Here is a 144,179-nt window from a genome sequence, read left to right on the forward strand (position 1 = left end):
TTCTGATCGAAATCCATCGTTTTGGCCATGGCTTCTCGACAGGGACGGATCCATCGGGAGGGGCAGAGGGGGCTCAAGCTCCTCTACCGTGAACCCCTCAAGCCCTTTTTTTTATTTTTTTTATGAAAGGAGAGGAAAAGGAGAGAGAGAGAGAAAAAATGAAGGAAAGTCTTTACATGTAGTTTTAGATTTATTACTGTTTATTGTACCACTTTAGTGCTCGTTGACAAAGGGTTATCATTTAATTATTCAGTCGCGACGAAATAACCAGACTGCATTATCATTCCTTGCCGACTGAATAATATGCATAAACTGGTACATCTCCAGTCGTGTAGTTCCAAATAAGGCAATGCTTTTTTCAGGCCAAAAGATGCTTCCTAAAAATATGCCATGGTCATAATAAGCAAAGGTCATGGTTTAGGATTCAGACCTGCCCCTGGCACGGTGACACCCTCACCAAACTAACGAGATTGTTGTTGTTTTAAAGTATATTTTAGTAACATTCTGATTAAAATAATTATAAATTTAAATATACGAGAAAGAACATAACTGTTAATAACAAATATCATAATTATTAACATGAGCATTTCAAAAACGAGTATAACAGAACATATGCTACTCATGTTCACATGCAGGTAAAGGAATAAAATTGATATTAAGAGGTGGATTAACACATGAACAAACATAGCAAGTGTTAAAGGAATAAAATTGCTCTAAGGGTTACTAAATTAATGATCATTCAACACATACTAAGCTTTACTGATTAGTATGATAAATTTCACCACAAGAGTTAAGTCGAGCTACCCAAGCTACTGATCAAGCCTATCATGCATATATCTCACCACTGAAGCTAATAAAACAAGGCTAAAAAAATAGAACAGAGAGATAAAAGAAGCAACAACTCACAAAAATAGGTAGGAACAGAAACCGACTATAGCCTAACTCAAGTGCATAAATGTCATACTAATCACATTTAGCCCGCTATCATCACAGAGCATCATACCCATCTCAAATAGCATGCAAGTTTATCAATCCTGATACAGATAATCAAGTACAAGCATGCTACACAATAAACAGTGGATGGAGGGCTGGAACGAGCTTACAATCCAGTGATGAAGCCAAAGACAAGACACACAATTGCACTCTCCAAGAAAACAAAGACACCCCCTCTGTACCGAGGTCGACAGGGTGTATGTTCTTGTAGATACAATACCACTGTACCAGCTGCAAGGCACAATGCAACTACCCGAGGAGCAGAAATCGTCGTAACAGAGAAAGGTCTAGCTCTAGGCCAGGGAGGAGATGTCGAACACTAGCCTGAGGCAATTAGCGCTGGAGTGAGATCACCACAAGCAGAGCAGGCACATGAGGCGAGCTCCACAACAAAGTCGCGCACATGACTCAGCCACCGCACACACAGCAAGCGCACGGCGAGGTCTTCACTTGCAAAAACGCGCACGAGGCGTGACCCAGACCACAACAGCATCGTCACTGCTACAGCCAAAACACGCGCACACGCGTGACTCGGAGACCGAGCGCCACCGTGCATAGAGTGCCTAAACGCTCCACGCCCGAGTCCACATGGACAGGCAAGCACAAGATGACGGGGCACACAACCGGGGGAGGTGCACTAGCGCGTCGCGAGCACCCTCACCGAAGCCAGCGGGGCGTAGACACAGGACAGGTGAAGAGAAGCATCAAAGAGGAGGGTGGAGAGGTGAGAGCCCAAGGAGAAGGTGGAGAACTCGAAGAGCATAGATCCAGAGGAGAGGAACTGCCACGGCTTCACCCAAGCCACGAGCGAGCGCATGCCGTCCCCCCCCCCCCCTCATTTGATTTCTCCGCGAGGACAAATGGTCTAGGGCGGAGACGCTAGGTCTCACGAGTGCGGCGACCTCCCTCCTGGAAGCCTCGCTCGAGAGGTCAAGGAGGTGGCCGGGCCGAGTGGGCTGCTCAGCCATATGGGCTTGGAAGCGGCCCACTAGTTCAAGGTCTCCACCACCCTTTTTTTTTTTCCTTTTTATGGAATTTTCTCAAAGTCAAATTTGACTTAATCTTCAAATTCAAATTTTAAAGGGAAATCCCCCTTAAATCCCAACAATCCCCACATTTTACCTTTCAAAATTCGACAAACTCTTATGAACACATTAACTATTTTAATATACTATTTTTCAGCGAAGGTGCAATTAAGCTTGAACCTTGCCTAGCCAGAGAAACTACGACCCCACACAGGCAGCTTGGAGGACTAGGCCTAGATCCAGTGTCTTGGTGTGGAGGCTTTCATTTCAAAGACATATAGTACAGGGCAGTTGAACTGCTTCTCTATCGGGGCAGGTATTTACAGTCATGCCCTTGTATCTTTTCATGAACTCACTAGAGAGTATCCTTTTTCTCTCCCGGATCATGACCACATGATCAGTTCACATAGATGAGCTTTTAGGAAATCATGTAGGACGATTTCCTGCCATTCGACGAAGAACTCATTAAGAGCTTATGCTCAACCTGTCATACAGATGAAGCACTGCAGCTAATGGAACCCGTGAAGATGTGCTTCTGGCGTCAACCAGCTTCATTTCCTACAACCCAAGTCCCAGGATCTCCGATCAGACATGATAGGTATCCACAGTTGAAACCTTTAATATGGTAAGAGCCTCATTCCCTCGAACGCTGCCTGGATTGGCCTCCTCGTCAAACCCTTAGTGAAAGAATCAGCCAAGTTCTTTTCAAACTTGATGTATTCTACTGCAATAACATCGTTCTATCTGGCATGCCGACATGACTTTAACCGCCTCCGAATGTGTCGGGTGGTTTTCAAGTTGTCCTTTCTACTCTGAACTTTGATAATCACAACCTGATTATCACAGTATACCAGGACTACTAGAATGAGTTTTTTCAGCATAGGGTGGTCTGACAAGAGGTCTCTCAACCACTCTGCCTCCACCGTTACTGAATCTAGAGCTACTAGTTCAGCCTCCATGATGGATCGTGTTATCAACATCTATTTAGACGATCTTCACGACACGGCTCCACCAGCTAGAGTGAATGCATAGCCACTCATAGCTCTCATCTCATCCGAATCACTGATCCAGTTAGCATCACTGAATCCTTCTAGAACTGTTGGATGATTAGTATATTTAATACCGAGGTTCATTATTCCTTTTAAGTACCTGAGTACTCTTATCAGCGCTTCCCAATGATCATCTCCTGGATTGGACTTATAATGACTCAACCTGCATACTGCATATGAGATGTCTTGTCTCGTCGCATTGCTCAAGTACATAAGAGATCCAATAACCTACGAATACTTCAGCTGGACTACGGGTTCACCCAAGTGTTTATGCAACTTGGCGTTTGAATCATATGGTGTGGAGACTGGTTTAGTGTTTATTTGCCCAAACCGGGTTAAGACCTTCTCCACATAATGAGGTTGTGATAGTGTAATCTCATTCTCTCCCTTTAACAGCTTGATGTTTAGTATGACATCAGATTCACCCATGTCTTTTATGTCGAAGTTCTTGGAGAGGAATTATTTTGCCTCCTTGATAACTTCCATGTTGGTCACGAAAAACAATATGTCATCCACGTATAAACACAGAATGACACCTCTGCTCCCGATAAATCGATAATACACACACTTGTTGGCTTTGTTTACACAAAACCGGTAGTGATCAACGTGCTATCGAATTTCTCATACCATTGTTTAAGAGCTTGCTTTAGACCATACAGGGATTTAATCAAGTAGCACACTTTCTTTTTTTGACCTCCTACTACAAATCCATTAGGTTGCTACATGTATATCTCCTCATTCAGCTCTTTATTGAGGAAAGCGGTCTTCACGTCTATCTGATGGATATGAAGTTTACATGCAGCAGCGAGTGCCAATAGCACACGGATCGTAGGTAATCGGGCCACGGGGGAGTACGTATCAAAGTAATCCTTCCCTTCTTTTTGAGTAAAACCCTTAGCCACTAAGCATGTCTTGTATTTTCCTATAGTATCATCGGGTCTCCTTTTCTTCGTAAAGATCCATTTGCATCCTACCGGCTTGCATCCAGCTGGAAGATCTGCTATTTCCCACGTTTCGTTAGCCATGATGGAATCCATCTCGCTACAGGTTGCTTCCCTCCAGTACTCTACATCTGGTGATGCGTATGCCTCTGCAAGAGATCGTGGTTCCTCATCCACTAAATAACTGACATAATCATCGCCCAGTGACTTTTCAGTCCTCTGTCTCTTACTCCTTCTCAACTCCAAATCTAGAGCTGGATCATACACATTTGAAGGAATAGAGTATGGCTCATGTGTGTTGTCTGGAGCAACTATCTTATTTCCTCTCATTGGAAAGATGTCTTCAAAGAATATCACATCACGAGACTCCATAATGACATTAGTAGCGACTTCGCTCGTCTCGAATTTTACCACTAGAAATCTATAGGCTACGCTGTTAGTAGCATACCTAAGAAAGACGCAATCAACGGTCTTTGGTCCTAGCTTTCTTTTCTTTGGTAAAGGCAGACTGACTTTTGCAAGATAATCCCAAGCCTGAAGCTAAGAAAGGTTCAGTTTTCCCTCTAAATCCTTCATACGGTGTCTCCTCACGATTGCGTAGAGGTACCCTATTGAGGACATAGCATACTGTGAGAACTGCCTCGCCCCACCATACATTCGGCATACCTGAACTCTGCAACAAAGAATTAACAAGTTGTAGACAATTCGGTTCTTTCATTTGGCAACCTCTTAGGACATCACTGATCCCTATAGTCGCGAGCACCCTCACCGGAGCCGACGGGGCGCAGACCCAGGACAGGTGAAGAGCCGGAGAGGAGGGTGGAGAGGTGAGAGCCCGAGGAGAAGATGGAGAACTCGAAGAGAATAGATCTAGAGGAGAGGAACCTCCCTGGCTTTTTCCACCTAAGCCACGAGCGAGCGCATGCCGCCCCCCCTCATCCGATTTCGCCGCGAGGACGAACGGTCGCCGGTTAGGGTGGAGACGCCAGGTCTCGCGAGTGTGGCGGCCCCCCTCCTGAAGCGTCGCTCAAGAGGTCAAGGAGGCGGCTGGGCCAAGTGGGCTGCTCGGCATATAGGGCTCGAAGCGGCCCACTAGTCTAAGATCTCCTTCTCCCTTTTTTCCCTTTTTTATGGAATTAACTTAATCTTTAAATTTGAATTTTAAAGGAAAAATCCCCTCAGATCCCAACAATTGTTACCTTTTTTTTAAAAAAAGAGAAAACGGCATTGTTACTGTTACTGACAATGTTAGCACTGACAATATTACTTTCTCATACTCGAGAGTCACGTTCGTCTGATAGAAAGGCCCAGGAATATCACGGGACAGAAAATGCAGTGGAAAGAGCAAGACGAGACCTCGCTGGTCAAGTCAAGCGAATTCATACTGCTAAAAAGTTATCGTGAAATTGCATCTTAAAATGAAAACCAAATTGCAGACTGACTTGGGTCGTCCGGTCTGGTCATTGTGGGTTCAGGTCACGCGTTCACAAACACATCGCGACGGCAACAGCGCACGCCCCACACACGGTAGGCTTTCAGACTCGGTGGTTAGCTCGTCCGAGAACTTCCCTGAAACAAACCTGCAGTGGTACAGCACTTGCTAAAACATTTACAATTCCGTTATCGGCATTTGCAACATTACGTTAACATATGTCAAACAGAGTCACCGAAAATAAAGCGATAAAAGGGTACCGGAATGGAGTTGGAATCGCTAGTTAACCGATTGTCCATGAAAGCATTTCGCACCTGCAATGGCATGAACAATCTGAAATGGGCACACTACATCACAACTACATTTATAATTAGGGAAATTCCTTATTTGCCATTCAAAAATTTCACTCTTCCCTCTATGCCACTTTAAAGAACGAACTTCCTTATTTACGTTCCTTCCATGCCACTCTATTACGTTTGAGTCAGCTCTGCCATCAAAATTTACTGTTCATGGGCACATTGATCTTTTGTTTTTAAAAAAATCAGTGATTGTATATTTTTTAAAAAATCCTAGACCTTTTTTTATATGTTCTATAATCCATGTGCCACCTATTTTAATTGAATTCACCAAAAAATCATGTGTAGAATTTAAACTAAAATTCTAAAAAAAAAACTACTTTTATAACTTCTAACAATTGTTAGGACCTCAAATAAAATCCTAAAATTCTGAAAAAAATTACTAATATTCTTCTTATGTAATAATTTAATTTCTAAAATTATTTTAACCCTAGATTATATGGTAACAAAATAATTTACTTTGTAATGCTTTATTTATATGCAATAATAAAAATACATATAAATAGACAATTACAAATAAATACATTTTTTATTGTATAACATAGTGCTAAAAATAATTTTAGAAATTAATCTATCACATAAGAAGAATATTAATAACATTTTTAAAATTTTATTTAAGATTCTAACAATTGTTAGGTTATAAAAGTAGTTTTTTTTTATAATTTTAGTTTAAATTACACAATTTTTTTAGATAAATTCAATTAAAATATGTTGCACATAGATTACAAAACGTAAAAAACCGAAGACCATACCACTGTTCATGAACAGTGAATTTCGATGGTAGGACTGCCCAACACGTAAAGAAGGAAAAAAAAAATTGAAACCCATGATAAGAAACTTCTGGAGTGGCATAAAGGGGAAAGTGATTGGTAGCAAATAAGGAATTTCCCCTCTATAATTCCAGTACAGCAGCCTCATCGTGAGAAATTTCAGCATCTCGGATGCAGCACAGTCTGTAATTCGAGCTTCGTCTCAGTGAAGCTATGTTTTTTCGGAAGGTCATTAGAACGAGAACATTTAACAAGCAAGGGATTCGAATGTTCCAAAATGCAGCCCTGAAGATTTTTTTTTTTTTCAGATCAGACGCTAGTAGCTAGTGCTGATGAGACTGGGGATCATTGCGGTAGCAGCCCGTTATCAGCATCGTCTCCAGATCGGTGCCTCCGAGTAAGCATGTATTTCTCGAACTCCTTCAGGTAGTCTAGGAGCAACACGCAGGTGAAGAGAAGGAATCCACCAAAGTAGTTGCTGCCGCCCCCGCCACCTCCACCGCCACCGCCGCCTTTGCCGAAGCGGAAAGGAGGGAACCCACCACTTCCATCATCCAGCTTTGGCCGTTGGACTTGCCCTGAAACAATCATACAGACCACACAAATGAAATTAAGCAAATGTAGTCAGCTGCCTATTTTTTTAGCAAGTTCAGTTGCCTGCTCCAAGGACTATAATCGAATTGTATGAGAATTCCAAATTTTAACCTTTCTTATCACGTTGAACAGTTGCACTTGAAGATTTCTTCTGAACGCTTTGGGTTTGAGTAGCGTTGCATCTAACACTCTGTAATAAATAGAGTCGTCAGAGAAGTGGTTAGAATCTGACAGTGAAGTAGATGATAAGCAGAATAAGCAAGCTAGCCTTTTCCATTTCAGTTGCGAATTTCATAAACTGAAGGTAAGCAATATGAGTAACTCACAAGATATAGTGCAAGTTCAGATTTATGATGTAACTATCACAGAGTTGATGCCTTAGAATTAAGAATTTTATCTATCTAAAAAAATTATGCACATCGAAGAACTGTAACTCGTCAAAAGCTATTCACAATAGCAAAATAAGCTACCATTCAATATGACAAATCCATGATCAGTTCAACTTTCAACTAAGCCATTTTGAACATGCACATTTTCCCACACTAGACACTCCTTTCAAGGTTGACATAAACAATAGAACGAGGTCCATTATGCAATATATTATCAAAATGTTAAATACTACAATGTATAGTTTGCAAAGATGATATGAGGCCTGGTTTTGTGATAAGATGACGAGGCCTGGTTTTGTGGTAAATTTTCAATTCCTTAAGCTCAACTTTACATGTAGGAAGATCAAAATAGACAGAAATTCATGGCATATCCTTACTCTCAGTGTTGCTTTAGCAGAAACTTCCCGTTCAAATGAGATGCGATTCATTTTAGATTGCTGAAGTTGTGATCCTACCAAACAGTTAGATATTAATAAGCATTATTCAACAATACATAGTGTAAACACTGCTATGCAAAAGAGGATCAAGAAGACCACGACTCCAAAGGTATGTGCAGATTCAAGGACCACAAAATTCCAAGGTCACATGTCACCAAGTAAAGTGAACGTTAGGTACTAAACTTGCACGGATGTGTCACCTAGGTCCCTAAACCGAGTAAAGTGTACAATACTCAAGTAAGAGTTGGACCTTTGTTGGCCCACTTATACAAGTCCGTGGACTTAATGTACATTCTCAAGTTTAGAGACATAGGTGACACGCGTGCCATTTTAGGGACCTACTTTGCATTCTACTCCTCAAAACCAAATAGTTGTACTTGTACCAACTTCCCTAAACAACCTATTTGTGCTATTTATCTAGATTCTAGTAGGAGTATTTACACACGAACTTTAAGAACATCCCATAAAAAGGGAAAGTGTCCAATTATGAATAATCCATAACGTGTCTAAACAGACTATGCATGGGATTCATCAGTTTTCGTGGCTGAGGTTGAGTAGTGGTGAGTCTCCAGAGCAAAAAACAAGACTACTTTTCTTGTGTTTTTAATGCATTATTAGGGAAGCAAAGTTGAGAATAAGTTAATAAACTAATATGAAATTAAGAGAAATGCAATGTTACAAATTAGCAGACTATGGAGCTTTTTCAGATGTGGTGAACAATTAATATATCACAAAGAGAAAATACCAATATTACCTATACTAACAATGAGTACTGGAGACAAGCAGAAATATTTCGAGACATAGAATAGTTTCAAGACAGCCTTGGAAGGACATAATGGCTAGACTATCGCAAAAGGTCCATCGATCTCATGGTCTGTTATGATCTAGATGTTATTACCCTGCCAACAAATCCGTGGTAGTCTGGCCATCTGTGGTTCAGTTGACCAATTATTTCCAATTATACTTCAAATCCAATAATTGACAAATGGGAACAACCTGATTAACAATGAACAAACAAAACAAAAAAAATGGCACAGAAGCTTGACTCCAATAATTACCTCCAAATCTCCTAGTTGAAGTGCCATAGATTGCAGCTCCTGGCAACGAGCATGTGCTGAGTTGCGACATAGTGGATGCAATTCAATGCCTACAAAGCACAATACATCACAAAATTGCTACACATGGAAAATGAAATGCCACATTGAATGCTTCGAAATGGAATACACCTTAGTACACATTGCATAGTTCATAACACACAAATTCTTTTATCTGGACTGGCTATTCAAAGACAAAGCAAAATGCAAAAGGATGGTATTACCATACAGATAAAAAGTAAAAGATAAGCACAATATTTACTTTCTTTCATTAGTCAGTAAGCAGATTGCAGGTTTACGCATGTGTAGTTACATATCATCATACTGGCCCATCGTAACACCATATCTACTTACAGAACATTAAATACGATCCTGCATCTAACATTTTCACACGAAATGGCTTTGCATATAACAATTAATCATTCAGACAGGGCATTGGGGACGTAAAGTCCAACCAGCGGGTCAGCAAGATTTCATCCTGCCAGGTTCCCCAGCGGATCGTAATGATATCAACCTAATTTGAACAAGCAGAACAAGGAAGCGCTCAAGAACCAAGAAGGATCAAGAACAAGTTGGCATGTTCTTGACAAAGCTATCTCCCCAACAGTTAAACCCTAGAGCTTTTCGAAAAATAAACTGCTCTTTCCTGTCAGTAAGCAAATTCGCACCAAACTAGGGCGATGGGTTGGAGTATACACCCAAGAAAGAAAGATCTGGACTTGATTTGGGAAAGAAAAAAAAAAGATACCGCAGAACCAGAATCGGACTCATAACAACCCATCCGAGCACGCTACGGCGTCTTTACCAGCAGAAGAAGAATCGAACGAGCAGAGGCGGCGAGGAGGAGGAGGAGGACGACGGCAGCAGAAGAACTCCTTCGAGGCCGGTGGCGGTGTGCTTCGATTCGCTGCAGGCGTGTTCGGCCGGCGGCCGTTAGGGGAACGGGAACGGAAAAGAAGACCGAGAGGGGCATTTTTGTCATTTTCGGGATCAGAAATGCATTGCCACGTGCACTGGCGACAGCTCCTTCCATCTGGACCGGGCGCGGTACTCTCCATCCTCTCCGAGATCCTGCAAACCCTCTACCTTTGCTACAGGAGGTCCTGGGTGGTTCGTCGCGTTCCATCGCGAGAATGGAGCGAGCCCAGGGCTCGTTTTCCTTGCCGTATCCATCCCCTCCCCGCCGGCGCCCCTACCATGACTCCATTCCTGTCAAACCCGATCGAACTCGAGCTGAACCAAAAGAGGATCACACATCACTGGAGAAAGGACCCAACGAAGAACAGAGAAAATCAGGCGAGGAACAAAGGAAGGGAGGAAGAACCTAGCGAAGAATTCATTCCCCATCCATGGTTTCTGTGATTCTGTTACAAGCAAAATGGTTGGATGATTCTCCTTGTCTACCTCTCCCCCGGAAATATCCCAAGCACGCGGTAAAAGTAAAATTAAGTACTGTAACTGTCTGACAACTAACACGCAACTGAAATTAACAGAAGTTTCTAACTTCCAAAACTTGAATGTTCCATCACCGTCCAATTGGAGATGAGCGTCTCTCCTTAACCCGCGCCCAACTAGTATCTTGAGGTCATGACAATGCATCCCTCTGAAGAAACAGCTTGTCCTCAAGCTTCAGTAGCATGGTCTGGAATTTGGACGTCCGGCCACCATGTCTTGATTGTGCGCCAATAGAATGCTGGGAAGGAAGTCTTGATGAATGTTTTGTCCTCCCAAGTAGCATCTTTAGGAGGCATATTTTCCCACTGAATCAACCATTGCGTGACAGGTTCTTCATTCCTTGGAATGGCTCTTGTGTCCAGGACAACAACTGGTGCAATCTTAATACGCCCATGAGCATCTACAAGTGGTAAATCCTCACTAGGAACAGCCCGTGCTCCTAAATGCCTTTTAAGCTGGCTGACATGGAAAACAGGATGAATTTGTGCAGTTGAAGAAAGTTGGAGCTTATAAGCCACTTTACCAATTCTTTGCAAGACTAAGAATGGACCATAGTATTTAGTTGCCAATTTCAGCGAACCTCGCAAGCCAAATGCTGTCTGTCTATAGGGTTGCATCTTGAGATAAACCATATCGCCAACATTAAATTCCCTTTCAGTACGCCTCAAATCAGCATACTTCTTCATTCTAGCTTGAGCTTGTGCCAAGTTGTCTTTGAGCTGTTGAATCAAGTGTTGTTTTTCAGCCAAGAAATCCCTTGTAGGAGCTTCAGGACCTGGGATTACAACTTCACTGATGAGAGGAGGGTAACCATAGAGTGCTTGAAATGGAGTGCACTTCAGAGATGTGTGGTAATTAGTGTTGTACCACCATTCTGACAATGGCAACCAGCTACACCATCTTCTAGGCTCAGTAAAGGTCATGCATCTCAAATAGCTCTCCAAGCATTGATTCACCCTTTCCGTTTGTCCATCACTCTGGGGATGATATGCAGAGCTGAATCTCAATGATATATTAAAAGCCTTGAACATTGATTGCCATAAATCACTCAAGAAAATTCTATCCCTGTCAGACACAATACAAGTGGGCATGCCATGGAGTCTGAAAATGTTATCTATAAATAGCTGAGCAACAGTGAGAGCTGTGAATGGATGTGTCAATGGAATGAAGTGTGAATATTTTGTAAACCTATCCACCACAACCAAAATCACATCCTTGCCACTAGATTTAGGTAACCCTTCGATGAAGTCCATGGTAATGTGTGTCCAAGCCATGTCAGGCAGCTGTAGTGGCTCAAGCAGCCCGGGGTAGTGACAATGCTCACTTTTGGCTCTTTGACATATAGGGCATGTTGTAACGTATTCCTCAACTGACTTTTTGAGCCCAACCCAATGAAAGATTCTTTTTACCCTTTGGTAAGTGGCTGCAATACCAGAGTGTCCTCCAATTGCAGATGTGTGTAATGCCTTGATAATATTACCTTGTACAGCAGCATCTTTGCCAATATGAATCCTGCCCTTATATCGAATGACTCCAGAATTGAGAGTATATCCAGATTCAACATCAGGTGCTAAAGCAAGTTGTGCCAGAAGTTGCTGGCAGTGGGTATCATTAGTATAGCTGTTAGTCACTTCCTGAATCCACAAAGGCTGAATCACAGTGATAGCCATGCACTGGTGGTCAATTTGAGATAAAGCATCAGCAGCTTTATTCTCCTTACCTTTCTTGTACTCAATGGAATAGTCCAATTGCAAAAGTTTTAACATCAATTTGTGCTGGATTCCCTTAGAACTTTTTCTGCTCGGTGATGAATTTAAGACTCCTTTGATCAGTTCTGATTATGAGCCTTGATCCCAGGAGATAATGCTTCCACCTTTTAACTGACTCCAAGATAGCTAGGGTCTCCTTATCATAAGTAGACATGGCAGCTGATCTTGGGCCCAGAGCTCTACTGAAGTATGCAATTGGTCGGCCCTCTTGCATCAGCACTGCCCCAATACCACTCCCACTAGCATCAGTCTCCAAAATAAATGGTATGTTAAAATTTGGCAAGGCAAGAACTGGAGCAGTAACTAGCCTTCTTTTCACCTCCTCAAAAGCTTGTGTTTGTTCAGCACTCCACTGGAAGGAATTCTTTTTTAACATGTCGTGCATTGGCCTACATATTTCTCCAAAACCCTTGACAAATCTCCTGTAGTACCCAGCCAAACCAAGGAACCCTCTGAGTTCAGTCACGTTCTTTGGAATTGGCCACTTTTCAACAGCTTCTATTTTTGTTTGATCTGTAGAAAGTCCTCCCCCATGAATTACATGACCCAAGTACTCAATTTGTTGCACCCCGAAAACACACTTGCTCTTCTTTGCTGACAGCCTATTTTCCATCAGTACTTGAAGCACAATATTCAGATGCTTCTTGTGTTCCTCCCAATTTTGACTATACACCAAGATGTCGTCAAAGAAGATGAGTACAAACTTCCTGAGTAGGTCAGCAAAGACAGTGTTCATCATGGCCTGGAAAGTGGCTGGAGCATTTGTAAGCCCAAATGGCATTACCAAAAACTCGAAATGTCCAAAGTGTGTTCTAAATGCTGTTTTATGGATGTCCTCTTCCTTCATAGGAATCTGATGAAACCCTGATCTGAGATCTAGTTTTGAAAAGTATTTGGCCCCATGCAATTCATCAAATAGATCATCTATGACAGGTATAGGGAATCTGTTCTTTATTGTCAGGTCATTTAGCTACCTGTAGTCAACACAAAACCTCCATGATCCATCTTTTTTCTAGCCAAAATAGAGGGAGAAGAATATGGGCTCTCACTAGGTCTAATAATTCCTTGTTCTATCATCTGTTTCACTTGTTTCTCTACCTCATCCTTTTGATGGTGAGGCATCCTGTATGGTCTCAAGCTTGGTGGTTGACTACCAGATTTCAAAGGGATTGAATGAACACATTTCCTATCAGGAGGTAACCCCTTAGGTTCAGCAAACACTTTGCTGAATTTTTCCAGGATCTCATCCAGTTCCCTTTTTTGTATGCCTTCTACTGTATTACTGGCATTGTCCATCTTGATATGGAACACATATCCCACGACTCCCTTGCACAACAGCTTGCCAAATTTTTGAGCTGGTAGTTCACTGCCACACCCATCTTTATAACAATCAGTGAAACACACCTTTTTGCTTCCTTCCTTAGTAATTGTTAGAAGTCTTTCTTTGATATCAATACCAATAGGGCTATGACTGTATATCCAATCACATCATAAAATGATATCATAGCTATTAAGCTGAAGCAATTGGAAGGAGCTAGAAAATTTCTACTTGTAGATCAGATAGAAGCAATGAGGAATGTGCCCTCCAGAATGTAATTCACCCCCACCAGCAACAGTGACTGCTTGTAATTCTGTATGCTGAATTTGACATCCAGACTTACTTGCAAAAGTTACATCCATGAAGCTGTGAGTACTCCCACTATCCACCAATGCAATGGCTCTTTTGCCCCTCACAGTCAATGGTAGACAGAACGTGGCTACAGTTTTTGCACCAGACACTGCATGCTTGGAGATTTGCATCAATTCAGGATTGGTTTGCTGCTGCAATTCCTGATCATAGGCTTGGTCATTTTCCAATTCAGCCACCTGTTGTTGAATTTCATCTGGCCCCATAATTATAGCATGAGTAGAGGATTGGTAAAACTTGCATTTCAGTTTATGTTTTGGTGTCCAAGGGGCAGAACATTTTCAGCATGTTCCTGGCTCCTTAGGCCTAGTATTGATAGCTGGAAGCTTTTCAGCTTTTTGGATCACTTTCGATTTAGCTGCTGGTACAATATTTCTCTGGCTCAGTGAGGGAGTGAATGAGGGTTTGCTACTAGAGTGAGTACCCACAAAACCAGATTTCCTACTCAGAACAGCTCTTTCCAAATCTCTTGCAATTCCATAAGCATCAATCATACTATGTGGCTTGTGAGGCTTTAGGTAATGTTTAATCTGATCTTTAAGCCCTTTAATAAAGCATCTAATGTAATAATCCTCTTGAAGTCCAGGATGTTGCCTCTGCATCACTGCCATCAACTCTTCAAATTTATCTATATAGGCAGATACACTTGTTTCTTGTGAGAGTGAATGAAACACCTCTACTATATCGAACATACTATGTTCAGAAAAACGATTGCAAACAAGTGAGCAGAACTGAACCCATCTCATGTGTTTTGCTAACATCCTCAAACTATGCCACCAGTGCTCAACCCTTCCAGAACAGTGTAATGTTGCAAGTGACACCCACAATTCCTGAGGAACAGATGCTAAATCAAAATACCTCTCACACTGTCTAGTCCACCCCACCGGGTTATCACCATTGAAAGAAGGAAAGTCAATCTTTGGCCTAGAGATAGAAAGACTGAAAATGTTGTCATTGAGTTTCTGACTATACTTGTCAGTTTGGTAACCCTGACCATGTTTCTGAAATTCAAGGCCTCTAGCATGAGGAGGTATATATGAAGTGTGGCTTGGACGATTCATTTGTGGATGATGCAATTGAGTGGTCCTGTCATGCTCAAACTCATGGTCTGTGACAAGTGGAGCAGATTTAAGTGGAATTTCAGTATATACATAGCCTTGGGGTGGGTGGTGTGAGTTAGCAACAGATTCAGGCAAGGTCTGACTGCTGTTGCCAGTGTTCTTCACCCCCTTATCCTTGGTCAGAACCTCAACGACTTCCTCAAGTTCAGAATCTCTAACCCCCACTTGATCAACATCATCCTTAGAACCGTGTGGCCTATCTAACATAGCTGTTTGGATATTGTGGATCATTTCACGCATATCTGAGAGATGGAGCTCAACATTTCCAAGCCGGGATTTCAAATCGAGTACCTCATCATGCATGGTTTCCACGAAGCCGATGCTAGAGCCATCCAGCATCGCCAAATCCTCAGGATTAACAATCACTGTAGATGATGAAGCCCCACCCGCTGCTGCCGAAGCTGCAGATGCTTCTGCCGCCGTCTTGGTGGTACGCGTCATGTTGTCAGTATGGAGCAGATGCGGTTCGGATTGTTCCTCCCCAACTCAGATCTGCACCACGAATCTACCGCCACTGGAGCTGGAGATCGACCGAGGGATTTTACTACCCGGAAGAACCAGGCAACCCAAGTCTGAATCCAACTCACCTCCTTCTTCACCGCAAGCGAATCGAACTCGGTTCCCGGAATTTTACGCCCAAACAATTGTTGGACAACCCTCACCGATGATCCGAATCGTTGCTAAGGTCCGAGAATCGCAAGGCTCTGGTACCAATTTGTCAAACCCGATCGAACTCGAGCTGAACCAAAAGAGGATCACGCATCACTGGAGAAAGGACCCAACGAAGAATAGAGAAAATCAGACGAGGAACAGAGGAAGGGAGGAAGAACCCAGCGAAGAATTCATTCGCCATCCATGGTTTCTGTGGTTCTATTACAAGCAAAATGGTTGGATGATTCTCCTTGTCTACCTCTCCCCCGGAAATATCCCAAGCTAGTTACTTAGTCTGAATTACAACGCGGTAAAAGTAAAATTAGGTACTGTAACTGTCTGACAACTAACACGCAACTGAAATTAACAGAAGCTTCTAACTTCCAAAACTTGAATGTTCCATCACCGTCCAATTGGAGATGAGCGTCTCTCCTTAACCCGCACCCAACTAGTATCTTGAGGTCATGACAATTCCGCCCATAAGGCGCTCGTGTTGCCCACCAACACACGCCGCCTTCAAGTATATAATCAACAACACCGGAGCTGTCATCTTGAAATTCTTCTAAATAAATGAAATTAACTTACTGAGAGAAATTGTAAAATTGTATCGGCAATCATAGCCTACGTATGTATCTTAGGAACAGTGATTCTTACAGTTTTCCTACACTGCAATCGTCTAAAACCAACGATTCATAACAGTTACGTGCAAACTCAGAGAAAGAACTAAGTCCTAGGTAAGCGGTGACAGCAAAGGCAAAGAATACTGAGATCTAGGATCAGAGTAGAGGAGATGGATGCCAAACTCTGAAGACAAGCAAAGGGACGATAATCGTCCTTGTTGGTCTACTCACAATGGATTGGATACAGGATTACTTGCATCCACATTTTCAAGGACTTGAATATAAATGATACCAGATAAATAATGAACGGTCTTGGATGAACATTGGATACAGAACACGGAGTCAAACATGATAGTGCACTATGCAGTAGCGGTCAATCTAACATAATTACTTTAGCTTGATGATATAACATAACTTAATATTACAATATGAAAACATTGCAAAAAGGCTATTAAGAATGTATAAGTTCCACTATGCAATTATTATAAAATGTATAAATACTATAATGTATACTTTTCAAAGATGATATGAGGCCTGGTTTTGTGATAAGGCCTGGTTTGTGATAAATTCTCAATTCCTTAAACTCAACTTTACTTGTAGGAAGATCAAAATTGACAGCAATTCATGAAATATTATTACTTACTCTCAATGTTGCTTCAGTAGAAACTTCCCATTCATATGAGATGTGGTTTAACTTTAGATCGCTGAAATTGTGACCCTACCAAACAGTAAGATATTAATAAGCATTATTCAACAATACACAGTGTAAGCATTGCTATTCAAAAGAGGATCAACAAAACCAACACTCTGAAGGTATGTGCAGATTCAAGGACCACAAAAATCCAAGGTCACATGCCACCAAGTAAAGTGAACGTTAGGTACTAAACTTGCATGGATGTGTCACCTAGGTCTCTAAACGAGTAAATGTACAATTCTCAAGTAAGAGTTGGACCTTTGTTGGCCCACTTATACAAGTCTATGAGCTGAAATGTACAATTCTAAAGTTTAGAGACATATATAGGTGACACATGTTTCCTTGGGCTCCCTCTTAAGCTAGCGACCTGGGTTCTTAGCGCGGGCACCGGGAAGCCCCTTTGTAGCCTCCTATTCTAAAAAGAAGAAAAAAAGAAAAAAAATATAGGTGACACGTTTGCAATTTTAGAGACCTACTTTGCATTTTACTCTTTGAACTTCCCTAAACAACCCATTTGTTTTATTTATCTAGAATCTAGAAGGAGTATTTACACATGAACTTAATGAATGTCTCGTAAAAAAGGGAAAGTGTTCAATTATGAATTATCCATTACGTGTCTAAACAGGCTCGGCATGGGATTCGTCAACTTTAGTGGCTGAAATGAGTAGTAGTGAATCTCCAGAGCAAAAGGCAAGACTGATAAGAATTAGGCTACCCGCCGAAATAAAATGCTTTGCTTGCACCTGTATGCCTATTGCTTCAATAGTCCACACCACATATGGACGCGGGACGCCGCCACTACTTCTTTGTGTTTTTAATGCATAGCGCTTTTCAAAACTTTATTCTTTCTCTCCCTATGCAAGATCTCAAAAACGAGAGTTTTAGAGACTTCTCCTGGTTACCAGTGCACGCCGACATTAGGATAGAGTAAACTACATCGGCAGCAAAAAAAAAGAGAAAAAAGTAAAACCCTAACTCTTATATAGACTCACTAAATGAGAGCGTTCCTAATTTTAAAGTCACTCTCAATTAACAGTCTATGTTGTACTAGTTTCTAAAGAGATGGGAATCTTTACATCTATATAGGGGAAAACCCATCACCTTCACCTTTATTTGTAATATGGTACTAATAAAGGGTGGGTCTCAACATGAGCCATCTTTCCGCAATATAGATTTTTGAGATTTATTAGGAATTATTATATGGATCGGCCCCAATAATTCTATCCGGCTCTTCTATGTACCATGACAAACGGGATCAAATTGATTAACAATGGAAAAACAAAAAAATTGACAGAGAAGCTTGGATTCAATAACTACCTCCAAATCTCCTAGTTGAAGTGCCATATATTACAGCTCCAGGCACCAAGCATGAGTTACGACATGGTGGATCCAATGCATCACGAAATCGCTAGACATGAAAAATGAAATTCTACACTGAATGCTTCGAAATGAAAGATACCTCACTACCACATGTGCAGTTCATAACATATGAAATCTTTATCTGAATTGGCTATTCAAAGACAGAGCAAAACGCAAAAGGATGGTACCATATTACCACACAGATAAAATTTCGCATAAAAAGGTTTTGTATGCTGATGACAGATATACAATCAGAGGATGGCCTTGCCTGCTTATAAGGTTAGACAACATAGCACGGCTTATGAAGCTCAAGCAGCAGGGGGTGGTAGGAAAGGGCCCAGTATCTTCATGAGAAGGAGAACATGGGTGATGAACTCCCCACCGGTGCTTAGATGCTCATAGTGGAAATCACCCCCGCAGCGAGGCGCAATGTAGTAGAGCATCTCCAACCATATCCCGGCGATGAGGCGCCAACGGTCAGCTTCATCGTTGATGCGAATGAGCTCCTGGGCCACCTCACATGCACGGGGTAGCACTGGAGAATCAAGAGCTTCAGCGCTCTGCACGAGCTTCTGCACATGATTGTGAGCAGCATTCTCGTTGTCGGCCGGTTCTTCATTCCCCTGGATTTCAACCGTCGAGTGATCTTGCTTTTCTTTTTTCTTGTTGTCTTCAAAAACCTTAATGACAGCATCCTTCTCAACTAGATTAACCTGTTGATGTGACAAACTTCTACTAATTTCACCCTGAGCTTTGTCATGTACATACTGTGAATTGGTAGTAAGCATCACACCGCACTTGAAGACAAGGTACATGATATACTTTGATAGTTCTCTGCTCACCTGCTTATCCTTCTTCATTTGATCAGAATCAGTGCTGGCGTTGTCTCCACAGTAGTAGCATATGTCTGTTGCAATGTGCCAGATGAGCACGCTTGTTGGGAAATCTACTCTGATGCTATTGTCTAGTACTTCTTTTCCCGGCCTTGCAGAATCTGAACCCTGATTCAGAATCTGAATCCGCTTCTGAAGCGCTAGCTGGCCACGGGAGCTGGCAATGTGCCATTCTTTACTTATTCCGGAGCGCAACAAATTGTCGAGGACGAACTCCTTGATGGGTGTGTGATCTTTATCACCCAAGCGCTTCCATAGCCGTATGGTTGGCTTCCTCCTGATCATGCTGTATTGTGCTAGCTCTTCGGACCACTGTTTTCTACTCCATGCAGGCCGAATGTAGTTGGCTACACGCAAGATTCCGGCCGGAAGATTGGATTCCACCTCGGAAAGAATGACCATGATGATAGAGGACACATCGAGGACTATTGCTCCAACAAGCAATATGTAGGTCACGGTGATATCGGCTCTGCTAGTATGGAGTTTGTCCCCCTTTTTGGCGGCCAAGAAGAGCACAAGGGCTATCGGGGTTGAAACATAATGGAAGAGGATGAATAGCAGGAGGAAGGTGGCTATACAAAGTGGAGCTAAAGAACCAAAACAATCAAAAGGATCTTGGACCAAGTCCCAAAATAAAGAGAAGAGGTATTTTCGAAGTGGTTGTTTGGTGTAGAGGTTTTGGTAGGCATTTACCAGACATGCGCCCACATATTCATAGACCGCACAGCGGCCTACTCTAGACAGAAAATCCGTCAGCATGCCTGGTAGATCGTCTGCAACTAAATTTCTGTAATAATCATTAAGGGGAGCATCCGACAAGATATCATCGGCCCTTCCGTCGATTATGTCTTTCGACAGCATATCTTTCGACAGCATATCAAATTCTTCACTTATGTCTTTTCTGGCTACCTCGTAAGAGGAGCGATCTTTCTTTTTGCTGACTTTCAGCTGACTTAGCCTGGATCTCAATTGACCCAGGGCGTGCGACCTGAGCTTCGCTGGGCTCGCCATGAAAAGGCAAATGGTACGCTCAGCGTACTTGATGGACCCAGAGAGGAACATGATCACCATGGCAGCCCTGAGCCTGCGGTCCGGCCAAGACGCCTTGACCACGACGTACCCGGCGACCGCTACCTGGGTGACCAAGCTCAGCAGGTGGCGCTTCCACAGCTCGTTGTCCTGCTTCGAGAAGGCGGTGATGGTGTCCTGCCCGCCGAGGTGGGCGAGCACGAACGGCGCCCAGAAGGACATGAGCTGGTGGCGCGCCTCGCTCGCGCGGACCGCGAGGTGGCCGAGCACGAAGATGCCCACCGAGTCGGCCGACAGGTAGGCCAGCCACAGGACCGTGCTCAGGACGCGCGACGCGCTGCGCCTCCGCATGCCCGCCGTGAGGAAGAGGAAGACTTGAAGGAAAAGGCTCATGAGGATCAGGCAGTGGATCTCCCACGCGTCCCAGAGCGCTTTCACATCCGCCAAGCTGAGGAGTTCACCAGTAAATTCGTAAGCTGGCGCTCCAAGCATGCAACCCAAAGCACACGAAACTGTGATTAACTAACTAATTATCTAGGGGACTGTCTTTCTCTTTGGGGTTCAGGTGACTAAAAAACAACAATAGGCCTTGTGTTGAACATTTTTCTAAACTTCTTTTAACGAAATTCGACCTGAAAATTCCAGAACCACAAAGCTGAAATTAAGTTGAAGGGCTCAACTTTTTTTTATTTGAGTTCCGAGGGAGTTGAAGGTGTGAAATAGAAATTTCAAAGTGATAAACTTTGAATTGAAAGGTGAAATTAGGGAGTGCTGGAAAGTTGGATTTTCTGATATCAAATTTCCAAGAGGAGGAATAGGGGGAATGCACTGGTCACGTACTCACGTGTTGCGTTGCCTGTTAGTTTTGTTAGCTCGTTAATTGAAGGTCTTTCCATCACAAATTTTCTTCTATGGATATACTTTACGATTATATTATGTTTGTGGCCCTTCGAAAGCTAGAAGATTGATTATATATTTCTTATATAAAAAGGTGGGGTATGAATTTCACATGCTCATCAGTTATGTTCTTTTAAAACTATAATTTTAGTTAGACACGCGGTGCGCTAAGTGGAAAAGCTTGTGACCGTTATGAGGCGTTGGTGGCTCCGATAAAATCCAAGCATGTGTAGAAGAGACTTGTGTGAGAACGGTGTGTTGAGTATGTGTGTCCCTTTGTGGGGTATAAAAAAAAAATGGAATCTTCAGTGGAAGGATTTTGACGTTTGCCTATATATGCTATTTACAGGATATATATATTTTTTGGAGAGCTTTCTCACGGTATAGAGGGATACTGAGAAGTAGCATGTTAGCTAGTGTTAATTTTGGAGGACTGGAGCATTAGCATACATATGGTTTTTAAAATTATCTTTATCTTAATTAGATGCAAATTATTAATGTAATTAATTTTGAAATCTAGATATAGTTAATACTGCATGTTACTTTTCCAAGTTTCGAAGTTGCGGTATGTTTGTTCAGACCCATGCATGGGTACTCTGCTTGCAGTACATTTGACACATGTAGCTGTTGATTGAGTAGTCAACGCTAGCTGTTCTAATCAGAGTCCAACTGAATCAAAACAGGAACAAAGAGGAATAATTTTCGTAGTTAGGACTTAGGAGTAGTGCATACTTTGTATTGGGTTTAAAACTCTGTGGGTGGAGTTAACGTAATCCACGACCAGGTGTGAAGCCAAGTTCACCTAGCGTGGTGTATACGCACCAAGGTCCAAAAGAATTTATACTTAAAATTTATATTCGTTGTGAGGTGATGCCAGTGTCTTTTTTGCTCTACCTTCACTTATTCCCACGACTGTATAATAGCGTAAATCGCACCAAAGTGTTTTCCATCCTCAATATAATATATATAAAAGAAAGATGGGTCTCATCTACGTTTTTGCAACGTAAAATAAAATGCACTAAAATGTAGTATGGAACTCAATAATATTCTATATAGTATTTACATAAATAAACTGAAAGCAAGAAGTTGCATCTTGTTACCTTTGTTTTTCCACCATATTGCCCCCGCCAACTTCCTTTCCATTTATCAATGGCTTCATTTCAACCAAGGGGATACGCAAGTACAACACATGGTGTTGTGTGTTGCTGCAGTCGTGTTTAAATAAACTTGCAATGATGGAGTCAATGTCACTCTTTGCACTTTTGGTGACAGTGGATGCATGCTTTGATAGAGAGCAAGTGTTCCTATATGAAAGCATGTAAGATGCTTGCTTCAATAGAGAGCAAGTGTTCGTACATGTAAAGCATGTAAGCTGCATGCAAATGTTATACATGAGAAATCAAATTGCCAAGTAAAATAGAATACCGGTTGTAAGATAATAAGATCATCCATCGAAACAATATAATACAAGTTTTTATCCATCCGAATACATCTTTAAAATCTGTTTTGACTAATATCCTAAGCCAATAAAATGTCTGATCATATCCGTGAAACATATAATTTATTATCACATACATGAAGTTTAACTCCTTACGTATCCAATGTTCATCCAAGAATTCTCGCTTAGAAGATATCCATGTCCATTCCTTATCTGATTTTATATTCAAGTCATTAAAAACGAGGATGCAAATGACTATATATATCCAATCCATTTTTGCCCATGTGTAGGGTAGACATAAAATTCTTTGCTGGTCTTCAGAGCATGGCATCGATCTCCTCTATTGTGGTCCTAGCAAGATCCTAGCTTCCTCTTTAATCTTTATATATTTTGCCTTTGCTCTCACCGCTCGCGGAATCAGTTCTTTCATTGAGTTTTGCACGTAACTGTTATCAAACCGGCATGCTTTCAATCGTGTACGACACTAAAAACTGTCAATGAGTTTCAGTCCAGATCCATATACCCGACAGACAAGCATTTATGAGCTTGATTAACCTATCAAACAAAAAGACAAGATCTTCTCTTCCGTAATTCTTGATTTCTTCAGCTGAAAAAAATTCTCATTCTGATCAATCTGATTCTCTTTGATGCGAGGTTTTGCCCGTGGCTAGTTTACCAGAAGCACTCGGTCTGCGGGGTTCAAGAGCCGTCACGATTAACGAACGTCAACAAGGTCGCTTCACCTCTTTCCCTTCTTAAACTTGCTAGTTTATCGTAGGGCAAGGACGAGGACAAGCAACGACGTCCTTGACGAACGAAGCTACGTGCTGGACGGTCGCTCACCTCGTCGTCGACGACTCCTCCGGCCACCTCGTTGACTCCTTTGGTCACCGCTGCACTAAACATGGCCGCGCGCTTTGCCCAGCCACCGTCTCCGCCTTTGCCGGACACCGCGTGCCTTCGCGCGAGATTGGACCGCCGCTAGCTGCACCAAGCAACGGACGGCTGCGATTTTGACTTTTATCTTGTTTTGTATCCTACTACCTGATGACGGGAAACGGGCGGGAACCCACCACCATAGGCGAAGCTAGAGCACGAACTACCCGAGTGTACACTTCCACATACATATGATAATAAAAATTTAACGTAATATACAAATAACAAAGAAGTAACTATAAAAATGCTTACCAAAATGAAGGAACGCATACATTTATTCAAATAGCACAATAAAGGTAAATAACGTCAAAATTACGAATAAAATACAAATAACAAAGAAGTAACTATAAAAATACCATTCAACTTCGATGACCTACATAATAGGTAAAAAATATGACTTAATTTTTTTTAAGAAAAAACTAAATTAAGAAGATCAAATAAAAGTAATGCATTACCTTCTAGTATTTACGTTCTTTTCTCTTTTTAATAGTTTAGAAATATATGGTCTCCTTTGATTTTGTATTAGTAGTACAATTGTCCACCAAACATATTTTCTCCTTCATCTAATTATTTCTCGTAAAAATCTATTTAGAGTAAATCAAAGTTGACTCATATATAGAATATATATCAATAATATATTTTAGAGATACAAAATTTGACATAACAACAACAATCAAATTATAATATTTAATAGTATGTAGATAGACAGGTAACAATTTATGGAGATTTAGAAGACTAATTGAGGCCTCCAAACATGTATTTAAAATTGTATTTCACAAGTATGTTATTTTTATTAAGGAAGTTGACTAATTTCTGCTGGATCATGATGTTGTTATGCTCTTGAGGAACATGTTGAGAACAACTTGTTTCTATATTAATTTTGGCAAAATTGGCTATAGGACACCCTTTAAGTGTGGCTTTTACTGCCTTACACGATTTTTTTTATTTTGCTTGTAGACACTCAATATATATATATATATATTAAAGTATTAAAATAATTATTTTTGGGAATAGGAGAGAGAAACAAGAGGAAAGGTAAAAAAACGCCCTCATGCCCACTAGACGAAGAGAAAAAATAAGAAAAAATTAGAAAAAATCAGAAAAATTAAAAATAGAAAAATCAGGAAAAAAGAAAAAAATTAAAAAAATCATCAAAATTAGGAAAAATTTGGCATCTTTGCACCAAGATTACAAACTTTCTACTAAAATCCCAAGGCTTAAAATCGACGAGGGATACTACTTCTGTCTAGGTAGTGATGGATGTGCTTAAAAAAAATACTAAGTAAGAAGCTGTGCGAAGTAGAGGACCGGAAAAACATGAGTGCCGTTTTATTTATTTATGGATAACCTAAGTAGAAACTAGATTTAACTTTTTGAGAGTATAATCTAAGTAGAAACCATGACGTGTCGAATGCTGTCCGTGCCATATATTATTGTTACGAGGAATGCAGGTGATAGACACACTAAGTCACTAACCAACTCACTTTAGTCCATCTATACTATACATCTAAGCAAGAAAACAAAGTATTCTCTCTATTTAAGAATATAAGGCGTGTTCTGTTTCGAAAAAGTAAAAATTCCAAGTCTAAATTTAGCTATTATTACAATTCATGCCAGATTTTTTCTATTTTTATTTTTCGTAATTTTTATTATTTTTGAATTTTTTTTCTATTTTTTGATTTCCCCCTTCCCCCCCCCCCCTAATTTTCCTGATTTTTTCTGATTTCTATTTTTTTATTTTTTCGCATCGGACTGATGGGCATAAGGGCATTTCTGACCTTTCTCTCTCCTATTCAGCCATAAATGATTACTTTAATGTCTGTGATGTTTTCAGGCAAATATCATATTTATTGGGTGTCCAATAGAAAAAAAAAGAGTCATGTCCTGTAGCAAAAGCCACAGTTAAGGGTGTTCTGAAGCAAATTTTGCCATTAACTTTTGGTTTGTATATTGAAGTGAGCTTCAAACTTATTCTCGTTAACTTATTTTCTTTTTTCAAAGATTTGAGGTATAGATCAACTAAATATTTAGTTGTATGGTATTTTTTATATGATGATTTGTACATCCACACTTTATGACAAACTTGTGAGTTGTCACTGTGGTTATTTCTTGAAAATGCCATTAATCTTGTTAGATACATGCAATTTTTGTTTATTATTGCATTTTTATTTTATTTTGAATTTCTTCTAGGTGTGATAATATTGTTGCAATACCCTGTTAGCCGAAAGGAAAGTGGATAAAGTCTCCTCAATCATATCCGTGTATGAGACGAGTTGATCATATAAACACAACTTCGAGCATATTTTATGAGCAACAGAGTTATAATCTTCCGCAAACTTAAAGTTTTGAAAATAAATGAGTGACCATTCACGTATTGATTATGACAAAATAACAAACTTTTGCTGATCATAGCTTTTTTTTTTGAGTGAGTTTCAAAGAGCACCTGAATTATCTTCCATTAGATATTCATTCTTGAAATCTGGATGGAGGTCATCCCGTAAAAAATAAAGACAATATATTTGAGTTATTCAAATACTGTTGGGGCTTCAGGTTGAGGTTCATTTATTTCTGCAATGAGATCATAAGGTGTTAAATAGATTTTTATGTTCATAGCCCAAATTAGATATTTGCTGCCATCTAGTGTGATTTTATTCAACTATTTACTGAAAATATGAGTCATGTATTACGTGAAGTGACCATATATTCAATTAATTTACTATGTATACAGAAGTAGCTCCAAATATAAAGATATAATTGCATATTTTAGTGTTCTGTTTACCACATGTACATGAACTACCAAGTTAATATTTGAATGAATTGGTTTACACAGTAAAATTATACATATATACACATATACATACATACATACATACATACATACATATATATATATATATATATATGATAGTGCTATTCTACACCCAACTAGGCCAGCCCACTACCCCCTCCCCTGCCCTTGCGCCCGCTCGCAGCACCCACCACGTGTCACCCCCGCCTCTGCACCCATGCATTACCATCGTCCGCATCAGCTTCTGAAGCTATTAAATGACTTAGAACTACTGACACTATTAAACAAACTACTTATACTATCGGCACAACTGATAACACTACTGAGTAGTTTTACTATAAATTAAAACTATTGAATATTAAACTATTAACGACTACTGATATTACTAAATAATTTTTCTATAACTTGAAACTACTGAACATCTACTGACATAACTGCTGAACAAAACTACTCACAAATACTGAAGAATCACTGGATAATTACTAGGTGACAACTATTGGACAATTATTGAAGAGTTTTTTTTAAGAATTATTAGGTGACAACTACTGGATAACTACTGAAGAAATGACAGCTAATGGACACTACTGAAGAATTACTGGATAACAGTTACTGGATTATTGAAGAATTATTAGATAACAGCTACTGGATACTATTGGACAGTATTAGATAATAGCTACTGACGGCAAAGGACGAGCGGCACACTGGGTGGCCATGTGGCTTGGGTTGGTGTCACGCCACGTGCGGACGCAGGACCGAAGCGAGGCGAGCAGCGTGGCTAGTGTCGCGCCATATGGCGCATGTGGGGGTGGGTGTGCGCTTGGCACACTGGTGCGTGGGCTGTGTTGGGCCGGGGTTATTTTACACCCTGAATGTAAAATATCACACATATATATATTTCTTAAAAAATATATAAGAAATAGTGTATTATTTTAAAAAATATATATCTCAATTTTTTTCTATAACTAAGTAAATCTCAAAGATGCTGAATTGCTTAGGCCATCTCCAATAGAAATCTCAAATTTTCATCCTCTAAAATACTATTACAGCACCCATATCACTATTACAGTATCTCTCATTCCATCCATCTCCAACAAAACTCTATATCTCATCTACTATTTTCTCTCTCCCATATTAAATTGTTTTTTGCCCAACCGCCATAACCGCCATAGCAGTATCGTTTTTTCACATATTTCCGTTGCAGCGGGTATTGAATAGCATGGTTAAAATTCGTGGTATGTTTAAATTTCATTTATTTGGAAATAAATATATTTTATGGCATTAAATTTTTGAGACCTAATTTTTTTCGCCACATGCAACTACGCAATCATAAATGATTGTTTGCAACGTACGAAACGGATGTGGTTTGCACTGCAATTTAGCTTGTAGATGAAGGAGGCCACCAGTCTTGCTGTAGAAGCCTCACGACTAGTGGCTTCCAGGGGAAGGAACTGCGGTGGCTTCCGTCACAAGGCTCACCATGTCACTATATATATGAGGATGAGGTACTCTCACTTGCAAGCCAGTCAAATGGATCATCGTTCAGCCTGGAATCAGTACTTGAGAGACCTGTATTTCTCCAATGATTCTTCCGATGAGGAAGATGAGTTGGTCTTAGCGACTCTCAGCGCCTGGCATGCGGACAAGGAGGCATCACAGCGGGGGCCTTGGGGCGGTTCAGTGCTGGGTCATCGGCGTATCCACCGGAATCGGCTGGAGGGCCATAATAGGTTGTACAACGACTACTTTTCCAATCCCGCGGTGTACCCAGACTACATTTTCCGTCGCAGGTAATTTTGGAAACAGAAGCTCTCTTGTGTAAGTATTATGTACTGATGGTGTGTGAGGTGCTAATGCTCAGTGTTCGTGCAGGTTCGGGATGAAACGTGACCTTTACCTCAAGATTGTGCAGGCAGTTGAGGAGCATGACCTATGGTTCCAGCAGAGGAGGAACGCTGCAGGCGAGCTGGGGTTGTCCTCCTTGCAAAAAGTGACTGCGGTATTCCGTATGCTAGCATACGATGCTTGTCGGTGTATTTAGAACCAGGGGTCCCTAAGTCCCGAGGCCAGACCGGCCGTCCACCACATATCACCACCCTGCAAGATAGGTAGAAACAGAGTGCTCGGGAGAGAGTGCTCGGGGCTGCACGTGGCAGCCCCCGAGGACTCGGTGCCCCGAAGGTCCCGCTGAAGTGCTCGGGAGAGAGTGCTCGGGGCTGCACGTGGCAGCCCCCGAGGACTCGGTGCCCCGAAGGTCCCGCTGAAGTGCTCGGGAGAGAGTGCTCGGGGCTGCACGTGGCAGCCCCCGAGGACTCGGTGCCCCGAAGGTCCCGCTGAAGTGCTCGGGAGAGAGTGCTCGGGGCTGCACGTGGCAGCCCCCGAGGACTCGGTGCCCCGAAGGTCCCGCTGAAGTGCTCGGGAGAGAGTGCTCGGGGCTGCACGTGGCAGCCCCCGAGGACTCGGTGCCCCGAAGGTCCCGCTGAAGTGCTCGGGAGAGAGTGCTCGGGGCTGCACGTGGCAGCCCCCGAGGACTCGGTGCCCCGAAGGTCCCGCTGAAGTGCTCGGGAGAGAGTGCTCGGGGCTGCACGTGGCAGCCCCCGAGGACTCGGTCCCCCGAAGGTTCGCGCAAGCTCGTTCAAAGACTCGAAGGGCCCCGTCGTCAGGGTGTCATCCAGTCAAGGGCCCGATGCCGCATTTAATAGGCGCGCGTGGCCTGACATTCTGACATCCTGACATTCTCGGCTGCCCACGCCCCAGTGTCAGACCCTGCCATGCAATGGCAGGGGGGCGTGGGTCCATTAAATGCACGGGTCCCGTCCCGTTTTCGCCTGCGCGCCTCGGGATAACGTCGCCAGAATCGAAGCGCTCGGCCTGCCACCCTGCCCTGGCAGGAGAACAAGACAGGGTGGGCGCACCGGGCACCTCTGAGGCTGTCCGGTGGGCCCTTTTCAGAGCACCCCGAAGCTTCCGCAGCGGCTGGTGGTCGAATGCACGCCGCCTTCCTCCACCGCCCCTGTCACTTCGCCAAAATGAAATGATTACGCCTTTCTCCGTGGCACCTGGGCATTCGCGTCCCCTCTTTCCCATTCAGGATATGTCGAGGTCGGCGCATCTATAAAAGGAAAGGATGGAGGACACCGAACAAAAAAAAAAAGAAGAAGAAGAGGAGAGTCAGTCGAAGAACAAGAAAACAACAGCCCCCGATCGCAAGACGATCAAGAGACCAGCTAGCTAGAACATAAGAGCCTCCAGCTCTTTGTAAACAGCTCTCCTTGGAGAACCAGATATATCCTTGAAGGATCCCCTTCAAGGATAGATATAACACTCATACAGGAGTAGGGTGTTACGCCCCCGCGCGGCCCGAACCTGTTCAAAAACCCGGTGTACCCGCAAGCCAGCGCATTTACTTCCGTTCCCGCTTTTTTCCCGTACAAGCTTTTCTAGGATCATCCCCCCGGCCGAATCTCTAAAGAGGGGTCTCTCGGGATCCCTGCGACAGGAGTTCACTCTCCGACAGCTGGCGCGCCAGGTAGGGGGGAATATCCCTAGATTGTTTGTTTCCCTTTTTTCTCCACAGGAAAAGATGGCCGGTGGGCACCGTCTCCAGCGTTCCGGCTCCACTTCCAGTAACGGAACGCCGCCCCACGACCAAGAGGTTTTTCCCGCCCAAGGGGATCAGGGCGCTGGGCCCATCAGCGCCGCCGCTGCCGGCGTGCTCTCCGACCCCCAGCAGGTGGTCGGGGCCCCGGCCGCTAGGTCCGCCTCTGGATCACGTCGAGCGCCGCCCCGGCGCAGGCTAGCTTTTAGTGAGGCCAGCCCAGGGAGCGCCTTGCTTGCAGCGCAAGCCCTCCTCAGGCACCCTCCCATTCGGGCCACGCCAAACACTCCGGAAGGCCGGTGGATGCAAGATATCGCCGCTTTGGTCGGCACCGCTCGTCGCCAGGTGCAGGTCGAGAGCCCTCGCGCCACTTTTCAGCGCGGCGCCGCCAGAGTCGGCTCCTCAGCGGGCAACACCCGCACGGGCGGAGGGGCCTCCAGGCGGAGCGCCATCCCCCAGGACGTATCCGAGGCCCGGGACCTCCGTTTGCGTCTCGACGAGCGAAGGGGCCACGAGGATGCCCGGGTCACTCTCGAGCGCCAGCGGGAGACCCGGCAGGGGGTTGGGGCAGAGGACCAAGCTTCCTCTCTCCCGGTCCACGACCACCGGGGATCCCCGGCTCGCCGTTCCTCTCCACCAAGAACCCCCGCTCGTGCTGCGGGGTACGGCACCGGTTGCCGTGCCTTCACCACCGAGCTCCGTCGGGTGAGGTGGCCTTCCAAGTTCCGCCCCGAGCTGCCGGAGAAGTACGACGGGTCCATCGACCCCGTCGAGTTCCTCCAGATCTACACGACGGCCGTCCAAGCGGCCGGAGGCAGCGAAAAGGTGATGGTAAATTATTTTCATGTTGCCTTGAGGGGTTCCGCCCGCTCCTGGCTTATGAACTTACCCCCGGGATCTATCAGCTCCTGGGACGACTTGTGCCACCAATTTGTGGCCAACTTTCAGGGTACGTTCGCACGTCCCGGGCTGGAGTGCGACCTCCACGCCGTCCAACAGCAGGAAGGGGAGACGCTGCGTCGATTCATACAGCGTTTCAGCCAGGTTCGCAACACTATTCCGCGAGTGGCCCCCCATGCTGTTATTGTTGCTTTTCGGCAGGGCGTACGTGATGAGCGGATGCTCGAGAAGCTAGGTACGCACGAGATCGAGACCCCTGCGGAACTTTTCGCACTGGCCGATAAGTGCGCCAAAGCTGCGGAGGCCAGGGCATGGCATGCTCCTCGCCCCGCTTCCGATCGACCAAGTTCTTCCCGCTTTGATAAGCGGGAAAAGAAAAAGAGGAGGAAGCGCGAGGCTGCTCCCGTTGAGCTAGCCCAAATCCCCGCTCACGGGGAGCCACAAGAGCCCGATCGCCGGCAAGAGCGTCGGCCGGATGCCGATCGGCGCCCCGTCAGGGCCCCTGCTCGGGCTCCTTCTCGGGCCTCTGCGCCCGCGAGGGCCCCAGCGCCGGCTAGGGCGTCAGCTCCAGCAAGAGCCCCGGCCCCTGGCCGGGCTCCTATTCCCGCGAGGGTCCCCGCTCCCGCGGGGCCCGAGCCAGGTAAATGGTGTCCCATACACCTGACCAGATGGCACGACCTCACAGAGTGTCGTACGGTCAAGGGACTCGTGGAGCAGCGCCAGAGGGAGCGCGACGAGTCTCGCGGGGGAGGCAATACCGAGGTCATTCCCAACAATGCCGAGCTCGGCTTCCAGGAGCCCGAGCATGCGGTTGCCTTCATCGACGGAGGCGCCTACACACCCTGCTCGCGCCGTGGCATCAAGGTCATGCGGCGCGAAGTATGCTCGGCAACCCCGAGCGAGGAGGCCGCAAGACCCCTGAGGTGGTCAGATGCTCCGATCACGTTCAGCATGGCCGACCACCCCGTCAGTACTGCAGCTGTGGGGCGGCTACCTCTGGTCGTATCTCCCACTGTCTGCAATGTCAAAGTCGGCAGAGTGCTGATCGACGGTGGTGCCGGCCTCAACCTCCTTTCCAAAGAGGTTTTTGAGAAGTTGCAAGTACCTTCCCGACGCCTAAAGCCGTCGCTCCCCTTCTGTGGAGTAACGCCCGGGCACTCCCTGCCCCTCGGGCAGGTTGAGTTGCCTGTCACGTTCAGGAGCCGGGACAACTTTCGTACGGAGTGCGTCCTCTTCGATGTCGCGGAGCTCCCTCTCCCCTACAACGCCATCCTCGGGCGTCCGGCGCTCGCCAAATTCATGATGGCCGTGCATTATGCATACCTTACGGTTAAGATGCCCGGCCCCGCAGGCTCTATCTCCGTGATCGCTGACTCCGGTGGCGCTGTCTCCTGCGCCGAACAAACCTACATGGCCCTAGTCTCAGCGCAAGCCGAGGCTGATGGCTCTTCAGGGGGCCCGGGACCCTCTTCATCCAGACCCCGACCCGCCGCCGACACGACTGTTCCAACGAAGGAGGTCAAGGTGGGCGAAGATGCTACCCAGGTTGTCCGTATCGGCAGCGACCTGGGCAGCAAATAGGAAAGCGCGCTCGTCGCCTTCCTCCGGGCTAACGTGGACGTGTTTGCCTGGCAACCGTCCGATATGCCCGAGATCCCTAGGGAGGTGATCGAGCATCACTTGGCCGTGCGTCCGGACGCCCGCCCAGTGAAGCAGAAGGTCCGGCGGCAGGCGCCAGAACGCCAGGAGTTTATCCGCGAGCAAGTCCGCAAGCTCCTCGACGCCGGATTTATCCGAGAAGTTCTCCACCCCGACTGGCTAGCAAATCCAGTCATCGTCCCGAAGGCCAACGGCAAGCTTCGCATGTGCGTGGACTACACCGACCTTAACAAGGCTTGTCCTAAAGATCCTTTCCCCTTACCTCGCATTGATCAAATCATAGATTCAACTGCGGGATGTGATCTTTTATGCTTCCTAGATGCAAATTCTGGGTATCACCAGATTCGCATGGCCGTAGGGGACGAGGAAAAAACTGCTTTTACTACCCCGGTGGGGACTTATTGCTACATGTTAATGCCTTTCGGCCTGCGCAACGCTGGATCATCCTTCCAGCGCGCCATTCGTATCACACTTAACTCGCAGGTTGGCCACAACGTCGAGGCTTACATCGACGATCTCGTGGTCAAAACCCGAGACCGCGCCACCCTGCTCGAGGACCTTGCCGAGACTTTCAACAGTCTCCGCTCTACCCGCCTCAAGCTCAACCCGGAGAAATGTGTCTTCGGGGTCCCGGCGGGCAAGCTCCTTGGTTTCTTGGTCTCTGGCCGAGGAATCGAGGTCAATCCGGAGAAGATCCGGGCCATCGAGCAAATGCGACCCCCGGTTCGACTCAAGGAGGTCCAGCGCCTCGCCGGCTGCATGGCCGCCCTCGGGCGCTTCATCTCTAAGCTCGGGGAGCGGGGGCTCCCCCTCTTCAAGCTTCTGAAGAAATCCGGTCGTTTCGACTGGACGCCGGAGGCCGAGCAGGCCTTCCGCGACTTAAAGAAATACCTTACCTCGCCACCCGTTTTGGTGGCTCCTTCTCAAGGTGAGCCCCTGCTGCTTTACGTTTCGGCCACTCCTCGGGTTGTGAGCGTAGTATTGGTGGTGGAGCGAGACGAGTGTTCAGGGCCGGGTGCTGGGTCCCAGCTCCCAGAGGCCCCCGATCACTCACCTGTCCTCGTGGCTCCCCCGGAGCGAGGGGTCGAGCCCGAGCACACTGCTCTTCCTAGCCAAGGAATCGAGCTCGAATGCCCGGCCAACCCCGACCATACCGTCGACCCTGGGAGCTGTAGCAGCCCCCCGGGTGGGGCCACCGTCCGGGCCCGCCGGGCACAGCGACCGGTGTACTTCGTCAGCGAGGTCCTCCGGGAAGCCAAGACAAGGTATCCTCAGGCTCAGAAGCTGCTCTATGCCGTGCTCGTCGCCTCCCGGAAGCTGCGCCACTACTTCCAGGCGCACAAAATCTCAGTGGTTACCACTTATCCACTGGGACCCATTCTCCGAAACCGGGAGGGCACCGGGCGCGTTGTCAAATGGGCAGTAGAGCTGGCGGAGTTCGATCTACACTTCGTTAGTCGCCAGGCAATTAAAAGCCAGGCGCTCTCCGACTTCTTGGCAGAGTGGACGCCCGTCCCCTGCGTCGACCCAGAAGAGTTTTCTGCCTATCCCGGGCGCGACGCGCCCGGGTACTGGGTCATGCACTTCGACGGCTCCCTCTCGCTGAAAGGCGCAGGGGCCGGAGTGGTTCTCACCTCCCCAACGGGTGAAGAGCTCCGGTACGTCGTACAGTTGCATTTCCGCGCATCCAACAACATGGCGGAGTATGAAGGTCTCATCGCCGGCCTCCGGGCTGCGGTGGGGCTCGGGATTCGTCGTCTCCTGGTCAAGGGGGACTCTCAGCTGGTCGTCAACCAGGTCTCCAAGGAGTACCAGTGCACGGATCCTCAAATGGCGGCGTACGTGGCCGCAGTCAGGAAGCTCGAGAAACGCTTCGATGGCCTCGAATTACGGCATATCCCTCGCCGCGACAACGCTCCGGCCGACGAGCTCTCTCGCCTGGCCTCATCACTTGCGCACGTCCCTGCCGGAGTCTTTGAAGAAAGACTCGCACGGCCTTCCGTCCTGCCTGCCGAACAGGATGAAGGGGAAACCTCGAACTCAATTCAGGGGACCCCGGCGGTGCCCTCAGTGGGAAACCCCGTCAGGGCGCCGCCGTCCGGCGAGTGCGCTGTGCTCACCGAATGTTCTCAAGATGCCTCGTGGATGTCTGACATCCGAGGGTACTTGAAAGAAAGGTTCCTACCCGAGGATGAGGCGACTGCCGAAAGGGTTGCTCGGCAGTCCAAACGCTATGCCATAGTAGACGGGGATCTCTACCGACGTAGCGCAGGAGGTGTCCTCCTAAAATGCATCTCTCGGGCAGAAGGCGGCGATCTTCTCGCTGAGATCCACGAGGGCGAGTGCGGTGGCCATTCATCGTTCCGCGCGCTGGTCGGGAAAGCCTTCCGGCAAGGTTTCTACTGGCCCACAGCTCTCCAGGATGCTTCCGAGCTGGTTCGGCGCTGCAGGGCATGCCAGTTCCATGCAAAGCAGATTCACCAGCCCGCTCAGGCTCTCCATACCATTCCCCTGTCATGGCCTTTCGCGGTCTGGGGTTTGGACATTTTGGGTCCATTCCCCCGAGCAGTCGGGGGCTATGCATACCTATATGTCGCTATCGACAAATTCACCAAGTGGCCGGAGGCAGTCCCAGTCATCAAGATAACCAAAAGCACGGCGCTCCAGTTTGTCCGCGGTATCACTAGCCGTTTTGGTGTCCCCAATCGGATCATCACCGACAACGGCACCCAGTTCACTAGTGCCTTGTTCGGGGACTATTGCGAGGATCTTGGCATCAAACTTTGCTTCGCTTCCGTCGCTCATCCTCGGAGTAACGGGCAGGTCGAGCGTGCCAACGCAGAGATACTAAAGGGCCTCAAGACCCGGACCTATGACGTGCTCGCTAAGCACGGGAAGGGATGGGTGGATGAGCTGCCAGCCGTGCTATGGGCCAACCGGACTACGCCAAGCCGCGCTACCGGGGAAACTCCTTTCTTCCTCGTCTACGGCGCCGAGGCGGTCCTCCCCTCCGAGCTTACTCTAGGCTCCCCTCGAGTGCACGCATACTCTGAGGGCGAGCAGGAGCATCAAAGGCGCGACGACGTAGACTACCTGGAAGAGCGCCGGCGGCGTTCTGCTGTCCGGGCGGCTCGGTACCAGCAGAGTCTGCGCCGTTATCATCTGCGTCACGTCCGGGCCCGGTCTCTCGAGGTGGGGGACCTAGTTCTCCGGCGCATCCAGTCGCGCGAAGGAATGAATAAGTTGTCCCCTGTGTGGGAAGGTCCTTTCACCGTAATTGCAGTCCCCCGGGCAGGTTCTTTCAGGTTGGCGACGGAGGAAGGGCAGCCACTCCCGAATCCGTGGAATATCGAGCATCTTCGACGCTTCTACCCGTAGACGGTCAAGCTCGCGGTTCAGGTTGATAAGGCCGGGGGCTTCTCCCCGCCCGAGCAGTCTGGAGGCTTCGCCCCGTGTGGTAAATCGCTGTCACCCAACCTTGTAAATATCGTACATTCAGTATTTTAATAAGCAATCACTATGGCAAATTATTCCTCTGGATCCCCTATGTTTAATCTGTCTGGTGAGGTGCTCGGTTGTGCGAGAAAAGGTTCGCTCTCTCATTTTTTCCCGTTGATAAAAGAATCCCAATCGGTATACATACGAGCAGTCGCCGCTGACTTACGTCCGACATGGTAGGCTGTGGTATTCGGTGTCGTAACGGGCTCCCGGGCACTAACCGAGTTTCGGGGCGCTTTGGGTAATCCCATCACTCGAGCTACTCGAGTAGGCCGGAGCTCAGGCCCCCGGAGCGGGCTGTCGGTGCTCGGTCTGGCCTGTCATACCCGGGCGCCACCGAACCATAGGACCTCTAGGTTATGCCTCTGTCCACCCTTATCTGCCGGTTCGGGTATTCGAGAGGTCTCGGGTCGAAAAAACGAGAGCAGTCTATGGCAAGTACCGCACTAACAGAGCGCACCAGACAAAGAAATTCTATATTCTCTCTTTCAAGTCACAGGTCGGCAATCACAAGCAGTTCGGCCGCAAGGGCTTCAATGCCCCGGTCTCTGGTCGGCCCCAAGGGTCTTCGGGTGGTCCTACCGCCTAGGCTTGGGTGGTCGAGATCACCCGACCCTAGGAGCCTCGTATGCCTCTGAGCGCTCGGGCGCTCCGTTGAAAGAATCAAGTCCCCGGGCCCCCGAGCTCGGAATCAACCCCTTCTGGATCGGCTGGCCGGAAGGCCGACGGCTGTCCGGTGAGTGGTTATGACCAGACAAGTCTGTTTTCAGTGAATTTATGTTCCCGAGTCCTTCTCGGGGGCTCTTGCGCTTTAATCTGCTCGGTGAGGTGGTCTCCTGGCACGCAAAAACCCTGCCACGTGTCGGCTTTTTTCCAGAACGACAGAGCGGTTCGTAGAAAGGAGTACCGTGCGTGCGGTAACGTCTGACCGAAGCCCTTCGTGGTGGTCGTGGTGTTCGGTCCGCTCTTAAGGACCCCGAGCACTACCGGGTCCTCAGGTGCCCTGGGTAATCCTATCACTCGAGCTGCTCGAGTAGTCCGGAGCTCAGGCCTTGGGGGCAGGCTGTCAGTGCTCGGTCCGGCCCTTTTTTGAGCCCGGGCACCACCGGACCGCGAGGACTCTTGGTCACATTCTCGCTCACACGCGTCTCCCTTCTACCGGCTGAGTGGTCGCAAAGTGAAAAGGTGTCCGCTGGGCACGGCGTGTTCCGGGCAGGGCCGTTCCATCTCCCGAGCAACGGAGTCTGTGTCTTTGTTTCTTAAACTAGGCAGTACGGACTCGCGAGAGCTTGAAGGCTGGCTGCGCCAACGCCAGCAACTAGAACAACTTCATTTCTCGGGGATGGGAAGGTCGGGAGCGGCCCGACTGAGTACTCCTCGGGACTTCCAGGCGGAGCGCCAGAGGAAACATCAAGCATACAGAGAAATTGGAGTTGCGAGCCCAAGGAAAAGCTGCCATTATATTCACAAGACATAGACAAAGCATTTTTCTAAGGGTTCACTCCTAATATTCACTCCTGCATCTACAACAAAAGAAAAAAGGGCGCCGAAGGCCTAGTCAGCGGCAGAGGCGTCGGCTGAGTCCTCTGAGTCGTCCCCGGGGGCTGGCGGTGGCGGCACCTCTCGCCTGAAGCCGGCCGCCACCGCAGAGGCGGTACTCCTAACCGCTGCTCGGGCGACCTCCTCCTCAGCCTCGACCACTCCCTCCCGCGCCGGCTCCAATGGGAAGTCCGGGTCCCTGCTTCGGTAGCAGGCCAGGACATGCTCGGCCACAGCTTGGGCCAAGCCACGTCCCTCCCGGGCGGCAAGTTCCTGAACTGCCCAGGGCAGGGTCTCGAGGCGCTCGCAGACCTGCTGCAGCTCCAACACTTGTCGTGCGGGGCCGTCGCCCTTCGTGTCGCCGACAAGCCGCCCAAGACCACCTTTCTCCATGGCCCGTCGCATCCGCCGGAGTATATCCTCCAGCATCTGCACGAGGTTGACCCGCGAAACAAAGGCTGCCTCGAGCTTCTCCCTGGCAGCCCGCAGCTGTGCCTCGAGTCCCTGGTCCTCGGCCGGACCGGAAGAACCGCCAGCTGCGGCGGGGACGGCATCCTGCTTCGCCTTAGCCACCACCTCGGACAGGGCTTGTTCACGGGCGGTCAGTTCCGCCTCGTGTTTCGCATTCTCTTCCGCCCTGGTAGCCGCGGTGGCCGCCGCGGCAGCGGCTTCGCCCTCCCGGCGACTCAGCTCGCCCTCTCGGCGATTCAGTTCGCCTTCCCGGCGACTCAGCTCATTCTCCCGCCGGGCCAGCACCTCCTCCTGCTGGACCACCGAATCCTCCCGGGCTCCGAGATCAGACGCTAATAGCTCGTTATCCACTTCCCGGATGGAGACGTCCTCTTCCCAGCGCTTGACTTCTCCTCTGATCTTCTGGAGGTCGTCTTCCCAGCGCTGGAGGTCGGCGCGCGTCGTCTCGACCGCGCCCTCTCGGCGGGCCAGCTCGGCCTGCCGCTCCTCTGCAAGCCGTTCCCGGGCCGTGACTGCCGCCTCCCTCACCTGCGCCTGCCCCATCCTGGCAAGGGCCTCGGCCGCCTGCTGCCTCGACGCCTCAGCCAGGCGGGCGGCGTCTTCTCGTTCCCGCGCGGCCTCTGCCCGCGCGGTCCTCAGGCCTTCTCGTTCCCGCGCGGCTTCCGCACGGATGTCCTCCAGGAGCTTCTGCTCCCGCGCGGCTGCCGCACGGGCCTCCTCTCGGGCGCCCGCCAGCTGCGCCTTCTCCAGTACCATGCGGGCGTGCTCGGCCTCGAGCTCCCCCTCCTTGGCCTCCACCGCCGCGCCCAACTGCCCGACTGCGGCTCGGACGCCTTCAATGGCGGCCAAGAGGGGATCGGCAGGCCGGCCAGGCACTGCGAGCGCCGGTGGGTCCCAGGCTTCTCCGCCGGATGCCTCCAGGGGGGCCGAGCTCTCCACAGGGCCCTGTGCCGCCATCCGCCCCGGGCTCTGCCTGCCCGGGGTAGGCTCCTCCGGAGCCAAGGCCTCGGACGGCAGCTGCGTTCCCGCATCAGCCGCCTTGCCCACCGGCCCCGGCGAGGCATCCGCCTCCACCGTTCTCCGCCCCGGGCTCTCCGCGCCCGGGGTAGGCTCCGCCGGCGCCCTTCCGGTAGTCGCCGCCACCGCCTCTCTCCCTATGGCCGCCACGTCGATTGGCGCCTCCACGTCGATTGGCGCCTCCGCCGTTCCTACACTGGCCTCCGCTGGCGCAGCGGGCAGGTTCGGCTCTGGCCTTGGCGCCTGCTCCCTCTCCGTCGCCGCAACGCCTGCGGCCGGCCTACGGGAGACAAGTAAAAGTTGTCAAAACTTAGTTCGGGCCGAAAGGACCCATGGAAAAGCAAGAAAAATGACTCACCGATACCGCCATTTGGCCGCTGGGAGCCTAATGTCCGGGTCCGGTGCCGTCGGTCCGGACCCCTCCCGCCGCCTCTTCCGCTGAGGGCTCGGCTGGGCCACCGCGCGGGCCTCGGGTGCCGCCGCACGAGTCTCGGTCTCCGCCGCGCAGGTCGCAGGCGTCGGCGCGGGCCCCATCCGCACCAGGCGCGGCTCCAGCACCGGAAACGCCGCCGCTGCCGTCGGCGACGGCGGAGACTCCGGCAGCAGGATCAAGGCCCGGGGTCGTTTTCCCCGGTCTCCCGGCGTCAACTCTTCAGCAGCTTCAGGGGCGCCCTCTTCTCTGGCGCGGCGGCTACTGCTTGTGGCGGCCCCGTCGCCAGCCTGCGCCGAGCTGCCAACAACCTCCTCACCCAGGAGTTCTTCCAGCCCGGGGAGCTCAGAGGCCTCGGGACTCCGGCTTCTTGGCCGGTCCACGGGCCCTTGGGCGTCAAACTCCGGCAGCCGCCTCATGATAGCCACCCGGTCGGGATGGGCGCAGAGCGCCATCTCCGGCCACGGGAGCTCCGCCCGGCTCATGTCCTCCGACCCGGTGATCACTCGGGTCATCCCTCGCAGCTCCGCCTGCCCCAGATCCCAACTCGCGCCGATCTGGGTCCTAGTGATGTCCTCCGGCCCGGTATAGAACCAGCTTGGTCGGGCCCGCTCCCGCAAGGGCGCCAGTCGTCGACGCAGGAAGTCCACGACCACCATGACAGAGGTCAGCCCGGACTCGCGCAGCTCCAAGATGCGCTCCAGCACCGGCTTTAGCCTCGCATCTTCTGGCGGCGGCGCCTCCCACGTCGATCGCCGAGGTTCCGCCGCCTTCTCTGGCAGTTCGAGCCGCTCGTGGGGATCGATGTCGACGAAGAACCAGTCCCGTCGCCATTCCTCCCATTTGCTGCGCACCACCTGGGGAATATAATGGTCCCCCAGGCCTTCCTGGAGCCGAAGGTTGCAGCACCCCGCGACGTCCGCCGTGGAGTGCCCCCTCTTCTTCCCCACCGGCCGAAGGACGAAGAAGTGGCGAAGCAGCGTCGCCGACGGCATCACCCCCACGAACATTTCGCAGAGATGTGCGAAGACCGCCAACGCCACGACGGAATTGGGGCTTAAGTGCGCCATTTGGATGCCGTACGTCTCCAGCACTTGCAGGAAGAAGGCGGAGAACGGCGGCACTAGCCCCGCCGCCACGAAGGAGGTGAAGAGGACGATTCGTCCAGGAACGGTCGTCGTCGGCGTCAGAGTCGCCGGCCTCACCACCACAGCACCCTCCTGACCTTCCGGCACCAGCAGCTTCTTGATTTTATCCGCCGCCTCCTCATTCCTCAGGCGTGATTCCGGCAAGATGCTGTCCGGAGTCCTATCCCGGCGTCCTCCTCCAACCCTCGTCATCTCAGCGGAGTGGAAGGCGTTTTTTGGTGGTGAAGAGAGAGAGAAGGAAGAACGCTCCGGTCGCCTGGGAATTTCCTAGGGGCTTCGAAGCGCAAAGGAAGCAGGAGCACGGGTGCGAGAGAGCGTGAAAAAGGGGAACGGACCGATCCATTCCCCCTTTTATATCTCAAAGTTCAAAAACTGCCGCCCCGGACGGTTCGCTCGGCGAAACGTCGCCTCGGTCGACGCAACTGTCAGGCGAATCTCCCGCCGATCGCGCGATGTCAGCGGTTGCCAGGCGTATTTTTCCTCGATCTGCGCGGCGACCGCGCGGGCCGCCCGTATGATTATCGTGCCCTTCGGAAGTTGAGTGGACACGCGTCCACTCATTTTCCCGTTGGGGCATACTTGATGTCTAAAATCCGCAGGGACCACCTCTCGAAAGCTTGCCACATGGCGTCCGGCCAGCCTTGGCCTCGGTCGCGACGAAGGGCCCATTCGCAGTCTCCGTCCCATCGACTGCCAGCGGGCCCGGGGGCTACTGTCGGTGTATTTAGAACCAGGGGTCCCTAAGTCCCGAGGCCAGACCGGCCGTCCACCACATATCACCACCCTGCAAGATAGGTAGAAACAGAGTGCTCGGGAGAGAGTGCTCGGGGCTGCACGTGGCAGCCCCCGAGGACTCGGTGCCCCGAAGGTCCCGCTGAAGTGCTCGGGAGAGAGTGCTCGGGGCTGCACGTGGCAGCCCCCGAGGACTCGGTGCCCCGAAGGTCCCGCTGAAGTGCTCGGGAGAGAGTGCTCGGGGCTGCACGTGGCAGCCCCCGAGGACTCGGTGCCCCGAAGGTCCCGCTGAAGTGCTCGGGAGAGAGTGCTCGGGGCTGCACGTGGCAGCCCCCGAGGACTCGGTGCCCCGAAGGTCCCGCTGAAGTGCTCGGGAGAGAGTGCTCGGGGCTGCACGTGGCAGCCCCCGAGGACTCGGTGCCCCGAAGGTCCCGCTGAAGTGCTCGGGAGAGAGTGCTCGGGGCTGCACGTGGCAGCCCCCGAGGACTCGGTGCCCCGAAGGTCCCGCTGAAGTGCTCGGGAGAGAGTGCTCGGGGCTGCACGTGGCAGCCCCCGAGGACTCGGTGCCCCGAAGGTCCCGCTGAAGTGCTCGGGAGAGAGTGCTCGGGGCTGCACGTGGCAGCCCCCGAGGACTCGGTCTCCCGAAGGTTCGCGCAAGCTCGTTCAAAGACTCGAAGGGCCCCGTCGTCAGGGTGTCATCCAGTCAAGGGCCCGATGCCGCATTTAATAGGCGCGCGTGGCCTGACATTCTGACATCCTGACATTCTCGGCTGCCCACGCCCCAGTGTCAGACCCTGCCATGCAATGGCAGGGGGGCGTGGGTCCATTAAATGCACGGGTCCCGTCCCGTTTTTGCCTGCGCGCCTCGGGATAACGTCGCCAGAATCGAAGCGCTCGGCCTGCCACCCTGCCCTGGCAGGAGAACAAGACAGGGTGGGCGCACCGGGCACCTCTGAGGCTGTCCGGTGGGCCCTTTTCAGAGCACCCCGAAGCTTCCGCAGCGGCTGGTGGTCGAATGCACGCCGCCTTCCTCCACCGCCCCTGTCACTTCGCCAAAATGAAATGATTACGCCTTTCTCCGTGGCACCTGGGCATTCGCGTCCCCTCTTTCCCATTCAGGATATGTCGAGGTCGGCGCATCTATAAAAGGAAAGGATGGAGGACACCGAACAAAAAAAAAAAGAAGAAGAAGAGGAGAGTCAGTCGAAGAACAAGAAAACAACAGCCCCCGATCGCAAGACGATCAAGAGACCAGCTAGCTAGAACATAAGAGCCTCCAGCTCTTTGTAAACAGCTCTCCTTGGAGAACCAGATATATCCTTGAAGGATCCCCTTCAAGGATAGATATAACACTCATACAGGAGTAGGGTGTTACGCCCCCGCGTGGCCCGAACCTGTTCAAAAACCCGGTGTACCCGCAAGCCAGCGCATTTACTTCCGTTCCCGCTTTTTTCCCGTACAAGCTTTTCTAGGATCATCCCCCCGGCCGAATCTCTAAAGAGGGGTCTCTCGGGATCCCTGCGACAGGAGTTCACTCTCCGACAATGCTCCTGCCGATTCTTTGGATGAGTGCCTCCGGCTAGGGGAGACCACCATCGTTGAGAGCATGAGGTGGTTTGTTCGTGCCGTCGTCGAGGTGTTCGGCGATGAGTACCTCCGTGCTCTGAATGAGGAGGACACTGCTCGCTTGATTGCTATCAACAAGCAAAGAGGGTTCCCCGGGATGCTAGGAAGCATTGACTGCATGCATTGGAGGTGGAAGAACTATCCAACGACGTGGTCGGGTTCTACAACATGTTCCACTGTCATCAGGAAATAGCATAAAAATAGGAACATTATGCTATAACGATTGGAGATGGCCTTAGATCACTGATGCAACAGAGAAGCACTGATTCACTGAAGCAACAGATTTGTATTTTGTTGATATGCATTCACTGAAGAAACATATTTGTATTTTGTTGATATGCATTCACTGAAGAAACATATTTGTATTTTGTTGATATGCATTCACTGATGCATTCACTGAAGAAACATATTTGTATTTTGTTGATATGCATTCACTGATGCAACATGTGCATTAATTCAGAGTTCAGATTCACTGATGCAAAGCAATATCAGAGACTTGTATAAGATACAAGAGAGAGTCCATTAATTCAGCGTTCCACACCATTGGACAGATGGTTCCTGTGGAGTGACACATACATCATATTTGAGGCAACCCCTAATTCGGAATTAAGGTTCCTTTCATTTCATTTTCTACCTGCTGATATAATGTACTGCTTCCATCTAGTGCATCTAGGTATGTGAGGTTCTATTCAACACAGCTGATATAATGTGTAGCAAGTAAATAGGCAGCACAGAAAGAAATAAACAGCAAGAATACAGATTCACACTGGTTAATAATTATGTGTAATCACCAACTTTAAACAGATTGACAGTTGGAAAGCTCCCACATGCTAAAAAAACAGATAACGTACCGTGTCAGCCTCGGTCGTCCCACTCCTCCGAGTACGCGTGGACTTACCATAGTGCCCGCAGAACTTCTGCACCATAGCGTTGATGAACCTCCACCTCCCCTCCAGAGACTTCTTATTGCGGGTTGAAGCGAAGTTTTGTGCTCGTGAAAGAATGTCTCGATCCTCTGCCAAAAAGCCCCATACGCTCTGGTTGCTCCCCACTACGGGATCCATGCTCACATTCAGCCATGCCGACACAATGAGAAGGTCCTCCTGCATGCTGTAATTGCTTCCACGGCCACCCGCAGCTGCGACCTCTCCCAATGCCTCTAGGTGCTGCTCCTCTGCCACATGTCCAGGTGTCCCGATGATGCCTTCTTGGGTAGGGGGCACAACATCATCCCAACTCATGAGCTCATCGTCACCACAAAGGAACGAGGCGTACTCCATGGAGTCCCTGCAAACCATATAGAAGACAGCAATCAGATACAACACTATTTCAACAAACCTTATGTATATTTCTTGTTGATATAGTTTGTTTATGAGAGTAGGATACATATGCAGGCTACATTGAAATCTGATAAAAGCTACATTGAAACCTGATGAAAGGTGATAAAAGATACAACACCATTTCAACAAACAATGACAGCCTTTGTCTTGCCATTGCCCTGCGATGCAAAGTATCCCCTCTCGTGATAAAAGATGCCTATTGATAAAAAGGGAAACCTATAGCACACGCAAAACCTAAGAACAGCCACCTCGACTTGACAAATTCCCAACCACTTCATACACACCCTACGCAACTACAGCCTCCAGGAACGATCGGATTCAATGGACATACCATCATCCGAACACAGTAGCTGATCCGGGCTCCAGTCAGCGAGAACGACATCGTCGTTGTCAATGTCCTTTGAGCCCGACGCTTCCTCTTCCACTGCCACGCTTGTATTGTCGGTGTGACCAACATGGTTGGGCTGGCCACCGGCGCTTAGAGCATCTTCAACTTGGAACACGAGCTGCTCCAAGTCCCCCGCAATGGTGTCGACCTCCAGGAGGGCTCTATTGAGCTCCAAGGTAGCAGAGGTGCTCTCCGTACTCAAGTTGTCGTTGGCCACCTTCTTCAACGCGGCGGCCGTCTCCTGCACATGGTCCTGTAGTCGACACAAGAGCGGCTAGCGATGCGGCGTCCATCTACAAGCACAGGAGAGGGATGACTAAAGCGAGGAACTAAATTGAAGCTAAAATTGTACACTGGTTTACCAATTCATGCAGCATAAAAAATGCTATTAATAAGCTGTTTAGGCAATGCATGTGGAGGAGGCACTACCTAAAGCACCTATGAATCGCTGATGCAGCTATGACTACCAACAAAAATCTTCTGTAGTGATGCAGTAGAGAGTTCCATTTTTAGTGCTCTGCTTCGGATTCAGTGGCTGTTCAGTTTGGATTGCAACAGAGATGGCTAACATATTGCCAATGATCAAAGCATTTGTGGTAAATAGGCAGCTTTTTGTCACAGGTTTTCTATTAGTTTAATTCAAGTTTATTAGAATGGATAATCAGTAGGGTTCATACTAGAGTACACCAAAGTTATGGGTATTTAAACAACAGACAGTTTATTAGCTTTAAGAAGGCACTGAAGCATGCTTATCTCTACATGGCACATAGAAATCTAGAATTGGACTGGTGTGAATTAGGAGAAAACGTATCTAGTAGGGTGTATATATATTCTGATGCTTGCAAGACCATAATCAGTCAAGTTAAGCTGAAACAAAATGAGAAGGTCCACATCCTGCTGGAGTTAAATTTCATGGTAATCAAGCACACAAGCACTAGGTTACTTGTCCTAGTGTTGGTCACAATTTTCAACAGGTCTGCACACAAAACAACATGAAAAGTAATTTCATCTCCTGATAGCCATGACCTAAAAATTTATGCAGGGGCACAAGCTTTGCTGAATACAATCATGACAAGCAAAGAAACCAAACAATTCATTTCCAAATTTCAAGCATTTTAAGCTCGTTGCCACTGAAATTGTACAATCATGACACTCAAATTTGACAACATACTCAATTTCGACCAAGCAATGTAGGCGGTTGGGTGTGTACTGCTTCCACTCGGTTTCTATATGCACAAGATCCTCCACAAATACAAAGCATTTGCTACACTGCCGGCGACAAATACACGGGATGTGAACTTAATTTTTACCAAATGCCCTCCAAAGTCTCGCAGCAGTGATGGGGATCAGGTGAAACCAAGCAAGACCTCGACGAATACACGACACCTTCTTCTCTAATGGCGGCGACCAACCCCAGCTCGGCCCTTCCGCCACGCAAAGACATGGATCTAGGACATGGACTTTACCAGCAGCTTGGGGGAGGACCGAGGTGATGCTACTGCGGCCGAGCACACGAACGGTGGGGAAGCTTCGAGCACGGTCGCCGGATCTGCGTCGCCCCAGTCTTCACACGCGGGGGAGGATGCGTCGTATCCTGGGTCGCCGGATGCTCCTTGCTTCCGCCGGCCACCGAAGCCGCCCGTCTCGCCTCCTCAAGGGCTCACTAGCTCCCTTTCTGCCGCTCCGTGGGAGCAACCAACCCTACGCCAGTTTCCACGCGCACAGCGATGCGGACGCCGCATCCCTCCGCAAGTTTGCCGACGCCCAACTCCTCCCCGCATCCCTGTTCCTCTCGATACCGCCTCTATTGGAGAGCAAAACCAGAGTAAAAAACGGCATTGGTACGCGATACAGTGATGCGGTCTTTGATTGTTGTTTCTGTTAGAGACGACCTTAATGCTCTTCCATTGGCGAAACCTTATCCCCTGCCCTGTCCCGACCTCCTTTTAAACCTCACTTTATCCACTCGCTTTCCTCCCGCTCTCATGGCAGCTCTGCCACTGCCATGGCCTTCACCCCGTGCACTCTCCCCGTTTACCACCTCCACCTCCTCTTCCAGGCCACTTGCTCACCTCCGGCCGTTCCCTTCGGATGACTCGTTCCGCCGTTGTCACGCCAAGCACGCGACGTGCTCGACGTAATGCCTCAGAGAGACGGCACCCCTGTCGCCGAGCGCCCGGCCCCCAAGAACGGAGGATGGTGGAGCAGGCACAGAAGGCCATGGAGGAGAAGGGACAGGGTTGTGCTCTAAGAACGTGCAGAAAGGGAGTCCCAAGAGAAGGGATGGAAGGGAGGTCCAATGCGGACCGGGGAGAAAGAAGGGCGCAGGGAGGGTAAGCGCTGGACCAGAGGCGGAAACAGAATGCGGGCGAAGGAATCAGGAAATGCTGAGAATTCGGCAAGAGGTGACGGTAGGGGAAGAAGAAATGTGACTAAGAAGTCGAAGAGTCGGAAGGTTGGTGAGCACGGTGGCAACCTGAGAGTTGAGTTGGACATGTGCTTGAAGCGAGGAGATGTGATGGTGGCGATGGCGCTGTATGACTCCGTGGTCAAGGAAGGGATCAGGTTGGGGCAGCACCACTACAATGTGCTCCTTTACCTGTGTTCTTCTTCTGCCCTTGGTTTTGTTCAACCGGCAAAGAGTGGCAACACCAGTAGTGGCATTGCTAGTATTGGTCTTGCACGCAAACTTGATTCGTCACCCAGAAGCTCGGGAATTTTGGAGGAAGATGGTGTATCTGAAGGGCATGTTCAAGATCAGGAGGGGCTGAAGGCCGATTTGCTGCCTTCAGATGACTGGAAGGTGCAAGCAGTTAGCATACCAGTAGGTGATGAACTCAGAGAGTATGCTTGCACACGAGGGTTTGAAATATTCGAGAAGATGTGCTCAGAGAAAGAGAGAGTTCAAATGAGTGAGGCTGCTCTGACTGCAAAGGCTTGTATGGCCCATGGGCAGTGGTGGCATGACCTTTGAGATATTGAAACAAATGAAAGACCTGGGTGTAACACCAAAGTTGCGCTCATATGGTCTTGCTTTAACAGCATTTTGCAACAGCAGTAATGTTGAAAAAGCGTTTGAAGTGGAAGCGCATATGTTGGAATCTGGAATCACACCGGAAGAACCTGAGCTGGAGACGCTTCTCAGGGCTAGTGTGGTTAGCCGATGTGGAGACAAGGTTTATTATTTGCTGCATAAGTTTAGGACTACTGTCAGACAGGTATCTCCTACCACAGCTGAACTGTTTGAGGCTTGGTTTAGAGCCCAACAGCATCTAAAGTTGGGAAGAGAAAGTGGGATGCAGGTGCTATAGCAAAGGCTATTGAGAATAATGGAGGGGGCTGGCACGGGCTTGGTTGGTTAGGGAGAGGAAAATGGATTGGAACACGCTCATGTTGAAATATGTGCGATATAAATAGCATATATATACATATTCCTCTAAGAAGATAATAAAAACAGTAGATCAAATATAACAAAGACAAGAAAATGAAATACATGTCTTTTATACCATGAGCACTGAGAAGGTAAACCATAAATAAAATCTGAATTGAACTAGATGACATATTTATATGGCTCTCAGACTGATCATATCAGCTGGCTCCAGATCAATAAAGATCTGCTCCCAAGCTGACCACTAAATCATATCACTAATTAAGCTAGAACATGAGATCACACCTAGATGACAACCTTAATTTACAATTCTCTGTATTCCACAAATTCCTGGCTATAACAGCAAGTATATCTTTACTGAAAATCAGAATTCAGCACATAGCCAGCAACAAGCTCTTTACTGAAAATCAGAATTCAGCACATAGCCAGCAACTAGCCTTCTCAGAACTAATAAACAAAACTTTAAAACCTTTTTGCACAAGGGACAGAAAGTAATGTAGAATCTATTCCAAGCTGCTGAGTGCTAAGCAATCTCTACAATGTGCTGAATTCAGAAATACTTGCTACTCAAGTCCAGGAGTGAAAATTAATAAGCAGTGACAGATAACTCAAGCAAAATCAGCACACAGGAGATCAGACTCCTTCTAATCAAAATTGAAGGATCATATCACTGCTCATACAAATTGCAGACAGAGAATCAAGGTTGTATCTATTGTACTCAACATTCTAACTCAATTTCAATGAAATTCGTCATCACAGAGCAATTGTATCATGCATCTATCAGTTCAGATCAGTGAAATAGAGAACTCACAGTGAATATGCTGGAAAGGCTGGAGAGTGAGGCAAGGCACAGCACGAATGCTGCAGTCCCAGAAATCCAATCAACCGACTTTACTGTCGGATGGAGGGAAGTCGGAGATACAATACCTCAACCGCACCACCTCTACAGTGCGGGCGAACCTCGGCAGCGCAGCTCTGAGCACCAACAAGATACCTCCAGTGCTGCAAGAGCTTAGGCCAAAGCCTCAGTTGGAGTCCAAGCTCTCAACCCCGAAGCTCAAATCACAGAGAGGAAAAGAGGGGAAAACCCAAAGTGTGAGATGCCCACTGTGATCTAATCTCTGGAATCCAAGCCAAGACTCAGTAGAAAAATGGGAGAAAGGCGGCGAGCAACTCACGGCGCAGAGGAGCCCCTCCGAACCCTCCGCGAGCCCATCCCTATCCGGACCATCAGACGGCCAGCACACGCCCAGGATCCACAGCCGAGCTGCATCGCAAGAAGAACGGAGATGTGGTTCCAGCCGCCTCCCCCCGAAGGGGATTTTTCCTTTTTCTCCCCCTCATCTGTTCAGCCGACACCATTTAAGGCACACACACTTGGGCCCATCCAGATGATGGCCCAGCCACAGCAAAGATTCGGCCCAGAGATGCACAACCACATTGAAATTTCTAAAATAAATACAGCAGCTCAAACATCGACAAGAATGGTGTCTGCCTTGATTGTGGAGAGAAACTGGCTATTATTGATCTTGATCCAAAAAAAACAGAAGATTTCGCCACATTTGTGGCAAAATTAGCTATTAAGAGATAGAGGAACTCCAACTTTGAGAACTTCCAGGAGTTCTACCTCGGATCTGTATCATGTTGGTTTACTAGGTTACACATGAGTCAAACGTATGGGTTCAGCATGATACAGAACTGATTGAGGTTACACTAAACGTTTCCAAAACCACTGACTGGGGTGATTGGATGTATTGATTTTGAGTAAATTGTACGTGCTCAGAACATTATCCAATTATGAGATGACAAAAATGCCAGCAGTATATTAATTCTTCATATATGCTACAATGTCCCAGTCCTGCATTGCAGTAAATTTGTCAGCAAACTTGTTGATACATCATTATAACATTATCTTCATATCAAAAATAGTTTGACCCTTTGCTGATAACATTAGGACTTGTGTTAGGACTTTAATTGTGATCCTGATGCATCAGAAATAGCTCATAGCTGTTGTAAGGTTATATTTATGCTTATAATGTGGGAATTGATATCCACTTTGGAGATGTATGTCATGGTTCTTGGAGTCCCTGTTATACTTCAACTCTCATTAGGCATCTATTTAACTTTTGGACCCTGTTTTCCATGTTCAGAAATGGCTTGAAAAGTATGGGCCTTTTGAAGCAGTCGTGGATGCTGCCAATGTTGGCCTTTTTAGCGACAGACATATTTCCTTGAGTAAGGCATGTATATTGTGATAAACCTTTATTTTATTTTTAAAATTTTCTTTCTTCTAATTTTGAAAAATTCTCTATCTTTATTTTTAACTTATCCTTGTTTAACTGGATAGGTTAATGCTGTTGCTGATGCTATACAGCAAAGGTTTACGTCAAGAAAGTGGCCTTTGATAGTATTGCATAACAAGCATCTTGCTGGAGAGCTAATGAAAAAAACCTGGTAATCACAAGCTGGTAGAAAGCTGGAAGCAAGAAAATGGTATTTATTCAACCCCTACTGGCTCAAATGATGACTGGTAAGATTTTGAGATGCCTCTAGAAAGCTCTACAGCAACTACCCCTCTGCATATTCAAATTACCTTGAGGAAATTACGTAAAGGGTCACCAACTTGTTTCAGTGGTTCATGTAGGTCACCGAGGAACTCTTAAACTGTTGGTATGTAATATCTATACAAGTAATCCCCACTACCCTAATTATTATCTTTTAATCTCTATCTAGCTTTGTCACATCATCCTCAAATTTGGAGGACCCAATAATGCCATCTTAGTCTGGCCTTGTAATGAAATGAGGTGACACACTTATGTGTGTTCAGTGACAAAAAATGTACAGTTTAGGATTAGGAATTCAATAACCTATTTGAACCATCACAACAAGTTTGGTGGCCAGTGAATTCTACTCGATTAATTCCATTATTTCCCTTAAAAATATCGATTTCTATTGTTTATTTATTTTTAATTCTATATAGAACAGAAGGAACCTGTTTGTGATCAAATTGGTAAACCATGTATTCAGTATCTGTTTCTCCAGAATGGTTTTAACTACTTGCTTGACAATCCCCGCTTTTGCTTTGCTACGTTATTGCTATCCATGAATTGATCCTGATTGCATATGCTGCTCTGCTGCAGTAAATAATATTCCGTGCATGTAGTTCAGGTACTGGCTGTACCCTGTATCAGATGCAAATGCTTGATCATTACCAATGATGAAATGAGAGACCACACATTTCAGATATTGGAAAAGGATTTCTTCCCCAAGTGGAAGGAAAGGCATCAGGTGTGTATCATGTATTTGACAAAAGAGAAGTTTCTCATCTACAAAAATTGAAGCTAATTCTACCTTTTCTATATTCAACCACACTGCTGCATTACACAGTTGGGTGCTGATCTTGTGCAAATAGAAAGCTAATATTTTGGGCAAATAAAACATTTTCGTCTGAAAATTTAAACACGGTGAAGACAAATACGGACATGAATGAAATTATTTCAGGTGTACTGTGTTCATACATCACTAAGAAACTAGAAAGCCATCAAATAGTGTCTTCATTCTATATGTTTTGAAGAATATTTTAGATAGAAAAAGTACAATTGGCATGAGGTTTGAGGGCAAAACTGTACAGAACACTAGCACCTGATATTTTTCATAGGCACTATCTTGTTCCAAAATCATTGCTTGACTAACACAAACAGATATCATTAAATGACTTTTCCTTTGCTTGGTACATCTATATATCATTGCATATTTACAGAGAGCTTATTCACAGTGTCATTTTCAGTAACAGGTACACTTCAGTTATGAAGACAACAGTGTCACATTTCAAATGCCACCTCCTTGCTCAGTTGTAATTCAGGTTTGAATTTAGCGTGAAATAATATATCAGTTGTGGAATGTATCCGTGCCAATAGTCTTGACTAGTTGATCGAAAAACTAAGAGAAAATTTTGGTTGCTTAATTTCTTATTTGAATCTGTGCTAGTGATTAATTAGGTTATGTCTCGAAGATTGTCACTGGTGTATAAACTCAGATACTGAGATATTTAATGAACATTATGAATGATAAAGGATCTTGTTAAACACGGTTTGGAGGGCAGTATAGCTGTAGTATCTGCAGTTTTACTCTACAATAATCCTTAAATCAGAGGAAAAAAAAGAAAAAAAAAAGCCTATAAATTCTGTCATTAAATGAAAGAAAAAGAGAAATATAGCACCTCTCATTTTTGTAAGGCAATATCATTAAGTGTCAATTAGTAAGAGCTGTTACGGTTGTGTAGAAAATATAATCATAACTTAAACGGTATGTATTAGAGTTGTACAGAGAAAACAACTGTATTTTCAAATCAATTAGTGCAGTTGCGCAGGCTATTCAGCTAATTTTTAAAGTTTAGGTCCATGAGTCTTTTGTTCTTTATGTGGACAGATTTTATGATTGTTCCTTCTATTCTCTTTGAAATTCAGGAATCTGAGAAAGGTCATTGGCATATCCCTGTCTTGGAGGAAGGTTCGCTAGAGAGACAGAACCTACCTGGTTATGTGTTACACGGCGCAATTCACAGGCACAATAATATAATGAAGCTGGAGTTGGTCCAGAGCTTTGATGTGAATAAAACTCTTCACAGATTGATATCCTTGTAATTGACCCTTTTTTTTCTGAACATTCAGGTCAGTATCTCATCTACCATCTCTTCATCAGTCTACATAACTTACTAGTTTGGAATGGCTAACTTGACAGTTATGATGGGTAACATAATAAGAAAAAGAAAATTTGATATTAAGCTCCACGATGAGAAGTCCTGACCATGCTTTATAGATTCTCTCAAGTTACTAAATATGAGATTATAGATCTATCATGTTATCTGGTTTGATTTGGTTCTAAATTCTCTTAATAAAGCGATCTAGCTGATAAGCTGATTCCCTACTACTTGAAACAGGATCTCTTCTAACAGGACAGCATTTCCTGCTTTATCATTTTCCATTGTCCAAGATGACGAGAGGCTTCCCTACAGGATCAGGAAATGACCATAAGTTGTTGAGATTGTTCACATCCTTTTGACATGCATGGAAGAAAGAACAGGCCTTTGTCTTTTTGAACGAAAAAGAACGGGCCTTCCTAACACTCGGTTATTATGCGATTGTATCCTCTTGTACCCACCTCCCTTTCTTTTGATTATGTACAGTGAAAATCAATATGTTCTGATGAGAGGATGCATCATTCAGTAATTATTTTGGAGTCTCTCTATCTTCGGATTGCAAAATGGAATGCATGTTCACAGTTATCCGCAAGCATCTTTTGGTTGTTTCTGGCTTTCTGCAATGTCAAAATAATATGTGCACGATATAAGAAGGAAGCGAGAGGTCAAGGTTGCTTCTTTTCTGAAGAACAGGACCACGAAAAAAGAAAGTCAAAAAACGGACATAAAAAAGTATACAGTTCATGCTGGCAACTAATTCAACAAATCAGCAATCTGGCAGAGTTACCACTCTAACTTGCTATACCAGAGCTGAAGAACACAAACAGGAAGCAAGGCTAGCAAGCACAGATCAAGAGCCAATGGGAAGACAAGAACACTTCAAGAATCTCACTCCAAATGTTTCACCAAATATTGATAATTGATACTAGTACATCCTTGATAATGCAAGAATTGGCAAAGAATAGATAAAGGCATTGCTATTGGTCATGCCATAGAGAAGCTAGAGTTACACATGAAGAATCCAAGAAATCCTCTGCTATTACAAGATTTAACAGATCAACAGAGTCCCTACTCCATAGTGATCTAGTACCCATGCAGGGCAAGATGACGCTGGGAGCCGCTGCTCCTCTGGTAGGGATGGTGGCGGCGGCTGCGGCGTGGCGGAGACGTGCGAGACTCGGCGTCGGAGACCACCGGCGACGATGGGGTCGGCGTGCTTGGGCTGTAGTCCGGAGACGGCACGCGCCACGCGGGAGGCGTCAGGGGCGTGTAGTCCGGCGATGCGGCTCGCTGTCGCCGGGGAGGACTCAGAGGGGTGTAGTCTGGGCTCGACGGCGTGTAGTCTTCCGGGGATGAGGACCCGCGCGGAGGGCTCGACGGCGTGTAGTCTTCCGGGGATGAGGACCCGCGCGGAGGGCTCGACGGCGTGTAGTCCGGTGAGGCGGCACGACTCGGAGATGTCGACGGCGTGCAGTCCGGGGACGCGGCGCGGCTCGGAGGGATCGACGGCGCGCGCTCCGGCGACGCGGCGCGCGGAGGAGGACGCGCCACCACCAGGGGCGAGTAGTCCGGGGACGGCGAGTACCGCAAGCAGCAGCGGCAGCGCCCGGCGCCGCCGACGCCGAAGCCGTCAGCGAACGAGGTGGCGCGGGCCATCGTCGTCCGCGCCGTAGCAGCGGGATGGCGAGACGAAGAGGCGTGCCCTCCGGCGTCGAGGCTGAGGAGCAGCAGGCGCAAAGGTGGCGCGTCCGTGGCGGTGGGCGAAGAACTCGTGGAGTGGAGAACGCGCGATCGGAGTGGGGAAGAGGGATAGATATAGCCGCAGCGGCCGCGGCGTCGCGTGGGGGCCAAGGCAAGGCAACACAAGCTCGCGCCTCACTCTGAGTGGCTCCGCGACTCCGCGTGGATCCGTGGGAGCAGAGGGCTTCGCGTGCAGCCGACGTTGGGACAGCCAGGCGGTCACGCGGCTTCGGGATTTGGTTTGAATCCGACATGCTCCCGATTTTCCTTTCCTTTTTTGAGAGAATCCGAAATGCTTAGTTGATACTGCTTGGGTGGCCCGGCCGAGATACCAACGGTAACGTAAATAGAGAAAAATTGTTTGACGATCAAAAAATGTTTTTTCATTAATGCAATGAGCACAATTTAAAAAAAGAATCTTCGTAACAGGTGGCTACTGGAATGGTATGGTACCCGTGGCTTACGAACAAGGATGATACACAGCAGGGTCCTTCGAAGATGGAGTCCAATCAATTGTAGGTTCTCACTCCTGCAAAAATATTAGTACAGGTGGTTCAGAAATTCTGTACAGAATATTTTTTTAAATTGTGTGTAACAAAAAGGCTGTACAATCGAATTTGTACAAATAAATCTATATTGGACCGTCTGTACTAGTCGATAAGCGCATATGGCTCTCGGATGAAACCGTCTATACTATTTGATGTGTATAGGCAGCTTTCGGCTAGAGCTATCTGGACTATTTTATTATCACAAATAGCTCCGGTATGAAATCGTATGTACTAATCGATGTGTACAAACAACTCCAATCTTGTGTTGTCTAGACGATTCGATTAGTACACATATGAGAATTTTTTTACTAAAGCGTCCCACCACCTTGGAGTTGCTCCTCGTTATTTTCTTATAATTCGGAACCGTCTGTGATAATCTTTTCACAAACAGTTCTATAAAAGGTGTTCTACTAAATCTTTTTTTATAGTGTTTGTGAGTAAATTCATGAATTTTTTTTCCGAGGATAGTCCTATGATAACCAACTGCATCTTAAAAAAGAAGGGTACGTTTGATGTAAAACACAAATTTTGGCTTGAACAACATGGTTCCAATTTACTGTGCTGGCAAGGTAGAACCAAAATAGCAGTTGGAATATCTTTAAAACAGACAAATTAAAGTTCAGAAAAAAGGGGAATTTTTGTAACGTAAAAAAAAAAAGAAGAGAACCGCTCCTGAGCTCCTCTTTCAAAAAGTTTATGGATCTTAAAGCAAACTAAGTAACATAACCAAGGGGTAAATATGGTAAAAGAAAATCCAATGGAATCAAAATTGAGGTTCCATCTGTCGTAGATGCACAAGTTCATGACCTGTAGAAGTAGAACAAGACAATAATGGAGACACCCACGATGATCATCTCCACTCCACGGATGAAGGCGAGGCGAGCGCCAGTGACGTCGGCGCAGCACAGCAGTACCTCCGCGTCGACCGTCGAGCTCGAAGACGCCCTTGACGGCGAACGGGCATGAGTGGCCGAGCCTGCCGGATTCGAAGCAGTGCTGAAGCTAGAGCGAAATTGAGAGGGTGCAGGATCTTATTCATGCACAGTTTTATGTTTGATATCAGTTTGTGCAGTCTGCTGTGAGTGCTGGAGTATGAGCTGTGGGGTAGATAAAGGTAAAATTTTGAAGGTTAGTATTGATTTTTGATTTTTGTGTAGTGCATTCGTACCCTGCTCTCATGTACCTTCGCCTCTGGTTTGAAGCTCCGGTATCACAGATCCCATTAAAAATAGTCTCTAATAAAAACTCTAGGTTAGAGGTTCAGTTCTTAAAAAAACGACCTTGACGTCGTTAATGGCGAAACCATGCAGCCCCGTCTCTATCTGCGGCGAATCATATTTGTTCACAAAGAGGACGCGTCCACAGCTCGATAAGTTTTGGATCCGTACAAACAGAGCTTACGTTTTTGCATGGAATGTGGCCACAGGGATAGTCCGATCTCCTCTAACCATATTTACGTTTGTACCTAGTTGCCCTTGCTTAAAATTAAGCTTTGCTTTAAGATTCGTAAATGCTTTGAAAAAAGAGGAGCACCGGAGCACTTCTCAAAAAGCAATGGAAGAAAAACACAGCGGCCAGGCTGCTCCCGGAGTAGTGCTCTTCTTGTTCACGATTCGGTACAGTTGTGTGGAGTGCACCATGAACAGACTTGCTCAACAAAGTCCCTATCGGCACTGACTTTGACACAAAGTCTGAAGATATGGTACGGCTCTCTTTGGGATCATCATGCATTGGAACAAGCAAAAAAAATGCCTTGACAAATGACCGTCATAGCACAACGCAACTAGAACAATGCAGAAACGTGTACAATCCACATGGAGCCTAAAATTAACTTGCAATAGGATGAACACTCAGCGGGAGGCTGGCCCATACAGTTCATAATTATATTTTCCTTTTTTAAACAACAAATTCCGATCACTTTAAAAACACAACACAGTCAGTGTTAATCCTCTAAATCACATATCAGAAACATAAAAGAACAAGCACACATGGGAGGAACCAACAACAGAATAACTGGAGAACTCAAAACTGACAACAAGAGCCAAAATTGATCAAGAGTATGAATACAGAATCGAAACTCTGGAAAAAAAAACTGATTATAAAGAAAAAAGGTAACAAATATAGGGGGCATGTAGAAGGCTGCTGTGAAACCTTTGTTTCTGCCTAGTATTTGCGCAGAGGGAACTTATGACAATATAATTACAACCGAACTTAAGAATTTACATATAAACACACTTGCTATGAGACATCGCCACAAGCATCTCAAGTATCACCGTTTCTACTTTCCAATATGTATCCCTACCTCAAATGACATTACGTCGAGAAGCCATCTGGCATTGCACAAAAAGTGGCAAAAGACTTATCTACTATCACGAAAAGCTTCTGCTGATGGCAAATAAGGTGAGATTTATCTACCACGCCCAAGTTTATAAGCCACCAACCTTACCAGCTGCAGGTTTGTTCTGCTTCATTTTGGCGATGCTCAAAAGATCACCGAAGAGTGAATCTTCAGGTCTGCTCTGCTTATTTGTTGCTGCTCCATTTGAACTACCGTTTTGAACTGAAAGGCTGTTCATTCTCTGGGAAAGTTCATTTGCACTAGAATACGCATATCCAGCATTTGGAATATAGTAGCCCCCTGATGGCTGGCCGTATCCATAACCGGACATCTGAACACCATAATGCTGTGGTTGGTTCATTCCGTAAAATCCTCCTCCAAACGTCGGTTGGGAATACATGCCCATTCCTTGGTTCATTTGCATTGAGCGATACATTACGCCGTACTGCATGTTCAGCATAGGCTGTGGTTGTAGAGGCCCAAGCTGCGCCCCAGGCACTGGTTGCAACGTCATTCCTCCTAGCTGTCCCCTCGGCATTGGTTGTGCTGACATGAATCCATTCGCATGCTGACTGGCTTGAACTGATTGGGGTTGCATGCCTGCTGGTTGGTCTGGTTGCAATGCCGTCTCACCAAGTTTGGTGTCGTCGAAGGGGTTTGTGGATCGCTTAATATTCCATGGTGCTGCAGGAAGGTCTCCATTTTGATCATCTGTACCTGTTACAAGCAATTGTCAAATGCTGGAGCTATCTTAAAATGGATGTGATGTGCAGACTTTCTGGATAAATTTGACGAGCTAACAATTTGGCAAAGCATTAGCCCCACACGGGCCAGAATTTTCATAATTTAGTCACGGCACTTATGAAACTAACCCCGAGAAGAAACAATTGTGTGTTCCTGTTTATTGTGAAAAATTCTGCACCTAGCTTGGACTTTATCGGAAAGCAGTGTTTTAATAAATATATGTTCATTAATTCAGGATACAGTGAACGTTTTATCTCAATTTCTGATAAATAGAACATGGATACTTTTATAGACCTAGCAAGCACTGGGAAAGAAGTATAGTACCATAATTTAGTGCCTGCTTTTGGGGATCCATTCCCATTCCATAAGCAGGCTGCCCGTTCCATGACCCTGTAGACTGCAATTGGGATTGTTGATCATAAGGTATGATGGCACTGGATGTAGCCCCATTTGAATAAGAATTTGTATGCCGAGTCTGAATAGGTTGCACTGGAGTGGGATATGTTTGTGATGCAGGGAACATAGAATTTGAAGTCAATGAACTAGAAGAGTTTGCAATGTTATGGTTTCTATTGTTAGCAGTAGTTTGTTGAAACATATCTGCAAAGGCTAATACGTTCTGGTCTGAAGCTGAATATTCAGTGACTGGAACAAGCGCCAGGGAATTTGCAGGTTCGGGTTTGATATAATCGTCTCCACTAAGGAGGTCGATATTAGGAGCTGGTGCTGCAGGAGCTTTTGAACTATTGGATGATGGAGGCGCAGGAAGAGCTAAAATCTCAAAGGGAGACTGGTTGCTTGCACTTGTACTTCCTGAAGACCTGAAATATATAGAAACAAATAATAAGTCAGGGAACACTGAGCCCAGGTATTAACTATCTTTGGGATTAGTGGAGAGTCGAACTACAAAAATAATTTCACATTCAATTCCAAATATGGTTAAGGAAACCAGTGGGAACTGAAGGTTCCCACCAGTTCTCAGAAATAGTTATCTACAATGAGATTTATTATGTAGATGATTTACGCCCTAATGTCCCCCATTTCGAGTGGATGGGTATTTAGTGCTTTTTAGATACATTCCAGATATCAGGATTTTAAATTTTGAACCAAATCTTTTTTTTTTGGCCCTAAATACTATCAAGCAAAAATCCAGCAAGCATTAACTGCCCTAGTTCTGGTTAGGCCTTGTAAACAGTTTCATAGACCCTGTTTCTAAGAGTTCCTGACAATCCTCATACGCATGTGTATCATATATTTAGTAGAATATTTTGTAATGATTTAATCAAAATGCTTAATATGATGTTTCAACCTTTGAACTGGTTCTTTCGCTGTCTCTGGATTTCTTATTGCAGAACTCTCAATTTGGTACTGGAGAGATTTTGGCTTTTCCACCCGAACTGCTATACCTGCAGCAATAGCATCGTGTTTTGCTAGAACACGCTGCATATCATCATTCAATGAAAGACCCTGGCTGAGTAACTCCTCATTCCTGTTCAAACATGGCATCAAAGCATAAGTCATAGCTAAAGTAAATTGAATTGGGCCCCCATGGTTGCAATAAAAGAAATTGGTTCATTACTCCGAAACAGAAATGCCAATTATTGGCGCCATATTGATTGTGGCGCTACACAATATGTCAGCACCAAGATGAAAAACAACCACAATATGCCCAAGATGATTTTTAATATATCTTCTTAAAACTGGCAAGAGACATCAAAGAAACTTACGAGGTACTGTTGACAAGATGTACCACTCTCTCCTTGAAAGAACGGCATTGATCCACAAGGTCAACAATGACCTCCTGCCTAAGTCCCTGCATATACAGTATAATTTAGAAATCCAGAACTGCAGATAGGTTGGTTTGAATTGAAAATAGTGAAAACTGATGAAGATGGTTCCCAGCTGTTTCTTTTTTCGATTAAGCCATAAGTAATGGCATCTTGAAACATCCAATTCTCAAACATAAACTTGATCTCAATTGGTAAGTTTCTGGGGACAAAATAGCTCTAGGTGCATCAAGGAAGTACCTCTCTGTTACCAGGGTCCAAAGCATTCAACATCTCTGAAAGAACATCCATGATGCCACGTGCATTCTGAATTTCTGTCAGGCTGGCGAAACAAGAGCAATCAGTTATACAGAAGCGCAGGTTTCACATTGCAAATAAGTTAACCAATGACAATGACAATGACAAGTACATAAATATCCAAAACATGAAGGAAAATATAAAACAGTTTCTACACTAAAGAACCACAAGATATGTCAAGCTGACAAAACCTTAAGATGAAAATACATTGGCAACAAAATCTGACAGCCAGAAATAAAACATTTTATGAATTCTCAGTATCTTCACCGAAAACTGTACATGAGAGTGATATGGCTGGGAGGATGATGCATACTCGCCCTCGATACTGAGGCTCTGAGCAGCTATTACGGGAAACTTAAGCTTTCTTGATCATTGACTCCGCCGAATAACCTCAGCCCACAATATATAGCTGACGCCTAACAAACTCAAATCCTATCTCTAACCTCAACGAATCTAACTATCCAATCTCAATCTCTAACAATATCTAATGAATGCAACCGACAATATCTATCTCTATTCCAAAGCCTGTTCTGCATCTGTTGGCGCTGCTGGTCCTACCTTCCTCTGAACCCGACGCTTCTATTGTCGTCTGACAAAAGCGTCCACAACACTTCCGCTCGCCTGGCGAAACAGCTTGTCCTTGAGCTGGAACTCTGGGTGAAGTCTTCCAGAGACTCCCAAGTTGCATCAGCCGCGCTATGGCCAACCCATTGAACCAAAAGCTCCCATGTGCCACGATTTAGGCGAGACCGAACAATCTACACCGGCTCCAAAAGAACCCGTCCATGCTTCATGTGCGGCAAATGGACAATATCTGTAGGGGGATCTCCAACGAATTTCTTCAGGAAGACCACATGAAAAACATCATGAATTAGAGCACGAGGCATCATGACTAAGCAATATGCCACTGGTCCAATCCGCTAAGCAACTCGGAAGGGTCCTTAATACCTCGACACAAGGTTGCCATCGGACTTATTTGTAATGGTTGCTGCCATCCGATGCTGCAAGCGCAACCACACCCAATCGCCTGCCCTGAACTGCACATCACAATGGTGGCCATCATAGGTCATCTTCGTAGAGTCCTAAGCAAGAAGCAGACACTTCCGAATCTCTTGAAGAAAAGTATCCCGATCCTGGAGCTGTTTATCCACAGCAGCCACCAGTGCCACGCCTGGCTAGTGGGCGATCAACTCCGGCGGTGGACGGCCATACACCACTTGGAATGGGATGGACTTCAATGCCGTCTGAAATGAAGTATTGAAACAATATTATGCCCATGGCAACTAGCGAAGCCAACTATGCGGCCGATACCCGGTGAGACAGCGCAGATAGACTCCCAAAATCCAGTTTGTCACTTTTGATTGGCCATCCGTTTGCGGATGAAAGGCTGAACTCAGCTGGAGCTTGATCCCAGTGAGGTTGAATAATTCAGTCCATAAGGAGCTTGTGAACACAAGGTCTTGATCACTCATGATTGAACAAGGGATGCCGTGTAGTCGGACTATGTGATCAAAGAACGCTTGAGCCACCGATACGGTTGTGTACAAATGCCCCAACGCGATGAAATGCGCGTATTTGGAAAACTTGCCTACCACTGTCAACACCACCAACTTACTGGCCACCTTAGGAAATCCTTCGACGAAGTCCATGGCAATGTCCGCCCAAACTGCCCGGAGTACTTCCAAAGGTTGTAGCAATCCCACGGGGTGAAGATGCTCGGTCTTGTTGCGTTGGCAAGCTGCACAACTCTGAACAAAATCGTGAACCAATTTGGTGGCGTGCGGGTTGAAGAAGGAAGCGTGCACGTGATGTAGTGTCTTCTAAACGCCCACATGGCCAGTCCCATGCGCCATTGTCAGGATCCGAGGCCACATTGTCGACGAGGTTGGCACAAAAATATGACCCTTATGGAGGACAAAGCCCTCCACCACCGTCCAGGTTGCACCGGCAGTCCCTGCAGCCACCTCATCCCTCTTGGCCATCACCTCTGGAAGGGCTGCAACCTCTTGCCGAACAACTTGAAAGAGAGCAAACTCGGGTGTTGACAAAGCATGGAGTAGTGACTTATCTTCATCACGGCGAGATAGCGCGTCGGCCACAACATTCTGTCGACATGGTTGGAATTCCACCGCAAAGTCATATCCAACGAGTTTGCTGACCCACGTATGCTATGGGATCGTCGTAAACGTTGATCCAAAAGGTATTTCAAGTTGTAGTAGTCGGTACGAATGATAAACCGTTGCACCCAAAGATACGGCCGCCAGTTCCGAACCACCTTCACCAGTCCGATGAGCTCGCGCTCGTAAGCGGCCAACTTGGCATGTTGTGGCGCCACTACACGACTGAAGAAAGCGATTGGCCCACCTCCTTGGTGAAGGACCGCTCCAAAACCCGAGCCCAAAGATGATATGGCTGGGAGGAGGATGTGTACTCGTCCTCGTTACTGATGCTCTGAACAGCTATTACGGGAAACTTAAGCTTTATTGATCATTGACTCCACCGAATAACCTCAACCCACAATATATAGCTAATGCCTAACAAACTCAAATCCTATCTCTAACAAACTGCAGCTATGTCTAACCTAAACGAATCTAACTATCCAATCTCTATCTCTAACAATATCTAATGAATGCAACCGACAATCTCTATCTCTATCTCTATTCCAAAGCCCGTTCTGCATCTGCTAGCGCCGCCGGTCCTGCCTTCCTATGAACCCGATGCTTGTATTATTGTCCAACAAAAGCGTCCACAACAAGAGCATATAGTTTAGGGTGTTTGCCCTTTTCCTATTTCCTTACCAAGCTATCAGAAACAATTCATGGAACCAAACCGTTATAACATTCTAAAGCATACTCTCAATACAAACTTTTAATAGTAATCATCATTAAAATGAATGGCATCATGACAAAGATGTAAGGTGCAAATAAAAGTTGCACAAGCTAGTTAGAGAAAACGATTGGCATCATATTTTAGTTTTGTTTTACTTCAGTTCGATAGTTAAACATGTCAATTATATAATAAAGTTTTAAAAGTTGTATACCTTAATGCAGGGAAATCTGGCACTGACGATTCAGGCTCCTGCTCCTGAGTAACACGTAAAGATGGGGGGTAGTTTTGTAGAGGCTGAGTTTGCGGAGGAGTAAAGATTGGCACAGAACCATTTGATCTCTGCGGAAATATGGCTCCAGCGCGCTAACAGATGCATGGAGATTGGAGAAACATTATTTAATCAGTTCTACAAAAAGATTGATATTCAACACATAATATTAATTTGGAAACAACAACTATGTTCATGCATGCTTAACAGCTGTGAAGTTAAACAATTGATGGAAAATGCCACTTTTCTGTTACTGCCTTATTGGAACTTGGAAAATAATGACCTTTGGGATATGAGCTTCTAAAAAAATATAAGATGAATAAAAGATTACAATATGTTTGATGTATACAGTACATACCAAGAGCTCCTGGTATGCTGCGTAGTATTGCGGATATCTTGCACGGGCACCACCAAAAACTTCTTGCCAAGTGTCTATCAGCGTGAGAATCTTCTCTTTTACATGATAATCAGGCTAAAAATTCCAAAGCAGAAGACATTAAGACTTTCTTATTGACAATCAGTAAATTTTAAGGTTTAAACTGTATGCACGTACCCTTTTCTTAACTATCTTCACCATTTCATGAAGTATGTCTCTCTCAGCAACATGCATATGGACAATGTCCCCACAATTTTTAATCATCGTCTCCAGCAACTGAAATAAGTATAGCAATGTTGTAATTCAGATATTCAGTAAAAATTAATCGCATGTTACCAATTTCAAGCATGGCCTGGAACAGACCATTACAAATGCAGAACACTGCAAAAATAATCTTTTTCCCCTCCCAAAGACCACAAAGTAAGCCAAGAAAGTTTAGAAACAGTGGAAACGAAATATATACATGCATTATCAGATCTTACAGAATACAATAAAAGAGGACCTAAAACAGCATCATCACCAAACAATACGCTAACTATGACTTTTTCCTGTTATATCCCTCACTATATCATGTCGATGTACTGGCTTCATTTCTCATTCATCTTCTCAACCAAAGCTTGCTAAACTCTGATCATTCACTCTTGAATCCTAATACTGAAAGCATCAACCAAATTCTCCTGACTGTCTCCTTAATCTTCCGATTAGTGTCACATAGTACATCGCTACATGTAAACATTGCCAATTTTCAAGTTGTGAAGATCATGAAGCAGTACTCAGATAACAGTTATAACACAACACATCACGGCAATGAAGTCACAAAAACCTAAACTATAACCATAAGAAAGTAGTCTTTCAAGAAAATGTATACAGTACATATGATATGAAGGGTAAGGTACATCAAAGAGTAAAATCAACGAAATCATTCACAAAATTTCTACAGAAAAAAAGAAATAATTGATACCAAGAAGGGGTTTCAAATCATATTTACCGTGAGAGCAAGAAGCTGGACCTTTGGGTTCTTGTGTGCAATGCGTTTCTTGAGAGACTTCACCACTTCTTTTGCTTGCCTATAAATATAACAAACTTGTTTATTACAAAACGGTAACAAGACAATTAATGTACTTTGCAAGAGCGCTGAACTGGCTGAAGTACAATAATGCCGTTCCAGTATCATGGAAGCTCTGCATGTCATACTTTTCGTTGGCTATTATTAACACTATTAGCAGTTAGATGTTATCTCTGTACTTAAATGCGAAGTAACATCACAATCAACACAGACTCAAAGAACATGTCATGGCATTAAACATAACACAACAGTGCAAGATTAGCTCAAAAGACCAAAAAAAAAAAAACAATTTAAAGCAGCGTCAAGCAAAAACTGGGACCTCGGAAGTAAGTATAACGTTTATAAGCACTCCTTGAATGAGGATCATAAGCCCAGAATAACTGCGAAGAAATCCTGAAATCACAAAACCTGAGCAGAGCTCCATCTAAATCCATCCTTATCTGTTTAATTTCATAACACAAATATTAGCCAAAGAGTTACATAATCTAAGACTAATAATCCCAGCTTTCTATGAATCTTCAATCGAAATACAGACAAATGACCCCTCGGAGTCAGAGACAAACTAAAGTCAAATAAAATATCCATAATAAATAAGTCATTTTGGCAATTTTAGGACCACTAAAACATTTGTAAACAACAGATTTAAATAGTAACACTGGCAATGGCAAAGACCCAAGCTCTAAACAGAAATTCAAAAAGAACCGATCCTGATACAGCAGGCATGATCAACTTGTCAATTCGGAGCACAAGTTCTCACCTAGAATTACCTAGAATTAAAGTCTTTCAAACATAACTTAAGAATCCTTGAAACTGGTGCCTTGCTGCTGCAAACAGATTACCAGAAACTAGTTCACTGCCTTACCCTTATTGTGTAATTTCTCATTTTTAAATTCAGAAATACAAACGTATAGTATCTAATCTAAAACTCAATTCCACAGGAAATTAACCCCAGAAGAACCTCAGCAATCGACCGATTGCAGAACATAACTCGACTGCAAAGTTTTAACTGAGGGCAGAAACAAGCGTAGCCCAAGAACAGAGCAATTCAGTAACTAACACTCCCGAGGTCGAAGCTTTCCCTTCACCCAACAAAATCAACTGAAGTCACCTACTCCTAACCCGGAACCACAAATCCATCGGCCCAAAAGTTCGCGATCATCCCAACCAAACAATTTAATAATCAAAATAACCACCGAAAACTTGATAAAAATGGAGCCTTCGACAAAATTTTACAAAAACGGCAACACCAAACAACACCAAGAAAACAGTAAAAATTTAGCAGTGAAACCTCACATCAGAAACCGAAGAAGCGAAATTCTTTGAGCGTCCTCACCCAGGGTCGCGGTTTAGGATGTCGCAGATCTCCAGGTTCGTCGCCCAGTCGGGGCCGATGAGCATGTCGCTCGTCGCCCGCTCCACCAGCACCGACGACATCTCCGCTCCGCCTGAATAGCACCAGCCAACGCCTGACCAAAGCCGGAGCCGCCGGCCAACGCAAACCCAAGGGACCAAGGATTCCTAAAACCCCAGTCCTGCAGCCTTCTTGGCCACAAGATTTTCCTCCTTTCTCCCTTGTTCTTGTTCTTCTTATCCTGCCCGCCTCTGATGAACGGGAAAAAAAAACAAGAAATGGTGGTTTTTGTGGTGGATTCGGTGGCGGAGGAAGCGAAGGTCGTTCGAGGCGGCTGTCTTTCGGCGAGGACAATCAAATTTGGCTATTTTCTGACGACGCTGCTTGTTCTTTTATCATCGTTTTTGTTTTGGTTGGTTTTCCTCCGCCTCGTTTCGTCCCCTACGCCTTTCCAGCCTTCCTTCCATTACTGCCTTTTTCTTTCTTTTTGTTAACCGCCAAGGAAAGGTATTTGGAGTTAAGACCAATCATGTACGTATTATAATTCTGCTTACGTAATGTTTAGACGATTGGAGGGTTTTCTTTAGAAACCTCAATATAATACGTATGCACTCTCGCATTGTTTACTAAAATTAAAGATACTAGACTTATAGATTGATAAAATTATCATAACTCGTTGTCGATGGGTACATCGTTTATAAAAAAAATCATCTTAATAAGATAAAAAAAGTAAACTAAAATTTAATTTCTGTGAATAAGGATATAAATATATTTGCTAACCGTTCAAACTAAAGCTTGGTTGTGTATATTTTCTTTCATGTCTTAATGCCATATGTTATCTTGCTAGTGATGAGAGGTGGATAAAAAAAATTGAGCGTTGATTTCACCAAGCAATAAACTTGGTAGAGCCCTGTAGTCATCTCTTGCTTGATAAAAGTATTGTAAAGGGTTTTGTCAAAGTTTACCGGGTCACATGATATCTAGACCTACCGCCATCGGTGACGAAAAACTACTAAAACGTAGAAATAAAAAAATATGAATATGGCTCGTGAAATTCTAGCGGGTTTAAAAAAAAGTGAGAGTTAACTAAAATATGTATTTTTTAAGCTTTCAAGAAAATGAGGAGAATTTAAAGAGAAATGGCCCCTAAAATACAGACATGAGGTGAGACCACGGCGAGCGATGTTATCTTAGTCTGGTATTGGAAACATAAGATTCAACTAATGTTTGCAATCCTCCGAAAAGTGTATGAAAGTAATTAAAGGGTCAACATGATTTCAAGTCTACTCCTAGAAATACAAGTGATTTCATACAAAAAAAATCTTGTACAATTTCAATCCTAAGAGATTCGTAGAAGGAAACCTCTCTAGCTATAGTATGTAAACAAGCCCTGGGGTGCTTAACCCACGTCATCTTTCGTGCATAATCCGTATTAAGGTCAACATGGAGTTAGAACCTCATACATACTGCAAAAGAAAATCAAGAGATCATTACGAGAAATTTGGAGGGCAGAATATAGTCGGGTGCAACAAACACATCCATCAAACGGCCCTGATTTGTCTCAGGGATCCAAGACCACGTTGACCTCTGATTTTTCTCAGGGATGACAACATATCCACTCCACTAAGCCAACCAATCAATTCAACGCAACGCTTTCGTCCTGCCTGCTACACGATGAAAAGGTCAGCAACTCTGCCCGGCAATTTCAATGCTTATCGAACATCGAGTGGGGGGCGGTCGGCCGGAGTACGTATGTGACGGACGGAGGCTCATGCACGGTGGCGACGGCGACGGCGACAAGCAGGCCAACCTAATCCACACGGCGCATGACCTCTCTTTCTCGCTTAGTGTAGGAGTACTAATAGCAGGTGGGGCCTGTCAACCAAATCTTAGTTTAGATGGTTGGGAGAGTCAGTTGTATCATATCTATTATAGATTAGATTAAATTTTATGTTTGTTATTTGTATGTCTTATTGAGGTAGAGTTTTTTTAATGTTTTATTGAGGTAGAGTTTTTTATTGTGGGTGTGTCTATGATGACTCTATCAATCTTCATCTCCGGTCTTCAGTACAAGATTGTGAGTACGCTTGTGTGGTTGTATGAGTGTCTATGTGTGCGTGCGTTATGTCTAAGTGTTATTTATGTTTCTTTAAAAAAAAAGAGGTGGGCTAGAGTGAGACGGTGATGACCGACCCGGATTAAGTAGTCCACTGAAATGGATTATGCTACCTGCCGGGCAGAATTTACGGGTACTGAAATGGAGCTTTATTTGGCAATTTGGGATGGGAACTCCGACAGTGAAAGAACCGCAGGACACATTGCCTCTGATCCCGAGCCTACTTGTTTGCTATTCAGCCCCAGTTCCTAATCTTTCGTTTACCCAGTGGGTGATGCATCGTTGCAGCAATGCTACTGGTTTATTTTTTCTTTGCGTTTTTCTTGTAAATGTAGGAGAGGTGTTCGTGATGCTAGTCGAGGGCGCCATGTGAATTTCCAAAAAGAAGGGAGATATCTAGGCGTCATTCTGAAAGTTGTACTGAAGAGGATTTTAAGGTTAGGTACATTTGTAAACATCGTCAAACAGTTTAATTCTCGTATGAAGTCAGGGATTTAAGGACTAGTAATTGCAATATGTATTTTACATATGTGAAATCAATTTAGGATATAGTAATTCAAAGAATTCAAAGAATATAGCATAATAAAAGAGGAATTTACATACATGATGATTGAATCTAGATGGCCGTACGATGCCGAGATGGATAGTGTTGAGGAGATAGTCATCATCGATCAATGGAGATAACCTGCATTGATGAGGTGGATGTGAGCTGATGAGCGAAGGTAGCCGACACCTATTCGCGGAGGTGATTGGTGAGTAGGTACCGGAGACTGTAGATGTATTTTGGAAATAGACTAAGAGAAGGAAAGGAATCATAATTGTTTGTCGTAGTTTTGAAAGAGAGGAAGAAAGGACAAATCGTTTATTGGCTTTGGCCTTTCATTATGTGATGATAATGATCGTTTACCTTGATTTAAGTTTTGGAAAAATAGTGATAGAAGAAAAGAGGAGAGAAGATGAGGGAAGCCAAGGTGTAGGTCGATCAACTAATTAATTATGATTTTTTATATTATAGGAGAGGAGAGGAGATATGAAACCAATTTTAATTATAAATTATTTGATCGTATAAAATGTATGACGAATATCGTTCGAATCTATCACAACTCATCCAACGCTGGTTCATCATCCAATCAAATCACTAACAAACCAACAGAGGATTTGCGTAAATCCATCAAACATCCATCCTTCCCACCACTTAAAAAAGAGCAGCAATTTAGTATCGTTTATCATCCCAAACAATACATGTTATAGTTAGTGATATAGAACACCAATAATATCTCGCTTGCATTATTTACAGCACTACACGCTATCTCGAAATCACAGAATTCATGCAAAATTCTTGTATCCTTAAAACTCAGAAAAACAAAATGCACAATTACCCTTATCTCACAACTATAGAAACTATTCTTCGAGACACCCAAAGAACCTTTCTACATGTGAGTCATATGGCAAACCGTTTGAGCGATTTTCAGAGGCAGACGACAGAAGAAACCGTCTGTGTAAAGGTTATTTCCACATACGGTTCCTTATGTGAACCGCATGTGGAATCGTACTATTTTCACGGCAGTTTACATAAGAAACTGTTTGTGAAAATGGTTATTTTCGCAGACGGTTCCTTATATGAACCGTCTGTGAAAATAATATGATTTTCACATACGGTTCACATAAGGAACCTCTTGTGGTAATGATCATTTTTACATGTGGATCCTTATGTGGACCTCCTCTGAAAACGCCTATAAAAATGAATAACAGCTTATCTTAAAAAAATCATAACTTTTCATACGAAATTGGATGGATACAAATTTTATATGAAAATTGTAGCTCTCAACGAGATCTATAACTTTGTAGCTCAAAACCTTTTTAATTTAAGGTAATTTATATATCCAAATAATCAGTTAAAGTTTTACACATAAGTTTCGATCACACATATACTATTGTTACCGTAAGTCATATTAATACAAGTAAACTCAGGGAAGAAAAAGAATACTGCCAACTTCAACATCTCTAGCAAGATCAACTAGAGAAGATAAAAGACCCCTACTATCAATAACAAGACTCTGCTTACAGAAGTACTAGTGATAACAATAGCATCAAGTGTCATCAAGCGTCAGCATGACCACAAATATTTTTTATTTTTATTTTATTTTTCTCTTATTTTTTCACACCTCAGCAGCACTAGAATATGAATTATAGTACATTTCTACTAAAGTTTTATGTAAGGGGTGACAACTATGTACACAAACGTGTGTTCTGAAAACGATGCAGAAACTTTTGGGGGCAAAAAATCAATCTTCCAAGCCGAATTTGGCCTAAAAAATTGCCGAACCTAATAAAGGCGAGGAGAAACGGATGTAACGTTTTCTGTAGATGTCCGTAGAGTCAAAAAACATCCAAATAGGAGTATGAAAAAATTATAACCATTTTACTGAAGGCGGTTCACAGCAATTATCATAGGCAGTTCACTTATGGAACCCCTGTGAAAATCGGTTTCCACAGGTGGTTCCTAAAGAGAACCGCCTGTGAAAATCTTTGGCATAAAATGTTAAAAGGATAAAATATCCTGTTTCAATCATAGCTACGTGATAGGTGAGGTGGTAAGGCGGTTCGCGCGTGAGGGTAGATGGGAGGGAGGTCGCAGGTTCGATTCTTATGAAATGCAAAAACTAAAAACAATGCGAAAATATAGTGTGGCCGTTGACTTACAACGGCGCGGCTGCGGGGGTTCCTCGGGTAAAAAGGTTTTTTTTGCTTTTTTCGGATGAAAAATATCGATTCGGAGATCGATTATCACAGGCAGTTCACTTAAGGAACCGGCTATAAAAATCCATTTTCATAGACGGTTCCTTAAGTTTTCACAGACGGTTCCTTAAGTGAACCGCCCGTGAAAACTATTTCTACAAGCGGTTCACTTAAGGAACCGCCTATAGAAATTGATTTTCACAGATGGTTACTTAAGTGAACCGCCTATAGAAATCGATTTTCACAAGCGTGTCCTTAAGTGAATCGTCTGTGGAAATGAATTTTGTGCCTGTGGAAATCTTCTATTTTCATATACCTTCGATGACAGGCGGGTGCACTAAACGCCTGTGAAAACGAGTTACGAATCGCCTCTGAAAATAGTTTCTGTAGTAGTGTCCCCACTGTCCTCAAGCCAGTCCCCAGCGCAAATTAGAACCCAATCTTTGACCTCCCCAAGAACACGAGAACAAACAAACACCCTCCAACGAACGATCAATAGGCGTGAAACACGAACTGCACTGTCGTGGGAACCCGATCACCATAGACACCAGAGCACAGAGTTTACCAAACCAGGCAAGAGCCAGGAGGAACCGTGAAGTGAGAAACACTTACAGTTACCGGCCCTGTTCGAGTTCGTGGCAGCCTTGCCCACTGCCGCCCTCCATGACAACGAAGGGAGCCCAGCTCCTCCGCTCGTTGATGACACGGTCTTCCTCTGTGGGAGGGAAAGGGAAGACCGAGGCAATGGCAAGACGCGATGGCCGGCGACGGCCACTAAAGAGGCTAGGAGGTGCCATCAGATTCAGAGAAGGGAAGTGAGTAGGAGTAGTCAAAACCGTGGCAAACTTGCAAGGAAGCGGACCTTTTCTATGCGCTCCTATGATTTTTTTTGTTTTGTCCAGTATCTAGTGAGACAATGGTTGTCATCCTCTACTAGCTTGGGTAGCTCGGGTCCAGTGTCAGTTACTTGTTTGGATTTATTTGTAGTGGTTTTTTTTAAAATAATATTATTTTAAAGAAAAATTGCAAAAATAATATCTATTTTTGAAAAATTGTTGTAATAGTGTAGGTGAAATGCTAACAAGGGACCTATCGGTAGACAAGATGCCAACAGATATATATCATCATGTGGACCTTCGATAGGTGATGGACCACTACTTTTATTGGTGTTGGTAGTGCAACATGGGTACCTATTGGCACTCCAGGTGCCGATAGGTTACCTTGTATAATGGGCGCGCTGCCAGCGGCGGGGGGAGTCCCCCTAGTCGATTGTTTCACTTTTCAATGAGCAGAGCATAGGCGTGCGTGTGAGAGAAGAGAGGAGAGGAGAAGAGGAGGAGATCATTATGGATTCCTAAAGGAAGCACCCAATGGGAGTGCTACACTAGAGTTAACGTTCGTTCCGCATGTGTGGTAACCGAACTCAGATGTCGACGTCTTTCAATGTGGAGACTTTTGGTAGACAGTTCTTCTTGTGTCCAGACCATGACGATGATTTTATGGTGTGTTCCTCTTATCCATTTTGTTCCTCTACATTGCGAACAACACTCCTAATGTCACATTTATCATCCACAGCTTTATTGTTTTAAGGAATGGATCGACGTTATGAGACTGCCTTACAATGGGTGATATATCAGAGAGGCTAAAACCAAACGTGAATACAAGATCATGATGGAAGAATCACGCCAGTGGCAGGAGGCAAGCGACAGGCCAAGGAACTTCAAAGGTGGGAAGAGTGTGAAGAACCGTCCAAACAATATTCTTATTAATCATTAAGTCGGTTATTTACCTAATCATGACTACAATGATTAATCAGAATATCATCCCAGTAGTCCCGGTATGTGTTTTGTGCCTAAGATCGGAATACACGCCTTTCCAATATATGTCATCACAACAAAGCTTAATAACGAGCGAGTAAGGAAATAACATTACAAATCTTGAAGTACTTACAATTTCTGACAATTTACAATAAAAGAAAGCTAGGAGACAAAAGAAACATATTCAAAGGCGGGAAGAGTGTGAGGAACTGTCCAAATAATATTCTTATTAATCATTAAGTTGATCATTTACCTAATCACGACTGCAATGATTAATCAGAATATCATCCCGGTAATCCTGGTATGTGTTTTGTGCCCAAGATCGGAACACACGCCTTTCCAACATATATCATCACAACAAAACTTATTAACGAGTGAGTAAGGAAATTACATTACAAGTCTTGAAGTACTTACAATTTCTGACAATTTATAGCAAAAGAGAGCTAGGAGACGAAAGGAACATATTCACCTCCTAGCTAAAAGAGAAACTACGCAGCGGAAGATGATATCTATAAACAACAAAAGATAGGTGGAGACACATGCCCTTAGGCTCCACCCCAAAATCACGTCACTCGAGTTTACAATACTCATGTCTGCCACCTACATCTGCGAGCGTGAAGTAGGCAAACACTAGCTCTCCTTGCCTGCAGAACCTGAAAGAGCAGCGCGAGTACGAAGGTACTCGCAAGACTTAATCCATAATGAGTACATATAAATAACCCAACTACAAGAATTATGCATTTGGATGATTAGCAAGGAACGACCACAAGGTTAAGTAGATACACATGTGAAAGCAATTTTTGACATAAATGTGTAAGCATCTACACATGACTACCTATACCATTCTATCTTGTAATCAGCGACATAGACATATATGTAACTGGAAACATCATAAATATATCTGAGAATAGAACCATCTCAACTACATCCCAACATACCATACCATATCATCGTATATTCGTGACTCTACGACCGATGCGGATAGACAGAAGCATGCTCATGACCGAGAGCATGGCAACTCCGGTTGATCTTACACCTTGTAGGGGGTACGACTTTACCCATACCACATAGGCCCACACAAGGGGTACTCATGTCAACATTTCTCATACCCGAAACTACCCACTTGCACATGCTCCTATGGCACTGGGGTTACTCTGAGCGTGTCCCGAACACCTTCGGCTCCCCGCCACCTTGCTTCTCCTATTCTTTTTTCTTACGCGTCATAGGGCTACAAGGTAAGCGTCAGCACAGCGTATGATAATCAGCTTGTCTTACCATTAGATCTATATGTGGTTAGTACAGAAAGTGATAGAGCCAACGACACCGATGGACGATACTTAATTGATGCAAGCGATCTATGGCATTCGGGTTCCTCTCCCGACCTACCTCTAGCACCGCCCACATCTCGTCTCATCCTCACTCTCATACAATCGATATTGTTATTATCATTTCGTATCACTAAGCATTTCGTAACCCTGTAGCTCGCGAACGATGGAACATTCCACCGCTCTACTTCTACCGAAGACCTATGTATTACTAAGCATTTTGTATCACTTTTAAGTAAGACATTCTCATGATTATACCTACGCTACAAGGATAATGATTATCAACAAGATCAAGATAGAAGTAATGCATTAACATAGGTTCTACCCATATAATCCGACATTAGAACTCTAGCATGAATAACTTACATAAGCCTAATTTATCAATTGAGACTTCACAAGATCCAAAATATGAGGTGTAATATGCTTAGATGCTTGCCTTGCTACTCCGGTGCCTGCCTGATGCTACTCGCGCAACACTAAAAAAACTCCGGTGGTTCAGTGTCGTCTTCAATCACCTCCGCGCCACACTCCGATCCTTTGCTCTCTAAAGAAGAGCGCATGCAATGATGAGCATGAAAGAAATGCAAAAAAATATGCTACATGATGCATAACAATGGAGGATCCAACATAACAACAAGCTAAAAGTACACGACACACGAAAGAACACAACTTCTGAATTTCTGACAGAACTCGGAAGTTTTGGGTTGAGCTCGGAACTTCCGGGTTAACCTCTGGACAGGGTCCTCGGGCTGCCACTTTTTGATTGACTTGGAAGTTCTAGGTTGAGGTCGGAACTTCCGGGTCGAGCTGGAACATTTGGGTTTGGCTCTGAATGGGGTTCTCTAATTAATCCTAACTCAGCTTAACTCGAAACTTCCGGGCTATACCTGGAACTTCCGTTTTGGGTGGGATGCTCCAGGTGAGGTTCCGAGCGAGGGTGCTTGGTTAGAGTTAATTCGAATTACCCAGAACTTCCGAGCTATACTCGAAACTTCCAGGTGGGGGTTCTCAGTTAGCTCTAATTAGGATAACCCAAAACTTCCGAGTTCTGGAAGAAAATGTGTTCTCATTGATTTCCTTACCGATTCACCTTGCATGCTAAATCTATGCCACATAAACATGTATATGCACTAGCCCAAGGGTTCCAGACTCAATTTACACACTAAACCCACACAATTTTTGAGTACAATTCAACAGGGATTTTCCAGTGCTACTCGGAACTTCCGGGTTACACCCGGAACCTCCGGGTTGTTGCAGAGAGAGTTCTTCGCGGGGAAACTTTGGTCGATTTGATTTGTGCGCCTCACCAATCTAAGGAGTGAAGGGTTTGCACTAACACATGGGTTCTATACTTCATCCACCAACAAAGCAACACTATTTCCTAGCTCAAGCTCATCCAAACTCCTCTAATTAGCTCCAAACATCAAGAACACCAAACGAGGTCAAGAATGGCTCGAATCCTTCATGCTTGCGAATAAGAAATGGATGGATGGGAAGCTAACGAGCTAGTGAACACGAGGGTACCACACATGTACTTTGATTTTGCTTCTTGAAGGAGAAATCCGAGGGAGAATGAGAGAGAGCTTGAGGGAGAGGGGGAGCAACTCTTGCTTGCTCGAGTGGGAGAGGGAGAGAGCGTGGGAGAGGGAGGGAGCGAGTGAGTGGGGGCTGCTGCTGAGAAGGAGAGGGAGTGGTTGGCCACCCATGTGGGCCCTATTCGCTAGAGAAACAAGTCTGTTTCAACTGTAAAAACATTTTCTTCTCTCCCGAATTTCTTTCTCCCATTTTATTACCTAAACCGAGGTGCTCTAGTGCTCCAAAAAATAAAATTGTTCAAAATTAAATATGACACTAATGATGCATGATTATGCTTGAATACATGATTACGGGTTTGGGATGTGACAAAGAGGAACACCATCTGCGAGAGGACATTTTAAGGAAGCAGGAGGCCGAACTTTAGAGATGTGAGTGAGGCGTGAAGTTCTCCTGCGTCGCCAGGAAGAAGCGGAGTGCAAAGCGACACATGAAAGAAGGGGAAAATATCCCCGATCCATGCAGTAGAATCTATTTTCAATCCCCAGCATTGTAATATTACCGTGAACTTTGTGTTAATCATAGACGTCCAACTTTGCTAATAAAATTGCATGGTAGTTCAATCCTTGGTACTACTACGTGGTAGTTCAATCCCTTATAATACTACTTTACATTAGGGGATGAACCTTTAGTGCAATTGGAAAAATATTGTACAAGGAAATAAAGCAGAAAGGTAAGGCAACATATCGAGGAATAGTGGTTCTAGTCGTACTAACTTAGAGTGAACTGTGAGGATGATCCTGACTCCCAATATACGGCACCACCATATTGTGCTGGTGGTGGTGGAGGAGTAGGAGCATGCGTTTTGTGGCATGAGCAGGGGCACAAGAGATCGAGACATACAGTAGGATCATCAATGTGTATGACCGGCTCGTCCTCCTCAGTAGGATTTGGAATAGTATCAACATCCTGCTCGAAGTATCTAGGCCTCTAATTCGTGTTTTGGTAATTAATGACAAAATATCTTTTGTGGACTAACATGTTTGAATGAGTTGTGAAAATGTTAGTTACAAAGATGTTGCGGAGCTAGAAGATGCATAAGTGGAAAACTTAAAAATGGCTAGCTCAAGGCAAAGGTATAATTGTAGGGCATTTTATTCTGTCAGTCAAAGGAGATTAGAGAAGAGAAATTGACCGGATTGATAGGATAAGCACCATACTATTAAGAGGGGTTGATGTGCGTTTACTTGAGATATCTATAGTGCCACAATTGCTCAAACTTGCATTTCATATAGAGTGGAAAATTTAGTTTGGGTGAAAGCAAGGAAAGGTAGTACTATTTGAGTTTCATGTGTGACGGTTAGACCATCGGCATGACCAGTCTGACCGTCAAACGAACAGAGTGGTTTGGACCCCTGGTCTGTGTGGCGGTCAGATCTACCATGACCGGTCATACCACTGTATAAACTTGGTCGATGCTTAAGTCCTGTTTTGACCGAGGAGTGTGCCAGTCTGACCGCCAAACGAACAGAGGGGTTTAGACCCTCTAGTCTCGCTAGTGATCCTTCAAGAAAGCATCATCAACTTGTTACCCTTGGAGGTTACCGCCTCCTAGATGGCTTGGAGGTTGTTGCGCTATTGAGCCCTTCAAAGAAGATTGTGAAGGAGCCACGGCGGTGATTGTGAGAGGCTTTGAGCATACCTTGCCGGAGAGGCAAAATGCTACTCTAGTGGAATCGAGATATTGAGTAGTTCTTGTTCTATTCTGTCTTAAGATCAAGTTACTTAGTGTGAGCCATTTTCTCTTTTGAGAATTGGACATTTGATAGAGAAGCGGTTAGAAGCTTGAACTCATCTCAACGTGGATTAGGGGTGATCGATAAATCACCGATACCATGGGAATTTTTTTTTGTATCATCCTTGAGTAATTTACTTTGAGAAAATTTACTTTATGCAATTTATCTTTCTAGAATATAAATTCTTGCATATCACTATAGGATTGAAAATCTTGACATAGCTTTAAGTTGTCTTCATATAACTCTAGTGATCTTTAGTTTGTTTCCACAAGTTTTTTTGATCGCTTAGCATGTGGTTTTAAAACCGCATATTCACCCCTCTAGTCGATATCCTAGATCCTACAAGGGGTATCAGAGTCTAGGACTCTTTTTTATCGCGGATTAACCATCCCAGAGTAGGATTATGGCTAGTGACGTTCATGTCAATGTGGGAAAGCCTCTGTTCTTTGAGGGGTCAAACTACACCTATTGGAAGGCTAGAATGACCGTTTATCTTAAGGCTATGGACAGTAAGTTATGTGATATAGTGGATAAGAATTATGCAATTATTGATCCTACTAATCTTACCGATGTAGATAGGGAGAATACTATTGTAAATGCTCAAGCTATGAATGTTTTTTATGGTGCTTTAGATCTTAATGAGTTTAATCGCATTTGTAAACTTGAGACTACTCATGAAATTTGGGAAAGGCTCAAAGAGATTCATGAGGGCACAACCATGGTCAAGGATGCAAGATTTTTTTATTTATAAAGGGCAACTTGAGAAATTTACTGTGTTGCTAAATGAAAGCATTGAAGAAATGTTTGATCGTTTAAACGACATAATAAATGAGTTCAAGGGGCTTGGCATGGATGTTTCCGATGTTGATTTTTCTCATAAATTTATTATAGCTTTGCCTAATAAATATGACACGATTGTGACTTTGTTTGTGAGGTCAAATTTGAAGGATACAACTCCAATGCAAATTTTGAGTGAAATTCTCACTCATGATATTTTCAAGAAGTCACAAGAAGATCTTCATAATGATGCTACCGATGCTAAGAAAAAGAATGTTGTATTCAATGCGCGATCATCAAGAGACAAATATGATCATGAAGAGAGTGATGAAGAAGGTGAGGAAATGGCTCTCTTTGTGAGAAGATTCAAGAAATTCATGAAAAAGAAGATATATCAAGGTGGATATAACAAGAGGGGATAATCTTCTGAAGGGAATCCCTTCGAAGAAAGAAGATGCTTTGAATGTGGTGAAAAGGGACAAATTGCCACAAATTGCAAGAACAAATAAGAAAAATATTTCAAGAAGAAGAAGGAGAGTGATGGCAAGAAGGTATTCATGGAAATACTACAAGAAGAAGAAAGATGGTCAAACATGTTATGTTGAGTGTGATTCAGATGCAAGCTCAAGTTCCGACTCTGATGATGAGAAGCCATCTCAAAAGGGTCTTGCCGGTGTAGCCATGAAGGAAGCACCTTCACTCTTCTTCACACCTCATTGTCTTATGATGAAAATGACTATTCATATGATGATCTAGTTGAGCTAATAAATGATTTTGATGACTTCATGAGCAAAGAAAGAGCAAAGTTTAAGGAATTGAAGAAAATACGCACTTCTCTTCAAGATTCTTATGAGGATCTAAAAACGGCTCACGAGGGTCTAAAAGAAACTCATGAGATGCTTAAGGAAGCTCATGACTCTCTTATTGCTCATGAAACCAACAAAACAAAAGTAGATATGAGCATATCTTGTAATGTTCTTGATGATGCATTTACTTTACCTCATATGAGTTTATCTACCTTGCATGATGATTTGCTTACTTGAGCTAAAGTTATATCTTGCAATGATGTCTTGATTATTGATGAAAATATCTTGTTAAAAGAAAAGGTTGAAAAACTAACCAATGATCTTGCAAGATGTTATGTTGCAGAATAAAAAATTAGATATGTTTTGGATAGTCAAAGGTTCTCCATCAAGAATGAAGGCCTTGGGTATATTTTCAAGAAGGGTAAGAAAGCATTCATTCATCACAAAACCATTTTTGTGAAGGTAGCGATTATAGCACGAAGTGCAAGAAAATCGAACATGTTGAGAAGGATTGCAAAAATATCAAAGATAATTCATATGCATCTTTTGATTCATGCTATGTTCTTAAGAGATGCTCTAATGGTAATGTTAAAGCTAGATTTGTTGGCACTCCTATAATCGGTGCTAAAAAGAATACCATTTGGGTGCCTAAAACCTTGGATGACTAACATTCAAGGAACCAAACAAGTTCGGGTACCTAAAAAAGATTAACTTTGTTTTGTAGGTAAACTACAAGTCCGCTGGGAAACATTGGGTGCTAGATAGTGGATGCACTCAACACATTACTGGAAATCAAAGGATGTTCACTTCTAAGAGCAATGATGGATTGAAGTATGATAAAATCATATTTGGAGATAATAGCAAAGGAAAGGTAAATGGATTAGGTAAAATTGTATCTCAAATGATTTGTCTATCTTCAACGTTTTACCAGTTGAATCTCTAAATTTCAATTTGTTATCCGTTGCTCAATGATGTGATCTTGATCTTTCATGTACTTTTTTCTTCAAATGATGTGATAACATCTAGCATGAAGGATAATAGTGTAATTTTCAAAGGGTTTAGATATGGTAATCTTTATCTAGTCGATTTCTCTTCTAATGATGTGAACCTAAGCACATGCTTATTTACAAAGTGATCAAAAGGTTAGCTTTGGCATAGAAGGCTGGTTATGTTAGCATGAATCAACTAAATTGTTTGTTCAAGCATGATCTTTGGAATTATTACATATGGATTTATTTGGTCATACTACATATATAAGTATTGGAGGTAGTAGCTATTGTCTTATCATTGTTGATGAATTTTTTAGATTTACTTGGGTATTCTTTTTACATGATAAGACTATTGTATTTAACACCTTCAAAAGCTTTGCAAAAAGGGTCGAAAATGAATTTGAGTTCAAGGTTAAGAAAGTGAGAAGATAATGGCTCCGAATTCAAGAACACCAAAGTTGATGATTTTTGTGAAGAAAATGGTATCAAACATGAATTCTTGGCCAAATATACTCCGGATCAAAATAGAGTAGTTGAAAGGAAGAATCGGGCTTTAATTGATATGGCAAGATCAATGCTTTCATAATATAATATTTCGGATAATTTTTGGGCCGAAGCTATCAATACCACTTGTCATTCATTAAATAGATTGCATTGTCACCGATTATTAAAAAAGACTCTATATGAACTTCTTATTGGAAGAAAACCAAACATCTCATATTTTCGGGTATTCGGATGCAAATGTTATATTCTAAAGAAAGATACTTGTTTATCAAAATTCCAAAAAAATGTGATGAAAGTTTTATATTTGGTTATTCTTCTAATAGTAAAATTTATCGTGTCTACAACTAAAATTCCGGTTTGGTTGAAGAGACACATGATATTAAATTTGATGAAACTAATGGTTCTCAAGAAGAGCAAGAAAATTTGAATGATGTAGGTAACGAAGGTTTGAGAAGTACTATCAAGAATATGTCAATAGGTGACATCAAGACAAAAGAGAAAGATGAACAAGAGGATGATCCATCTACTTCAATTCGGGCTATTCCAACTTCTTCCACTACAAATGATCAAGTTCAAGCTCATAATGTGGAAGACATGGATGATCAATTACAAGTGAAAGTGCATCTAGGCCCCCTAAGTGGGTTTTGGCTTATTGATGACAAAACGATTAAGGAACTAATATGTTTATCGAAGCTATGAACAGATCTTAGTCTCAATTGTGAAGACTCACGATGATTGACGCCCCTTGAAAAGAAAAGAGAAGCAATGTGTAGTACTCAATAGGTTTCAAATTGTTCTATCTTTGAAATTGAGTCTAGGTTAGCCGTACTATTAAGAGGGTTGCATTTGTTAGCTTTCATGGTCTCTCAATACTCAAAATAACCTTTAGGACCTATAAGTTGAGAGACACATTCACCCACGGACACCGGGAATATTGGCAAAGTTTACTGAGTCCAGAGTCTCTGGTGTTCACTGGATACTCCGGTCCTCAGTGTTTAGACCGGAGTCTCCGAGAAAGACTTCGCCAGAAGAGCCTCGGTTTCAAATATTTTAATTGTCCGGAGTATTCGGTGTTCACCGGACACTCCGGTAGTTGGTGAGTTTTTTGGCCGGAGTCTCCGAGGGAGACTCCGCCAAGGGTCGCTCGGTTAAACATTTATTTTTGGTAGAAAAGGCCGGAGTCTCCGGTGTTCACCGGATACTCCGGTAGGAAAATGTTTTTGGGCAGAGTCTCCGAGAGAGACTCCGCCAAGGGTCGCTTGGTTAGTATTTATTTTAAAAGGCTGGAGTCTCCAGTGTTCACCGGATACTCCGGTACCTGGAGAGGCAGGAGAGTCCGGCACGTCTCCGGACTTTGTCTCGGTGGTAACTAAGTCTGGGCCAGAGACTCCGGTGTTCACTGGAGATTTCGGCAGCTTAACAGAACCGTAACGGCTAATTCTGACAGAGTTCTGAGACCGTTCTGACGCCATTTTGGATTTTTGGCCGAAGACTCCAGTGTTCACCAGATACTCTAGGGTAGGTATGTCAGAACAGTAACGGCTAGTTTTTGAGGGTGAGCTATATATACTCCCACACCCCCAAGCATTAAAGGCTTGCTGTTGCTGCTGAGCTCCACTTTCATAAAGCCTCCCAAGAGCATTTAAAAGCCCTCCAAACATCTCTAGTGCCTAGTTTTTACGCCAAATTCGTGAGATTGTGTTTGGAGTGAAGTTGAGTCAATTGAGCATTGAGTTCATCATCGAGCATACATTGTGATCATTTCTTTTGGAGCCTTGTGCTCCTAGATGGCAAGGCGTCGCCCGTAGAGCACCCAATCATTGTGGAGTGCCACGGGAAGTTTGTAATCGACATCGACTTGAGTAAGGAAATTCTAGCTTGATCTTTGTGGTTGCTAGAAGAGGATAGGGTTGGAAAAGACCCGGCTCTTTGTGAGCTCCTCAATGAAGACGTAGGCACTTCTTTGTGAGGTGACCGAACTCCGGGATAATCTCTTGTCTCATCATTTGTGCAATTTTAATTAGTTGTGTAGTTTTGGGATTTTTCCCATACAATTAGTTTTTGTGATCATCTTGCTAGCATCTCTTATTGTTTAAGCTTTGTGCTGATATTAGAACAAGTATCACCTTTTAGACCTTAGTTGTACTTGCTTTACTTTAGTTGTTCTCAAGTTCCTATATAGACCGAAGACTCGGGACTAGATCGGATACTCCGGACAGACCGGAGTATCCGACCTTCATCGGAGTATCCGGCATTTGTTTAATCCGCTGGTTAGTTTTAATTTTCAGAAAAGCCTATTCACCCCCCCTCTAGGCATCTTTAAGTACATTCAACAAGAGGCTACCACTTCATTAACTCCATCACAAGTGTCGATAGCTCATCCAAAAGTTCACCATACCATTGCCAAGGATCATCTCATTGATCAAATTATTGGTGACTTTAGTAAGGATGTTCAAACTCATTCTAGTATTGCTTTATTTTGTGAATACTATTCTTTTGTATCTTCTATTGATCCTAACCATATAGAAGAAGGTCTAAATGATCCAGATTAGGTGAATGAAATGCATAAAGAGTTAAACAACTTCATCTGCATTGATGTATGAGAATTGGTAGAAAGACCAAGAGATCATAATGTGATTGGCACAAAATGAGTTTTTGGAATAAGTAAGATGAAGATAGAATTGTTATGAGAAACAAAGCAAGATTGGTTGCACAAGGATACACTCAAGTCGAAGGTTTGGATTTCAGTGGAACTTTTGCTCCTGTGGCTAGACTTGAGGCTATTAAAATCTTACTTGATTTTGTTTCATCTCATAATATCAAGTTATATCAAATAGATGTGAAAAGTGCCTTTTTGAATGGTAAAATTAGTGAACTTATCTTTGTTGAACAACCTCTCAGTTTTGAAGATCCAAAAAGGCATAATCATGTGTCTAAACTCTCTAAAGCTCTCTATGGCCTTAGACAAGCTCTACTTGCGTGGTATGAAAGACTTAGAGATTTTATTGTTTCAAAGGGCTTTAAAATTAGAAAAGTTGATACTATTTTGTTCACTAAATCTATTGGAAATGATTTCTTTGTATACCAAATTTATGTCGATGATATCATTTTTGGATCTACTAACAAAGTTTTTTGTGAGGAATTTGGAAAAATGATGTCTAAGAAATTCAAAATGTCTATGATTGGAGAATTGAGTTTCTTTCTCAGACTTCAAATAAAGCAACTCAAAGACGGGACTTTTATTAGCCAATCAAAATATTTGAAGGATCTATTGAAAAAGTTTGGCATGGAAGATGCAAAGCCTATCAAGACTCCCATGGCAACAAATGGTCATCTTGATCTTGATGAGGGAGGTAAACCGGTAGATTTAAAGCTTTATATATCAATGACAGGTATCTTGCTTTATCTTAGTGCATCTAGGCCCGATATCATGTTTAATGTGTGCATGTGTGCAAGGTTTCAAGCATCACCTAAAGAATGTCATTTGATGGCCGTTAAGCGCATTTTGAGATATTTGAAATACTCTCCTAGCATAGGGCTTTGGTATCTAAAAGGTGCTAAGTTTGAGCTAATCGGATATTTAGATTCCGATTATGTAGGTTGTAAAGTAGATAGAAAAAGCACATCCGGAAGTTGCCAATTTCTAGGAAGATTGCTAGTTTCATAGTCATCTAAGAAACAAAACTCCGTAGCACTTTCTACCGCCGAAGCAGAATATGTTTCCGTGGGTAGTTGTTGTGCTCAATTGCTATGGACGAGGCAAACTTTGTTAGATTATGAAGTTGAGTTCAAAATGGTGCCTCTTTTGTGTGACAATGAAAGTGCCGTGAAAATAGCCATAAATCCGGTCCAACACTCTAGAACCAAGCATATTGATATTCGCCATCATTTTCTTAGAGATCATGTAAGCAAAGGTGATATCCTAGTAGATAGTGTGTGGACCGAAGATCAATTTGCAGATATTTTCACAAAACCTTTAGATGAGAGTCATTTTTGCAAGTTAAGAAATGAACTTAATGTTATTGACTTCTCAAATGTTGCTTGAAACATTGGGCACATGATGTTTGAAGTATTTATATGTTCTAGCTATTACACTTTGATTCACATGCTCATATTGTTATTTCCTTTTTGAACATGTAAGTTTTGTTACGCAATTTTAATTCAAGCTTATATTTCTATGATTATGTTTATGTCCAGTTGCATATGGTTCTATCACATTTCAGATCTCTAAAAGATCATATGGTTATCAATATCTCATCTCGTATAAAAAATTAGAATCTCTGGAGCTATGTTGTTCTAGCAGTCTGACCACAAGCCATCTCGGTCTGACCGCCATATCCATACAGAGAGAATTTTTTCCTTCTGCGCTCTCACGGTCTCACTGCAGCAAGTCTCGGTCTGACCGCTAGATTTATACAGAAACTCTTCGAGCCTCTGGACTCCTGCGATCTGACTGGCCTGAGTCTTGGTTTGACCGCTAGTAGCTGTTAAGTCCACATCGTTTTTTTGTCCCTATCTCTTCCAACCAAACACCTCTTCTTTCCTCTCTCATGAACTCGTGTCCTTGGTGAAAACGCAAGAGAGCCCAAAATCCTTCGTTCCCGATAGATCCGTGACCATCCCCGGTTAAACCGCGGACACCTTTACCATGTCTTCTTGGTATTTCCTCGATCCCCTCTCTTTTTTACCATGGATTTTTAAGGTTTGTTTCTTCATGCTTAGGGTTTGAAAGAGAGGATCCATCTTATAAGACATGGATTTGATATAAAGTTGAATATAATGGCTTGCTATGGTCTAAATTAGGCTATTCTCAAAGTTTGATCGGTTGAACCTTCCAATTTCTTCAAAATCCATCAAATTGGATGTCTGCGCGCTCGCGGTCACACCGCGGCCTATGCTGGTCTGACTGCCAGCAGCGGCAGATGCTGATTTCTTCACTGTTTTATCTTGTATCAATTCTGTTCTTTTATCTAATTCCTTGTGACATCTTATATGATCAGTGGAAGTGGACTTGGTAAGAGATTGAAAAAGCTTGTGGACGGTTGGGGTAAGAGTAAGAAAAAATTGGTGGAATCAGATTCAGAGGATGATCGTTAGGACTCCGATTGGATGTCATCTCAGGATATGGATGAGGAAACCTCATGTTTTGCTGGTAATATTGATCATGATATGGAGGATACCAGTGATGAGGACCTTAAGATTAATCATCAAGCTTATGTTGGATATAGAAAATCTTGGAATTCAACTGAGTACACTAGAGCCAGAAACATTTATCAGTATGCTCTAGGTAATGATGCCTCTCAACCATATTTTCACACCATAGTTCAACAAGATGCCTTCTATGGTCATCTTCTAAATAAGAAAGTTTTTGAACAAAATAGATAGATTGGGCCTATGTGAGAAGTCAAACTAGCATGGATGGTTTAGCTGATATATTTCAAGAGCTAGGTCTTTATGAGTTAGTGAGTTTCAAATGTAATTGGAATGCCACTGTAATTAGGTAATTTTATGCAATAGTTGAGATTTCTCACGAGTCTCAGAAAATTGAGTGGATGACAGGAACCAGAAAATTTGAAACTTCATTTAGGGATTTTGCAAATGCCATAAGAACCCCTTATGATATTGTTTATGGCACCACTAATATAAATAATGAAAAATGTTTGGCTGAAAATGTGTGGAGTGCCTTCCATGAGCCACAAAGGTTGTTCCTAGAGTCATACTTGGGACAATAACTGGATTGAAGGTATTGCCCGCTACAATCAATAAGATTGTAAGAGTCACTTTTGCTCCAAAAAGTGAAAATAGTAATACTATTCGGGATCACTACTGAAATATTATTAATCATATCATGAATAGGAGGAAAATCAATGTGATTAAGTACATTCTGAAGGTTATTGATGATATCACAGTAAGCATAACTCCAAATCTTTATTTTGCTCCCTTTATAATGTCTCTTGTTCTCATGAAGATAAACTTTCGATATGCATCTTGTGATATTAAACATATGGGATACAAGTCTTTCAAAGTTAATCCTCGAATTCTGAATAGAGATCAGGAAGGTCAGGATATCCCTGTAGCTCAGGGAGGTCAGGATGAGGAACCTCAGCATTATGTTTCTCCTTAGGCTCAGCCAGCTCCAGAGCCAGTTCCTCCTTAACGGGCACCTCCAGCTGGCTTCTTTGATCCCTACATGGCATCCATTCAGCAGGGTTTTCAGCAGAGTTTGGACTCTTTCAAGGCTAGCTTTCAGCAGAACTTCTATCAGCCTATGATGACAGAATTCCAATCTACTCGTCTGTCCATCTCCTTGGCTTGAGAGTACATTTCCGCTCTCAATGCTCAGAACCAAGAATTGAATAAAATGTTAAACACCCTCTCTCTTGGACAGCAGTGGCTTGATAATCAGTTCACTACCTTCTCCAAACATTTCTACAATATCTATCCTCGTCCTCCTTCTCCTCAGCATGACTAGAACTTTTGGTAATTGATGCCAAAAGGGGAGAAGTTGGAAGAAGTGAAGAACTATGTTGGAAGAAGTGAAGAAAATAGCTATCTTGCATTGCATTGTGATGAACTATGTTTAAGTTTTGTAATGTGATGAACTATGTTCATTTGCTTATCTCCATATTCATCTCTATCTATATGATCTAAATTTTGTTGGATGTTTTCAGGAAATTTTTCTTAAGTGATATATTTAAATTCACGATTTTATTGATTATATTGATCATATCTCTTTCTTCGGGTCCACATATACAAGGTAAACTCTGTCAAAAATTTTATTCAAATCTTTAACTTGTGCCGTTTGTTTTACTCTGATCTTATGGGCACATGTGAAGGGGGAGCTTACCTTGACATAAGTTTTTATAGCAAATTATCTCTATTTAATTTCATTTCCTCAAATTTCTTGCTATAGAAACTCAACTTTGAGTCTTCTTTATACTAATTGCTAAAAGTAGGCTCAAAACTTAAATCACATCACTTCTTAATGTTATTATCATCAATTACCAAAAAGGGGGAGGTTGAAGCATCTAGACCTATATTCGTGTTTTGGTAAGTAATGACAATATATCTTTTGTGGATTAACATGTTTGAATGAGTTGTGAAAAAGGTTAGTCACAAAGATGTTGCGGAGCTAGAAGATGCATGAGTGGAAAACATAAAAATGGCTAGCTCAAGGCAAATGTATAATTGTAGGGTATTTTATTTTGCCAATCAAAGGAGATTAGAGAAGATAAATTGATCGAATTTATAGGATAAACACCGTACTATTAAGAGGGATTGATGTACGTTTACTTGAAACATCTATAGTGCCACAATTGCTCAAACTTGAATTGCATATAGAGTGGGAGATTTAGTTTGGGAGAAAGCAAGGAAAGACAGTACTATTTGAGTTTCATGTGTGGTGGTTAGACCATCGGCATGACCAGTCTGACCATCAAACGAACAAAGCGGTTTGGATCCCTGGTCTGTGTGGCTGTCAGATCGCTTGGCATGATCGGTCTGACCGCTATATAAACTTGGTCGACCGGTCTGACTGGTCTGACTAGTCTGACCGCTGTATAAACTTGGTCGACCCCCTGGTCCAGTCGAGGTGCATTGGGGATACCCCTCTTGATGCTTAAGTCCCAGTCTAACCAAGGAGTGTGTCAGTCTGATCGCCAAACGAACAGAGGGGTTTGGACCCTCTGGTCTGGTCGGCGGTCTGACCGCCGGCATGGCCAATCTGATCGCCCTGGGAACAGAGAGTTTTTGACACTCTGTTCTTTGCTCGCGGTCTGACCGCCTGACGTGTGTCAGTGCCATCATCACACCTTTTATAGCTGTTGTAATTACGGTGGTCCGGCTGCCGATTGAGCTGCGGTCTGACCGCCCAGTGCGCAGAGATGTTAAATCAATAGCAACGGCCACATTTTTTTAGTGTGGGCTATAAATAAGAGCTTGGCTGGTTGAAGGAACCTCTCTAGCATTTCATTACAACCCTTTTGAGCTCTTGCCTTCACCCTCTCCCTCTCTTGGCTTAGTAATTGCATTTTTGAGAGTGTGAGAGCATCTAGTGCATAACTTTGAAGAGTTTGAGCATTGAAACACTAGTGATCCTTCAAGCAAGTGTCATCGACTTGTTACTCTTAGAGGTTGCCGCCTCCTAGACGGCTTGGAGATTGTTGCGCCGTTGAGCCATTTAAAGAAGATTGTGAAGGAGCCATGACGGTGATTGTGAGAGGCTTTAAGCATGCCTTGTCGGAGAGGCAAAATTCTACTCTAGTGGAATCGAGGTATTGAGTAGTTCTTGTTCTATTCCGACTTAATATAGCTTTTAGTTGTCTTCATATTACTCTAGTGATCTTTAGTTTGTTTCCTAAAGTTTTCTTGATCGCTTAGTATTTAGTTTTGAAACCGCATATTCACCCCCCTCTAGTCGGTATCCTAGATTCTACACCGCTGCAAATCGAAGATACGGTCTCGGAGGTGATGAATGTAATCTTGGATGTTCTGTTGAATAGTAGGATCGATCCATCTCGTGTAGTGGCAGTTGTCGCGGTCATTGGAGTCCTGCAAATATGTAGATGTTTGCTACTAATTGGTCTGAAAATATGATGTTGAAATTGTTAGAGCTCTCACCCTCCCAAGAGGACATCGGAAGAATCGATACCCTCCATTAATGCTTCCATCATACATCTGGACAACGTAGCCGTATCCATAGGAGCACTTGGCCAATTGCTCATTCAGGTGATCATAAGTCCTAAGACGATATGATGGATGAAACTCACTCTTTCCCTGGAAAGTGAAGTTGTCGAGTGACTCGTTATAGGCACTAGGACCAAAGGAACCCTCCCAAGTCACTGTTGCCCTCCCCACCACCCTTGATCCTTGGCCTCTTCTACCCCTAGTCACCATTGAATCTTATGGCTTCGGTTGGAAGTAAGAGGAGACTTTTATATATGCATGGGCAAAAGAGAGATCCGTCGCGGTTGCGGGCACGCTTGATGGGCACGCCTAGTCCCTTCTTGCCTCTGGAACACTTGTCCTAACAAAAACTTGAGGAACCACATTCTCATCCACAAGAAAATAACCCTTCAAATACCTAACTATACCTTACATACTACGCTAAACCTAACCTTAAACCGTAAGTACAATGCTAAAACTAACACTATCACTAACCCCTAAATAACCCTACAAATACCACTAAAACTAACCCAAAAAATACACCCAAAAAATCCCTAAATGACCCTAAAATACGCCTTTTTAGACATAGCCTTATGATACATAAGTTTTTTAGACATAGTCTTTTCAGATATAGCCTTTTTAGCGTAGTCTTTTTCAGTAAATATGACCATTCCAGACAGAGAAATCAGTTGCTTGTCCCAACTATTTTTCGTGAACTTAATCCATGATCTAGCACAGATTTTCTGTATAAATAGCAATCCAGGAGGCCATTATAGAATGAAATCAATTCTGAAGCTTTTCTACTTCTACTAAAATGGCCTCTGATCCTTTCCCATAGAAATATATGCCAGCTCCTATGCATAATGAGGTCAAAGTATTGATGTACTAGTGTGGAGACCTTTGTAGGCTTAAGAAGTCTAACGACTTCTTAGACACCTATGAAAGAAGGTTCTTCATGTGTCCGAACTACTAGTACGACCCACTCGAGGGAAGCATCCCTGGTGGCTACCACCAGGTACATAATTATCGTTTTGTTCTCTATTGAAAGTATCTCCACCTCGATTCCATTGGAGGGAAGGAGGCTGAGCGCAAACACATGCAGGAGGAGCAGTGGAAGCTAAGAGAGGAGCAGACCTACCGACAAGAGGAGGCATGTGAGGCGAAGAGGGAGAGGAAGCGTGAGAGGACACGTCGGGCGCACGAAGCAGAGTCAGATGCTGTGAGAAAGGGAAAGTATCCCCAATGCACTCGGTAAAGTAGTGGTTGTAATCGGCTTGTTTATATTCCCAAAAGCATGCTAGGTTTAGAGGCGACATATGATTAGGTTAGTATAAAAGTGTAACGTACATACCATCGTGTCTGTTTAGCTGTGTGAATAAAATTATCGTCTTCAACTCTTTTTGTCCGATGATTCCACGTCAAGCTATATGTCTCGACACTCTATGTTTGAACATAATAACGTTTGAAAATTATTTTGTTCTAAAAAAATAAAAAAAAATTTAAAAAATTGTTAACAATTAAAATAATATGTCAACATATGGATTGCCGACGTACCCTTGTCAGCAAAACAGGACAGCTTGTCACGCCAGATGCTAACAAGTCCTATTGACAGTCTCCTACTGACAGAATTATCCATCGATAGGCAAAATACTGACAATAGACCTGTCAACATCGCAGCTACCAACAGGTTGCTTATCGGCTTTTCACCCGTTAATATGGTACTATTTCGGCAAAAAAATAGATATTATTCTTACAATTTTTCATTAAAATAATAATAATATTTTTTTGAAAAATCTATTTGTAGCTGCACGGTCTCAAAAAAGAAAAAAAATTATAACCGCACACTTGATCCGTCCGGTTGGCCTCCATGGGTTGAAGCCTACCTTTGCAGACGTTGAATTTTCTTCGATGAATGGTGTGAATGATTGAAACAACGAAAGAAAAAGAATAACGGCGGCTATACAAGACAGTATGGAAGGCGTCATTTTATATACTCATCCCAAACAGTGCTGGTGTCCTGAGTCCTAACAGAGCGTACAACAGAACAGCTCATATTTCTCCTGGACCTTTACATCCAAAAATGTCGGGAAAAATACCAGGGATGGTCAGCAACCAAGCTCGCTACTGCATTAGACCGGTAAGTACATGAACCTTACAACAGCTTAGAACACACATGGGGAAATTCCATGTAAGGATCACTGGCAAAGAATTAGTTGCTAAGCTGGCGATGATGGTGCTCAGTTAATCTCCGGCACACCACTCGCCAGCAGTACAGCAGGGTCAGCGCAGCCATGACCAACAACAGAGGTGTACCAATGAGACAGCCTCCTGGGGCGAGGTTAGCGAGTGTCTGAAATGAACATAAGGACATACAATAAGGTCAGGCTCAAGTTCAGCAGTGCATTGTTCAAATCATACTGTCTGAAAGCACCAAGATCCGGTAGCAATGTGCTACTAATCATTACTGGGTTGAGATGTAAATAATACCATAATCACGGAAATTAGACAATGTTTCGACCGTACCATTCAATATGAAAGTTGCCTTTGCAAAACCACAACAAAACAGTGAATAGGTGCGGCATTCCCTACAGGCCAGGCCCAGGCCGATGCAAGGGGAGCCGGTGCTCTAGGGCCCATGGCATGAGGAACATAAGATAGAGACTTCACCTAGTTAGTTTTACTAAGTTGAATTGGTTATATCATAATCTTATCTTCTAGATTTGGCTGATCAAGTAGGTTAACCTATGATCTGCATTATATAAACCAAGGCCCTTGTGATTTCAGATTATGCAAAAATAGAAAAAGAAGCTTCCCTCTCCCTCTCGCCTACGCAACCCTAGGCACCGCCATGACAACTGGGCGCCTAGCTGGGCAACCTCGACCAACCAATGGTCAATGCATCAATCCACTTGGCCTCCGTGGCCGTGAATAAAAACACTCAATTAAAATCAACATAATGTTACTGTACATTTTACTAGATTTCTCTTTGCAAAAGAAACATTTTACTATATTTTAAGGCCAGGCAATTTAGTTCATTATAAACATTGTCTAAATGAACATGAGATTATGCAGTTCTTTCATGATTAACTTTACTTTGCAGCAACTATTTGTTATTTCACGTTCAACTTTCATCAACTAGAACATCACGTTAATTATAAAAGGACATGACTTTATCAATACAAGTTAAAAAGGATTTTATTAGCAGGACCCAACATAAGTGGCACAATTTAGCATAAGAACATTTTACAAAAAGGTCAAAGCTGCTCATGGAGTCGTGGTCACTGTTTTTTATCTTGGGGTTAGAAGAAAACAATGAATGGTATACACAAAGTCATGAAAATAAAAACAAAGATAAATCTGTTCAAGCATTATCACGTTCATTAAGTGAATCAATCCAACAAAAACAATATAAGACCTAGTTCTTACCATTACAGCAGCAGTCAAATGAACAATTGGGACGAAGATTTGGTCACTTTTCTTTCTCTCATCATATGCATTAAAAGCAATAATCATTGAGAACGTATGGATGACCAAGAATCCAAGTGCAATAAGGGCTGAAAATAGCACACAGGGATAAGAGTGGATATTATGCAAAACAAATTCAGGACATCACTAAGATATGGGAGAAACAAAATATGCTGACAACATGACATAAAATTGTGCATCATAGCCGGAAGAGACATTTTACAAATTCGTTTCCAATTAGTCTGAATGCTTATTCCCTTCCTTGGTGATAAGTCATATTAGGGAGTAAGGAAAAAACACTTACCTGACGCAAGGAAAAATGGCATCTTTGAGCACCTTTCAACATAAAATGTGGCTCTACCAAATGCCGGAGTTAAAAGGCTGAGACAGAAAAATACTGCATGAGCCACTCCATGACCTAAACCACCAGCTGCACAAACATTTTCAAACAGAAGTGAGCGAACAGTAGCAGTTACAATTTGTGACATCCTAGAATGATAGCAAAGAACAAATGCTCCTATTTGCACCTAACTATAAAAAAACTACAACTTTTTGGAGCTGTTTCACCGAAGTACAACTATTTGGGCCCCTAGTAACACAAAACTACAACTTTTTCACAGAACTACAACTAATTTGCTCTGTTTTTCACCATACAAAATTGTAGTTTTGTGTTATTAGGGGCACAAATAGTTGTAGTTATGTGAAATTGGTCCCAGAAGTTGTAGTTTTTTTATAGTTAGGTGAAAAAAAGTGTAGTCTGGTGAAATTTACTCATAAGTAAATGCACATCCTCGAGTATTCACTTGAATTAGCAATCCGAACCAAGTTTACGTTTTGAGGACTTTCTAGTTTCAAATCAACAATTAGCAGAATCAGAATGAATAACAATTACCAGAAAAATAGAAAAAAAATGCTGGTTGATTATAAATAACATGACGTGCAACTCTTGCAATGAAAAAACTGCAACACATGGCCCTCCTGTAGAATGGGGGCATAATTCGTCACATATACAAGTACAACTACAATATGTACACATTTATTCAAATTTAAGACTCTGGGCAGAACATAAGGCAGCAACAGACAAATAGTTTATATAAAATGATAAGTGAAGAAACATTTGGGTCATTCTTGAACGGACAAAAGATCATTTTCATCTTGTATCACAATAACTTACCTAACGAAATTAGCATCTTGTCTGTCAAACTGAGACGTGGCTTAGAAATTCTGTCTGCAAAGGAATCTAGCATCTCTTCCAGTTTCCTAGGAAAATAGTTATCACCATATATCATGAGGAAAGGAATTACGTTCTATTCCATATTTACATCACCTCAGTAGATAAGAACATAGATTATCAAAAAAAGGAAAACTTCTACTTCTGATGCGGTTTACCTACTTGTATAGCCTCCAAAACACAAGACGAGTGCCTTCTTGCAATGCAACAGATGTAAGGATCAGAATTGCATATGGCCACCAAGCTCCTGATGTTATAGGAAGAAATCCTCTCCATATTCCCGAGAGGATTATCAAACTTATAAGCCAAAACAAGGTGCTGCACGAAAAGGTAAAGCAAAAGTTAACATTTAAACCACGATAATGTCCTTCCATTTCAAAGTTTATAATAGAACATAGAATAGTCTTTTGTATTTCAGACACTAAAGAGTAACACAAGTAACTCACTTATGTGTGTTTGGGATTTGGATAGAATAGAGTAGCAATGGTGGGAAATGGGGTACTCACCCTAGTGTCATTGAGGCCCTGAAGCCAACGTGCATACAGAGAAAGACAGTTTCTTGTTTCCTTTGCTAAATTTGTAAAATGCTCATTCTCATATTGAGGATCGAGCATATAACTCAAAATTAACAAATTAAGAAGAGTCGAGCATAAAAATTTTAGAAGAATATGGAGAAAAATTTCCCAAATTAGACAATAATCTTGAAGCTAAAAGAGAACTCCAATAAGTCTACATGCCTCGCCTGATTAAAAAGTACAATCCCTACTCCCTGACATTGCTCTGTTTTGGACTATGGAACTACAGTTCTGATAATAGAAAATAGCTGAGGATTGAAACATTTACTTTCAGATGACCTCGAACCCTTACATGTTGTTTGAAAGTGATCAAACAGATATCTCTATGAGGAGTTTCCTTTTTCACCTACGTAGTACTCTGTCTGCTGGGCGGAAATTTCATACGAAAGGAGGTCAACCAAATTCATACAAAGTAGTTATAAAGTACAAGAGAATGCTCCCTAATAAAAAAAGGAGTTACAAAGGTTTCCATAGGCTTCTCATTTTTATCTGGTTCAATTAAGAATGTAAACCATTCACTGATACCAGCAAGCACTGAGCCTTTCTATATTCTACATCTCCAAATCAAGGGCAAAATGAGATATTGTGAATGTATTTCTAAAGGTCGCACTACTTTGTCTGGATTGCATATTCCAAAAAAATATAGATAAGACTTAGAGCAAAGTCCATGAAGCAAGTACTAATTAGTAAATTAGGTATGTCAGTTTACACCTTATAATAAGAACAATTTCTCCTGCCCCAAGTTCTCCGATCCCAGATAATGGATACATCCATTAATTTAATCTCTGAGTTCTCTGGGGTAATTTCTAACACTGCATTCCATTGGAGAACACACAGATTCAATACTTGTAGAGGTATAATGTCAGGATACTCATATGTGGTAGCAACATAGCAGAAAATGCTCTAAGAGAGGTTTGACTGGCTAAGTAATCATAACAGGTGGCCTAAACTGTTACAAGTAACCAAAGCCGAATAGCTAACAATTTTACTCGACCTAACCGAGCGGTTACCAGTTACAAGGTGGTTAGATGCACATAAATCCTAGGCAGCTAGTTTGTTCTCACTTCTTGGTTCGGCCCAAGGTCCACCACACACACATGCACCTTTTAGTCCTTCCTATACGTCAAATTTGCTCTTGCTTATATCCTTCTTGTTGACTTACAGTTACATAACTGATGACATCACTTTTTCCTTAGTTTTGATCTTTAGAGCCCTCATATGCCAATTTCAAGTTTCATGATAAATCACCATTTCTTTTGCATCCTTCAAGCAATCAATGGTGACATTTGAAAGATGCATTTTTTTACAAGCCTATACACAAAGGGATGCATTAAGTGTCCGTTTTGATACTATATGAACATATATGTACAATTCAAAATTAAGAAAAGAATGGTTATAAGACCAAATACAAGGCCAATTCCCATATATTTGCTACAAGATGAGGTGACCGAGTGAGTACTAGTTGCCAAGTTTGAGAACATTGGTAGAAACTGACAACCAATCTTTTTGTAGTAAAGTTCACCTATATTTATATCAATGTCATCAAGAAAAAAAAATATTTTTCATTCTCAGCAGTTTAGTCGGCAATGGTGCCAAAAAACATTCTTTATCACTTCTTATGTTTCCAGTAGTGTCAGAACTATCAAGTGAAGTCCCAATGGTATATAGCGCCAATGTGAATTATGTGAATGCTGCAAACCAAGAAAATGGATGAGAAGGAATTCCAGCAAGGCAGCAACACAGGGAATAGGCGCTCAGCAAACTTTGGGTCTCTAACTACATAGGGAGAGTATCATATGCACAATAGTGCAAGTTTTACAGGTCTGAATTCCAAACGTTCATTCCAAACCAGATTCACAGATTTGGCAAACAGAGGTAAATCAAGTACAGTACACGCCATGTGAGTTGACGGTAACTAGCAGTATCCGGATCGGGCTCTCCAGCACCAAACCAACAAATTAATCAAAAAGAGTAGGATCCGCAAGAAACTGCTAAACCCTAGCACAAGTAAACCAAGAAGCGGCCTTTCCCTCACGAATCCCCACACGGGAACAAATGCTCCCCATCTCCTACCCAATTGCAAGCCGAGCTTAGCTCGGTTAGTACCGTTTCCCGGCGAGGAGCGGACCCAAACGAATGATCTGACCCAAACGCAACGAGGAGCTTAGCTCGGTTGGTACCGTCTCCCGGCGAGGAGCTGACCGTTCGATTTTACTTGAAGGCAACGAATGATCTGACCCAAACGCAACGGAAGAGGTTGAAGAAACGGGCGAGGCTTGGGGGGAAGACCTGGAGAGGAGGGTGAGGACGAGGAATGGCTTCCTGGCGACGACGCCAGCGAAGAGGGAAAGGGCGGGGCCCAGCGCGATGAGCGCGTACCCCACGCCCGCCGCCACCGTCATCTGATCTCCTCTCGCAACCCGGCCTCCCGCACGCCGCCGGTGTGAGAGGAAGGCTAATTTCGGGAACAGGGGAGGGGAGGCAGATTATTCTAGGGAATTTGCATTCGTATCATAATTTTAGATATACTTTTTATCTATACCATTAATTATGTTAATAACATATTAGTGATATAAATGAAAAGTATATTTAAAATAGTGATATAGATAAAATTATTCGATTATTCAAAGAGCCATTTAGTACCACTGGCTTGCCAAGCGATTTGATGACCTACCTCTCAAAAAACAAAGTGATCTGACCACTTAGATAAAAAGAGGGTTACTTACCATCTCATTTCATTGCCCAGTACCCTTCAAATGGTGGATCGTAAGATCTAGCGTGTGGTATGGATGCTCAGCAATCTTTACAATGAAATGAAATGAAATTTACTATGTGCATGATACGAGCACTGGCTGTATAAAACTTTTTACCTTCTTTTTGGTCGTGTGACCGTGCATATTGTAGCATGTTGGGCCTTGTGACCAGGTACACTCGACTGATTGCTGATAATTATTCATTTTATGTTTTGAACTAAATTTGAACAGATTTATCTCCTTGCTTAATGCGCTTTGTTGGTGGCTAAGTTAACAAACAGGGAAGTCTTCGATCAAGAGAGAGCGTCAAAGGTAGCAAGATACAACACGAGTTTATAGGAAGATATGGTCTTATTAATGTGTCACATAAGTTATAGTAACAGTCTATTTATAACTCGTACTTAACCACTCTACGATATAACTTACAATATTATTTTTTTAGACATTACTAAATACTGACTGTGCATGCTATAAGCGAATAGCATGCACATCCTTAATTAGGAAAATACTTAATTAATTATTTTTCTAATCAGGGAAAATTGGCATCCGCATGCAGAACGCGCCTGTGATAACACCTGGGAAAAAGCAAATTTCTATGTCCATAGGCAAAATTCCTATGTATTGAAAAAAATATTTTATATACTATGGAAAAGCATTTCATATGCTGTGAAAAAGCATTTCATCTGACCATCTTTTCCATTTTTAGTAATCCTAACAAAGACTAGCAGGACAATACAACAAAAAAAAGAGGCGCACCCAAGCAATCCAGAAAATCCAAAAAGTAAATTTTTTCAATTTGCAAAACTCAAATCCGTGTAAACTCATAAAAAAATATATTGGTTCCAAATTACGAGCAATTCATATGAACTAGAAAAGCATATTATGTGAATTTGAAAAGCAAAATTAGCATAATTGGGTACAGATTTGAGAAACACATTTCGACGAATAAGCAATTTTTGTAAAGTCATGAGCAAGTTTTCAAAAAATTATAAGCAAATTATAATACACATAGAAGCACTTTTTTATATGAAGTTGATGTTAAAAAATATCATCAAAATATACTGAACTGGGGTCTAGTTTTGAAGCTTTTATCGCACGAAACACAATGGTGCAATCGGATTTTAATTTAGATGCTCGGTTTGAAAAATATGGTTTTTTAAAGTTTTGAAATGGAGTTATATGTGAATGACGTCACCAATTTTGTCATCTTTCTCTTCTGCATACATGCAACAGCACACGAGCCAATAACATCTGGTGCTCAATGAACGGCTGATACGAACGTGCATACCGCACGACAAGAGCATGCACGCTCGGAATTTAGTCTTTAGGTATTTTTTAATTGCCACATTCCCGATCTATTTAGGGTATTTTGGTACCATTAAATACATTTACACATTTACAATTACCTCCTAGACGGCTACATGGGTTTCGACGGACGCCGCTCCTTCGCCCGAGCCCCCATAAGGCCAGTCGCAGATGGGCTTTCATAGCACCTTCGACTAGCTTTGACGCTGCGTCTCGAGTCACCCTTCGGTCTCCGTCCGAAAACCTGCCAGAGGCTTCGCCTGCGCTGATACTTGGCACCGTGGGTTGACCTTCGGTCTCCGTACGAAGGTCCTCTAGAGGCTTCGCCTGCGCTGTTACTTGGCGCCGTGGGTCGACCTCGGTCTCCGTCTGAAAGCCCTACAGAGGCTTCGCTTGCACTGTTACTCGGCGCCGCGGGTCGACCTTCGGTCTCCGTCCGAAGGCCCTACAGAGGCTTCGCCTGCGCTGTTACTCGGCGCCGCGGGTTGACCTTTAGTCTCCGTCCGAAGGCCCGCCAGAGGCTTTGCCTGCACTGATACTTGGCACCGCGGGTCGACCTTTGGTCTCCATCCGAAGGCCTGCCAAAGGCTTCGCCTGCATTTTCTAAAACACAACTGCATTATTCATCAGTGTACGCCACCAATGGACTTCGACTCACCATCTGAAGAGGCATGTGAGACCAATCCCCAACATGCTTCAAACGACGAAGTAAAATCAGCCCATATTCTCTTGCCACAAACTCCTTTCTCATTGTTTTCTTCAAGTCTTCCCAACTCTTGATGAAGCGTTTTTGAGGATATCGCTTCCACCCGTCACAAGCATAATCTTCAAATTCAAGTGCAGCTCACAACACCTTCTTCGCCTCTGAAAAACCTTGGTGTTCAAGTTCATATTCCTCCTAAACAAGGTATTTCTCCGGATCAGTTCTTGCAAAGAATGAAAGTGGACCTGCCATGGTTAATCTCTTTTCGAAACAACAAGCGTATATGTTGATTAGAAAAATATGTGGAATTCAAATAACCTCGCTTCTCTTACCAACTAAATCTCTTATAATTTCCCTGCAAATTACAAAAGTATATGTGTGGTGGTAAAAGTGATGATCAAGCCAATACACAAACAAAATTCCGTTTACAGTGGCTTATTTGTGGAGTTTAGTGGGGAGTTCACGCACAAGGAGCAATCTAAATTCTTGATATTATAAAGCTAAGTAACAATTTAAACTAGAAGTTCAATACCTAGTACTAACCACAAGATATGAATGATGTAAACGGTTGAACTCACATGCAAAGAAAAAAAATAGATTTTGGGATGGATGGTTTACAAATTAGACCTAGCAAAAATTGCTCCAAGAATATGATAGCAAACTGATCGCACAACTTGATGGGAGAGTTCAACGCTTGTGCACATAAACAATTGATATTTCTCATTTTCCTTTCACTTCTTTCTCATTCTCTCTCTTTTTTTTTTGTCAGTAATCTTTTTTTCTCTCTCTTTGACAACTTTTTTGCACAATTCTAATAGCAGAAAATCAAATACAATACTGGTACAACTTCAAGATAGAACCCAAGCACAACCAAATGCTAGAACTTGATAGGATAAAAGTTTTCGCAAAGGATAAAATTTAGGCTATGATGATATATATTTTTTGTGGAATTTTCAGACCTTGATATGAAAAGACACAAGGATATATAACGGCATAAAGAACACGCAAAGGAAAAGATTATCAGCAACTAAAACAAAGACTCTAAATGGACTGGGACTTAACCAAACTCACAAAAATAACATATCGAAACAAAGGGTTATATTTTTTGTAGCCTTTTTGTGGGTAGGACAAAAACAAATATATGTAGCTAAGGGTAAAAAAATCCTACCGTGGCAACGAAAGCTCTAATACCAGATGATACAACATGGGTCCTGATCTTCACGACGTAGGATCAAGAACCAAGATAACTAGCTAAAAACGGCCAAGATAACAGTGCAACCTGACAAATGTACTCAAAGCCAACCTAGTCTCTATTCGGCAACCGGAATCGAGGATTCACCCAACCACACTCTAAGTTACCAACCTACAATCAAACGGAGCAGGAGAACCAGTTGGGAGTTGTCAAACATAAGAATTAGGCGTGAACGGGCCTTTGAGTTTCCTTGAAGATAAGCTAGCTCAAAGGTAACAAAGAAGCAATCTCGCAGAGTCTTGCACAACCTTCTGGCTTCCCGTGCAGTCTTCATTAAAACGGCCATTACTCCTTATTGGAAAGTCCAAATGACAAGTTGTTTTATTGCAGGTGAAACTAGACTTGATTATCTTTCCATCCATATGTATTATGCATGCTGAAACATGAGAGGTTAGTGCGCGTGACTCTTGGAATCAGAGGCAGTTATCACCAAGCAGTGAACTCCAATGTTGCACTCTGCCTCCATGTAATCCTTCTTTTCTTCACGCAAACCTCATCTAAGGTGAAGCCAAATTCAACAAGGAGCGAGTTCACCTTTTTGTTGTAACTTCTTGGTTCGGTGACGCGCAATCGGTCTTTGGTTTATGTGATCGATTCCTTGGTTTACGTGACCACTTGTTGATTTGGTAGGACTGGCTGTAACCAATCCTTGGTTTACATCCTCTGTTGCATTTTATTTGTCCTTGACAAGTAAAGGATCATTTTCATGCCAACAACATTCTTTGTCCTTGAGAAGACCATCTTGTTCATGATTGTCGTTGTTGTTGAAGCAATCTTCTTGGTCATTGAGGCAATCTCCTTGGACATTGAAGATACCTTTGTTGTTAAAGCAATGTCTTGTTTGTGCGACCTCATCTAACTCTTCCAACAAGTTTTAATATGTATTCATATAAGCGAAGTAGTAGTTTTGCCATGTGAAAATAATATGATTTGGAGTTAAGCATAGCTTTCACCTAGATTAAGATTTTACATTGATGTCCTGATGTGATCCACTTCATCCTCCCCCACTTCAAGAAAAGTCGTCCTCAGCTTTTGTTCACTGAAAATATATTTTACAAAGCAGAGGGTGTATGTAGAGGACAAATATTGTAGTCAATCATTTTAGCTATTTAATGTTTGACTTTGTAATTCATATTCCTTTGTGCAAAATGATAACAAGATTTATGCATTGCACTAGAACTTGCTTGTAAAATCTTATTTTCCACATTTTTTCCATGAAGAGAAGTCATCCTCAACTTTTGTGAACCTGCAAAGAATTTACAAGATGAGAGAACGAAACATTCTTTCAAACCACACATTTGATTCAATATATCAGATTATCCTTTTCAACATCAAATCCTTTCAAAGCTAGGAATAGAACATTCAATATATCATGATGCATGGATTAAATAATGGAAGGACACAAGGTTAAATAATGGAAGGACACAAGGTTAATTGATTAAACAGAAAGCATTTTAATCAACAAAGCGACACGAATAACTAGCATTGATCCAAATAAAAGACAGAACCTCCAAGCACAACTAGTACATGAATATGAATTGACATAACTAGATATTCACACTACTACAGAAAGATTCATCCGCACCCACTCTTCACTGCTGGTTCAAAAATAACCATCAATGATAAGGTATCACTACCGGTTCACAAGATTCAACCGCTGATCAATCAGTGAGCTGTTGAGAACCGGAAGTGATAAGTACTATCACTGACAGTTTTTTTACAAACCGGCAGTGATACAATACCGTTGGTTTGTATAATAGGAGCTCTGTTCTGCTCGGCGCATGACGTCTCTTTGCGGCGAGCTTGCGCAGCGAGGCTTCAAAATTTGGTAGAATCGACGTGACCTAGGTGCTTCAAGGTTAGTAAGTTTATCTATATTTCATATGTACTTAGATTTACTTGCTAGATTGCTCTAGATTTTGAAAATATATGCTTGTTCTATGATGATGAATTTTTAAGCTAATCGATTTTAGATATACATTATCTAGGTAAGTAGGTTCATCTACATTTTATTAGTACTTAGATTTATTTGTTAGATTGCTCTAGATTTTGAAAATATATGCTTGTTCTATGATGATGAATTTTGAAGGAGTTAGAGCTCTAATTGACCTAGTAAATTTAACATAATCGATTTTAGGTTTGCATATTCTAGGTATGAATTTATTTATCATTATTTAACATTATATTGTATTTTATTGATAATAATTAATTAAATTGATTATTATTTTATATTAATGTAATGGATTTATAATAATCGATAAAATTGCAGATGGATCGAATATGGTTGTACGATGTTGACTGTTGCGGCCAGAGTTCTTTAATAGCATGGAAATTTTTTTGAGTGTTGTCACGGCATGCAAGTCAATTAATTATGATGACTATATATGTTGTCCATACAATGATTGCAAGAATGAGATGCAGTTTTCAAGCATAGCGCAGATACGTGCACACTTGCTTCAGAGGGGTTTCAAACCTAGCTATACATGTTGGACCAAACACAGTGAAGATGAGAATTTTGAACATGAAGGACAACCCACTATCAAAGAAGACATAAGCAACGATATGATGGCTGATGAAGACAATGATATGGTGATGTTCAAAGATACTTTGGTCCACGATGATGAAGATGACATAGATCAGATGTTACGAGATGGGGAGGGGGACTTCACCAATGAGAGACAACATCAAAAGTTCCGGCGTATGATAGAGGACTCTAAAACATTCTTGTTTTTGAATTTGTAAAGATGAGCACACAAAGCTGCATACGATACTGACAATGCTACAACTGAAGGTAGCAATAGTTGGTCGGATAAGGGCTTCAATGAATTGTTTTGTTTCTTGGGTGACTTGCTACCAGAGGGGAACATGTTGCCTGAAACCATGTACCAAACCAAACATGTTGTATGCCCATTGGATTTGAAAATAGAGAAAATACATGCATGTTCAAATGACTGCATACTCTATCATAAAGATTTTGCAAAATTGGATGCATGTCCGGTGTGCGGAGCATCACGGTACAAGCGGCATAACAATGATGATGATGTGGGGGTGAAACGTAAGAAGAAAAGATCCTCCACTAAGGTGGTGTGGTATTTCCCTATAATCCTCCATTTGAAGTGATTATTTGTGAACAAAAGACATGCCTAGTTTATGCGATGACACGTCGAAGAGCGCAAGAAAGACGGAATGCTCAGACGCTTCGCTCATGTCATGCAATGGAGGAATATTGATATAAAATACAAGAAGACATTCGCACATGACGTGAGATATATAAGGTTCGGGTTGAGTACAGATGGGATGATTCCTTTCGACAACATGGGCAGTAGTCATAGCTCTTAGCCCATGACTCTATGTATCTACAACCTTCCAGCTTATATGTGTATGAAGTAGAAGTATCTTATGATGCCATTGCTGATCGAAGGGTGTAGCAAACATGCCCTTGGAGAGTTTGTAGTGGCCATTTTAGGGCATGCATATGATTTTGGTGATTAATGACAGCATAGTCAATTGGACTAACATGTTTGTCAAGTATATGTTTTAGTAGGTCTCATGGATGCAATACATGAAGAAGCCACCAAAGCCAAACTCAAGAAGGATTGAATTGAAAGAAGTCCAAAAAAGTGTTCTTACTGGATGGTCTGGCGCTGCAACATTTGTACACGCCGGAGCATTTGTTCAGAAGGAAGACTTAAGGTGTTGAACTCACCGGATGGTCCGGTGACGGGAAGTTGGCAATGCCAGAGTATTCTTTTAGAAAAAGGTTTAAGTGTTTGAACACACCGGATGGTCCGGCGCTCAGTATTGTATATGCCGGATGGTTGCACCGGAATGATTTTTCTAGAGAAGGTTTCAATGGCTAGTTTGGCGTGGTTGTACACGCAAAATGGTCTGACACTCTGAAGATCTACATGTCGGACAATGAACAGTGAAGAAGTGGCTCGGTCGGCTCGAGTGTATGTTCCGGATGGTCCAACGATAGAGCTGGTGAACACGCTAGAGCATCCAGTGTTCACATGTTCTGCGAATGGGGTTCCAACAGCTAGTTCATGGAAAATGTACACACCAGATGGTTCGGTGAGTACAATGCTATTTACATCGGATCATCTGGCGTATATATAGAAAAGTTGAGCCGTTGGAGCAACGGCTAGTTCTCGAGGTTGAGGCTATAAATACCCCCACTCGATCATTTGATGGTGTAGCAATGGGCTAGAGTTCAGGGAAACTTATAGATACTTGAGAAGACATCTAAGCCACCAAAGTACTGAAAGTAATCATCTAAGGTAATTAAGCATAAGATTAGGGAGTGATTAGTGCTAATAGGCCTAAAGAGAGTTGTGTCTAGGTGTTGCTGCCTAGAGAGGGGATTATGGAGTGATCCTATATTGTACCAAGTGTACATCGGCACCTTAGAATCTTGGTGACTCGTCGGCTCCATGAGCTTTAGTGACTCATGCTTGTTAACCCTCCAACTTGGTGTGGAGTAGCGGCAAGACTCTTGTATGGGGACGCGTAGACACTTTCCTTAGTGGCTAAAGCTCTAAAGTGAAGACGGCGATAAGTGACCGGAAGAGAGGCTTGTGGTGTGGCCTTACCTTGGTGGTTTAGTGGCTCTGCCCACTTGAGGTCTTGGTGGCTCAAGGGTCATGACTGGGTGTTGTCTAGGAGCTATAGCATAGGTGACTGCTCCAACGTGAACTAAGGGTGATATTTATACCATCGATGCCACAAGGTAAAGATCTCTTATGCCGAGTTTGCTCTCTCTACCATCTTTATGTTTCCACATTTACTTCTTACAATCTATCATTGCATGTTTACCTTCATAAAGTAGTTTGCTAGGATTGGCTATACGTTACAAACCTTTGAATAGTAGAGTAAATACACTAGATGAATCTAGAGTAAATTTAGATAGAAATTGATATAGGTTTATCTTATGAATTTTTTGGATCCATTTAGTTTTAAGTGTCCTAATTCACCTCCTCTATTAGGACATAACCAATCCTTTTAATTGGTATCAAAGCTGAGGCTCACACCTTTCACAAGGATATGCCAATTCAAGTGGCATTTTAGCCATGTTCTTATTTTGATCGGTTAGGCTTCATCGCCTAGTGAGTTGTGATGTTCGGGTTGGGATAGATACCGGTAGTGCTCCACATTTTGATGGCACTCACTTCCCCCGTTGAAAAATTCTAATAACTTGTTATTTGTAACCAAATGTTTAGATGTTTGGAGAGTCACTGAAGAAGGGATGAAGCAACGTGTCACAAACAAGGAGAGGCAATTGATGCTTTAGCGAAGAGTATCTTTTTATTATCTTTAAACATTGATGCATGTAATCGAGTATATCCTTTCACCATTGCTCATGATATTTGTACTAGCCTTATTGAAATACATGAAGGCACAAAGGATATACGCAATGAGAAATATCATGTGTTAGTCTCTCAATTAATAACATTAAATTATTTGTCCATGAAATTGCTAATGACATGTACTCACATTTGAACATTATTGTCAATGAGATCAATAGGCTAGGTTTGACGCCAATTCGAGATGATCAAGTGGTGAAAAGAATATTTCAAGCTCTACTTTCAAAGTATAAGTTGATAGTCTCCATCATCTACGACAATAACAATATTTGCAAGATGACTTCAAGCCAAGTTCTCGGCAAGATCACCGCTTATGAGATGACCATGAACATGGAGGTTGAAGCCCCTTCCTCATCCGGTGCTAAGAAACTTGCTCTCACAAGAAAGAAAGCACCATGTCCACACATGAAGATGAGAAGGCAAGAGAAAAAGTCAAACTCAAGTGAAGATGATGGTGATGAAAATGAAGAGAGTGATGAAGAAGATGAGCAAAGCACCTCAAGTGATGAAGAAATGGATCCCAAGATCACCAAGCTCATCTCAAGATTAGAGAAGGATCTCAAGAGGATCGATGGCAAGATTAATCATCCAATCTCTATGAAGAACTTAGTCAACACAATTGATTATATCAAGAAGGAGAAGAAGACCAAGAACAAGAGAGAGACAAGGGGAAGAGGCAAAGTATTTGCAAGTGTAGGAAGATGGGTGAGTGAAGATGAAGATTCAATCTCAAGTGATGAGAGCTTCACCACCCACTCCTCCAAGAGAAGCTCTTCCTCAAGGTCGTAATCACGCAAGTCGTCATCACGTAAGTCATCTTCACATAAGTGCCTTATGGACAAAGGTATGGAAAGCGATGTAATTAATGATGAATCCAATGAAGATTCACCCTCTCAAGAAGAACTCCTTGATTTGATCAACGAGCAACAAAGGGTTTTAAAGAAACAATCTAAAGAACTAAAGAAATCCAATGCCCTTAACGATATTCATGCTAACTTTGTGTCTAATTATAAATAATTATTAAGCAAATTTGAATTGCTAAATAAGGAGCATGAAGAGCTTAAGAAAAAATTTGAGAGAATTAGAATCTCAACCTAAGATCCCTTTGAAGCAATCTGCATCTCTCTTTAATTTCAATCATAAGATAGATGCTTCCACTTCTTGTGATGATTTAATTGATATAGGTAGCTCACTCCTTTGCAATGAGACATATATTGAGAATGTTATTATAGAACCATCTAATGAGCTCATTGCATAAGAAAATGATGAGCTTAAGCAAGAAGCGAAGAAACTCAAGAAGTACTTGGCAAGGTTAAAGAGCAAGAGTCATGTCCAACCTCCTCAAGATAATTGTGACATTTTCAGTTATGTATCTTTATATGACATGTTTGAGCAAAATAAATGCAAAACGCTTCACTAACATTAAAAATACATAACATAACTGTCTTTTGGAGATCTATTGTGAATGATGCATCAAAACACTTACAAAGAATATTGTGGTGTCAATCCTTGGTCTTAGTTTTCATAAATGTTTTTTTTTGCTATCATGAGGAAGTCCATCAGATGAAAATTAATTTGTATGTAGGAATGGCACCTCCAAAAGCAAATTTCCCCTTCTCAGACCAGGGTGCAGCCTCAAATTGAGATGGACACGTGAACATGGAACAAACAAGAAATGAGATCCCAAGAAGCGGTGGTAGCCTTAGTTTATACCTCAACTTGGATCACCTAGATGATCTAGAGGCTCAGGCCGAGGTTCATACAGAGGTTTAGAACTCGACTGATGTTACATATGGTCAGATGTCCCATGTATGGAGAAGGCGTGACCGAGGTCCCAACAAGTTACCTATGGGACACTTTGTCATCATGGAGGTTGATGGAATCGGGGAGCCTTTGAAGCCTTCGCATGTATTGAGGCCACACAAGATAACATGCAGGGTTCATGTCCCAATCAGCTATAGAAGTTGGAGAGGCCGCTTAAATGACCAGTGGGTCATTCCCAATGACATCAATAACTTTTTGTGGGTGAAGTTGATAGATAAGTTTAAGTTTCCTGAAGGGTGCAACCTTGAGCAAGCGAAGGCCCTGCATTAACTATAATGGTCAACTCGTTTAAGAATTTCAAAGGTATGTTGTACAGAGATTTTGTGAGGAACAACCGAGCACCAGCCTTTAACATTTACCCTAAGTTGCAAGATTATTGGAATGAGTTCGTGTAGTACAATCAGACAGAGGAATCAATTAATCAAAATGAGGCAAACAAGGCCAACTTCGTAAAGAACGTTACCATCACAGACTAGGCATGCGCGACTATGTGAAGAAATTACCCGACTGGGAGAAGATGGTAGAAGAACTAACCTGAAGTGGTGTTACACCTGCACGGCTTAGTGGATTCCACATGCTAAACACTATTTGTACGTGAGAGGGGGGACTCTTTCAGATGAAGGCTAATTATGCTTCAAAAACAAAAAAGATCACGAGGTAACGCAAAGTATCGGATGCCTATGCCCAGAGTTCCTAAGGCTCCTTTAATTTTTAAGGCAAATAGAGAGAGAATGATGAGCTAACCTTGGTACAGGGAAACAAGGAGCATCATGGCCGTACGCAAGGACAAAGTTTAAGGCCTTGGAAAGACACATTCCAAAAAGACTACGAGAGTTATAGGAGTTAGAAGAGAGTTAAACAAGAAATACAAGGTGTCTTGAATCTTATACGAGAAGAACTCAAACAAGAGAGGCATATAGCGGATGCCAAAATACAGCAAGCCGTATAAGAAGCCATCGGCCAACAGCAAGTACAAGACAATGTTGATGTTCTCCACAGCCCTGGTGATCGTAGGAGTAGCTGTGCATCTATGAGCATTCCCGAAGATGTATGTCATTATCCCATGGATGATATCAAAGACACTACAAAGTGCAAGCTTTGCGAATGTTACCACCAAGGTGGTTTTTGGCTTGGCTTAGTCCATTCAAATCAGGGCTTAGATTTTAACAATCGCCTGATACCACCGAGATATGCTAGCGTCCAAGCGGATAGTGTACCACCTGGGTACTACAAAATGGATATTGATATCCTCGTAGAGATAGGGCAAAAGAAATTGAGAGCAAACATTGGTAATTTCGTCTTGTGACACAAGCACAGGGCGAAGACACAAATGATGAAGAAGAGGAGATGGACTCAGATGGATACCTCCCTTCACCCAGAAGATCTCCTACCCCTGAGTCGCCTCTAGGCAGACGATCTCCAACTCCTCCACCGCCAGCACCTACACCATCAAGAGGTCCGAGTCCTCGCCGCCAGCGCCTACACCATCAAGAGGTCCAATTCATTTGCCACTAGCATTTGCACCATCAAGAGGTCCGAGTCCTCCGCTGTCAGCACCTGCAATGTCTAACAAGTCGATTTCATCTTAGAAATCGCTTTCATCTAAAAAATAAATTCATCTAAGAAGCTGCCACCACCTCAAATGTCGACACCTCAATCGTCAGAACTAACTCCTGAGGAATTGAGGTGGACAGTTAACGCTAGTGTAATTGAACACTTCAAGTTGGCTTAGCCTAAGATGAAGGATCTAATCAATTGTGCAGTGTAGAAGTTTTTCATATCCATGGAGAAACAAAAATAGACGGGCACTGGATCCAAAGCTGAAATTGGACTATGAGCGCATGAAGGAGAAGCCTTACCTGAAGGATGCCTCGATCAAACAGTTTATTGCCAAAATCAAACTTACACAAGACCAAATTCTCGGTCGGGATGATAACATTGACTTTCCAGAGTTTAGATGGGAGTTTTAGTTGGGCAAACCATTGGTCAAACCAGATGTGATGGTCAACTTGTCCTATCAAATGCGGAAAATCCATCAATGGTATATGACGAAGACAGAAAAGGGTAGAGAAATGATCTTCACTAGGTACAAAGATGAAGATTTTCACAATAGCTCTGATGTATTGTGGCTAGAATTCAAGGAACTTTACAACGTTTACCAGGTAGACATTCTCGAGCAGCCTATCATGAGTTGTTGGACACTTAAGTGTCTTAGATTTACATTCTTCTATAATTTAATTACATCTCTAACTTTTTTCTTATGTAGAATAAAGGTATAAAAATGTAGAAAAGAGTACATTTACAAAGTAGGATTCCTCTGCCCAGCACTTATCAATGAAAGGCTTTTCAGAGATAATCCACACGAAACTGTGATCTATGTGTGGAAGGCTATAGTCAAGCTACAATACAAGACATACTATTTTTTTTCCCTACACCTTTATGTATATGTTTCCCTACATGTCCGTTCTACTCTTTTATGTGCAACTTGATGTTAGGAATACAAAGCATCACTGGAGCAAGATCATTGTACTTGACTCACAAAGGAGACCACAAACACAATTTTAACATGTAGTAGACTTGCTAAATAGGTTAAGTCGATCATTTCGTTATTCGCTCTAGTAATCTTCCATTCGATTGAATCTAAATCTAGTAATATTATTCATAATCATGCACAAAGCATTCGCACAATACTGGAAGGACAATGTTTGATTCCATCCATACCAGAAGACCTTCACTGTCTGAACCAACTTTCCGGTACGTACATAATATTCATATCTCAAATTCCTACTAAATGACTAGTTACATGCCGCTAATGTTTCATATCTTTTTTCAGTGTAACAGGCAGGAACAAGGCAACAATTTATGTGGCTTCTATGTATGTGAGTTCATGCACACATTCACCGGTGATAGGGTGCTATAAGATGATGCAGAGGTATGTAAATACATATTGATGCGAGCTTCTCAGTTTTTACATGTGTTCTATAGGATTGATTTCTTTAATTCTTCTAATGACAACTAATCAAGTTGAACACAAGTAAACTTCTGTAATATCACCTCAACGTCATTCAAGAACAACTTACCGGGTTCATCAATGATGAAGTGATAAGTCCAAAATGCGAGTTTTATGAGCCAGCATATAAAGCGCTTCCTTCAATGTGCACTCGGAACTTACGATGTTCGACAACTTCGGGTAGCAAGAGAGGTTGAACCACTTACTTGTTTTGCTTGCATTAATGTTTCAAGTGAACCGTGAGATTTCTTAAACAAATTATGAGTTAGAGAGTTTAAGTTCTGTCCCAACCAACCAAGAACATTTGTGAATGACATGTTAATCGTGTATGTATGTGATTTGTGAATGAAATGTGTTGAGGTAGAAACATATGTTATGAATTTTTTATGTATATGAGCTATTTTCTAAATATGTTGTTGTTGACAGCAGTTGTACTGTGTGGATGGTGGGGGATTATCACTGCCGATTCATGTCATGGACCGGCAATAAAAATTCAACTATCACTATCGGTTAATTAGGTGAACCGGTAGTGATACTTGGGTTAACACTGCTGGTCCATTACATGAACTGGCAGTGATATATATAATCACTGCCTATTATGTAACATGTAGTGATAATCATGGATTATTACTGCCGCTTAATCACTGCCGATTCAAAAACCAGCAGTAATGATGTTTTTAAACCGACAACAATGATCTTTTCTGCAGTAGTGTCATCTCAACATAAACAACATCATAAACCCCTCGTGACAGCCCGCACGTACAACCGACTCCACAAACCAATCAAAACTCTATGATGATGTTCAATGTACATTAAGGTGACTCATAACCGAGAGTAGGGCTATTCAAATATTTTTTACACCCTGCAGAGAAGTACATCTTTATCCACATGACACAATTTCATCCACTTGGCCCTCTTGACAACCTTTCTCAGACCCCTCACTGACCGTTTGCATTAGCCAGTATGATGCTGAGAATACCTAGGTCCACTCTTAGACATCCTTAGGGTCCTCGCCACCATACTTCTCCAATTCGTTTTACCATACGCGCCATAGGGTCACCAACCAAACATCATAATGTCATAAAACAATTAGCTCATATATACCATTATTGAATATGTGGAAGTATGGTAAGTGCTTAAGACAACGGTATCAACGGTCGATGCTTAATAGACTCAAATAGGCCTATGGCATCCGGGACACCATTCCCAAATTATCCATACCACCTACTCAAACTTTCATATCAACATCACTCCTATTATTCCTTAAGTGATTATAACCATGACTTAAAATAAAAATCATATATCTCGTGAACGATGGCAATAATCCATTGCTCGATTTCTACCGATCACGTAAGCATGGCTGAGCAATTATCGCATCAATTTTAATTCTAGACCTCTACCACATTATTCCCAGGTTGCAAGGATCAAGGTTGAACAAATTAAACAATGATGGAATGTGCATAACAATTGGGTTCTACCCGAACTCAATCCCGATAACCACAACACTAGACATGCATCTAAGACATACAAGAATAATAGCAACTTAACCGCTATCACATTCATCAAAATAAGATGGATCAATATGAATAGATGTTTGTCATAAATCTTAAGTGCTTCACACTCAACTAACACCTCAGGTTCATCCCCGTTGCTCTCTGGTTCATCATTCTCTAAAAAGAGAAAAAGTGCATCGCAATGAATATGAATTAAATGCTATGAACAGTTCTCCAAAATATATATAATTGGTGGAGATGAAGTACACTAATTAAGAAAAAAAATAAGAATTACTAAATTTCAAGTTCATATGATCATGTTATTAACATTTTAGTGAAGCTCTGACCAAGAAGGATAGCCTATAGCTCAAATGAGAAAGAATTTGAGCTCATGTTAAGAACAACCTTTTCATGCTTGCAATTTTTTTAATGTATAGGGTGTAACTAAAGGATATTATCAGAACTGGTTTCATATTACTTGGAGTTTTATTAATCTCTGTATGAATTTTGCATGTTTGAATACCTTCTCTAAGCATGGTATAAAAAAGCATGTTAAACAAGATTTTCATATGAGCAAGTATTTTTACTGTACAGAGCATGTCATCAGGAAACTAAGAAAATTTCTTCCATAATTTTGGACATTTCATGAATTATCTATGACTTTATTAAATTACAACATATTTAACCAAATACATAAATCCTAGTAGCATTTTCATGAGTGAACACATTTTTAACATGTAGAGAAGAACAATATAAAGGTATCAAGGTTGGTTTCATAATTTTTTTATCTATAATTTTCTCTATGACTTTTTCAGTAATCAGCTGATTAAACAATATAACATTAAAGCTTTTCTCATTTCCTTGATTTTCTCAAAATACATAAATCCTCTATATACTTTTCATACACATGTTATCCAAGCCTATCTTTGGATCTATGGGACCGGGCCTTCGTGGACCGGTCTCAACGGTTGACCCCTGGTAAAAATCGACCATAGCGTGTGCCTGTGGCGGTTCAACGTCACCGGGGCGAACGGCACATCGGCTTGGCCAGCCGAAGCCACCCGAAGCTCCAGCGTAGTGTGGGGATTCAATCAGGAGGCTTCTTGGCCATTGATAGTGAATGGAGAAGCATCGACGATGGCAATGGCAACGTCAGCTCTCAGTGGCACGCAGAGGGAGCAAGGGGAGGCTCGGGAGGGGAGGAAGAGAGGCCATTGAGCTTCACCGAGCCGTGGAGGAGCTCACCAAGGTGCCAGTTGGGTCGAAGAGGGGCATGAGTAGATGATATATTGGGGGAGGTTGAGGAGGCGGTGGTTGGAGCTGGGGAAGACGAGGTTGTCAATCTTGATTGGTGATTGGAAACAGCGAGATGTGTCGGTGAGGTGACATAGGACATCAGGGTGGCCCTTCTCCGAGCTCTATGAGGTCAGGTGGCGGAGGAGGAGGTCGGACAACAAAGGATTTTTCTTGATGGTGGCGTAGCTTTGCTCGATTGCGGATATGAGGAAATCGAGGGGACAAGAGCTAGGGTTTTTGCCTATTGGGGACTTTATACGGTTGGAGAGCGAGGGGAAGCACTGGGTTTTTTCATGGACGTGGCCATGGACTGCAATCGGTGGCGTCCATGTGGAGAGCGTCGGTGCTGCTTCCCAATCGAGTGGAAGAGAGAGAGAGAGTATGACTAGTGACACCATGTTGACAATGTTGACTACCTAGAAATTTCTTCCCTCCTCTTTTGTTGCTGGTTTGAGGTACTAGGTGCTCCACAAATCATACTGATTTTTTTGCTGGTACTATAATTCACAAGGATTCCATTTTCATAGGTTATACTAAAAAAACTTGAGCCAGTTATTAATTAAATTACCTGAACTTGTTAGCTTTAAACTTAGATTGGATTTTTATGGCCTCAATTTAATTTCTTAAAATATGGAAAAATTCAGTAATATTCTTTTTAGTTTGTGTAGTAATTTATAAAATTATTCCCAGACCTAAGTTGCATAGTGAATTATGGAGTTGCTGCACAATACACTATTTGACCTTTAATTCAATAATTTTAATTTAATTGCATTTGAAATGCAAACAATGCTAAAAATTTAAACATGGTGCTCATGATGCTCATGCATACACATCGACATGAAATGCAAGAATTGTAGGTTGATATGGTGTCTTTTGGCTAATAGTCTAGTGATGATGCAAACTATGGTTATCTAGTCATATTATTTCCTCTGTTTTTTAATACTTGTCACTTTTAAATTTTTTTTTTCAAATACTGGTCACTTCACATTTTTTGAGACATAGTTTCCAATTTTATCCCTACAAAATATCTCTTACCCACCTATTTACGGTAGGTTCTACAATATTTGGGCTAGTTTCTAAGGGCATTTTTGTCATTTTCTATTTAAAATTGGTACTATCCTTGGTATGTGTTGGTATGCGTGTTTGATAAAAAATGATAAGTATTGAAAAACGGAGGGAGTAGATCAAGTGGAAGATCGAAGACATCAAGTATTGAAGTGGGAACAAAAAGAGACAAAGCTAGGACAAAGAGATGATTGAATTGGACTTGCCACATGAATTTTATTTTAATCAAATTGTTTTAATCTCAAGTTTTTAGTAGAAACATGCAGAGCTCTTCATAAGCTTTCCATATAGTCCAAGATCATTAAAATCGAAATCTAAAGGAAAAGTTATGGACGAAATACAGATAGCAATTTTCTGGAGTTACACTCACCAGATGATATGATGCTTTATCAGATATTCTGGTGCTCACAAAAGGTTTTGAGCTCAAGATTTCATTAGTCATGCAGAGCTCTTCACAAACTTTCCATAGAGTACAACATTACTAAAATCGGAGTCTAGAGCAACAACGTCATGGCCAAAATGCAGATTGCAAGTTTCTGCAATTGACACACAACGGAAGTTCCAATGTGTACATCAGATGTTTCGATGTAATACTTCGATGCTACAAAAACAAGTGCATTGGATGTTCTAGTGTTCAAAGGAGTATTTTATCAAAGTATTTGTGCAGATACATTGTTTGGTCATGAGTTGAGATGCTATACACACCCAATGTTCCAGTGCTAAGGGTTGAAAAACCAACAAAACATCTGTCGAAGGGTGAACTCCTCAAGCGGTGATCCGGAGGGACCCCCTTTGAGATTCGGCCAGGGGATGATTCTGAACCCGCCTCGTATGTGAAATAAATGGGAGTAAATGAGATGCAGGTGGGGTGGAATGATCGGATGCAGGAGGAAGTAAATGCTCAGGGGATTTTTAGACAGGCTCGGGTAGCATTGAGCGTAACACCTTACTCCTATGTGTATGATATAAATACTCTGAGAATATCTCTCTGAGGATCTGCTATGTTACAAGAATATTTGTCTAAGTCTAGAGCTTCGTGCTTCTGTCGTTGCCGATCGGGGTTCGTCTGATGTGCTCTTCAGCTCTGTTCTCCGCTCTCCCCTTCTCCGGGGAGCCCGTCCCTCCTTTATACCCGTTGGGGCGGGAGGCATGACCAGGAAGGATTGGCGCAAGTTCCAAGGCACCATAAATGGAAAGCAACCATCATGGGCTGCCGCGTGAGGTAATGGGGAGAGTTGAAAACGCGCCCCCGTCCGGTATGGCCCCTATTGATGTTCAAGAGATGGTAAGACCGGGGCTCTGTTGAGGACCAAGGGTGGTGTGCTTGTCTGGAGCTGACCATTGTCCACAGCTGAAGCCGAAGGACATTGTTTGTTTGTAGGATCATCACCATGATGACCTAGATCATCACCCCCGTCTCAGATAGCGAAAACTTCTCGGGAGTAACCTCCGCTGGAGGAGGTATCTAGATCCATCATGGATGTTTCATGGGATTACTCTAGGTTGGGGTCTTGACAATCTATGTTATCAGAAGCTGTGGGGGTTGATCCCGACTTGTTATGAATCGGACATTCATAGTTATCTTCACAACATAGTGTTTCAAACTTGATGTCATAATATTTGGTGCATTGGTCCATAAATCATCGCTTGAATCGTCGCTGAAAAGTTCATCGTCAACATTAACCCAATCGATTACCGGTTTGCCAGGGAGAGGGGTAAAGTTATCGTAGAACTCCTCGTCTGAAAACTGGTTCTCGGCGAGGCCTTGGGTGATGTCAATGACATCTTGTGTGTAGACTCTTCAATGCATTTTTTATGATCCCCATGGATGGCGCTAGCTATCGATGATTTGTGAACCGTCGATCTAACAAACTTGTTAAAGAATTAGGGGATGCTTGAAGTAAACGAATCACAAAGGAACACATAGGGGTTTTTATACAGTCTTAGGCCTTTCTGAGGTTATTAACCCTATGTCATAATTATCTTGTATTTATTTGGGCCTATTACAAGGGGGTATGGCTAGCCTGGATGGATATAAACCTAGTCGGTGACTTCCTTGCTCAGCTTCTCTTAGCTTGTCTTGCCTTATGTAGCTCTAGTGTGACTTGTATAGGCTTATATTGCTTCTAATGACTTATCTTCGTCAGGGTCTCTTGGCTCTATATATATATGGGGGTGATGTACGTCATCTAGATCCCTCCTTCCTATTTTTGTAGATAAACCTTTCAGGTTACAGGACGCCTTGGATACCTATGGGCAGTTTTCTTTCATCCAGGAATCCCTTTCCCAGAGATAAAGATATGATGTTAGAATTGCGGAAAATCCTAAGGTGCCTAGATATGATAACTATCTATTATTCATCATCAAGTCCCCTATGAGTACATGAAAGGAGGCTTCAGCGGATCAAGTATATGGCCAGCAAAGATAAGATTTTTGTCCGACCATGTCATCGAGTAGGATTCGAGTCCCATATTAGGGTGAAGCATCTAACCAAGTTTTTTTGATTTTCTACTCTGGATTCCCAGCACCTCCGAGTCCCTGAAAGAGTTCTCTTGAAGGTGTCCCATCTGAGTAGATTTTCTGTTAGCTTTGCCCTTTGAAAGGAAAAACGTTTATCACTAGTTGATTTTGAAAGTTGAAATACCGCTGCGGAGATCTTGGGTAGTGGTGAGAATTTTTTCTTGCTAGAGTATTGTCAAAGATTAGTTCCTGACAATATATCTGTAATTGAACTGGGGTACCTTCGAGATCAGGGATCAAGCAAGATATACGAATATTACTACCCCTTTCAAACCATATAATATTTCACTGTCACCATAAAAAATCTTAAATGGTCACTAATCTGACATACCTGGCAACCATCGATAACAACACTAATATTATTGTGACTGAATATACAAATTTATGTAAAACTACATCAATAATAATGCAAAATTCATTAAAAACATGGAACAACAAGTAATCTATACCGCAACAAAATATTCCCAGGTCGCTATAGCAAATATCTCTAAATCCTACCTCATGGGTGCCTACACTATGTCTAAATTCTATATCTAATACCTAACATATATCTAAATACTACATCTAATTACTAAAATATGCGTACAAATAAGATCTAGTTGCTAAACTATGTCTAACTCTAATTCTAAACCTAGATCTACATTCTAACATACGTCTAGTAACTATCCTACAGGGTTTATTAAAAAAATCCTAGATCTAACATCTAACCTATATCAAAATCTAGCACTAGTGACTATTCTACTGGGCTCTGTAAAAAAAAAACAGAGGAAAAACACATACATCTTTCCTCCGATAGGGCTTCGCCGCAAAATTTCTCTTCCCCTCCCCTCCCCTCCCCTCTCCTCCTCTCCTCCCTCTCTCCCAACTTGGCAAAGTGCAAATGAGAGTGCTGATGTAGGCTGGAGCAGCGCGTCATATTTTATATCTAAAAGGTCTCACCCAAACAGTGGATGCCACCTTTTAGGTGGGCTCACCTAGTGTCGTAGTGAGGAAGATCTCACTCGTTCAGCGAGCGAGACCATTTAATATACCCTACCAGCCAGCGATGGTAGCCTATTGCTGCTATTTTTTGAAATGGTAGTGTAATTTTGTAAATATTAAAAAAATATAGAAAATTCCCCCAAAGAGGAGGGGAGTTGTTCATGGACTGCATTGTGATTTTTGGACAGATACAACAATTTTGACCTAATTAACCTATGAACTGTGCTAAATCTGCCCACGTCGGTTTTTTTTAGGGAAAACCATCATGGCAAGCTTTATTAATCATCAAATAATAATTGATACATTGTTTACCAAAGTTGAAATTAAAAACCTCGGTGGTTCCTCACGCCGAACAGTCGGCCCAGGAAACAGTACAGCTCCTACTAGCTAATACATGAGCTGCCATGCTACCTTCCCTAGGGCAATGCTCGAATACAATTTGGCCAAACCCTCCTGCTGTGATGTTGCAATCTTCATAAACAGTTGCTGCTGCCGTAGCCGAGACCCCACCCACTAGCATTGTCAAAAAAACTTCCATGTACTCAGAGTGGATGATGATCTTATTGCAACCAGTGCTAATCGCCAAATCCAAGCCATCCCGAAGAGCCGTCGCTTCCGCCATCAAGGCCCCAAAAACATAGTCTATCTTCCTATTACAAGTAACAATGAAATTTCCTTTATCATCTCTAATGATAGCCCTAGTAGCGCCCGATTTAGTTTCGTCGTCATATGATGCGTCAACGTTGAGCAACATCATTCCCTCCTTCAGTTTCATCCACCCACTCCTCTGCACCTGTGAAGGTTTCTAATTTGCTTTCCAGAAATTTGTGGCTAGAACTCTTATGGACATAGCTGATCTACCTGCGTTCTGAACCTTTTCGCCATGAACGAATCGTCTCCTCTCCCACCAGATGTACTAAGCACCAACTAGGGCGAGCTCCTGGATTCCAACCATCTCGAGGTGAGGTGCTGAACGCTTAGGACTTCAAATTATTTCCTCTAGTACAGCAGGTCCAGCTCAATCTACTCTCTTCGCTTCTTCTATGTACTTTGTCATACCCAGCTCCTCCCATACTTCCTTCATCCGGTTGTACAAGAATAGGAGATGTTTAATGTCCTCACATTCCATCGCGCAAACAGAGCAAGCACTTCCTGCACTCCACGGAATAATATGTCGGTTAGCAAGCACCCCCCTACACGGGATAAGTCCATGCAAAACCCTCCAACCAAAGATTTTTATCTTGAGCAACACATCCATCTTCCACAGCCGTGTCCAAGTAGGATTCAACATTGAGGTACCCTGATTGAAAGAAGCAACCTACGCGCCAAACTTGTGGGCCCACTCTATGTGATAAGTTGATGTTATACCCAAAAAGTCTCGCCCGAACAGTGGACGATATTTTTTGGTGGGCTCACCTGGTGTTGCAGCAAGGAAGATCAGCGGACGAGATCAAAGTCTCACCCATTGGGATAAGCATTTAATATGCCTTGCCAGCCAAGGCCCATAAGGTCTCGGCTGTTCATCGGGTGAGACCTTGCTCTTGCCCGATGAGCAGGCAACGGTAGTCTATTATTACTATTTTTTTGAAATGGTAGTGTAATTTTGTAAATATTAAAAAACATATAAAAAATTTCCCGAGAGGGGAGGGGAGTTGTTCATGGGCTGCGTTGTGATTTCTAGACAGATACAACAGTCTTGACCCAATTAACCTATTAACCGTGCTAAATCCTCCCACGCCGGTTTAGTACCACCTCGCGTGCCTGTTGTGGGATTCAACCACCTACATAATAGGAGGGCTAACTGCCATAGGATTGCCCGATGAAGACACAAAATGGTGTATCCTAAGATCCAGCGTGTGATATGCATGCTTAGAAATCTTAACAACTATTATGAGAAAAATATATTGTGTGCATGATATGTACACCTGGCTATCCAACTTTTTATACTAATTTGTACCATGCACATCTAGCTCTTTTATCATGCATCTCAAAAGGAAAAATCTTTTATCATGGAAATTCCTTTGTTACATGGGCGAACTTCGTTGGAAGATGTTGAGTTGTTCACTACATGAAAAACGGATAAATGAGACACAATTTAATGACGGGTCATTACACTATACATTACTTATATCGCCTCTAGTTGGGACCGGGTATATACCCGTTACTTATAACATATAATAGGTGACGGATCATAATATTACCCGTCACCTATGACTTAAGTGACGGGTAATGAATAAACCTGTCACTTATAACCTGATCATAAGTGACGGGTCTCCCCACACCAGGCATAGGTGACGGGTCTCCCTGGGCTAGTAATAAGTGACGGGTCATAATATGATCTGTCACTTATGAGAAGTAATAAGTGACGGGTAATATTATCACCCACAATTATTACTTAGATCTGTTATAAGAGCTGACCAGCCACTATATGGGCCGAACAGTTGTCAATAGTACCGCGCGCTTAGTTCTAGCAATTTTCTTTGGTTCCACTAGAGGCTCTCTAATATTTTGTTAATTTGAAGTTTGAATTGGTGCTAGGTCTTTGAAGGTTTGTGTCTCCCCCTTTCCTTCTCTAATCCCTATTTGGTAGATTTGTTGAGCTTTGAGTTGTAATCGGTCATTTTGCATCTTTATCCAAAATCTTAGTATAAGTGAGTTGTATTTATGTTAGATTTGGTAATAGGTTTGTCTGATCTACCGCGAGATGCCACAAATCTAGTGTATTTGTTGGGAATTTTTAATCACGTGCTTAACCAAGAAATTAAGGTCATTATTAATGAAGCATGAATGTTTTTACATTAATTGTAGATGACAGAAAAAAGTTGGATGTACCTCAAGACCTGGACTTGTACGGAGTACCTGAGTGGGGTGAAGCATTTCATGAGTTCTGCCTTGGTGAATATGAAAGATCGTGGTATAACGGCAATATATTGTCCATGTCGTGACTGCAGGAATGAAAAGAAGTTCCCGAAACCAGACAATATCCATGCACACTTGGCCATACATGGATTTAAAGAGAATTATACATGTTGGAACAATCATGGCGAAGAAGGCCTTAACGAGGGAGAGATGGATCGGGCCCTCCATGCCGACAGTGTGAATCAAGGACTTACATGTGATGATATGGATCATAATCTCAAGGATGAGGACATATTAGGTTTGAATGATAATGATCTCAAGGATTTTGTGAAGAATGTGGACCAGATGGTGCGGGATGTTGAGCGGCACGACGAGTATAACAATGGTGAGTTTGCTAAATTCTAGGAATTTGTGTGGGATTCCAAAATGCACCTTTATCCCAACTTTAAAGAGAAGTACACGCGGATCTTTGGGAACCTAAAGCTTCTACAGCTGAAGGCAACCCATGGTTGGACTGACAAGAGTTTCAAAGCATTGCTGGATCTGCTAAGGGACATGCTACTAGAGGGGAACTTCGTGCCCGAGGGCGTCTACGATGCGAAGAAAATAATCTATCCTTTAGGACTGGAAATAGAAAAAATACATGCATGTAAGCAGGATTGTATCATGTTTCGTGGAGAGTATGCAGAGCTGGATCAATGCCCCGTGTGTGGAACCCATCGATATAAGTGTAGAAATTACGGTGATGACGGGGACGAAGGCAAGAAAAGTAAAGGTGGTCCTAGGAAGGTGGTGTGGTATTTTCCTGTAATTCCCCGTCTGAAGCGTCTGTTAGCCAACAAAAGGAGGCTCAGTTGGTGTGTTGGCATAAGGATGGTCATAAGAACGACACAATGATACGGCACCCGGCAGATTTCGCTCAGTGGTGAATCATTGATTCCACATTTGGTTGGTTTGCCAAAGAATTGAGAAATATTAGGTTTGCTATAAGCACAGATGACATGAATCCATTCGGTAGCATGAGTACCTCACATAGCACCTGGCATGTTGTATTGTCGATCTACAACCTTCCACCCTGGATTTGTAACAAGCGGAAATACATTATGTTATCGATCTTGATATAAGGACCGAAACAACCTAGCAACGATATAGATATGTACCTTAGGCCTTTAGTCAATGATCTTAAGAAACTCTGGTCGGAAGGTGTCAAGGTTTGGGATTAGTACAAGTAAGAGTACTTTACCTTGCACGCCATGTTATTCGTCACCATCAATGATTTGCTAGCACTTTGTAACTTGTCAGGTCAGAGTAAAAGAAAAGGTGAAGCATACCTCATTACTTAGATGACACATGCAGTTTGAGGTTGAACAACTCAAAGAAAATAGTATACATGCGGCATCGACGTTTCCTTCCCAGGAAACAGCCGTACCGAAACATGGACAAGCAGTTCGATGGCACAAAGGAGAAAGCGTTACCTCTGAGGCATTTCAGCGGGGAAGATGTCCTTGGCAAGCGAAATCAATCCTCTAAGGATGATGAACAGTTAGGAATGTGAAAAAAGAAATCAATACTATTCGAGCTAGAGTATTGGGAAAAATTAGATGTTCGTCACTTTATCGACAACATGCATGTAAAAAAAGAATATCTGCGAGAGTCTGATCGGTACATTGCTCCAAATGAAGGAAAAAGGAAAGGATCATGAGAACGCACGAGCTGACCTTGAAGAAATGGGCTTAAGGCCGAAGCTCCATGCACAAGATACGGACAAAGGAAAATACCTACCCCCAGCAGCTATCACTCTCTCCAGGAAGGAGAAAAAGAATTATGTGAGTTCTTGCATAGTGTAAAAGTTCCCTTCGGTTACTCATCCAACATCGCAAGACTTGTCTCGGTGAAAGAGCTAAAAATGAATTTCGCCATGATGAAGTCCCATGATTGCCATGTGATGATGACATCACTACTTGCGGTAGCAATTAGGAACATCCTCCCAATAAAGGTTCACGAGGCTATCTTGAGCCTGTGCTTTTTCTTCAATATAATTGAACAAAAGGTGCTCAATCCAGACTCGCTGAAGGAGCTAGAAAGAACACACTTTGAGACTTTATGTATTCTTGAGGTGTATTTCCCACCATCATTTTTCGATATCATGGTACATCTCACTGCTCACCTCGTGAAGGAAATACACTACATTGGCCCCGTGTTCCTGCATCACATGTTTCCATACGAGAGATATATGGGCATTCTCAAGTTGTACGTAAGGAATCGAGCCTTTCCTGAGGGATGCATCGTGCAGGGTTACACGACAGAGGAGGCATTGGAGTGGTCTATTAATTACATTAACCCAAATAACCCAATTGGCGTGCCTAAGTCTTACCATGAGGGGAGGCTCGCAGGTGTGGGAGTTCTGGGGAAGATGGCAATAACTCCTGATCCGAAAGCTTACAACCAAGCTCATTTCCTCGTGCTGCAACAAATGAGCGAAGTGTGCCGATATGTCGATGAGAACAAGCTGATGCTGCTTGAAGAGGAATGTATTCATAGATATATGTTTACATATATGTTATTATTTTTAGACATGTGATAGGAATGTATTCATAGATATATGAGTATGGTGTACATAATTAGTGGTATTGTACATATGTTACCTTGTAATCAGGAAAAAAACATGGGTAGAGGCCGATAATCTTGGTATGTTATCGATGTACTTCACGCATCAATTCCCTGCCGACCATTTCTCTTTTGTTCTCGTCTTTTCGGTAAGTGCATTAATCACAAGATATATGAACAATTAAATGTTAGGCAATTGATAAATTGAGGACCCCACGACATGACAGGTTTACAAAGCCTCTAGAGCACTAAACCTAATAACACCCGGCTATAGGTTACTCCAAAATTCAAAAATAGATTGTACTAATGCATGCATATCATGCATGCATGAGTAAGAAAAGAGATAAACAGTTGTCAAATTAACTGGCCAGTTGTAGTCCATGTATCCTTGCTTCTCCTTTCTTGGTTTCGGACAAAGTTTTCAGATCGTGGTGTCCGGATCTGTCCCCATTTTTTGGCTCAAAATTAAGAAGAAAACAATAGGAGTGTCAAACATTAGAAATTATTAAGTAAAGAAGGCTTTGATTCACAACATGCCTCATGGTTGGGTTGGACCTTGCTCACCTTGGTTGCTTTCATTTTTCTTTCATTTTAGGCATGAGTACTAATTTCTTAAATACATGGAAACTTTTATTCAACGGGTTGAGGATGTGCGGTTGACTTCACACGTATCTATATTCTATAGTTTTGCTAAGTACTATTTTGTGCACTACCATCGGGATAGTTCGACTAGTAGATTTAAGAAAATCGTTAATCTTGATTCTTTTTCTTTCCTCTAAGAAATCAGAGGGAAGAAGAGGATTGTCACCCCTAGGAAACCAAAAGCACAGAGGATGCTAGCACTAGAGGCCGCCCGGGCACAAGATGGGGTGGATAGGAGCCCAAGCCCGCACCCGATGTCCTCCTCCGGCAGCAGCGAAAGCCAGTATCATAGCCTAAGCACTGACCTATCACCGAATCGGGAGAGCCGACGTCGGGCAAGTGACGAAGAATACAATCCAGCCAAAGAGGTATTGATACGAGCGAGTCAATACATTTTATACTTGTTGAATGGAGGAATATTCTTTTGTTTATGTCAACTCTCCTTTTTTCTCTCTAGATGGCGGCAGCGTAGTCTCGAAGCCAGACAGCTGGTAGTATTGCACGAGTCCGAAAGCCAAGGACACAAACACAGTGGCCGACAGACAAGGTTACCGTCACAGGAATCGATGTTGACGGGCTACCTACGGATGAAAAGGCCCTAAATAGATTTTGGAGGGTCGCAGGGCTCATTGCTCGGGAGAGGGTGCAGATAACGACTAAGTTCAATGACCTCAGTGACGAAGCGAAGAGGGACTTGTTCAATAATATCGTTATGGAGTATCTGGAGTACCCTGGAAACATGAGCGAGCGTCAAAAGAACGCCCTGATCAATGCAGCAAAGCGATCGTGAAACTTCACCGAAGCTTTAAGAGCAAGCTTGTGATTTGGAACTTAGCAAAAGGGGTGGCACCCTACGAGAGCTACAAACACTTGAAATCGGAAGATTGGGATGCTTTTGTGCAGATGAAGAACTCAAAGCAGTTCAAGAAGGAGAGTGAGAAGAAGAAGCAGCTTCGGGCTAAGAACAAGCATGACCACAGGACCGGCGCAGCCAGTTACGCTGGGAAAAGGGCGAAATGGCAGGCAGAGGATGAGAAATTAGCCAGAGAAGGCCGCGAGAATCCTTGGAATCAATTCCCGGGACGATCGCGGTCATATTTGCATGCAAGGAGTGAGTTGTCCGATAGCGGAGAAATCACATTCAGAAACAGCGAAACCCAAGCAATCGCAGAAAAAGTCAAAGAAAAGGTAGCCGAAGCCAGCCAAGGTTCTTTCACCGGGGTCAGGGAAAGTGATGTTCTCACAGCGGCGCTGGGAAACCCGGAGCACCCAGTTCGAGTGCAAGGTATATCAAGTTCCCAGGGCTGGAAATACGGCTTTCCTGAAGATATCGGGATGTACAAGAAGAGGAAGAGGTCGGATGCAGTGGATGTGGATGCATTGACACAGGATATCACCCAGAAAGTTTACTCAAGCATCATGGGGCAGGTTGCAGCAAAGGGAATAGAGATTTCCATACCACGTGATTTTAGCCCTGGAGTTGCAGGGAAGAGTAGCTGCGCCTCCAGGGAGGTCAAGCAACAAGTAGCTGCTACCGACACTGAGCCGGATACAATCAACCTGCTAGAAGGGCCCACATCCTACAGCCTTATAATCAGTCCTAGCGGATATCACATCGAGGTTGCAAGGGGCCAGGTGCTTCTAGGCATCTGTATCTTACATACGGTCCCGATACGTGCAAGCTATATCGTGGTTACGGTGAATATGGTACATAGCAATGCCACTGATCACGTGTTGGAGGTCCCCCCCCCCCAATGAGGAAGTCATAACTCTCGGTGAAGCTCTTCATCAAAGGATCCAGTGGAAGAGAGGCGACATCGTGGTCTCCAGTGCATCCCAGTCTGGACGAGCTCCAAGTGCACCACCGCCGCGTGCGGTCACCTCCTGAGAAGGTAGCTTCACTGCCTTCTCCTCCTCCAGAGAAGATGGCTTCACCGCATTCTCCTCCACATCCGACAGCCTCGCTTCCAAATCCAATACCGTCTTCCCCAGAGAGCCTAAAAAAGAAGAAGGAAAAGGAGGTCGAGAAGAAAGACTCTAAGAAGCCCCTGCCGGAGATGTCGAATACCATTGTACCAGCGAAGTCGAAGTCCATTGTACCGGTGAAGAAGTCCACGGACATTGCACCAGTGTGGACTCAGGCCAACACGAAATTCAAATATGGGAAGCCCTTGATAACGGTAGATGAGCTAGCAAAGGCGGGAAAAGCATGTATCAACCTGCATAATTACTACGTACAGGCTTGTAGAGACAGTAATGATCAATCCATATTCATACAGTACAAACGGCGACACTTCTTAAGTGATCAAGACGGCTACTTCATTGTGGGTTTCAATGACTTATACGACCTCTTCAACTTTGATGGCCTGGATGTATCGTTATTACTGGTCTTCACATTGTAAGTCCCTTGATACTGGATATTCATTAATTAATACCATTAAGACTTGAATCTAACTATGTCCTTATCTGTAGACACTTGATGAAAGAAACAAGGAAGAACAAGGATCTCATCGCATTTCTTGACCCTGAGGCTCAATATCGGTCATCCAACTTCACCCTGACTACGCTGCGAATCATGTGGTCAGGGCAATGCAACAATACTCAAAAGTGAAGTACCTGATGGGCGCCCACAACACCGGTGGTCATTGGATCTTACTTAACATTTGCCTCGAGTGGGACTTGGTGTTCTACGTCGACTCGTCAAGATCAATATCTGCAAAAGGCAAACTTAGATCGCGTGATTATAGCGTTGTAAAATAACTCCTTGACACGTAAGTTCTGCCTGTCTTAGTTCACATATTAAACTTTTCTAACATTCAAAGGCTCCATAATTGATCCCTCTTTATGCAGGGCTTTCGACAAGTACCTTCGAGCTCAACCTGACTACAACGCGAAAGCCGGTCGTAGGCTGACACGCAAGTCTGGGTACGCGGTAAGTGCTACCAAACAAATTACCAAATATTTTTTGTTGCTGTTTTTTTTTCTCTTTTCATCTAACAGTAAAGTTTCTTTTCAGCAGTGCCACCAACAACCACTGGGCAACACCTGTGGATTCTATGTTCTGTGGAATATGCTCCTCACGCTCCAAGCAAAGAATATCAAATCCCCCGATGTAAGTTCAATACAAGATTATTCATAACTAATTTTGGTAATTCGTTTAATTCCATAATAATATGGCATTGGTTACACGTTAAATTATGCAGAAATACAAGTGTATGTTTCTCGACGCCAGTGCACTCCCGGATATTCGACGACGAATCGCTAAGTTCATGGTGTCTGACGTTATCAGCCCACAGGGCGAGTTCCACTATAGAAGCCTTAAGTTGTGAAGTCTTAAGTAATTATGAGTTGATCGAAACTTTGTAACATTTGTGATTCTATAAAGAATACATTTGAACTTTGTAATATTTGCAATTCTGTGATAAAGCGAGTACTCAACAAGCGTGTTTGTTGATATGTATTTGGATGTGTTGCTATTATTTACGAGGAGAAGACGGCTGCCAAATCCTAGCTACGTTCCAGGATGCAGCAAGGAAACAGCTCATTCCTACCGAGCAAGAGAAACATAAGTAACAGGTAAAATGTCTACCCGTCACTTATGTTCTTTATAAGTGACGGGTTACTATGTCCTTCTCCCAGTACATAGGTGAAAGCTATAGTTACCCATCACTTATAAAGAACATAAGTGACGGGTGTAGAAGTCACCCGTCACCTATAAATTTGTCCCTAGCACATGAGAGACGGTGATAGGATTCTATAAGTGACGGGTAACTTAGTTAGCCATCACTTATTATAAATATAAGTGACGGGTGAAGATCTCACCCGTCACCTATAAATTTCTCCCCAGCACATAGGAGACGGTCATAGGTGATGGGTAACAGTTATTACCCGTCACCTTTGTTCATCATTGGTGACGGATCCGTACCCGTCACTAATTACTAGTCATCAGTGATGCGTCACCCATGAATGTTATCACCTGTCACCCATATCCCTTTTTCACATAGTGGTTGCAACCATGCTCACTCGGCTGATTATTAATAATGTTATTTATTTTGCTTTGATCTTGTTATAATATCTTCTAGCATATGTCAAACCAGTAAATTTGACATTACATGATCAACTACCTTAGAACATGGGGTTTCCTACCATGCTGCCGCTTCGGTTCCCCTCCCCCTATGCCTCCAGCGACTTGGCTGTCTGCGATGGGGCACCTGGATTTGCTCCCTCCAGTAGTCTAGGTTAGTAGTAGGTTTTATTCAGCTTTCAAGTTCCTCCAATGGAGTTCCTAGACGTGGTAGTTCATTGGACTCGTTACCCCCTCATCCTTACTCCTATCATTGTAGGACCAATCTCATCAGTAGGTGCTTGTATGCACATCTCATTTTACCAGTTTATGGTAGTTCTACTCCAGCTATAGCTCTGGTATGCCCAATGCATATGCACTTGGTCCTCGAGATAGAAGTGCAACAACTATTCGGATTGTCGGTCTATGCCCTATCCATGGGGAGGTTGTTTGGAAGATTTGCTTCTAGATGAGCAAACAACACATGTGTCGAAAGTCACTTGCAAGCACATTACGGCCTCACCATGGCACCAATGCATCCTACACTCCCCAGGACAAGGATTAAGTTGTCCTCAACCAACCTTGGGTTTTGGCGGTTCGCCGCTTCCTTCATTGATGGGTCATCTGAAGTGTTCGCTGATATTCTGAACCCAAGCACATAAACACAAGTGTTTGTTCACGGCCCATATGTCTCTAATGGCACCAATGTAGTCTAGACTATGTTTCAAGGGCACTACAATGTACTCAGTTGTAAATGAATGAATATGTATGGGTTCTAAAATAATGTCAACATTACGCATCTCTACACATAGGCACTATGTTTAAACACAATCTGCCACCTTCCTTGTCACCGTTAGATAGCCGGATTTGCAGTCCACCGCTAGGTTTCTCGCTTCTGCCTCCCATATAGGTCAGTTACTCGCCTTGCCTCTTGTTGCCTACCAGTCACTTGACGACAATTAGGAATGTATTTTGTCATTTGATGAGTATTGCTTGGTTTTTGGATATTGTCATTTTGCTATTGTTGGTTCAATGCTAAGGAGAACTTGTTCATGAATGATGTGAGTGAGATTGTGTGCGAGGGTCTCAGTAAAGGAATAGGATTGATGTATGATATTTGTTCATAGATACTTGCAATAGATGAAAAGTATGACAAAATACTAAAAAAAGGAACTTCGGAAACTTTTGGTGCTAATAAAGTGAATCGAAACTTCAATTCCATTTTTCAAAAGACAGTTCTTTCAGTGCTACATAACCAATGCTGCGCTCTATTTAAGGGCAGATTTATAATGAAATATACAAAGTAGAAACTTAACATGTAATTCAGTTGGGGGTCTCTATGTTATTACTGTGTCTCTCTACTACTTAGAATTAATAAGACAACTGTTACTATATGAAATTTTAACTAGTGGAGATAAAACTATTGGTTTGGATTCACTATTTTCATACTAATTCTCTTTTCAATAAAAATAAGTGATTTTTTGGACGCTTGCAATAAACTTTTTACACTCTATCTATCGATGTCTCCAAATATTTAGCTTAGACATGTAAAAGTGCTAGGTAATCTTTATTGAAAAAGTAATTACAAAATATTACATTACTATCTAGTATAAATATTTTAATATAGAGCTTGTGGGTCAAGATTATGTCTCAAAGATTATATTAATATTGAAGAGAATAGACAAGAGACATATATCAATCCTTTTTTTCGCTCTTTTCTTGGATAATGACAAAGTAGATTTCTTTTAAGGACGAAGTGGCTATGCCAAGATGCCAACATGATGTTTGTCATTTTTGATAGGATGGTTGCCTTAGTTTCGTTGAAGTATAAAAACATCTTAAATATGGCGGTTCAAGTTATCACATATTCGTTAGCTCAAAAGAGCTAAAGTATCATTCATTTGTAGCTTTTATGTGGAATCTAATTATCAATTTTGAATCTCCTTAGAAATTAATGGTGATTTTTTTAATCCGTAAACCTATCACCTACAGAAACAGATCCTCTGACTTCAACCAAACACGATGACTTTAGTTTATTCTCAGCCGTTGGATAGATGGTGTAAGGATCAGGTCCATCGCTACAACAACTTGATGAACAATAAAACCGCACGGTGCTATGCTGAACAGTAGAAACCATACAGTACCTAGCTTCAAATGTACTGTTTTCCACTAGCACCGCTCACGTTTTACTGTTGCACAGTGACTTTACCGGCTAAGGCTGTGTTTGTTTCTGCTTCTGAAACTGCTTCTGCTACTGGCAGAAGCCAGAAACCAGAAGCCAGAACAAACGAGGTTCTGAAGAAGTGGCTTTTGGAGAAGCCAGAAGCCTGTTTCTGAGGAAAATGAACTAAAGCTGAGAAGCTCGCTGAGATGTGCTTCTCTGAGAAGCTATGTGCTGAGAAGCCAAAAATTTATTGCAGAAGCCAACAACCTATTTTCAAAAGTAGCTTTTCAGAAAAACCAAAAACACTACTTTTCAGAGAAGCTCAAAAGCAGAAGCTCAAACAAACACGGCGTCTCATTTCCATCCTCTAAAGTCTAGAACTATGAGGCAGCTGGTCTCGCCCCCATCCAGGGAAGCTCGCACCCGTTCTTCCCCCCTCCTTCAAGGCAAGGCAACCAAACCAACCCAACCCCTGGAAAGCCCTCCTCCCCTGACCTTCTTCCCGATTCCTCCACCCCATGCCGCCGATCCCTCCCTTGGCCCACCCGCGAAACCGCGTCTAGGGTTCTCGCCTCCACCCACCCAACCACCCCACCCGACCCCCTCTCCGCGCCACCGCCGCCGATGGCGCTGCTGGGGGACGCCCTGCGGCAGGCCTTCCTCATGCCGCGCCGGGCCTACGCGGCGCTGCGGGACGACGAGGGGCGCGCGCTGCCCGTCCTCCGCCGGCCGCTGGCCGCCGCGGCCGCCTCCTGCGTCGCCGTCGCCGTCTCCGCCGCGGCGTGCGTCAGCCTCGGGATCGTGTTTCCCGCCGAGCCCGCCGAGCGGCCCTTCTGCAGGGAGCGCCGCATGCTGGAGGCGCTGCCCGCCGCCGCCAGCAGCAGGGAGGAGGAGCCCGAGGCGTACCGGTACCGCGGGGGCGCCTTCTATATGACCACCGCCGAGGCCGCCGACTTCTACTGGATGGTCGTGTTCGTGCCATCCGCCGTCCTCTTCGGCGCCTCGTTTACCTACCTTCTTGCCGGTGAGCCCACCATCTCGCGCCTCGTGTGGTACTGCTGCCTGTAATTTTTGCTAGCACAATATGTGGTATACTAGCTACATTTTTTTGTGGCATAATATTTGTGAGCATCTTTTCTTGGAGCCACCCACCCATATTTGCAAAATAATACCGTAAGTAGTAATGTTTCTCGTAGCCAACTAGATTCAGCACAACACAACAACCACAAACCAGCATTTATACGGTTTCATTAGACATTATTCCAACTGCAACACATATTTAGGCCAGGAAGGTGGCCAAATTTTAGAATTGAAAGTTTTTTTTGGAAAGGAAACAATTGAAAGTTGCATGTACTTAATTAGCTGAAGGAAAGACAAGGCTAAGTGTAATATTGTCTACCGTGATGAAATTGGGCATGCCAATTATGAGTTCAATGTAGATGCCCACAGATTCCTGCACCATGAAACATCATTATACATATATAGTTGGTGCTTCAAGTAAAATGACACATCCTGGATCTAGAACTGTTTAGGTCTCTAGATCTTTAATGCTAAGTAGAAGTGGGAGTGAACTGGATGGCCATATAGTGACGTGTTAAATTATGTCGATATTGTTCATGTATACCTTGTATTAGGCAATCTCTTTTCCTTGCTGTTCATCCCTTTTTCTTGGCAGATGAGCCATTGTCAGCAAAACCTTTAAATTCATTTTGCCCCCTCTTGATTTGAACATTAAACCAATATATGCTTGCAGGAATATCTGTTGCATATGCTGCTCCAAGAAGGCATCCCATGATCTGCGTTGTTGAGAATAACTTCTGTGCTTCTAGAAGAGGTGAGTTCATATATGCATCCCTGTCAGACATCTTTGAAAATTATGTTGCACTAAGGAAGCATGGAGCTGGCAGAGGTCATATCAACTTTTAAGGCATTCGAATTCGATGTGTTAGGTTTCTGGTAGCTACATTTTGCTACCTCTATTTAGTCTGTTGTTTGTAGATTGTCACGAGGTCTTGCATTCTCTCACCCTAGAATTACAGAGGCCATTATCTCTTCTACTTCAGAATGGTATATTACATTCATCTTAGGATAAATATCTAAGGCTTACAAAGGGGGCATTCAAGTCAATAGTTTGATAGAACAAACATGTTGATTTAACATGCCTCTTGGCTAACCATTATCATTAAGAAAAAGTTTTAACTGGGTCAAATCCTATCTCTATCTCCAGTAGCTCCTGATGGTGTTTGCTGGTAATATCTGTCAGTTCACATTTTACAGAAAGCAAACTCTGCTGTTGTAATGTCTGGAGATTGTTAACTGCCAGGCTATCTCAACAAAATACCATTTATTAATGTAGAACCTCACAATAAGTAATTATGCAATGGAGAAAAAAACTAAACTTGCTACTTTCAGAAGTATGTAATTAAATGTGCTATTCAAAGACCAAAAAAGATTACCTATATGGTCATTAGATGTATGGTGAATTGTATTGTAGTGTCATCCATAATTGTTTCTCCAAAATGATTATTTTTGTTCAATCAATAAGCTTGCATAAAACACCAAAAGGAATCATTTGGTCCTATTCCTACAGGCCTTGATAACCCTGCCCCATAATACAAAATTTTTCTTATGTACAAATCCAGCTTATGCATGGCAACTGTTTTTCCTCTCACCAATTGATATTGCACGTATCTCTATTTTCTTTTAGCATAAAGGTTCATTCTTTTGGTATCCCTATCCCTACAGAATGCATACGTGAAGTGCACCATAGGTCCCTAAACTTACATGGATGTGTCGCTTGTGTTTCTTTACTTGACAACTGCGTATTTAGGTATCTAAACTTGTGTGTTCAGAAATGTCCAAATCTGATTTAATTAGCTGCTAGCATGACATATTGGCATATTGACCCTGAGCACATGCTTGCCAAGTAATATCAATGGGATCAATGGGAAGCTAGTAAGTTTGTCGAAAGACACAAAAACTTCTCTTCAAATCTGAAGACATCAATTTTCCATTCTTTTATTTTGGGTCAAACAACAACTTGGATTAATCCGCAAAAAAACAACAACTTAGATTAAGCCAAGGTGTTATCCCTTACTTTTTTATTCACTTTAATCATCTCCTTTTCACATGTTTTTCCTTCAATTAGCCCCTTAGTTACACTTTCTTGATTTGCATCAGATTATGAGAAAGATGCATCTCTTTAGATGTTATTTTTGGATGTCGGTGGGGGATGGGGGTGCGAGGCAGCCTTGGAGCAGACATTCTCACAAGTTTTTGGTATGGATTTCTTGTTGCCATAGTGCAATCAGCAATTCACGCATATGTACAGGAAGCTTAGTACTGAAGTACACATTGTCAAGCATCTGTGTGCTGAACATTGTCCACCACTGCATCACAACGGGAATTAGCTCCATGCACATATGAGTAAATTGGTGATTGCATTATTGCAACTAGAAATCTGTAAGCCAGCAGGAGAACATTTTGCCCCTCTTGCTGCTATGGTGACATAAAGATGGGAAAACATTTCTATTTGATCTGCAAAAGATACATGTATTCATCTATCAGTCTTTCCATTAGGCATGATTCTCTTTTTTCTCCATTAGTATACAGTGTGTGCTGGTAAACATACCACGGCAGCATACCTCACCTACATTCACATTCACCCACCTTGCGTGCCTGCACTTCTCTACTTGTGCCCAAGCGATGGAGGAATGTCCGCCGATCTCTCGAAAGGAGTTGTCTGTGAAATTGCTATCAGCATGTTCATAATCAACTTTTCTCTAAGCAAAATCATTGCTATCGTGAAACAATATACAATGAGGATAGGATTATATGTTTTATTTGGTCCATTTGCCATCAATTATAGCATTTACTCTAGCCATCAATTCTTTGATGTCCATTCATTAGGAACGAGATTGAGTTTTAGTGATAACCAATTACTGATGACTTTGTCTTGTTAATATTAACATTATAACCAATTATCAACATCCAGGTATTGTGGATGGCTGTCCTATAGATCATTTTAAGCGAATTGCCAAACCTGGGTTAAGGAATTTTCTAACCTACAATAGCTTAACATCAGTTATGAGTGAGGAAATTATATGTGGCTGATGCATTTGCTACTGGTTCTAATTTACGTTTTTCTAATGCAGCTTGGTAGCAGCAGCACCAGTTGTATTTCTCTTTTATATCTTTTGAATCCTATTATGCCTGTGCAAGTTATTTCTAGGTTCAGTCACTAATCTCAGCTTGGAATTGCAGGTGGTGTTCGTTGCCTGGCTATACTTAATGCAGCTTTTGCGGTCATATTTGGTCTCATGGCAATTATTCTTGGATCGACGCTGCTGGCCCTTGGAAGTACTTGTTCAGTCCCTCTTTTCTGGTGCTATGAAATTACAGCTTGGGGTTTAGTAATCTTATATGGTGGCACAGCCTTCTTCTTGAGAAGGAAAGCTGCAGTTGTCCTTGATGAAAGCGATTATGCTACCCACAACGTGGGTCTAGAGATGCTTGAGACCAAAATAGAAGTGACTCCAGAGATGGAGAGGCACATAAACGATGGTTTCAAGCAGTGGATGGGTTCATCTCTTCTACCTTCAGATGACGAGGAGGAAGCTTCGGATGACTATATAGAGCACAATGTTCCTTGCCGGACTGCTTCAGCTCAGCACAGGCAGGAAAATGATTTAGAGACCTGACTGCTGTATAAATAAATGTACATAGCGTTCCCACTTATTCCTTGAGGTTTCATGTTGTAAATGCCTGGTTCGGGTTTCGATTGCTAACAAGTGATTTCTTTTGTTCTTTTCGCACCGGAGAGAAGAAGGGAAGGAAAGCATAGCTTATATTTGGGGTCTCCTTTCTTTTTTTGGCCCACACGCACTTCCCTTTCAATTCTTTTGTCATCCTGGGGGTCGTATGCATAAGGCGAAACGAGAGGTATATCCGTATATAGCAGCATCCATCTAATGCACATTATTCTCTGTATTCAACAGTCATTACTAGGGAGTTGGGCTTGGTTCAGTTGCATGTTGGAGATCACCTCAAGTTGCTGAATCATTTGGAGATGCTTAGGCAAATTGCATTGTTGTGCACAAGCCTGACAGAGATTGAAGTTGTATAATTACACATTTCCCCTGATACGTTATCATCATTTTGACTTTTTTTCTGCGCGCGAGATCACCAGCACGCACTGCGCGTGCCACGACCAATGCCCCTCGCTCACCGTGCCGCTTCTCGGTCAACCAATCGGACAACAACCATGGCACAGCCAAAGAAACAAGAAATAGCTACGGGACGATGGGCTCGGTTGACGGGAAGGGTGAGCAAACATGTTGCGCATGACAGTCAGGAGGCGTTGTAGAGGGAGGAGACCAAAGGATGGTCGACGGCGCTATCGAGCACAGCTCCCCTTGCCTAATTTAAGCGGGAACCGAATGTGGGGCACATGTCGGCTGGGGCTAGGGGGTTTGATTTCTGGTAACACCATAGATATCCATATACCACATTTAACACCTAATTCCTATCTAATCTTGGAACTTTTGGAAAAACTACGGTATAGTTTTCTCTGTATCTGCCTCTATCCTGGATAAACAAAAAATGCACATTCTACATAGGCATAATATTTATAAACAAAATGTAATCATCATAGCCAAAAGGTGGGACCTTATACAACTCGTGGACCCAACACAACTCAAAACCCAAGTGATTTAACGGACCAAACTTACCGTCACAATTCTAGTGCACTTTTGAAAGACTAGGTGAAAGTAGAGGTGAGATATATGACACATGTTGCTATTCCCTTTTCATGCGTGTCGTGATCATGGGTTATCTAAAAATCAAACGAAATAAGAGTGAGTAAAAACACTCAACAAATATAATTTAGAACCTGGAAGAACAAACACATCATCGAAGTCAATGAAGAATGAGAAATAGCAAAGTTTTTATATTTCTTAAAAATAACAATGAAATAGTAGTTTCTGTCTGAAATGTACAATGTTGAATACATCCTAAGCATTTAACGATAAAGCCGAGTAAATGGGGCCAGCATTTATTCACAAGAACTTGAACATAAGAAACAAATTGTACCTCCAGTATCACCAGCACTTGAATGACATGTAAAGGAATAACTTGATCACTTGATATGAACACAATCATGAATTTGGATCATGTGAACACTAGAAAATACGAATATCGAACGAACACAATTGAAAAGGGATCAAAAAAACATCCAACGAGCAAATCATGCTATAACACGGATTCGTCATACACTTGCCTTAACTGTGGCAAGGATCCGGCTTCGCATGGTTAGCACCGAAACTTCCTAAACCCAAGGAACATTATTATACTTAGAATTTGTCCGAGAAACTCTATATGAATATATATCGAGTGTCCAAACTATGCCCTCTATCCGAATCCCAAAATCCCTGATTCTATCATTTTTTCGAGAATTGGATCGAAAATCTGAGTCGCTCACTGATCGAGCCATAACTTTTATTCTGCTTAATCAATGACCGCAAAATAATACATCTAAAGCATCCATGGAAGAGTTCCTACAACTTTACTTTTCTGGCTTTAGGTGAAAGCTCTCTAACTAGACCACAATTGATATCTATTAGTCCTAGTTTTTAATTTACTCTCGCTGCTAGCCGATCACCTTCCAATCACGCATCCGGCTACACAAAATCAATTGTCCAATTTTATCTAGGAACAGCTAGGGATTATGTATAAGTTACCTTTGACATGAGGATTACAATTTAGCGACGAAACCAACGAAATCCCCGAAAATCCCCTTCTTCCTCTTTTCTCTCTTTCGTTTTCTTTCCTTTACCTCTTTTCCTTTTTTCTTTCTTTCCTTTTCTTTCATTCCTTTTTCAATCTTTCCTTCTTTTCCTTCGGTTATCTCTCCATTGCCTTGCCTCTTTCTATGCACAGCAGCTTGAAGGAGCAATCGACGACAACCGATGACGAAGGCTTCGGCAGCTAGCGACGGCCAACGGGCGAGCAACGATAGCAGGTTGGAAACGGCGATGACAGATAGCGCAGACCGGCGACCGAACGGCGGGACAGCACGAGACAACTATGACACAGTTGGTCGGGCAGCGCAGCACAATGCAGCAGAAGTGACGGCTGTCGATGAAGGCAGCGGTGGCCGGCGATGGTGGGAGACAGCGGCGGCGACGACGAGCAAAGGGCAGCTGGGTTAGGGTTCGGTCTAGGCTCAAGGCCCATTTAAACAACAGTAGGTGACAGCCGAACCGACTCAGTCGATTGGTTTAGGTTTATTAATATATATATATATATATATATATATATATATATATATATATATATATATATATATAAGCATATTTGATACTCTTGGGAGTATATACTCTCACATACGTATCTTATAACATAGGGAGTATCTCATGTAATAAATGGTATGTACATGGAGCATGTGAGTATATAAGATCATCAAAGTGGTATGTATACTTTTTTTAGGTGGTTTGTACATATTTTTTTGAGTATATTACATTTTATGTACAAATATGAAGGTATTATCAAAATCTATTAAAATTGATGGACTTATTTTTAACTTTTTCATGTAATTCACATTGGAGTATCTTAAAATGAGTATATAACTATACTCATAGTGATAAAAGGGTATATACAGTTCATTTATATGGTATATCATAGTAGGGAGTATGTACTCCCAAGAGTACAAACTAGTTTTACTATATAGGAATCATATTTGGTACTCCTGGGAGTATGTACTCTCATATACGTATTTCATAACATATGGAGTATCTCATGTGATAAATGGTATGTACATGGAACATGTGAGTATATAAGATCATCAAAGTGGTATGTATACTTCTTTTAGGTGGCTTGTATATATTTTTTTGAGTATATTACATTTTATGTACAAATATGAAAGTATTATCAAAATCTATTAAAATTGATGGACTTCTTTTCAATTTTTTCATGTAATTCACATTAGAGTATCTTAGAGTGAGTATATAAGTATACTCATAGTGATAAATGAGTATATTCAGTTCATTTATGTGGTATATCATAGTAGCGAGTATGTACTCTCGGGAGTATAGACTAGTTTTACTATATAGGAAGCATATTTTGTACTCCCGGGAGTATATACTCTTATATACGTATCTCATAATATAGGGAGTATCTAATGTGATAAATGGTATATACATGAAGCATGTAAGTATATAAGATTATCAAAGTGGTATGTATACTTTTTTAGATGGTTTGTAAATATGTTTTTGAGTATATTATATTTTATGTACAAATATGAATGTATTATCAAAATCTATTAAAATTGATGGACTTTTTTTTTCAATTTTTTCATGTAATTCACATTGGAGTATCTTAGAATGAGTATATAAGTATACTTATAGTGATAAATGAGTATATTCAATTCATTTATATGGTATATCATAGTATGGAATATGTACTACCGGAAGTACAGACTAGTTTCCTATGTAGAAAGTATATTTGGTACTCTCGAAAGTATGTACCCTCACATATTATCTCATAACATAGGAAGTATCTTATGTGATAAATGATATGTACACGGAGCATGTGAGTATATAAGATCATCAAAGTGGTATGTATATTTTTTTTAGGTGGTTTGTACATATTTTTTTGAGCATATTACATTTTATGTACAAATATGAAGATATTATCAAAATCTATTAAAATTGATAGACTTCTGTCGGAGGGTGAACTCCTCAAGTAGAGATCCGGAGGGACCCCCTTTGAGATTCGGCCGGGGGGATGATTCTGAATCTGTTTTGTGAGTGAAATAAATGGGCGTAAATGCGATGCAGGTGGGATGGAAGGATCGAATGCAGAATGTAGTAAATGCTCAGGAGGTTTTTAGACAGGTTCGGGCCGCACTGAGCGTAACACCCTACTCCTGTGTGTATTCTATAAATGCTCTGAGAATATCTCTCAGAGATGTCGATGGTTACAAGAATATTTATCTAGCCTAGAGCTTCGGGCTCCTTATTCTTCGGTGATCTCAGCTTCTATGCTCGTACTAGACCTCTGTCTTCTTCCTCGGCTTCCTCCTTGTCTGAGAAATCCCCCTCCTCTCCGGGGAGCCCGCCCCGCCTTAAATACTCGCTGGGCGGTGGCGTGCCCAGAGAGGGAGGGCGCGAGTTCCAAGGCGCTATAAATGGAAAGCAACCATCATGGGCTGCTGCGCGAAGTGACGGGGAGGGTTGAAAACACGCCCCCGTCTGGTCTTGTTCGTCATGATGTCGTTCTGTAACGGGCGCCGCGAGGAGGGCCCACCGGGCAGCCACTGAACGGCCCGACGTGCCCGCTCGGTCTTGTACACTTGACACAGCAGGGCGGCAGGCGGGGCGCCTTGAGCTTCGCGATGCTATCCCGAGGCGCGCCGGACATCCCGCAATGGGACCCGTGCATTAAATGTCCTCACGCCTCCCTGCCAGGCCGTGGCAGGGACTGACACCGAGCATGGCAGGAGCAGTTGGAAGTATCAGGCCACACACCCTCTTAAATGCGGCATCGGGTCTTTCACTGGTTGACACCTCATCGCTGGACCTCTGTGGGGGCCACCGGCGAAGGACTTCTTAGGCTGTCGGGGAACTGAGTGCTCGGGGGTCACTGTTCACAGCCCCGAGCACTCTTTCCCGGATATGCCCTTTCTTGGTCCTCGGGGAACCAAGTGCTCGGGGGCCACTGTTCACGGCCTCGAGCACTCTCTTCCGGAATTGACTGTTCGAGTCCTCGGGGAACCGAGTGCTTGGGGGCCACTATTCACGGCCCCGAGCACTCTCTCCCGGAACTAACTTCCTTGGGTTCTCGGGGTACTTGGGTGCTCGGGGGCTACTATTTGCAGCCCCGAGCACACCCTTCCCGGTACTCAGCTTTTCTGGTCGTTGGGGGACTTGAGTGCTCAGGGGCCGCTGTTTGCGGCCCCGAGCACTCTCTTCCCGGAACTTGGTCTTCTAGGTTATCGGAGAACTTGGGTACTCGAGGACCACTGTTCATGGCCCCGAGCATCATCTCCCGGGACTTAATCTTCTCGCGCTTCGGGGAGATAATCCCCGTGGGAGGGCGCCACGTGGCAAACCGTTGATCTGGCCTTGGGACTCAGGGACCCCTGGTTCCTGTGTCATCGACAGCAGCCCCCGGGCCCATTGGCAGGCGATGGCCCAGAGACTGCGGATGGGGCCCTCGTCTTCATCGAGGTCGATCCCAGCACCGACGTCACGTGGCGTGTCTTTAGGTGGTGGTCTCTCAGGCCCAGGCTTTTGGTACAGCCCAGCGGGGAGCCGGACGGACGCGAGTCCAGCTGACTCCCGAGGTGCGTGACAACGAGGCAGGCGGCGCGATCAAGGTTAGTGCGCCTGACAACCGCGCAGATCGAGGGAGATTCGCCTGGCACCTGCGTCGATCTAGGAAATTCGTCTTGCCGAACGCGTCGCGGCAGGCGTCGTTTGAAATCCCTAGGATATAAAAGGAAGAGGGGAGCGAACCGTTGCCCCTTTACGCCATCTTTGTGATCAAGCTTTCTTGCCTTCTTCTTCTTCCTTGCGCTCGAGAGCTCTCGCCCTCCATTTGGCCCGCAGCGCACTCTCTTCCCCTACCATTCCAGCACACTCCCCACCCCGAAACAATACTGAGGGCAGGAAGCAGCCGCCGTGACAAAGGGCCTGACAGCATACTACCGGAGTCGAGGATTGTCAACGAGGAGGGGGCGAAGAAGGTGCGCAAGCTGATGGTGCCCGAAGGCCAGTGGGAGGCGTCGGTGGTGACGTCGGCGAGCTTCCCGCCCGTCACGGACCGGTCGGAGCGCATCGTCGTCTTCATCTCCTTCGTGGTGGCCAGGCTGGTGCCGCCATTCTCAACATTCTTCCTTCAAATTTTGGACACGTTCGGCATCCAGCTGGTGCACCTAAGTCCGAACTCGGTGGTCATTCTAGCGATCTTCGCGCATTTTTGCTAGATGTTCGTGGGAGTGCCGCCGTCGGTGGCGCTGTTCTGCCACTTCTTCGTGCTGTGGCCTGTCGGGAAGAAGAGAGGCTCCTCCACCGCGGACGTCACCGGCTGCTGCAACTTCCAGCTGCGGGACGGCTTGGCGGAGCTGTACATCCCCCAGTTGCTGCGGAGCAAATGGGACGATTGGTGGCGCGACTGGGTCTACGTCAACGTCAGCCCCCACGACCGCCTCGCGTTGCCGGAGGCGGTGGCAGAGCCCCATAGGTCGATCTGGGAGGCGGCTCCAGCGGAGGACAAGCGGATGCGGTCAGTCCTGAACTGCATCGACAATCTGCGCCAGGTGGGGCTGATGTCAGTGATGGTGGTGGCGGATTATCTGCGCCGCCGCCTGGCGCCCCTGCGGGAGCGGGCCCGCCCCAGCTGGATGTACACGGACCCCCACGACATCACCAGGACCCAGATCGGTGAGGACATGGACCTGGATGAGGCAGCGCTGGCGGGCCTGCTCCGGGTGGTGACCGGCGTGGAAGACCTCACCCGGGTGGTCCTTCCCCGGGAGCAATTGGCGCTCTGGGCGGACCCGGGCCGGGTGGCGCTGCAAGCGACGCTACCCCAGTTCGATGCCCAGGGTTTGGTCGACCGGCCGGGGCGCCGGAACCCCGGGACCATACAGATTCCCAGGGTAGACGAGGAGACAGGCGGCGCGCGGAGGACCGACGGCGGGGATGCCGCAGGTGGCAGGCCGCAGGCGGGTGGCAGGGAGGCCGTGGGCGACCGGACGTAGGCCGACGGTAGGGTGCAGGCCGGCCGTGGGGTTGCCGCAGGCAGCAGCCATCAGGCCGGTGGAAGAGGCACCACCGGCAGCGGAGCGGTGGCCCCGGGGGACAAAGGAAAATACCCCCGGACGTTCGTGCCTCAGCCCTCGTCCTCATCGTCGCCATCGCCTCCACGGCAGCGGCCGTCAGCGTGCGACGCGAAGGAGGGGGGCCCGGGGAGGCCAGTCGTTCGGCGCGGAATCCACGATGGAGGCGAGGTCCAGGGCGTGGGAGCCCGAAGTACAAGGCCGGTGTGGCGGCGCTACAGCGGGCGCCCGAGCCGACCCGCAGCCAGATGCAGGCTCTACGGCGGCCCCTCAACGGCCCAAGGGACAGAGCCCCCCGCCGAAGAGGAGGAAGGCGGACCCCGGGCCGAAGCCGCAGGGCCCGGAGTTCAAGATCCCAGAGTCCCGGTGGCAATACCGTGGGCCGAAATCGACGTGAGTCTTCTCCTTTTCTCGAGCACACTTTGCCCGGATGTAAGTTAGGGGACTAACCTTTTTCTGTTTTCTGGTCGCCCAAAGACGCCGCCTGAGACCAAAGGTGACCGGAGGCGCCAAGGCCGGTTCGTGCCCCTGAGCTGAGCGCCCCGGCTGAGCCAGAGCCGCAGGCGCTGCCCTGCCCTGAGCTGAGGGCAGCGGCCGCGCCCGAGCAGCCGGCGCCGGCCGAGCCCGCCTCGAGCACTTCGAGGGCGGGGCAAATGGCCGCGGCGAGGGCGGCACTGACGTAGCAGCAATCGGGGACCCCGAGCGCCTCTGCAGAGAGGGTTCGCAGGGGACCCAGCGCCCGGTTGTCGTCCAGCCAAGCCGCAGAACCCCTCCCGGACATGCTAGGAAGCGCCCGGGAGGTGATCGAGCGGTTGGAGGCGGCCGTGGCGGGGGAGCGAGTGCAGCTCGAGATGGACCGCGCCGTTCTCGTCGAGGAGAGGGGGCGCTTAGAGGAGGTCGGCCGGCTTTTGGAGGCCCGCATCGCCTCGGCCCGCGCCACCCATGAGAGGGCGATGCGTGCGGTGGCCGAGGAGCGGGAGGCCCTGGAGGAGGTGCGCGAGGAGGCCGTCGCCGCGCAGGAGGAGGCCAACCGCTCGCGCGGGAGCGACTGGTCTGTGCTCGGGAGGTGGCCGTCGTGCAGCGCGAGAAGACTGCGGAGACCGCCCGGGCAGACTTAGCCTGCCGGAACGACAAACTCAAGCGGGATCGCACCGAAGTCCACCGTCTGGAGAAAGAGGTCGCGATCCGCGAGACTGACGTCGAAATCACGGCGAAAGCTCAGGACGCCTGGGAGGAGTAGCTTACCCTGCGCGAAGCGGAGGCTGCCACGGCATCGGCGGCCTTAACTGCTCGGGAGAAGCAGGCCACCAAATGGGAGGCCGCGTTGGCCGCCCAGGAGCAGGCCCTTGCTGCCCTCGTCGAGCAGGTGAAGCGGGGCCAAGCCGAAGCCCCGGCGACCAGCGGCGTCCCGACCAGCGCGGCCGAGGGGATTAGCCTCGAGGAGCGGCTGCAGATTGCGAAGGACAAGCTCGAGACCGTCGTCGCCGAGCGGGCCAACGTCAAGCTGATGATGCGAGACATTCTTCGGCAAGCACGGAGGTCCGTGAGGGTGGCCGGGCTCGGGCGAGTCAATGTGGGCGAGAAGGGGATGGATCAAGAGACCATCGGCCACATCGCCCTCAGCTTCGAGGAGATCAGCCGGCGACTAAAGGCTCTTCCCTGGGCTGTGCAGGAGTTGGCCTCCCGGGAGGGGCGCGCTCTGGCCCAAGCGGTGGCCGAGCATGTCCTGGCCTGCTACCGAAGCCGGGACCCCAACTTCTCGCTAGAGCCAGCCCGGCAAGGGGTGGTCGAGGCTGAGGAAGGGGCCGCCCGGGAGGCTGTTCGGGGCGTCGCCGCCGAGGTGGCGGCTTGCTTCACGCGGGAGCCGCCGCCGGTACCGAGCAGTGGCAGCAGCAACGAAGACTCCTCGCCA

The 144,179-nt window shown here is 43.9% G+C and overlaps 6 protein-coding genes, 1 long non-coding RNA gene and 1 pseudogene across 10 annotated transcripts; 2 read left to right on the plus strand and 6 right to left on the minus strand.

Annotated features, from left to right (window-relative positions):
• Window positions 1–6,594: 6,594 nt before the first annotated feature.
• LOC133922294 (protein FERTILITY RESTORER RF2, mitochondrial-like) lies at window positions 6,595–10,056 on the minus strand. Its single transcript, XM_062367559.1, has 5 exons — window positions 9,886–10,056; window positions 9,045–9,133; window positions 7,927–8,000; window positions 7,272–7,350; window positions 6,595–7,144 (listed from the first exon to the last, which is right to left on the minus strand). The coding sequence occupies exons 2-5, from the start codon at window positions 9,112–9,114 to the stop codon at window positions 6,912–6,914; spliced, it is 456 nt and encodes a 151-aa protein (XP_062223543.1). The 5' UTR covers window positions 9,115–9,133; window positions 9,886–10,056; the 3' UTR covers window positions 6,595–6,911.
• An 8,617-nt stretch (window positions 10,057–18,673) lies between these two features.
• Window positions 18,674–22,514, minus strand: LOC133922292 (uncharacterized). The gene is made up of 2 exons (XM_062367558.1): window positions 22,356–22,514; window positions 18,674–20,806 (listed from the first exon to the last, which is right to left on the minus strand). Exons 1-2 carry the CDS (start codon window positions 22,412–22,414, stop codon window positions 18,745–18,747), a joined length of 2,121 nt encoding a protein of 706 aa, XP_062223542.1. The 5' UTR covers window positions 22,415–22,514; the 3' UTR covers window positions 18,674–18,744.
• A 21,116-nt stretch (window positions 22,515–43,630) lies between these two features.
• Window positions 43,631–49,493, minus strand: LOC133922296 (uncharacterized). The gene is made up of 3 exons (XR_009910439.1): window positions 48,960–49,493; window positions 44,704–45,053; window positions 43,631–44,319 (listed from the first exon to the last, which is right to left on the minus strand). It is a non-coding gene; the product is annotated as an uncharacterized LOC133922296 (long non-coding RNA).
• Window positions 46,200–53,385, plus strand: LOC133922295 (proteinaceous RNase P 1, chloroplastic/mitochondrial-like; annotated as a pseudogene).
• A 545-nt stretch (window positions 53,386–53,930) lies between these two features.
• On the minus strand, window positions 53,931–54,503 carry LOC133923165 (DNA-directed RNA polymerase II subunit RPB1-like). Its single transcript, XM_062368600.1, has one exon. It carries the CDS (start codon window positions 54,501–54,503, stop codon window positions 53,931–53,933), a length of 573 nt encoding a protein of 190 aa, XP_062224584.1.
• A 2,772-nt stretch (window positions 54,504–57,275) lies between these two features.
• Window positions 57,276–66,652, minus strand: LOC133922297 (TOM1-like protein 9). Of its 3 annotated transcripts, none has more exons than XM_062367561.1 (10): window positions 66,174–66,652; window positions 64,763–64,841; window positions 63,952–64,050; window positions 63,757–63,870; window positions 63,342–63,493; window positions 60,245–60,326; window positions 59,945–60,030; window positions 59,527–59,706; window positions 58,542–59,038; window positions 57,276–58,190 (listed from the first exon to the last, which is right to left on the minus strand). In XM_062367561.1, the coding sequence occupies exons 1-10, from the start codon at window positions 66,272–66,274 to the stop codon at window positions 57,562–57,564; spliced, it is 2,019 nt and encodes a 672-aa protein (XP_062223545.1). In that variant the 5' UTR covers window positions 66,275–66,652; the 3' UTR covers window positions 57,276–57,561. The 3 variants fall into 3 exon arrangements, with proteins under 3 accessions (XP_062223545.1, XP_062223546.1, XP_062223547.1); XM_062367562.1 differs by having other exon boundaries at window positions 66,134–66,235; XM_062367563.1 differs by lacking the exon at window positions 66,174–66,652 and adding an exon at window positions 65,160–65,184.
• Window positions 66,653–91,217: 24,565 nt separating this feature from the next.
• On the minus strand, window positions 91,218–97,014 carry LOC133922298 (gamma-secretase subunit APH1-like). 2 transcript variants are annotated; one of them, XM_062367565.1, is made up of 7 exons: window positions 96,818–96,960; window positions 94,460–96,219; window positions 94,116–94,271; window positions 93,897–93,982; window positions 93,027–93,152; window positions 92,684–92,811; window positions 91,218–91,607 (listed from the first exon to the last, which is right to left on the minus strand). In XM_062367565.1, the coding sequence occupies exons 2-7, from the start codon at window positions 94,492–94,494 to the stop codon at window positions 91,467–91,469; spliced, it is 672 nt and encodes a 223-aa protein (XP_062223549.1). In that variant the 5' UTR covers window positions 94,495–96,219; window positions 96,818–96,960; the 3' UTR covers window positions 91,218–91,466. The 2 variants fall into 2 exon arrangements, with proteins under 2 accessions (XP_062223549.1, XP_062223548.1); XM_062367564.1 differs by lacking the exon at window positions 94,460–96,219 and having other exon boundaries at window positions 96,818–97,014.
• Window positions 97,015–130,832: 33,818 nt separating this feature from the next.
• Window positions 130,833–135,288, plus strand: LOC133922299 (uncharacterized). The gene is made up of 3 exons (XM_062367566.1): window positions 130,833–131,452; window positions 132,182–132,262; window positions 134,692–135,288. Exons 1-3 carry the CDS (start codon window positions 131,053–131,055, stop codon window positions 135,126–135,128), a joined length of 918 nt encoding a protein of 305 aa, XP_062223550.1. The 5' UTR covers window positions 130,833–131,052; the 3' UTR covers window positions 135,129–135,288.
• Window positions 135,289–144,179: the final 8,891 nt, after the last annotated feature.

This window comes from Phragmites australis, chromosome 6, assembly GCF_958298935.1.
Source record: "Phragmites australis chromosome 6, lpPhrAust1.1, whole genome shotgun sequence".
Classification (NCBI taxonomy): Eukaryota; Viridiplantae; Streptophyta; class Magnoliopsida; order Poales; family Poaceae; genus Phragmites; species Phragmites australis.

Excerpts from the sequence above, each read along its gene's own strand:
- LOC133922294 (XM_062367559.1), bottom strand. The coding sequence starts at position 9,114 with ATGTCGCAACTCAGCACATGCTCGTTGCCAGGAGCTGCAATCTATGGC. Across the intron at positions 8,001-9,044 it reads TTCAACTAGGAGATTTGGAG|GATCACAACTTCAGCAATCT; the intron begins GTAATTATTGGA and ends ACTGTTTGGTAG. Across the intron at positions 7,351-7,926 it reads CTGCTAAAGCAACACTGAGA|AGTGTTAGATGCAACGCTAC; the intron begins GTAAGGATATGC and ends TATTTATTACAG.
- LOC133922292 (XM_062367558.1), bottom strand. The coding sequence starts at position 22,414 with ATGAAGCCATTGATAAATGGAAAGGAAGTTGGCGGGGGCAATATGGTG. Across the intron at positions 20,807-22,355 it reads AATATGGTGGAAAAACAAAG|CTTGGCGGATGTGAAAGCGC; the intron begins GTAACAAGATGC and ends TGAACTCCTCAG.
- LOC133923165 (XM_062368600.1), bottom strand. The coding sequence starts at position 54,503 with ATGGCCCGCGCCACCTCGTTCGCTGACGGCTTCGGCGTCGGCGGCGCC.
- LOC133922297 (XM_062367561.1), bottom strand. The coding sequence starts at position 66,274 with ATGTCGTCGGTGCTGGTGGAGCGGGCGACGAGCGACATGCTCATCGGC. Across the intron at positions 64,842-66,173 it reads ATCCTAAACCGCGACCCTGG|GCAAGCAAAAGAAGTGGTGA; the intron begins GTGAGGACGCTC and ends TTATATTTATAG. Across the intron at positions 64,051-64,762 it reads TCCAGCTTCTTGCTCTCACG|TTGCTGGAGACGATGATTAA; the intron begins GTAAATATGATT and ends TACTTATTTCAG.
- LOC133922298 (XM_062367564.1), bottom strand. The coding sequence starts at position 96,930 with ATGACGGTGGCGGCGGGCGTGGGGTACGCGCTCATCGCGCTGGGCCCC. Across the intron at positions 92,812-93,026 it reads GCCATTTTTCCTTGCGTCAG|CCCTTATTGCACTTGGATTC; the intron begins GTAAGTGTTTTT and ends TGCTATTTTCAG. Across the intron at positions 91,608-92,683 it reads ATTTGACTGCTGCTGTAATG|ACACTCGCTAACCTCGCCCC; the intron begins GTAAGAACTAGG and ends TGTTCATTTCAG.
- LOC133922299 (XM_062367566.1), top strand. The coding sequence starts at position 131,053 with ATGGCGCTGCTGGGGGACGCCCTGCGGCAGGCCTTCCTCATGCCGCGC. Across the intron at positions 131,453-132,181 it reads GTTTACCTACCTTCTTGCCG|GAATATCTGTTGCATATGCT; the intron begins GTGAGCCCACCA and ends ATATGCTTGCAG. Across the intron at positions 132,263-134,691 it reads CTTCTGTGCTTCTAGAAGAG|GTGGTGTTCGTTGCCTGGCT; the intron begins GTGAGTTCATAT and ends TTGGAATTGCAG.